This window comes from Pseudophryne corroboree, chromosome 4 (assembly GCF_028390025.1).
Source record: "Pseudophryne corroboree isolate aPseCor3 chromosome 4, aPseCor3.hap2, whole genome shotgun sequence".
Taxonomy (NCBI): Eukaryota; Metazoa; Chordata; class Amphibia; order Anura; family Myobatrachidae; genus Pseudophryne; species Pseudophryne corroboree.
The window spans coordinates 873031109-873175287 of record NC_086447.1 but is presented as its reverse complement, the minus strand read 5'-3'; the positions used below and the strand labels follow the sequence as shown (position 1 = coordinate 873175287).

The following is a 144179-nucleotide window of genomic DNA, read 5'->3' as shown; positions in this document are numbered from 1 at the left end:
GGCTGCGCCCATGCAGACACTTGGAGGGAAGTTTGGTTTGTAATCCATGTGAGAATTGAAACAGTAATGGCGACGCCGGCCACAGGAGACAGGAGACGCCAGACTGACAAGCGCACATTTAACCACGCGGGCACAGCGGAGGCCGCGGCTGATGAAATCACCACTCTGACATTCTGCATGTGGAAACTCAGGAACAGCGGGATCCGGTCCTGGAACGCTGAGCCAGCCTTAGGAGGCATCTGAAGGGTAAGTAATGGCGTCCAGATACCCGGATCGTGACAGGTATCCTTATCTAGGGTCTCAATCTCCGCTGATAAGGAATCAGTCCATGCAGCCACAGCACTACAAACCCAGGCCGACGCTATTGCCGGTCTAAATATTGTACCAGAATGTGTGTAAATGGACTTCATGGTAACCTCCTGCTTGCGATCAGCAGCATCCTTGAGGGTAGCCGTATCTTGGCATGGCAGCGCTATCTGCGGTGACTGTCTTGAAAAAGACCTTATAGGTCGAAACGTCGACTATTTATTGATGACTGCGATGAACTAATAAAAGCCTTTTAATTTATTGGACTGGTGAGTGCCCTCTTTTGAGATCTCTTTGGTCTCGGATACCTGGTATATGTGAAACTCTCTTTGGGGTTTTTTGAGGAGCACCCCTATATATGGATTTTTCTGATGTGAGTGCGGACTTTCAAAGAAATTATATATATATATATATATATATATATATATATATATATATATATATATACTCATTTGAAATACTTGAAGGAACTAAACTACAGCTGTATTATTTCAATATTTCTAAAAGCTTGTACAGTACACACACTACATACAGTGTGTACAGAGGCGCTGTTGCGATCAAGGTGTACGGAATAAGAAATGTTTTGGGAAAGTGATGGCCGTTCCTTGGCGGTGGCTTAAAATGCACCCAACAATGGGGGTCATTCCGAACCGATCGTTCGCTGCAGTTTGTCGCAGCGATCGGGTCGGGACTGCGCATGTGCTGGCGCCGCAGTGCGCCGGCGCATGCCAGCCGTTGTTGCCTAGCAATCGCCTCTGAGGCGGTCCCTGGGCGGGAGGGGGATGGAGGGTGGCGTTAAGCCGCCGTTTTGGGGCGTGGTCCGGCCAACGCAGGCGTGGCTAGACCGCTGGGGGGGCGGGCCGCGGCAGCTGCGTGGCATCACACGCAGCCGCTGTGGGCCGGGAAGTGACGAGTAGCTCCCGGCCCGCATGCTAAAGCTGCGCTGGTCGGGAGCTACTCTTGAAGTGCAAAGGCATCACCGCCGTGCGATGCATTTGCACTTCTGCGGGGGCGGCCCTGACATGGGCGTCCTCCCGCATGTCAGTGTGAATGATCGTAGCTGTGATAAATTTAGCACAGCTACGATCAACTCGGAATGACCCTAAATGTTCCGTTCAGTTGCCATGTTACGGGAGTGTTGCAGGAGTGTCAGTGCAAGCAACTGTATTCCCAAATGTCCAGACGCAGGCGTAGGAGGCCATGGTCAAACAGAGATATGGAGTTACAGATAATACAAGGTATTTATAATCTATTTTGTGGAGCCAATTGGGAGAGAACTTGTTTTCTCGTTCCAGAAAGAGGTGATTTGGTAACATGTGGCAGGGGACTGGAGTTCTTTATATAAATGAGGGGATCCTCATACCTTATGATCCAGTGGAGGGCTGCAGGACCATGGACCAGCTTCTGGATGGAGCAGTAGATCTTGGCCCCTGCACAGACCTCCCCGGCGGCTGGAAGCAACCTTCAGTGGGTTTCTGAAGGATCCACTAGTTGCAGCTCCTGAATTTTAATAAGCTCGGGATTACACATGGGAGCCCCAGCCACATAAGGCCAGAATGAAGCCCAAGATGGCACTATTAGCAGCAGCAAGGGGACTGTTGTCCAGATTCTCGCCACTCTCCCCCTGATGACAATTTTGTCCAGAGGGGAGAGCCCGATTTTGGTGGGAGATTTGGGGACACGCATTTTCTGCAAATATTTCGCATTACCTAAATGTATGACTGAGGGACCACAGCAGATATTGGAGATATCTTATGCGACCCAGCACTAAAGCAAGCACATCGCAGGGAGAGGCTCCTTTTTTAGCCTGTGTCCCTGCATGCTCTGCTTCATACATCTGTCCGGTGTAATCGTATCATGGAATGTGATTTTGGGTGTTAAGCTAGCCATACATCAGACCAACTTTTCTCCAACACTCCAAACTTCCAACCATCCAACTTGTCTGTTCAACTTGATAAAGCTAAATATTTATCGTATATACAACCCTTTATGAGGTCTAAGAACACTGTACGCTGTTTACTTAAGAAGTACCGTAAGGGTACGCAAGTTGCGTAACGATCGCTCAGCCGTAGGCGAGACGCTCAAGCGTCACGTTCGCTCACGGCCCAGAGATCACAGACAAGCACTCTGTTGGCTATGACTAACGTAATGATTCGCTATGGCGTAGCGGACGCTCGAGACCACGAGGAGATCACCAGCGGCGCAGACGCTCACAACGCTATACCTTTATGTCTAAACCTATTATTAATGAAATACACAGAATACCTTAATGTGAATACAGGGTGTAAGTGCAACCTTGTGTAACCTGACTAACTACAAAGCTGCTTGAGCGTCACCGACGCTCAAGTGAACACTTAAAACTATGAGAAAATACACAGATACTGGTTTAGGGTCCAAAGCCTATTATCTGTATTATAACTATTATACTTGCAAAAAGAATCACAGTACAAATGATACACTACAATATAACAGAGACTTCCTAACCAAATAACTATACAAGAAATACAATACAATACTATGCTGATCTAATACAATACAATACTAGTCAATGGGAGATACGAGAGAAGGAGAAGGGAGAGAGAGAGAGAGATATATATGAGAGAAATGGCTCACAGAAAGACAATGATTACGGAGAGAAACTTACGCACAAGGGTAAACGATCGCATGCGCCTGGACATCCAGCACCCGATTTTCAGCAATGAGAACCGTTGAAGAGTGAGAGCTGGATGTGGTCGGCCTGCCTATTTATGCCCCACACACAATGCAATCTTACAGTCCCTACAATCCCATTGTCCATTGGACGTCGGAATTCGGCCCTGCATCATAACAAAAGGTCATAGGTTGATTCATACAGGTGGGCTGTGACGATTTCAAACAGCTCAGGTGGGTGGGGAACTAGGTTTCCCGCCGCATACCTGAGTATGAGTAAATAGTAGAAATGGACATAAACTTCTTATGTCCATAACTATTCGCACGAGCGATTAATACGCTCCAAACCAACACCGGAATATTGCTATTTAAATACTCTTCCGATGGGTACCAAACACTACTGCATGACTCCTGTTAGACCCTTCCTACGATACAAAGAGGGATTCCTCAGCTCAGGGACATTCTATATTAACCAAACTTTCAGAATCTATCAAAGGGACCATGATCTACAAACTACATTAATTGTGAAAATATGTAACGAATGAGTCGCACGCTACGACTACATAAACTCTACCGTAAATACGCATACCGTGCGCCCGCGGGTGCACGCTATTGCGGGTATGCGCCTTCACGGGAGAGCGTACGCATGCGCAGCGCGGACCAGTGTGCGGTGCAAATATGGCAGTGTGTATGGGGATATTTTTCTGACTTTGACAAACTAAAACAGTGCCCCACACAGGGCCGGTGCTAGGGTGTTCGGCGCCCCCCTGCAAACTATAAAATTGCGCCCTCCCATATTCCGTTGGCGTGCGCCGGGAAAAGGGGTGTGGTCTCACAACTAAGGGGCATGGCCACACAATAGTACCCCCATTTAAAATTACGCCACAATGTAGCACAATCTTATTAATCTTATACGTAATGCCCCACCCGTAGTAGTAGCGTCCTTATATGTAATGCACCCCAGTAGTAGTAGCATCCTTATACATAATGCACTCACAGTAGTAGTAGCATCCTTATACATAATGCCCCCCAGTAGTAGTAGCATCCTTATACGTAGTGCCCCCCCAGTAGTAGTAGCATCCTTATACGTAATGCCCCCCCAGTAGTAGTAGCATCCTTATACATAATGCACCCAGAGTAGTAGTAGCATCCTTATACGTAGTGCACCCCCAGTAGTAGACGCGTCCTTATATACGTAATGCCCCCCCCAGTAGTAGAAGCGTCCTTATACGTAGTGCACCCCCAGTAGTAGACGCGTCCTTATATACGTAATGCCCCCCCCAGTAGAAGCGTCCTTATACGTAGTGCACCCCCAGTAGTAGACGCGTCCTTATATACGTAATGCCCCCCCCAGTAGTAGAAGCGTCCTTATACGTAGTGCACCCCCAGTAGTAGACGCGTCCTTATATACGTAATGCCCCCCCCAGTAGAAGCGTCCTTATACGTAGTGCACCCCCAGTAGTAGAAGCGTCCTTGTACGTAATTCCCCCCTAGTAGTAGTAGCGTCCTTATACGTAATGCCCCCTCCCCACAGTACTAGTAGCGTCCTTATACGTAATGGTCCCCCCAGTAGTAGCATCTTTACATGTAATGCCCCCCCCCCCTGTAGTAGTAGCGTCCTTATGCATAATGCCCCACCAGTAGTAGCATCCTTATACGTAATGCCCCTCTAGTAGTGGTAGCATTGTTATACGTAATGCCCCCCGAGTAATAGTAGCGTCCTTATATATAATGCCCCCAAGTAGTAGTAGCGTTCTTATACGTAATGCTCCCCCCAGCAGTAGTAGCGTCCTTATACGTAGTGCACCCCCAGTAGTAAAAGCGTCCTTATACGTAATTCCCCATAATAGTAGTATCGTCCATATACGTAATGCCCCACAGTAGTAGTAGCGTCCTTATACATAATGCACCCCCAGTAGAAGCCTCCTTATATGCAATTCCCCCGTAGTACTAGTAGCGTCCTTATAAGTAATGCCCCCCCCAGCAGTAGTAGCGTTGTTACGCGTAATGCCCCCCCTGTAGTAGCGTCCTTATACGTAATGCACCCTCCCAGTAGTAGTAGCGTCCTTGCATGTAATGGCCTCCCCCAGTAGTAGCGTCATTATACGTAATGCCCCCCTCCCCAGTACTAGCGTCCATAAAGTGCGCGTACGCAGACATACCTCACACACACAATTCACACATATATACACACACATACACACCCACCCACCATATACACACTCACCATACACACACACACCACTTACCTAAGCCAGTCTCCCTCTGTACTGCAGCCTGGTCAGTGTAGCTCCGCCCCTTCTGTCCCGTTTAGCCCCGCCCCCTTTCAGACCGTTTAGCTCCACCTCCTTCTGTCCCGTACTCAGCCGCTGTCACACGGGGAGGGGAGGCAGGAGGTTTTTGATTCTGCAGGTGCTGCTGCCAGTGACTGTCATACAGTGACAGACACAGCAGCAGCAGCAGCAGCAGGGGGGCCAGAACGGCGCAGCAGTGAAGGGATTCAGAGCAGGGAAAGTGCCTCTCTGTCCCAGCGCCTCCCTGCACTGCATCCCTTCGCTGAGCGGGTAGCGCCGGGCCTGGCCCCACACATCTCACCAACTTTTTACCAGTGCTCCACACATCTAACCAACTTTTCATCAGACCAACCAACCTTCCAACTTCTGTCCAACTTGTGATGTCACCGAAGTAGGCGGACAGTGCCTGCCTACAGTTCTGCATGTTTTGAAATGAAAAAACAAAACAAAACTGAAGAAGTGTCTTTTTTCAGTGAAACTGGGCTTTTCTTTCACCACCATACATTTATTAGATTTACTAATTTTTATACTGAACTATGGATACCAGCATGGTTGGGCTGCCAAGGCAAATATATATATATATATATATATATATATATATATATACACACCAGATGTAGATATTCGGCACTCCCAATGTAGTAAAATGTACAGCTTGCCTGGTGCCCTCCTGAGCTTCAAAAAGCAAACATATCATAACGATAGGCGGCACTCTAGGACTTTTAAAAAATCAAGAACATACGTGACCCTGTTCTGACAGCTTAACGTTTCGGTTTCGGTCATTTTCAATCCGCCACAGTTTGCTGGCGGAATCTAATAAAAAATTTTAAAAACATGTTTTTTTTTTGTTTTTTTTGTTGGTAATAGCATATCTATTTATATTAGAAGGGATTAGGTACTTGGTTTGTCTTTTTTGGAGGCACAAGTATTATTTATATATTTTTTAAAAGATTATTATTATTATTTTTTTAAATGGAATGGGAAAAACCCGAAAAGAAATTGCGTGGGGTCCCCCCTCCAAAGCATAACCAGCCTCGGGCTCTTAGAGTTGGTCCTGGTTCTAAAAATCCGGGGGGAAAACGGACAGGGGATCCCCCGTATTTTTAAAACCAGCACTGGGCTCTGCGCCTGGTGCTGGTGCAAAAAATACGGGGGGGACAAAAAGAGTAGGGGTCCCCCGTATTTTTTACACCAGCATCGGGCTCCACTAGCTGGACAGATAATGCCACAGCCGGGGGTCACTTTTATACAGTGCCCTGCGGCCGTGGCATTAAATATCCAACTAGTCACCCCTGGCCGGGGTACCCTGGGGGAGTGGGGCCCCCTTCAAGCAAGGGGTCCCCCCCTCCCCAGCCACCCAAGGGCCAGGGGTGAAGCCCGAGGCTGTCCCCCCCCCATCCAAAGGCTGCGGATGGGGGGCTGATAGCCTTGAGAAAATGGAAAGAATATTGTTTTTTCCAGTAGTACTACAAGTCCCAGCAAGCCTCCCCCGCAAGCTGGTACTTGGAGAACCACAAGTACCAGCATGCGGGAGAAAAACAGGCCCGCTGGTACCTGTAGTTCTAATGGAAAAAAAATACCCAAATAAAAACAGGAGACACACACCGTGACAGTAAAACTTTATTTCACACATGTCGACACACACATACTTACCTATGTTGACACGAAGCAGTCGGTCCTCTTCTCCAAGTAGAATCCACGGGTACCTGAAAATAAAAGATAATTATACTCACCTGATCCAGGGTCCAGATTATAATCCACGTACTTGGCAAAACAACAAACCGAACACCCGGACCAAACGGACTGAAAGGGGTCCCATGTTTACACATGGGACCCCTTTCCACGAATGCAGAGACACCCCCGTGACAGCTGTCACAGAAGTGTCTCTTCAGCCAATCAGGAAGCGCCACTCTGTGGCACTCACCTGATTGACTCTGTGCGCGTCTGAAGTGACAGAAGCGCATCGCACAGCTTCCTCCATTAGTTTCAATGGTGGGAACTTTCCGGTCAGCGGTGGGGTTACCCGCGGTCAGCCGCTGACCGCGGGTGACCTCACCACTGACCGCGGGTGACCTCACCGCTGACCGGACAGTTCCCAGCATTGAATATGTGTGTGTGTCAGTGTATGTGAGTGTGACAGTATGTGTGTATACCAGTGTATATGTGTGTGTCACAGTGTACATACATGTGTATCAAAGTGTATATGTGTGTGTATCACAGTTTACATATGTGTGTATCAGTTATATATGTGTGTGACAGTGTATATAGGTGTGTCACAGTGTGTATATATGTATATGTCAGTATGTGTGTGTATCTCACAGTGTATGAGTGTGTCACAGTGTCTATACAGTACGTGTCTATATGTGTGTCTATCACAGTGTATATATGTGTGTCTATCACACTGTATATAAGTGTGTATCAGTGTACATATGTGTCAGTGTGTATGTATGTATATATATATATATATGTGTGTGTGTGTGTGTATATCACTGTACATATGTGTGTCAGTGTGTGTATATATATGTGTGTGTCAGTGTGTATATATGTGTGTGTCGGGCGGGGGTGAATTAGCGGTGCGGGGGAGCCGGTGCGCTGGCTGAGGGAGGCTGGCGGCCAGGGGGGGGGGGTGAATTAGCGGTGCGGGGGAGCCGGTGCGCTGGCTGAGGGAGGCTGGCGGCCGGGGGGGGGGGGGGGGGGGGGGGAATTAGCGGTGCGGGGGAGGCTGGCGGCGGGGGGGGGGGGGTGAATTAGCGGTGGCTGAGGGAGGCTGGAGGCCGGGCGGGGGGGGGGAATAAGCGGTGCGGGGGAGCCGGTGCGCTGGCTGAGGGAGGCTGGCGGCCAGGGGGGGGGGGGTGAATTAGCGGTGCGGGGGAGCCGGTGCGCTGGCTGAGGGAGGCTGGCGGCCGGGGGAATTAGCGGTGCGGGGGAGGCTGGCGGCGGGGGTGAATTAGCGGTGGCTGAGGGAGGCTGGCGGCCGGGGGGGGGGGGGGGGGTGGAGCCGGTGTGCGCTGGCTGAGGGAGGCTGGCGGCCAGGGTGGGGGGTGAATTAGCGGTGCGGGGGAGCCGGTGCGCTGGCTGAGGGAGGCTGGTGGCATCACCTGCACCCTGTCTCCCCACCGTCCTCACATGTACCCCGGTCTCCCTGAAGTACAGATTCTGATGGTGACTATCCCGGGTTCCTGTAGCCAGTGCCCCTCTCCCCATTACTTTAATGTTAGTATTCTCATTGCGGGTGGTGTGCAGGGGGGCCGCGATCACGCAGGGGGGCAGAGACCGCGGGTAGGGTGCCGCGATCGCGGGGGTGGGCGGCAGTGATCTCGGGTGGGGTGCCAATGCTGGGGTCCCGGTGTGACACCTGAACCTGCTCCACAGTACCGCCACCGCTGCCGGGGATCCTGGGATGACAAAGTCAGCCCAGCCGGCAGTGATGGTGACAGAAGTAGGTGGACACTGCCGGCCAGTGTCCGCCTACTTATCGTTCAGTTGGAGGGACAGTTTCCCCTACACCTGAACGATTAGTTGGGAAAATCAAACAGGTTTGATTTTCCCAACTAGTTGGTCAGACCGTTTCTGACCGTTTTTTAGCGTGTGGGAGCAAACGGCTGATAATCGTTTGCTCCCACACACTGCCAGATTATCTTGCCAGATTATCTTTCCAACCAGCCAACTAGTTGGCTGGTTGGAAAGATATCGTCCTGGTGTATGGCTACCATTTAGCACCGCATCAAGGACCTAATTCAGAGTTGATCGCAGCAGAAAATAAGATTTTACTTACCGATAAATCTATTTCTCGGAGTCCGTAGTGGATGCTGGGGTTCCTGAAAGGACCATGGGGAATAGCGGCTCCGCAGGAGACAGGGCACAAAAAGTAAAGCTTTTCCGATCAGGTGGTGTGCACTGGCTCCTCCCCCTATGACCCTCCTCCAGACTCCAGTTAGGTACTGTGCCCGGACGAGCGTACACAATAAGGGAGGATTTTGAATCCCGGGTAAGACTCATACCAGCCACACCAATCACACCGTACAACTTGTGATCTAAACCCAGTTAACAGTATGATAACAGCGGAGCCTCTGAAAGATGGCTTCCTTTAACAATAACCCGAATTAGTTAACAATAACTATGTACAACTTATGCAGATAATCCGCACTTGGGATGGGCGCCCAGCATCCACTACGGACTCCGAGAAATAGATTTATCGGTAAGTAAAATCTTATTTTCTCTATCGTCCTAGTGGATGCTGGGGTTCCTGAAAGGACCATGGGGATTATACCAAAGCTCCCAAACGGGCGGGAGAGTGCGGATGACTCTGCAGCACCGAATGAGAGAACTCCAGGTCCTCCTTAGCCAGAGTATCAAATTTGTAAAATTTTACAAACGTGTTCTCCCCTGACCACGTAGCTGCTCGGCAAAGTTGTAATGCCGAGACCCCTCGGGCAGCCGCCCAAGAGGAGCCCACCTTCCTTGTGGAGTGGGCCTTTACAGATTTAGGCTGTGGCAAGCCTGCCACAGAATGTGCAAGTTGGATTGTGCTACAGATCCAACAAGCAATCGTCTGCTTAGACGCAGGAGCACCCATCTTGTTGGGTGCATACAATATAAACAACGAGTCAGATTTTCTGACTCCAGCTGTCCTTGCAATATATATTTTTAATGCTCTGACAACGTCCAGTAACTTGGAGTCCTCCAAGTCACTTGTAGCCGCAGGCACTACAATAGGCTGGTTCAGATGAAATGCTGACACCACCTTAGGGAGAAAATGCGGACGAGTCCGCAGTTCTGCCCTGTCCGAATGGAAAATCAGATATGGGCTTTTGTAAGATAAAGCTGCCAATTCTGACACTCTCCTGGCAGAAGCCAGGGCTAGAAGCATGGTCACTTTCCATGTGAGATATTTCAAATCCACCTTTTTTAGTGGTTCAAACCAATGAGATTTTAGGAAGTCCAAAACCACATTTAGATCCCACGGTGCCACTGGAGGCACCACAGGAGGCTGAATATGCAGCACTCCCTTAACAAAGGTCTGGACTTCAGGGACTGAAGCCAATTCTTTTTGAAAGAAAATTGACAGGGCCGAAATTTGAACCTTAATAGATCCCAATTTGAGACCCATTGACAATCCTGATTGCAGGAAATGTAGGAATCGACCCAGTTGAAATTCCTCCGTCGGAGCACTCCGATCTTCGCACCACGCAACATATTTTCGCCAAATTCGGTGATAATGTTGCACGGTTACTTCCTTCCTTGCTTTAATCAAAGTAGGAATGACTTCTTCCGGCATGCCTCTTTCCTTTAGGATCCGGCGTTCAACCGCCATGCCGTCAAACGCAGCCGCGGTAAGTCTTGAAACAGACAGGGACCCTGCTGAAGCAAGTCCCTCCTTAGAGGTAGAGGCCACGGATCTTCCGTGATCATCTCTTGAAGTTCCGGGTACCAAGTCCTCCTTGGCCAATCCGGAACCACTAGTATCGTTCTTACGCCTCTTTGCCGTATAATTCTCAATACTTTTGGTATGAGAGGCAGAGGAGGAAACACATACACCGACTGGTACACCCAAGGCGTTACCAGCGCGTCCACAGCTATTGCCTGCGGATCTCTTGACCTGGCGCAATACCTGTCCAGTTTTTTGTTGAGGCGAGACGCCATCATGTCCACCATTGGTCTTTCCCAACGGGTTACCAGCATGTGGAAGACTTCTGGATGAAGTCCCCACTCTCCCGGGTGAAGATCGTGTCTGCTGAGGAAGTCTGCTTCCCAGTTGTCCACTCCCGGGATGAACACTGCTGACAGTGCTATCACATGATTCTCTGCCCAGCGAAGAATCCTTGCAGCTTCTGCCATTGCCCTCCTGCTTCTTGTGCCGCCCTGTCTGTTCACATGGGCGACTGCCGTGATGTTGTCCGACTGGATCAATACCGGTTTTCCCTGAAGCAGAGGTTCTGCCTGGTTTAGAGCATTGTATATTGCTCTTAGTTCCAGAATGTTTATGTGAAGAGACGTTTCCAGGCTCGTCCATACTCCCTGGAAGTTTCTTCCTTGTGTGACTGCTCCCCAGCCTCTCAGGCTGGCGTCCGTGGTCACCAGGATCCAATCCTGTATTCCGAATCTGCGGCCCTCCAATAGATGAGCACTCTGCAACCACCACAGAAGAGACACCCTTGTCCTTGGAGACAGGGTTATCCGTAGGTGCATCTGAAGATGCGACCCTGACCATTTGTCCAACAGATCCCTTTGGAAAATTCTTGCGTGGAATCTGCCGAATGGAATCGCTTCGTAAGAAGCCACCATTTTTCCCAGGACTCTTGTGCATTGATGTACAGACACCTTTCCTGGTTTTAGGAGGTTCCTGACAAGCTCGGATAACTCCTTGGCTTTTTCCTCCGGGAGAAAAACCTTTTTCTGAACCGTGTCCAGAATCATCCCTAGGAACAGCAGACGAGTTGTCGGCATTAACTGGGATTTTGGAATATTCAGAATCCACCCGTGCTGTTTTAGCACTTCTTGAGACAGTGCTAATCCCATCTCTAGCTGTTCTCTGGACCTCGCCCTTATTAGGAGATCGTCCAAGTATGGGATAATTAATACGCCTTTTCTTCGAAGAAGAATCATCATCTCGGCCATTACCTTTGTAAAGATCCGAGGTGCCGTGGACAATCCGAACGGCAGCGTCTGAAACTGATAGTGACAGTTTTGTACAACGAACCTGAGGTACCCCTGGTGTGAGGGGTAAATTGGAACGTGGAGATACGCATCCTTGATGTCCAAGGATACCATAAAGTCCCCCTCTTCCAGGTTCGCTATCACTGCTCTGAGTGACTCCATTTTGAACTTGAACTTCTTTATGTACAGGTTCAAGGACTTCAGATTTAGAATAGGCCTTACCGAGCCATCCGGCTTCGGTACCACAAAAAGAGTGGAATAATACCCCTTCCCTTGTTGCAGAAGAGGTACCTTGACTATCACCTGCTGAGAGTACAGCTTGTGAATGGCTTCCAACACCGTCTCCCTTTCGGAGGGGGACGTTGGTAAAGCAGACCTCAGGAAACGGCGAGGTGGATCTGTCTCTAATTCCAACCTGTATCCCTGAGATATTATCTGCAGGATCCAGGGATCTACTTGCGAGTGAGCCCACTGCGCGCTGTAATTTTTGAGACGACCGCCCACCGTCCCCGAGTCCGCTTGAGAAGCCCCAGCGTCATGCTGAGGCTTTTGTAGAAGCCGGGGAGGGCTTCTGATCCTGGGAAGGAGCTGCGTGTTGCTGTCTCTTCCCTCGACCTTTGCCTCGTGGCAAATATGAATAGCCCTTTGCTCTCTTATTTTTAAAGGAACGAAAGGGCTGCGGTTGAAAAGTCGGTGCCTTTTTCTGTTGGGGAGTGACTTGAGGTAGAAAGGTGGATTTCCCGGCTGTAGCCGTGGCCACCAAATCTGATAGACCGACTCCAAATAACTCCTCCCCCTTATACGGCAAAACTTCCATATGCCGTTTTGAATCCGCATCGCCTGTCCACTGTCGCGTCCATAAAGCTCTTCTGGCCGAAATGGACATAGCACTTACCCGTGATGCCAGTGTGCATATATCCCTCTGTGCATCACGCATATAAAGAAATGCATCCTTTATTTGTTCTAACGACAGTAAAATATTGTCCCTGTCCAGGGTATCAATATTTTCAATCAGGGATTCTGACCAAACTACCCCCGCACTGCCCATCCAGGCAGTTGCTACAGCTGGTCGTAGTATAACACCTGCATGTGTGTATATACTTTTTTGGATATTTTCCATCCTCCTATCTGATGGATCTTTAAGTGCGGCCGTCTCAGGAGAGGGTAACGCCACTTGTTTAGATAAGCGTGTTAGCGCCTTGTCCACCCTAGGAGGTGTTTCCCAGCGCTCCCTAACCTCTGGCGGGAAAGGGTATAATGCCAATAATTTCTTTGAAATTATCAGCTTTTTATCAGGGGCAACCCACGCTTCATTACACACGTCATTTAGTTCTTCTGATTCAGGAAAAACTATAGGTAGTTTTTTCATACCCCACATAATACCCTGTTTAGTGGTACCTGTAGTATCAGCTAAATGTAACGCCTCCTTCATTGCCAAAATCATATAACGTGTGGCCCTACTGGAAAATACGGTTGATTCGTCACCGTCACCACTGGAGTCATCGCCTGTGTCTGGGTCTGTGTCGACCGACTGAGGCAAAGGGCGTTTCACAGCCCCTGACGGTGTTTGAGTCGCCTGGACAGGCACTAATTGATTGTCCGGCCGTCTCATGTCGTCAAACGACTGCTTTAGCGTGTTGACACTATCCCGTAGTTCCATAAATAAAGGCATCCATTCTGGTGTCGACCCCCTAGGAGGTGACATCCCCATATTTGGCAATTGCTCCGCCTCCACACCAATATCGTCCTCATACATGTCGACACACACGTACCGACACACAGCAGACACACAGGGAATGCTCCTAATGAAGACAGGACCCACTAGCCCTTTGGGGAGACAGAGGGAGAGTTTGCCAGCACACACCAAAAGCGCTATATATATATCAGGGATAGCCTTATAATAAGTGCTCCCCTATAGCTGCTTTGTTATATAAAAATATCGCCATAAATTTGCCCCCCCTCTCTGTTTTACCCTGTTTCTGTAGTGCAGTGCAGGGGAGAGACCTGGGAGCCGTCCTGACCAGCGGAGCTGTGAGAGGAAATGGCGCCGTGTGCTGAGGAGATAGGCCCCGCCCCTTTTCCGGCGGGCTCGTCTCCCGCTATTTTGAGAAATCAGGCAGGGGTTAAATATCTCCATATAGCCTCTAGGGCTATATGTGAGGTATTTTTAGCCTTTATAGGTACTATTTTGCCTCCCAGGGCGCCCCCCTCCCAGCGCCCTGCACCCTCAGTGACTGCCGTGTGAAGTGTGCTGAGAGGAAAATGGCGCACAGCTGCAGTGCTGTGCGCTACCTTTAGAAGACTGCAGGAGTCTTCAGCCGCCGATTCTGGACCTCTTCTGTCTTCAGCATCTGCAAGGGGGCCGGCGGCGCGGCTCCGGTGACCATCCAGGCTGTACCTGTGATCGTCCCTCTGGAGCTTGATGTCCAGTAGCCAAGAAGCCAATCCATCCTGCACGCAGGTGAGTTGACTCCTTCTCCCCTCAGTCCCTCGCTGCAGTGATCCTGTTGCCAGCAGGAATCACTGTAACATAAAAAACCTAGCTAAACTTTCTCTAAGCAGCTCTTTAGGAGAGCCACCTAGATTGCACCCTTCTCGGCCGGGCACAAAAATCTAACTGGAGTCTGGAGGAGGGTCATAGGGGGAGGAGCCAGTGCACACCACCTGATCGGAAAAGCTTTACTTTTTGTGCCCTGTCTCCTGCGGAGCCGCTATTCCCCATGGTCCTTTCAGGAACCCCAGCATCCACTAGGACGATAGAGAAAATTTGTTAGCAGTTGGCCAAAACCATGGGGGTCATTTAGAGTTGATCGCTAGCTGAAAACGTTCGCTGCGCAGCGATGAAGCAAAAAAAAGACACTTCTGAGTATGTGGCGCAATGCGCACGCGTGATGTACTTTCACAACAGCCGATGTAGTTTTACACAAGGTCTAGCGACGCTTTTCAGTTGCACTGCTGCCCGCAGAGTGATTGACATGAAGGGGGCGTTTCTGGGTGTCAACTGACCATTTTCAGGGAGTGTTCGAAAAAACGCAGGCGTGCCAGGAAAAACGCAGGCGTGGCTGGGCGAACGCAGGACATGTTAGTGACCTCAAATCCGGAACTGAACAGTCTGAAGTGATCACAAGCGCTGAGTAGGTCTGAAGCTACTCTGAAACTGCACAAATTTTTTTTTGTAGCCGCTCTGCGATCCTTTCGTTCACACTTCTGCTAAGCTAAAATACACTCCCAGTGGGCGGCGGCATAGCGTTTGCACGGCTGCTAAAAACTGCTAGCGAGAGCTCAACTCGGAATGACGCCTCATGTGAACTGCAGGGGGGGCAGATATAACATGTGCAGAGAGAGTTAGATTTGGGTGTGGTATGTTCAAACTGAAATCTAAATTGCAGTGTAAAAAGAAAGCAGCCAGTATTTACCCTGCACAGAAACAATATAACCCACCCACATCTAAAGAGGGGTACTCACTGAGAGATCCATGCCTAAAATCAAAGCAATCTGACCAGATTGCTTAGATTTTAAACACAGATCACTCGTGTGTACCCCCAATCTAGCACGTCACTCATTTCACCCCCTGGGTAAAATGAGCGGACCCCCGTCCTCCCCCGCATCGCTCAGCGCACATCTCTCCCGTGTATACCAGCCTTAACTCTCTCTGCAAATGTTATATCTGCCCCCCCCCCTGCAGTGCACATGGGTGGTCATTCCGAGTTGTTCGCTCGATAAATTTCATCGCATCGCAGCGATTTTTCGCTTAGTGCGCATGCGCAATGTCCGCACTGCGACTGCGCCAAGTAAATTTGCTATGAAGTTAGGAATTTTACTCACGGCTTTTTCATCGCTCAGGCGATCGTAGTGTGATTGACAGGAAGTGGGTGTTTCTGGGCGGAAACAGGACGTTTTATGGGCGTGTGGGAAAAAACGCTACCGTTTCCGGAAAAAACGCAGGAGTGGCTGGAGAAACGGGGGAGTGTCTGGGCGAACGCTGGGTGTGTTTGTGACGTCAAACCAGGAACGACAAGCACTGAACTGATCGCAGATGCCGAGTAAGTCTGAAGCTACTCTGAAACTGCTAAGAAGTTTGTAATCGCAATATTGCGAATACGTCGTTCGCAGTTTTAAGAAGCTAAGATTCACTCCCAGTAGGCGGCGGCTTAGCGTGAGCTAAAATCGCCTTGCGAGCGAACAACTCGGAATGACCTCCATGGTTTTGCCCAACTGCTAACAAATTTGCTGCTGCAATCAACTCTGAATTACCCCCAATGTATCCAGTTGGCAAAACTCTCCAGGCTGATTCATGCGCGCACTGTATACAATAACAAGTGGATTATTTAAAATGACAGAAGCTGCATTACTCCCTGCCGGTACCATGTGTATATAAACAGCACTGTAAACCAGGACAAGTAAATCACATTAGTCACCTTGATGTGTATATAATCAGTATGTTGTGTGTACTCTTGCTATCTTAAACTGATAGTATTGTACTTTTTCTTAGACCAAATACACATCAACTTGTATCAACAATGTGTCCGCTCTATATCCTGCGAGTCCCAGATAAGTGCAAACACGTAATGTGGGGGGTACACACGGAGAGATCCATTCTTAAAATCTAAGCAATCTGACTAGATTGCTTTGATTTTAAGCGTGGATCTCTCCGTGTGTATGCCCCCCAGAGATAGCAATGCGCGGCCCCGGGAATCGCTATCGCCGGTGCTAGACTCGCCTGCATGCAGGCATAATCTAGCACATCACTCAGTGTGCTGAGTGGGGGGAGAGATGTGTGCTGAGTGGGCACTGATAGATCGCTCAGCATCCATCTCTGGACGTGTGTACTGGCCTGTAGAGTCCAGAGTAGGGAGGCCAATCCCGGGATCGGCTGGATCCCGGGATTTCGGCCCAAAAATGCCAGGATTTGAATCCCGGGATTGGAGCATCCAATCCCGGGATTCACGGGATTACACTGCGCATGTGCGGGTGGTGGGTTTGTAAGTAATACTACTTACCATTAGGCGGGCGGCAGCCATAGACAAAACTGTGAACGCGGCGGAACTTCAAATGTGGCGCCGGCCGTCAGCCAATCAGAGCTGGCAGACCAGCAGCCAATCAGGGAAGCTGCCGCAACAGCGGCAGCCAATCAGGAGTGACTGCTGCGGCCTTTTCCCTGATTGGCTGCCGGTCCGCCAGCTCTGGTTGGATGGTGCACAGCACTTAATTTGAAATGCCGCCGCGTTCAGTGTGTCCATGGCTGCCGCCCACCTAATGGTAAATGGTATTACTTACCCCCACCCTCCCTTCGTGCAGTGCTAACAGCCTCCCTCCCGAACCGCTACCTACATTCTCCCGCCCAGCTACCTACACCCTCCCTCCCTTCCGCGCCACTACCTACGCCCTCCCGCACCGCTACCTACCCTCCAGCGCTGCTCCCTACACCCTTCTTCACTGATCCCTACTGCAATCCCAGGATTGAGCGTTTTTCAATCCCGAATCCCGGGATTGAAAAAACGGCCCGGGATTGGCCTCCCTAGTCCAGAGTGAGCCCATAGTCTCCCAAAGCAGAACCGATCTGTGGGCCTAGGTCAGATCTGATCAGATTCAGATCTGATCGCTGCTTTATTGTTACACAGCAATTTAGATTTCAGTCCGTTTGAACACACCCCATCGTCATGTCGCAGGCGATCATCCCGGCAGCCTCCCGGGCGGGAGGATCGCCCAAGATACATCATATGCTGTCCTTTTGCATACGATATATCTTGGGCGATCCCAGGCATACAAACAAAGAGGAAGGGGGGTGCAAATCCCCACCCCCCAATTCCCTTCCGCACACTGAAAATTACCTGTAACCATCCCTGAATCTATCTGGTAATAAAATTCAGAGAATTCGTCACAAATGTTTGCAAACACATGTTTAGCTGCTGGCCACTTCACGGCTTCTCTGATACAGCAGTCCTAACTACTTGATAGCAGTGCCCACATTGAGCCATGTAATTTGTCACAGTACGCCTCATGATAAAGGCTATTACTAAAACAGTTCCAGACAGAGAGCTAACTTACCAGGGAGCCACGCCCAGGATCTCCCATTGGCACTACAAGGAACAGCATGCCTTCCTTGTAGTGCCAAGGAAGGCATGCTGTTCCTTGTAGTGCCAATGGGAGATCCTGGGGGTGGCTCCCTGGTAAGTTAGCTCTCTGTCTGGAACTGTTTTAGTAATAGCCTTTATCATGAGGCGTACTGTGACAAATTACATGGCCCAATGTGGGCACTGCTATCAAGTAGTTAGGACTGCTGTATCAGAGAAGCCGTGAAGTGGCCAGCAGCTAAACATGTGTTTGCAAACATTTGTGACGAATTCTCTGAATTTTATTACCAGATAGATTCAGGGATGGTTACAGGTAATTTTCAGTGTGCGGAAGGGAATTTGGGGGTGGGGATTTGCACCCCCCTTCCTCTTTGTTTGTTTGTCTATGACCCCTCCCCCTTCCAGCACCTGATATATAATTATCTCCAGGTATGATTGAGCAGCTTCCAAATTGTTTGTCTGCTTGTGTGCATGAGGCATTGAATGGGAGCAGCATTTGGAAGGCATGCTGTTCCTTGTAGTGCCAATGGGAGATCCTGGGGGTGGCTCCCTGGTAAGTTAGCTCTCTGTCTGGAACTGTTTTAGTAATAGCCTTTATCATGAGGCGTACTGTGACAAATTACATGGCCCAATGTGGGCACTGCTATCAAGTAGTTAGGACTGCTGTATCAGAGAAGCCGTGAAGTGGCCAGCAGCTAAACATGTGTTTGCAAACATTTGTGACGAATTCTCTGAATTTCATTACCAGATAGATTCAGGGATGGTTACAGGTAATTTTCAGTGTGCGGAAGGGAATTTGGGGGTGGGGATTTGCACCCCCCTTCCTCTTTGTTTGTTTGTCTATGACCCCTCCCCCTTCCAGCACCTGATATATAATTATCTCCAGGTATGATTGAGCAGCTTCCAAATTGTTTGTCTGCTTGCGATCCCAGGCATGCCTGCGGGGTCTGACATATCACGAGTGCAGCACGTTCAATCTGGAGGATCCGATGCTCACGGGAACGCGCATCGAATTGGATCGGATCAGAAACACCTCCAAAATGCCCGATATTGTTCTAGTGTATGGGGCTCTTAACTCGCCCTGCACATGTTACATCTGCCCTTTCCCCCCCCCTCCCCTGCAGTGCACATGGGTTTGCCCATTAGCTAACAAACTTACTGCTGATCTGAATTAGGGGGGGCATTCATTATTAAAGTGCCATAGAAACTTAAACCTTTTTATACCCTCCAACGTTCCGCAAATGGAATATCGACTTTGTGAGCTGTAACTGTTAAAATATATGTTTATGCTGGTGGGCTTTCAAAAAAAGTCATGCATACCCTCCAACATCTCTAAGGTGAAAACCAGTACAGATGAGGAAAGGGGAGTGGCCACTGGGATAGGGGGCGTGTCCCTGCAGCGCTGCTATAGAAATCTATAGCAATCAGGAGACCCTGCATCTGGTGCAACCACTGTTTTGGCCAGTACACACAATAAAAAAACAATACTATACATGCGCTATGGGATCTGGTCAAGATCCCGGCGGTCGGGATCCCGTCAGTCGAAAAACCGAATTCCGAGTGATCGTGCGTCAGCTGCCAGGAGAGGTAAACCGTAGAGCGTGTGTGATAGGTTTAGGCTGCAGGGGAGGGGTTAGGTTTGGGCTGCGGAGAGGGGGGGTTGGGATTAGGGTTGCATTTCTTCTGCTTTACTTGTGTTTTAACGTATTTGAATAAAACTGTTTTACAAAAACATAAAAAGGTTAATGTATGCTAGCATTGGTACACGTCCAGACATCATGCATGCAGTCAGTAACTCACGTCAGCCAATTTGCTATTAATCCTGGCAAGGAGCATTGGATTTCTCTTAAGCATATGCTGAGATACCTGAAAGGCACAAGTTCCTTGAAACAAAAGTTTGAGAAAACTAAAGCCGACGATTCTGAGCGTATCAGAATCAGCCATTGAGGCGTTGTGGCGGAAGGAGACTCTGGGCTCCATCCAAGTAGTCTGCGAATTGCGAGTTTGCTTTATGAAATTCCCAGACTTCCCACAAATGTGCGCACAAAAGAAATGTTAGGTCTAATTAGAAATGCCTATTCGCGGAACTCTTGTGAGGTTGTGCAAATGTTCTACAAGATGCAACCTGGGAGAAGTGCATGAAAAAGTGGGGAGACCTTCCTGGACCCCAAAAAAGTAACAATAGCATTAGCAGAATCATATAGAAGGCTGTAAGTAGGCATAAGGAAAGTACTGGACACTTTAAAAGGTGATTAATGGCTGATGTGTGCATTTTTTTTTAAGGTAAAAAAAGATAAAAAGCAAATTAAAGTTTTATTTAATTAAAAACTAACAAAATGCAAAAAAAAGTAGATAAAATATGATTTTGGGGTAATTTGAGGTCACTTGTAAAAAATTTTAAATTTTAAAAAGGAGATTTATAGTAGACTTACCATAGTTAAATGTCTTTCTGCAAGGTACACTGTGTTCCACAGGGAATACATCGGGGTGTAGAGTTGGATCTTGATCCAGAGGCACCAACAGGCTAAAGCTTTGACTGTTCCCAGGATGCATTGCAGGGCCTCCTCTATAACTCCGCCTCTGGGCACTGGAGCTCAGTTTCGTTAACCAGTCCAATGCAGTAACAGGTAAAAGAGAAGGCAGATGTTAGTCACATAGAACCACATTCTCACGACAGGAGAAGGGACCAGCGGCTAATGCCATACAAACCCAAAGAAGCTAAGTGCGTCAGGGTGGTTGCCCTGTGGAACCCAGTGTACCTCGCAGAAAGAGATTTAACTATGGTAAGTATACCATAAATCTCCTTTTCTGCAGCTGGGTACACTGTGTTCCACAGGGAATAACATTGGGGATGTCCTAAAGCAATTCCTCGTGGGAGGGGACGCACTGCAGTGGGTACAAGAACCCGGAGTCCAAAGGAAGCATCCTGGGAGGCAAAAGTATCAAAGGCATAGAACCTGATGAACGTGTTCACGGAGGACCACGTAGCCGCCTTGCACAATTGTTCAGCGGACGCGCCACGGCGGGACGCCAAAGAAGGTCCAACAGACCGAGTAGAATGGGCCTTGATAGCAGCAGGAGCTGGGAGTCCAGCCTGCGCATAAGCTTGTACAATCACCATTCTAATCCATCTGGCCAAGGTTTGCTTATTCGCAGGCCTTTGTGAAAACCAAACAGTACAAAAAGGGAATCTGACCTTCTGACAGAGGCAGACCTCTCCACGAATATACGGAGAGCCCGTACCACATCCAAAGACCGCTCTTTGGAAGATAAACCAGAAGAGACGAAGGCCGGAACCATAATCTCTTGGTTAAGGCGAAAAGATGACACCACCTTAGGCAAATAACCAGGGCGAGTTCGAAGAACTGCCCGGTCACGGTGAAAAATCAGAAAGGGCGGACGACAGGACAAAGTGCCTAAGTCCGATACCCTCCTAACAGAGGCAATAGCCAACAGAAACAGGACCTTAAGCGTAAGCCATTTAAGGTCCACAGAGTCAAGAGGTTCAAATGGAGACTCTTGCAGGGCATTCAGGACAATAGACCGATCCTATGGAGCCACAGAAGGGACATAGGGAGGCTGAATCCATAAAACACCCTGAGTTAAAGTATGAACATCAGGAATAGACGCGATTTTTCTCTGAAACCACACAGACAAGGCAGGTATATGAACCTTACGGGAGGCCAGACGAAGGCCTAAGTCCAGACCTTGTTGCAGAAAAGCCAAAAGTCTGGAAGTTCTGAATTTATATGCATCGTAATTCCTAGCGGCACACCAGGTGAAGTAAGAATTCCACATCCTGTAATAAATACGTGCAGATGCCGGTTTAAGGGCCTTCAGCCTAGTCTGGATAAAAGCCTCGGAAAACCCTTTGGCCCTCATGAGCGATTCCTATAGAGCCACACCGCCAAAGCCAGTCTGCACAGTTCCAGGTATACACAAGGGCCCTGAACGAGGAGGTATGGGCGTTGAGGAAGTAGAAGAGGACGGTCTATCGACAGACCCTGCAGGTTTGAGAACCAATGCCGTCTGGGCCACGCTGGAGCGACCAGAAGTAGTATTCCTCCTTCTTGCTTGAACTTCCGTAGTATCCTGGGCAGGAGTGACACTGGAGGGAACATGTAGGGCAGCTGAAAGATCCATGGAATTGTCAGTGTGTCCACGAATTCTACTTGAGGATCCCTTGTCCTTGATCCTAAGACCGGAACCTTGTGATTGTGTCGAGACTGCTTCCCAGTTGAGGACTCCCGGAATGAATATTGGCAGATGGCATTCCGCCAAACAAAGAATTTTTGACACTTCCATCATTGCCATGTGGCTTTGAGTGCAGCCCTGATGGTTTATGTATGCCACCGTGGTGGCGTTGTCTGACTGTACTTGAACAGGCCTGCTCTGTAGTAGGGGTAGAGCAAGAGTTAGCGTGTTGAACACTGCCCGCAATTCCAGAATGTTTATGGGGAGGAGACATTCCTACCGGGTCCACCGACCCTGCAAAGAGTGATGCTCCAGCACCGTGCCCCAACCCCTCAGACTGGTGTCTGTAGTCAGGAGGACCCAGAAGGGACGGCCCCTGCTCAACTGCTGGTCCTGTAGCCACCAGGACAGAGACAGACGAACCTTTAGAGTCAAAGATATCATCTGAGTTCGGATCCGATGAGGTAGGCCGTCGCACTTGGAAAGGATTAACTGTTCCCGAGGGCTAGAATGAAATTGAGCGTACTCCATGTCGAAAGTCTACACCATCAGGCCTGGTACTTGCATCGCCGAGTGTACCGACACTCTTGGGCGAGCGAGGAAGCATCGTATCCTGTCCTGAAGTTTCAGGCTTTCTCTGGAGACAGAAACAGTCTTTGGCTGTGTGTATCCAGCAGCACCCCCAGGTGCACCATGTTCAGAGCAGGGACCAGCAAGGACTTCTTACAGTTGATGAGCCATCCGTGGGCTTGTAGGAATTGCACTGTCAGTTGCAGATGACCGAGGAGGACACCTTGGAAGTTCGCTAGGATCAGCAAGTCGTTGTTAGGATCTCCTGCTCTGTGCAGCCACATCGCCATGGCTACCGGGAGGCAAGTGTTAGCGAAGTAACCTGAGCGCAGCTGATACTCCGGTCCGGGTTTTTACTGTGTAATGGTTACAGGCTCTGTGCACGGCAGGGAATCCGGCGCTGGTTTTGTGCTCACAGTCTGTGAGGTCTGAGTGGGGCGTGGACAGCACCTGCTATATAAACCATCCTCTCGGGCTAGGCAAATGCTGCTGAATCTTTGTTTGTTAGTCAGTTCCAGAGAGTTAGCTAGTACTGGGTGACTTTGTATTTACTTGTTGCTTACTGCAAATAGGCCTTGGGATTCAATACTTCATTCTGCCAATCCGGACCTAGCAGTAAGACTGGAGTCAGTTGTTTAACCTGCTGGGGTTCTTTTGCTATTCTGTGAACCCAGCAGGTTTGCGGCTGTACTCTCAGACCTGCTTGCTTAATCCTCCCTCACTGTGCAGGGCGTCCAGGTGTCAGTTTAGTGGCAGTAAGCTGAACCTGTGCCCTGCAAGTGGGGGTTAGGATTGTGGATACTCTCCTTGTGTCTATATTTCTATCTCTGACCAGGGAGTTTATTCCCACACCTGTTGGTAACCCTTTGGGGTTTTTTCTGTTGCTCTTAGCAACATCATTTCGGGTGCTCCACATGTTAAATCACTACATCTCGCTTCATTGTCCGCTCTATTCCATCTGAGCATTTCTGACACTAGGGAGACACCCAGTTCCTTAGCCTTTGGGCTTCTCCGTTCACTTTGTGTTTATTAGTTATTCCATCACCTCCTGTGTATGTTATGTTATACTGTCTGTGAGTTCGTTTGCTTCGCATCCCTCTCTGTTCATACACCGGTATACTCCTGTTAGCACTGGTGTGCGTAACATATTCAGCAGCCCTACTCCTGTTGAAATTTTGTGGGAATATGGAGCATACCCCTCAAAATATTTTGCAACAGGTGGTCGATCAGGTGCAGGTCCTGACTCGACAATTTAATGAGATGTCCCGCAGCAGCAGCGGCAAGTTCAGGGGTTAAGGAGCCGAAAGTAAATCTCCCGGATCATTTTTCTGGAGATCGCTCGCAGTTCTTTTGTTTCAGGGAGAGCTGTAAGCTATATTTCAGGCTTAGGCCCCAGTCTTCTGGGTCGGAGATTCAGCGGGTGGGCATGGTGATTTCCTTGCTACAAGGAGACCCACAGGTCTGGGCATATGGGTTGCAGCCTAACTGTCTGTCGCTTAAAAGTGTTGATGCTTTTTTTACGGCACTGGGCATTTTGTATGATGACCCTGACAAGATGGCTTCAGCCGAGGCTCAGATTACGGTCCTTAAGCAAGGGCGACGGCCAGCTGAGGTTTATAGTATGGAGTTTCGGAGGTTGGCTCATGATACCCAGTGGAATGACCCAGCCCTGAGAAACCAGTACCGAAGGGGCCTTTCTGACCAGATAAAAGGACCAACTGGTACAATATCCCTCGCCTGATAGCTTAGATCAGCTCATGCAGTTATCCATCCGGGTGGATAGACGGCTGAGAGAGCGTAGGCTTGAAAGGGAGACCGCAGTTTCCTTTTTTCCCAAGGGAACCTCAGACTCTGAGGAATATTCCGAGGAGCCTATGCAGATTGGGGCTACCCGCCTCTCCTCGCGTGAGAAGACGCGGAGGAGACAGCAGGGTTTGTGTTTGTACTGTGGGAATAAAGGTAATGTTGTAGTATCATGCCCAGAAAAGCCGGAAAACTTCAGGGCCTGAGGGTGATGGGAAATATCCTGTCAGGCCAGAAGTCAGAATTTCCCAAAAAGACTTTTCTCATTCCGGTGACTTTGGAGATCCTCGGTCAAACTGTCAAGACTGAGGCCTTTGTTGACAGTGGGGCCGATGGGGTTTTCATGGACCGTCAATTCGCCCTGGAATTCCCTCAGTACCTTTGGCATCAGAGATTGAGATCTGTGGGTTAAACGGGGAACCATTGCCCCAGGGTAAAATTACCTCCTGCACCAGCCAAATTCCTTTGTTTATTGGAGCCACACACTCTGAAAAATTGTCTATGTGACTGTCTGTTCTTTTGCCCCATTGGTTTTGGGGTTACCCTGGTTAAGGGCCCATAACCCTCAATTTGACTGGGTCTCTGGGGAGATTCTTAGTTGGGGTAGTGATTGTTTCAGGAGTTGCTTGAGCCTTCCAGTCAGGCTCTCGCAGCTAAGTTTGCCAGGATTGCCAGGATGTTATGCAGATTTTGCGGATGTGTTCTCCAAAAAAGTTGCGGAGGTACTACCTCCCCATCGCCCCTATGACTGTGCCATTGATTTGTTGCCGGATGCTAAGCTTCCCAAGAACAGGTTGTACTCCCTGTCACGTCCTGAGACTCAGGCTATGGCAGAGTACATTCAGGAGAACTTGGCTAAGGGATTTATCAGACCCTCACAGTCCCCAGTTGGGTCGGGGTTCTTCTTCGTGGGTAAAAAGGACGGTTCATTGCGACCCTGCATCGACTTAAGGGAATTGAACCGTATCACGATTAAAAACTCGTACCCACTGCCTCTCATTTCGGTTTTGTTTGACCAGCTTCGTACTGCCACCATTTTTTCTAAGATTGACCTACGCGGTGCTTACAATCTAATCCGAATAAGAGAGGGGGATGAATGGAAGACTGCCTTTAATACCCACTCAGGGCATTATGAATATTTGGTGATGCCTTTTGGGCTCTCTAATGCCCTGGCAGTCTTCCAGGAATTCATGAACGATGTGCTCAGGGAATATTTGGATAGATTCTTAGTTGTTTATCTAGATGACATCCTAATCTTCTCCCATTCCCTGGAGGAACATCAGAAGCATGTACGCTTAGTCCTCCAGAAACTCGGAGACCACCAGCTTGGGGCGAAGCTGGAGAAGTGCGAATTTGAAGTCCAGCAAATCGCATTTCTAGGGTATATTATCTCCTCAGAAGGTTTCCAAATGGAGGGTTCTAAGGTACAGGCAGTCCTGGATTGGGTGCAGCCCACTAGTTTGAAGACGCTTCAGCATTTTCTGGGCTTTGCGAATTTTTATAGACTGTTTATCGCTGGATTTTCGTCTATAGTGGCCCCCTTGGTGGCACTCACTTAGAAAGGGGCGGATGTTGCTCACTGGTCTTGTGAGGCCAAAGCGGCCTTTGCCCGTCTCAAAAGGGCATTTGTCTCGGCCAAGGTGCTGCGACACCCAGATCCAGAGCGTCCTTTTGTGGTAGAAGTGGATGCCTCTGAGATAGGTATTGGGGCAGTGCTCTCTCAGATGGGGGTGTCTGATAATCGCCTTCATCCCTGTGCTTACTTTTCCCGTAAATTTTCGTCTGCCGAGATGAATTATGATGTGGGTAACCGGGAATTGTTGGCTATAAAGGATGCACTCGGGGAGTGGAGACACTGGCTTGAGGGGGCTAAGTTTGTGGTCTCAATTCTCACCGACAATAAGAATCTGGCATATTTAGAGTCAGCGAAGCGGCTCAATGCCAGGCAGGCACGATGGGCTTTGTTTTTTGCTCGCTTTAATTTTTTGATAACATATCGCCCTGGGTCAAAAAACATCAAGGCTGATGCGCTCTCGCAGAGTTTTGCTCCAGTCCAAGAGACCACCGAGGAGCCATTGCCCATTGTGTCCCCATCATGTATTAAAGTGGGCATTACCCAGGACCTCTTGTCATTAGTCCTTAGAGCACAGGAGCAGGCTCCTCCAGACCTTCCGGTAGGTCTCTTGTTTGTGCCTCCTAGGTTAAGACAGCGAGTGTTCCTGGAATTCCATGCCAAGAGGTCGGCAGGGCATCCGGGTATTGCCAGAACTCGGGAGTTGCTGTCTAGGGCGGTGTGGTGGCCCTCAGTGGCTAGGGATGTGGACCAGTAGGTTCGGGCATGTGACGTTTGTGCCCGAAATAAAACTCCTAGAGGGGTTCCTGTCGGCCCATTACATCCACTCTCTATTCCATCTAAGCCATGGACCCACATTTCCATGGATTTTGTGGTGGACTTGCCCAAATCCTCGGGGATGACAGCCATTTGGGTTGTCGTTGACAGGTTTTCGAAGATGGCGCATTTCGTTCCACTGGTTGGGTTGCCATCGGCCAGACGCCTGTCTGAGTTATTTATGCAGCATGTTGTGCGCCTCCACGGGTTGCAACTTGATGTGGTCTCTGACCGTGGATCCTAGTTTGTGGCCAAATTCTGGAGGGCATTTTGTTCTGATCTCCAGATTTCTGTGAGCTTGTCGTCAGGCTACCATCCACAGTCTAATGGGCAGACTGAGAGGGTGAACCAGTCCGAGGAGCAGTTCCTCAGGTGTTATGTCTCCAAGTGTCATACTGACTGGGTTGCTCATCTGTCCATGGCGGAGTTTGCCTATAATAACGCGGCTCACTCTTGTCACGATCCGGGTATCTGGACGCCATTACTTACCCTTCAGATGCCTCCTAAGGCTGGCTCAGCGTTCCAGGTCCGGATCCCGCTGTTCCTGAGTTTCCACATGCAGAATGTCAGAGTGGTGATTTCATTAGCCGCGGCCTCCGCTGTGCCCGCGTGGTTAAATGTGCGCTTGTCAGTCTGGCGTCTCCTGTGGCCGGCGTCGCCATTACTGTTTCAATTCTCACATGGATTACAAACCAAACTTCCCTCCAAGTGTCTGCATGGGCGCAGCCATCTTGGATTTTGTCATCTGAGCATTTCCACCAATCTGCTGTCTGTATTGTTGATTTGCATAATTGCCTAGCCAACCCCTTCCTTGCTGCAGGTATAAGTAAGCTGTGCCTGAGCAAGGAAGGCGTCAGTGCTTTGGTTGTCTAACCTAGTTCCAGTTTGTCTCTCTCCTGTGGTTGTCTTCCAGGTTCCAGCTCCTGTCTCCAGACTTCTGCTATAGAGACCCGCACCAGCATTCCATCTGCGGTGTAGCCTGACTCTCCGATCCATTCTGGACTCACCTGTTTCCAGCTACAACAATCACCTGCTTCCAGCCCAGCTTCCAGCAGTGTACAGCTTCTCTTAAAGGGCCGGTGTCCTTTCTGCAGTTTACCACTCTCCACCGGTATTATGATTTCACCGCTCTCAAACAATCACCTGCTTCCAGCCTAGCTTCCAGCAGTGTACAGCTTCTCTTAAAGGGCCGGTGTCCTTTTCTGCAGTTTACCACTCTCCACCGGTATTATTATTTCACCGCTCTCAAACTCCAAACTTCATTATTATTTCATCGCTCTCAAGTTCGTTTATTATTTAACTGGTTCCAGCCAGTATCCACTCCGTACCAACAACAGTCTGGTTCCAGCCAGTATCCACAGCAGCCGTTTTACCTTCAGCAGCCCAGCCTTTCCTGGAACATCAGCTGGTACGATCCTGGGTTCTCTCCATTGCTACAGTCAGGCCTGGTAAGGACTTTCCAACTAGAAGATTATAAGAACTGTCTCACACTACCAGTGCCTGTGGCCCTTGCCACCCTGTAGTACCCAGGAATTGTATTTATCCTCTGTTGACTTTTATGTTTCCTTTTACTGCTGCTGTGTTACGGAGTTTGTCATAATAAACATCATTGACTTTTATCCTGGTTGTCGTGGTCACGCCTTCGGGCAGTTATTCTACATGTTACTTACATGTCTAGGGGTCCGATACAACCTCCCAGGTTCCGTTACATCTCAGCCCCTACAACTGAGGCTGCCTCCCGTCAGCTCAGGGCCTCAGTTGTGACAACTCTGCTACAGGGATCTCTCCCTTCCTTTGTGTGTATGGGCATCATCCTAAGGCCAATTCTTTTGACCCCCTGGATTCCACGCCTGGGGGTTCCTCTGTGGTTTCGGCCCTTAGGGGTATTTGGGGGAAAGTGAAGAAAGCCCTTGTGTCTGTGTCATTAGTGACCAAAAGGGTTTTTGATAAGCGGAGAAGACCCTGCAGCTTCAAATTTGGAGACTTCGTCTGGTTGTCCACCAAGAATTTGAAGTTGAGACAGCCATCTCATAAGTTAGGCCCCCGGTTCATCGGCCCTTATAAGATCACTAGGGTTATCAATCCGGTGGCATTTCAGTTAGATCTGCCCCGTTCATTGGGTATCAATAAAACATTTCATTGTTCCCATTTAAAACTGGCGGTTAGTAATCCTTCTTCCAGTGGAAGACCTTCTCCTCTTCTGATACGGGGTCAGAGGGAGTTTGTGGTTAAAAAGGGTTCTTGACTCCAAGATGGTTCGGGGTCGGCTGTCATTTTTGGTGCACTGGAAGGGGTATGGCCCGCAGGAGCGGTCGTGGGTGTGCAGTTGTGATCTTCATGCCCCCAGACTGATACGCTCTTTCTTCTCGCAGTTCCCCGATAAACCCGGTGGTAGGGGTTCGTTGACCCCTCGTCAGAGGGGGGGGTACTGTTAGGATCTCCTGCTCTGTGCTGCCACATCGCCATGGCAACCGGGAGGCAAGTGTTAGCGAAGTAACCTGAGCGCAGCTGATACTCCGGTCCGGGTTTTTACTGTGTAGTGGTTACAGGCTCTGTGTACGGCAGAGAATCCGGCGCTGGTTTTGTGCTCACAGTCTGTGAGGTCTTAGTGGGGCGTGGACAGCACCTGCTATATAAACCATCCTCTCAGGCTAGGCAAATGCTGCTGAATCTTTGTTAGTCAGTTCCAGAGAGTTAGCTAGTACTGTGTGACTTTGTATTTACTTGTTGCTTACTGCAAATAGGCCTTGGGATTCGGTACTTCATTCTGCCAATCCGGACCTAGCAGTAAGACTGGAGTCAGTTGTTTAACCTGCTGGGGTTCTTTTGCTATTCTGTGAACCCAGCAGGTTTGCGGCTGTACTCTCAGACCTGCTTGCTTAATCCTCCCTCACTGTGCAGGGTGTCCAGGTGTCAGTTTAGTGGCAGTAAGCTGAACCTGTGCCCTGCAAGTGGGGGTTAGGATTGTGGATACTCTCCTTGCCCCCAGACTGATACGCTCTTTCTTCTCGCAGTTCCCCGATAAACCCGGTGGTAGGGGTTCGTTGACCCCTCGTCAGAGGGGGGGTACTGTTAGGATCTCCTGCTCTGTGCTGCCACATCGCCATGGCAACCGGGAGGCAAGTGTTAGCGAAGTAACCTGAGCGCAGCTGATACTCCGGTCCGGGTTTTTACTGTGTAGTGGTTACAGGCTCTGTGTACGGCAGAGAATCCGGCGCTGGTTTTGTGCTCACAGTCTGTGAGGTCTTAGTGGGGCGTGGACAGCACCTGCTATATAAACCATCCTCTCAGGCTAGGCAAATGCTGCTGAATCTTTGTTAGTCAGTTCCAGAGAGTTAGCTAGTACTGTGTGACTTTGTATTTACTTGTTGCTTACTGCAAATAGGCCTTGGGATTCGGTACTTCATTCTGCCAATCCGGACCTAGCAGTAAGACTGGAGTCAGTTGTTTAACCTGCTGGGGTTCTTTTGCTATTCTGTGAACCCAGCAGGTTTGCGGCTGTACTCTCAGACCTGCTTGCTTAATCCTCCCTCACTGTGCAGGGTGTCCAGGTGTCAGTTTAGTGGCAGTAAGCTGAACCTGTGCCCTGCAAGTGGGGGTTAGGATTGTGGATACTCTCCTTGTGTCTATATTTCTATCTCTGACCAAGGAGTTTATTCCCACACCCGTTGGTAACCCTTTGGGGTTTTTTCTGTTGCTCTTAGCAACATCATTTCGGGTGCTCCACATGTTAAATCACTACATCTCGCTTCATTGTCCGCTCTATTCCATCTGAGCATTCCTGACACTAGGGAGACACCCAGTTCCTTAGCCTTTGGGCTTCTCCGTTCACTTTGTGTTTATTAGTTATTCCATCACCTCCTGTGTATGTTATGTTATACTGTCTGTGAGTTCGTTTGCTTCGCATCCCTCTCTGTTCATACACCGGTATACTCCTGTTAGCACTGGTGTGCGTAACAGTCGTCCAGATACGGCAAGATCCTGATTCCCTGACGATGGAGATGGGCCGTCATCATGGTCATGACCTTGGTGAAGATACGAGGAGCCGTGGTCAGTCCAAACGCCAGAGCCTGGAATTGATAATGTAGGTTGCCAATTGCAAACCGCTGGTATTGCTGATGCGAAATGGCAATAGGAATATGCAAGTAAGCATCCTGTATATCCAGGGATACCATATAGTCCCTGGATTCCATGCCAGTACACTCTCACAAACTTGTTCAGTGACTTGAGGTTGAGTATAGGCCAGAAAGACACATTGGGTTTCGGGACTAGAAACAGGGTCGAGTAGTATTCTCTGCTTCTCTGGGACAGAGGCATCGGTACTACCACTCCTGTATCCAGGAGGGCTCGCACAACCAGGTGTAGAGTTTGCACCTTCAATGGATCCAAAGGAATAACCGTTTTGCAGATCCATCGGTTCCTTCAAGGAATTGACGGTAGTAACAGGCAGAGTAGATGACAGCAACTAGGGTGACATGGGAATCCACTGGTGGTGAATTTTCCCACTTGTTACACGACTCAGCAGGGACAGGATAACGAGCTGGCATCTTTTTAGACAGGGAGAATTCCTTTCCTGGGGGAGACCAGGGTTCCTGACGAATATCTATTAAGTGGTCATAATGCGGTATTATTACTTTACTCACCTTCTGATGTTTAAACTTATCAGGTTTCTTAGATGCAGTAGTAGGATCTACATCATGATTGATTTGTAGAATCAGCCTAATAGCCTCCACTAGGTCAGGGACATCAACCTGAGCTGTAGGTTCCTCGTCAGAAGCAACTGTATCAGTGTCTGATGGGTCAGTATATTCTCCATCCTCATCAGAAGAAACATCCGAGATATTAGTGGATTGGGAGGAGGAAGCGGCCCGCTTAGACGACCCCTTAGTCCTAGAGGGACGTGGGGTAGGTTTTTGACTAACCAAGAACTGATTCAATTGTTGAATCTGGGTAGTGTATCCGCCCAGGGCGGATTTACAACAGTGACAATATGTGGCTGCATTGGCACAGGAGGTCCCACAGGGGGAGTAAGACGTGTGACAAGAGTATTAAGCAGAGTCGAAAACGCAGCCCAAGGTGGCTCCTGACTGGCGACAGGAGCAGCGGGCTGACTTGGAGATGTATGGTACCTAGTACACAGACCATCAGTTAAAACTTACCCCTCAGGTAAATCCTTGGAGCAAGAACTGCATGATGCAGGAGCATCTGCGGATTTCCCGCCTTTTGTGTCAGACATTCTAGTGAATGTAGCCGTAGAGTGTAGCAGTACAATATAGCCAGACAAATACAATACCTGCAAAACACTCCCTTATTTATGTGACACTAAATACAGAGCACAAACAGAGAATAAATGCGGTATGAAGTGACCAAAGAGCGCAGTAAAACACACTTAACCGTATATACTGCGCAGCACTATATATAAGACCCTGACGCACCTAGCCCCCCCAGGGTACAGAATACAGTGCTAGCTATAGCTGTGATACACTGAAAGTGAAATCTACACAGCAGATGCAGGCACACACAGTCACAGTGACAATGCAGAAATTATTTTAGACAAACAATAAAACTGCACTGGACTAGTAAATAAATATATATAAAACAATGCACAGCCAGAGACTGGATGTATATATCAGAACACTTGTACTAAATATTCTCGTAGAGAGACACTCGTTCTTAACTAACACCGTCTTAAAATTACATGTAGAATTCTTAAGTGACTGTAAAATCACAGCGCTGATGAAGCAGTCGCGGAGATCAGATGCAGCTACTTGAGAAGATGGCGCCTAAATCTCAGTCAAGGAGTGAAAGGAGAGTGAGAAGCAGCTCCAGGGCAGGAACACCAGCAGTAGATGGCGCCCGGAGCTGGGGGAGGGGCTACAGGTCAGCGCCTTATCCCCCTATGCTGGTCCTCACCACCGAGTACTGTGGAGCCTTATTAAAACGGATTTTACACAGTCTGACCTGTGCTCCCTGCCCTGATGGATATAGTGGGGTCCCTGTACTGACACAGTGTCCACGCCAGTGGTGCGGTCCGTCTCCTGGGACAGCGACCGGAACGTGATTTAGCGGCGGGTCCCGCCTGGGGGACCCTCTTACCTCCTCCCTAAGAAGCAGCCACGCGATCCTGGAGAGCGTCCGTGGTGGTTGCCTGGGAACTGGAGCGCCTTTGCCGCAAGTACCCGGGAACTCGGCCAGCGGGATTATGCAACGCTGCTGTAAAGGTGATGGAGCCGCAGCACAGTGTCACAATGACATATAAAGTGCTGCAGCCCTTGAAGTCTTCTAAAAGCTCTTTTCAGGGCTGCCTAGCACAGCCCCCTCCTGTTAAATGACCTGCTTTGCAGGCACCAACTTACAAACTGAGCTCCAGTGTCTGGAGGCGGGGTTATAGAGGAGGCCATGCAATGCATCCTGGGAACACTCAAAACTTTAGCCTGTTGGTGCCTCTGGGTCAAGATCCAACTCTACACCCCGATGTATTCCCTGTGGAACACAGTGTACCCCGCTGCAAAAAGCAATTATTTTTTATTGAAATAAATACTTTCATTATAATTCTGGGTGAAGTAAAAAATGTAAAGTTGATTTTGGGGTAATTTGAGGCATTTTTTTAACCCCGATAATGACATTTAATTATTGGCCCAATTAAGCTAATTGAAAACTTCCAAATGTCAAACTGATCAGGGTGGGATGTCCAAGGGGTTCTAAAGCAAGTCCTGACATTTTACCTCACGGTAAAGATTTTCACACTCTCAGGGGTGTGCACAAAACACAAATTTTCCCTGAAAAAGCAATGAGAGTTTACAATTGGATTGCACATGCTAGTTGTACTGCGAAGCTGCTGTGAAAACGCTCCGCACAAGCCAACTCGCACCTAAATAAATGAACCCCACCGTGCGAACTGAGGGCCTAATTCAGCATGAGTCGCAGTTTCGCGAAAAATTTGTAAACCTACAACTCCTTCCACTAGCAGGCGGGATCCCGCCCAACACACAGGGTAAGGTCGCCCCGCATGCCAATATACTCCCCTCCCCCCTGCCGCTAAAATGCGAGTGCTTTGTTAAACAGCAAAGTGCTGGCATCTTTAGGGTAGCCGTCTGCCTTCGCAGCCTAGCCGCCACGGCCTGCCCCGCAAATGGTCCATTGTCGTATGCGATCGCAATCTAAGTCCTCGCACATACGCACAGCGACGTGCACACACTTGCTAAAAACGGCGAATAGTAATTTACGCACTTCAGCGACCCATGCTGAATTGGGACGCTGAGTCTTCGAAGTCCAGATAATAAGAATTTACTTACCGATAATTCTATTTCTCGTAGTCCGTAGTGGATGCTGGGAACTCCGTAAGGACCATGGGGAATAGCGGCTCCGCAGGAGTCTGGGCACATCTAAAGAAAGCTTTAGGATCACCTGGTGTGCACTGGCTCCTCCCCCTATGACCCTCCTCCAAGCCTCAGTTAGGATACTGTGCCCGGACGAGCGTACACAATAAGGAAGGATTTTGAATCCCGGGTAAGACTCATACCAGCCACACCAATCACACCGTACAACTTGTGATCTGAACCCAGTTAACAGCATGATAATAGAGGAGCCTCTAGAAAAGATGGCTCACTACAGCAATAACCCGAATTTTTTGGTAACAATAACTATGTACAAGTAATGCAGACAATCCGCACTTGGGATGGGCGCCCAGCATCCACTACGGACTACGAGAAATAGAATTATCGGTAAGTAAATTCTTATTTTCTCTGACGTCCTAGTGGATGCTGGGAACTCCGTAAGGACCATGGGGATTATACCAAAGCTCCCAAAACGGGCGGGAGAGTGCGGATGACTCTGCAGCACCCAATGAGAGAACTCCCGGTCCTCCTCAGCCAGGGTATCAAATTTGTAGAATTTTACAAACGTATTTGCTCCTGACCAAGTAACTGCTCGGCAAAGTTGTAAAGCCGAGACCCCTTGGCAGCTGCCCAAGATGAGCCCACCTTCCTTGTGGAGTGGGCATTTACAGATTTTTGGCTGTGGCAGGCCTGCCACAGAATGTGCAAGCTGAATTGTACTACAAATCCAACGAGCAATAGTCTGCTTAGAAGCAGGAGCACCCAGCTAGTTGGGTGCATACAGGATAAACAGCAAGTCAGATTTCCTGACTCCAGCCGTCCTGGAAACATATATTTTCCGGGTCCTGACAACGTCTAGCAACTTGGAGTCCCCCAAGTCCCTAGTAGCCGCAGGCACCACAATAGGTTTGGTTCAGGTGAACGCTGAAACCACCTTAGGGAGAAACTGAGGACGAGTCCTCAATTCCGCCCTGTCCGAATGGAAACTCAGATAAGGGCTTTTACAGGATAAAGCCACCAATTCTGACACGCGCCTGGCCCAGGCCATAGCCAACAGCATGACCACTTTTTCTGTGAGATATTTTAACTCCACAGATTTAAGTGGGTCAAACCAATGTGACTTTTGGAACCCAAAAACCACCTTGAGATCCCAAAGTGCCACTGAAGGCACAAAAGGAGTCTGTATATGCAGTACCCCTTTAACAAACGTCTGAACTTCAGGGACTGAAGCTAGTTCTTTTTTGGAAGAAAATCGACAGAGCCGAAATTTGAACCTTAATGGACCCCAATTTCAGGCCCATAGATACTCCTGTTTGCAGGAAATGTAGGAATCGACCCAGTTGAATTTCCTCCGTCGAGCCTTACTGGCCTCGCACCCCGCAACATATTTTCGCCAAATGCGGTGATAATGTTTTTCGGTTACATCCTTCCCGGCCTTGATCAGGATAGGGATGACTTCATCCGGAATGCCTTTTTCCTTCAGGATCCGGCGTTCAACCGCCATGCCGTCAACGCAGCAAGTCTTGGAACAGACAAGGTCCCCGCTGAAGCAGGTCCCTTCTTAGAGGTAGAGGCCACGGATCCTCCGTGAGCATCTCTTGAAGTTCCGGTTACCAAGTCCTTCTTGGCCAATCCGGAGCCACTAATATAGTGCTTACTCCTCTCCATCTTATCAATCTCAGTACCTTGGGTATGAGAGGCAGAGGAGGGAACCCATACACTGATTGGTACACCCACGGTGTTACCAGAGCATCTACAGCTATTGCCTGAGGGTCCCTTGACCTGGCGCAATACCTGTCGAGTTTTTCCCAACGGTTTATAATCATGTGGAAGACTTCTGGGTGAAGTCCCTACTCTCCCGGGTGGAGGTCGTGCTGAGGAAATCTGCTTCCCAGTTGTCCACTCCCGGAATGAAAACTGCTGACAGTGCTATCACATGGTTTTTCGCCCAGCGAAGAATCCTTGCAGCTTCTGCCATTGCCCTCCTGCTTCTTGTGGCACCCTGTCTGTTTACGTGGGTGACTGCCGTAATGTTGTCCGACTGGAACAACACCGGCTGACCTTGAAGCAGAGGTCTTGCTAAGCTTAGAGCATTGTAAATGGCCCTTAGCTTCAGGATATTTATGTGAAGTGATGTCTCCAGGCTTGACCATAAGCCCTGGATATTCCTTCCCTGTGTGACTGCTCCCCAGCCTCGCAGGCTGGCATCCGTGGTCACCAGGATCCAGTCCTGAATGCCGAATCTGCGGCCCTCTAGAAGATGAGCACTCTGCAACCACCACAGGAGGGATACCCTTGTCCCTGGTGACAGGGTTATCCGCTGATGCATCTGAAGATGCGACCCGGACCATTTGTCCAGTAGGTTCCACTGGAAAGTCTTGCGTGGAATCTGCCGAATGGGATTGCTTCGTAGGAAGCCACCATTTTTACCCAGAACCCTTGTGCATTGATGCACTTTTGGTTTGGTTTTAGGAGGTTCCTGACTAGCTCGGATAACTCCCTGGCTTTTTCCTCCGGGAGAAACACCTTCTTTCTGGACTGTGTCCAGGATCATCCCTAGGAACAGAAGACAAGTCGTCGGAACCAGCTGCGAATCTGGAATATTGAGAATCCAATCGTGCTGCCGCAACACTACCTGAGATAGTGCTACACCGATCTCCAACTGTTCCCTGGATCTTACCCTTATCAGGGAATCGTCCAAGTAAAGGATAACTAAAAATTCCCTTCCTTTGAAGGAATATCATCATTTCGGTCATTACTTCAGTAAAGACCCGGGGTGCCGTGGACCCTCCCTACGGCAGCGTCTGAACTGATAGTGACAGTTCTGTACCATAACCTGAGATACCCTTGATGAGAAGGGTAAATTTTGACATGAAGGTAAGCATCCTTGATGTCCCGAGACATCATGTAGTCCCCTTCTTCCAGGTTTGCAATCACTGCTCTGAGTGACTCAATTTTGAATTTGAACCTCTGTATGTAAGTGTTCAAAGATTTTAGATTTTAAAATCGGTCTCACCGAGCCGTCTGGTTTCGGTACCACAATAGTGTGGAATAATACCCCGTTCCCTGTTGCAGGAGGGGTACCTTAATTATCACCTGCTGGGAATACAGCTTGTGAATGGCTTCCAAAACTGCCTCCCTGTCAGCGGGAGACGTCGGTAAAACAGACTTTTTGGAAACGGCGAGGGGAATACGTCTCGAATTCCAATTTTGTACCCCTGAGATAACACCTGAAGGATCCCGGGGTCTACTTGCGAGTGAGCCCACTGCGCACTGAAATTCACTGAGAACGGGCCCCCACCGTGCCTGAACTTGTAAAGCCCTAGCGTCATACTGAGGGCTTGGCAGAGGCGGAAAAGGGTTTCTGTTCCTGGGAACTGGCTGATCTCTGCAGCCATTTTCCTCTCCCTCTATCACGAGCAGAAAAGAGGAACCCTTTTGTCCGCTTGCCAACCAGGACTGCGCCTGATAATACGGCGTCTTATTTTGAGAGGCGACCTAGGGTACATCCCCTTTTTTTTTAAGGCAATACTTCCAAATGCCGTTTGGAATCCCTGACCACTTTACTGGTAGAATACAACGCACTTATACTTGATGCCAGTCGGCAAATATTCCGCTGTGCATCATGCAGATATAGAAATGCATCTTTTAATTGCTCTATAGGCAATAATATACTGTCCTTATCTAGGATATCAATATTTCCAGTCAGGGAATCCGACCACGCCAACCCAGCACTGCACATCCAGGCTGAGGCGATTGCTGGTCGCAGTATAACACTAGTATGTGTGTAAATACATTTTAGGATACCCTCCTGCTTTTTATCAGCAGGATCCTTAAGGGCGGCCATCTCAAGAGAGGGTAGAGCCCTTGTTCTTACAAGCGTGTGAGCGCCTTATCCCCTGTAGGGGGTGTTTCCCAACGCACCCTAACCTCTGGCGGGAAAAGGTATACTGCCAATAACTTTTTAGAATTATCAATTGTTATCGGGGGGAAACCCACGCATCATCACACACCTCAGGAAGTTTTTCCTCACCAAACATAATACCCCTTTTTTTGGTGGTATTCATATTATCAGAAAAGTGTAAACATTTTCCATTGCATCAATCATGCAATGAGTGGCCCTATTGGAAATCACGGTTGTCTCTTCACCGTCGACACAGGAGTCAGTATCCGTGTCGGCGTCTGTATCTGAGGTAACGGGCGCTTTAGAGCCCCTGTATGAGACGTCTGGACATGCACAAGCTGAGTAGCCGGCTGTCTCATGTCAACCACTGTCTTTTATACAAAGCTGACACTGTCACGCAATTTCAACAGTACATCCACTCAGGTGTCGACCCCCTAGGGGGTGACAACACTATTACAGACACTCTACTCCGTCTCCACATCATTTTTCTCCTCATACATGTCGACACAAACGTACCGACACACAGCACACACACAGGGAATGCTCTGATAGAGGACAGGACCCACTAGCCCTTTGGGGAGACAGAGGGAGAGTTTGCCAGCACACACCAGAGCGCTATATATATATATATATAGGGATAGCCTTATATAAGTGTTTTTCCCTTTATAGCTGCTGTATTGTTTATACTGCGCCTAATTTGTGCCCCCCTCTCTTTTTTAACCCCTTTCTGTAGTGTAGTGACTGCAGGGGAGAGCCAGGGAGCTTCCCTCCAACTGAGCTGTGAGGGAAAATGGCGCCAGTGTGCTGAGGAGATAGGCTCCGCCCCTTTCTCTGCGTCCTTATCATCCGTTTTTCTGTATGTTTTGGCAGGGGTTAAATGCATCCATATAGCCCAGGAGTTATATGTGATGCATTTATTTTAGCCATATAAGGTTTATATCGATTTATTGCGTCTCAGGGCGCTGCCCCCCCAGCGCCCTGCACCCTCAGTGACCGGAGTGTGAAGTGTGCTGAGAGCAATGGCGCACAGCTGCGGTGCTGTGCGCTACCTTATCTGAAGACAGGATCGTCTTCTGCCGCCGATTTCACCGGACCTCCTCGCTCTTCTGGCTCTGTAAGGGGGCCGGCGGCGCGGCTCCGGGACCCATCCAGGCTGAACCTGTGATCGTCCCTCTGGAGCTAATGTCCAGTAGCCTAAGAAACCCGATCCACTCTGCACGCAGGCGAGTCCGTTTCTTCTCCCCTTAGTCCCACGATGCAGTGAGCCTGTTGCCAGCAGGTCTCACTGAAAATAATAAACCTAAACTAAAACTTTCACAAAGAGCTCAGGAGAGCCCCTAGTGTGCACCCCCTTCTCGTCGGGCACAGAAATCTAACTGAGGCTTGGAGGAGGGTCATAGGGGGAGGAGCCAGTGCACACCAGGTGATCCTAAAGCTTTCTTTAGATGTGCCCAGACTCCTGCGGAGCCGCTATTCCCCATGGTCCTTACGGAGTTCCCAGCATCCACTAGGACGTCAGAGAAAATACCATCAGCAATACCATGTGACAATAAAAGTGCAACTGACTTGTCTTACAGCACCACGCAGCAAGGCCCCTCTATGCATATTGCTCCGTCTCATCACACAGATGGCAGAGAACACTTTGATCAATGTGAGATATGCCGTCTTGCTGACATGCTAACCAACAGTGTGACATCATATGTACTGAACACCTTTCTACCAAATTGTGGGTAGGAATGTCATTGAAATGTAGATGTATTATGCCTGTTCATTTTAAGCCTTGTTCTGTCGCTCACATCGAGCGTTAGGATCCCCGGACTGCTGGAGGCGTGAACTCCGACCTTGTGTGCTACTGTGCATGTGTGGCGTGTCTTCAGCTCAGTTCTCCAAGCTGGAAGAACATGCCCCTGGGAGTCTCCAGCACACTCACAGTGAGACCCTTACTAGCTACACTGCGTCACCACTGTTATACTGAACTCCACTGCCACCAATGTACAGATACAGGTGTGTGCTCCCACCTGCCGTACACCACATGTGCTCCCCTATATGTTCCTGGCTGGATCTGGTACCATGTGCTGCGCTGCGTGCCTGTTTCCTGTAAACCATTTATGCATAGTTAATAAACCTAAGACGTGGTTATCTGCCATATGGACTGACCGCCATCACACACAGCTGCCACCTATACCATCTATAGGGACTGCCAATATGGATCTCCCTCACACACTCCCAGCTCTCACACGCTGGATGTCCTCACTTACCCTCTGCTCTTGTATCAGCCTCACTCCCAGCTAACATACACTAGCATACCCTCCAACCTGACCCATTCCATTAGGTACAAAATGCTCTGTTCCTGGACTTCCCTGTTAATTTCTTATTGCAATCACCTGTGAAGAAACACCTTTCTTCTCATTTAACCAGTTCAACACAGGTGATGGAAATCATAAATTAATAGGGAAGTCCAGGAACAGAGCATTTTGTACCTAATGGAATGGGTCATGTTGGAGGGTCTGCACTAGATCCCGTCACTCACTCCCAGCTAACACACACTGGATCCCGCCACTCACTTCCAGCTAACACACAAAGAATGTCCTCACTCATTCCCGGCTCTCATACACTGGATCCCCTCACTCCCTAATTTCACACACTGGATCCACTAACTCACTCCCAGCTCTCACACACTGGATCTCCTCACTCATTCCCTGCTATCACACACTGGATCCTCTCACTCACTCCCACCTCTCACACACTGGATCCACTAACTCACTCCCAGCTCTCACACACTGGATCTCCACACTCATTCCCTGCTATCACACACTGGATCCTCTCACTCACTCCCACCTCTCACACACTGAATCTCCTCAATCACTCCCTGCTATCACACACTGGATCCACTCACTCACTCCCAGCACTCACACACTGGATCCTCTCACTCCCACCTCTCACACACTGAATCTCCTCAATCACTCTCTGCTCTTGGATGAGTATGGGTAAAACTCTTCCCTCTTGGATCTGCCTCAATCTCAGCTCTCACACATTGGATCTCGTCACTCACTCCCAGCTCACACACACTGAATCTTCCTCACTCACTCTCAGCTCTCACACTGGATCCCCTCATTCACAGCTCTCACACACAGACTCTTCGTCACTCACTTCCATCTGTCACACACTGGATCTCCTCACTCACTTCCAGCTCTCACACACTGACTCTTCTTCACTCACTTCCAGCTGTCACACACTGGATCTCCTCACTCACTTCCAGCTCTCACACACTGGATCTTCTCACTCACTTCCAGCTGTCACACACTGGATCTCCTCACTCACTTCCAACTCTCACACACTGGATTTCCTCACTCACTCCAGCTCTCACACACTGGATCTTCTCACTCACTCCCAGCTCTCACACACTGGATCTCCTCTCACTCCCAGCTCTCACACACTGGATCTCCTCTCACTCCCAGCTCTCACACACTGGATCTCCTCTCACTCCCAGCTCTCACACACTGGATCTCCTCACTCACTCACAGCTATCACACACTGACTCTTCCTCACTCACTCCCAGCTCTCACACACTGGATCTCCTCACTCACTCACAGCTATCACACACTGACTCTTCCTCACTCACTTCCAGCTCTCACACACTGGATCTCCTCACCTACGCCCAGCTCTCACACACTGACACTGACTGTATTATCCTGGACACGCGCGCTGGGTGGAGGTGCTGCCGCACTCACACACTCTCTATTATCACTTCTGCGGTAGTCGGCGGCCGGTCAGGTGACACTCAGTCAAATAGTATGCTGAGCTCTACAGAGAGACCTCCGCTCCGGTAGGCGTCGCTGTGCTGTATGGGAGGACCAGGGAGCCGCGCTGAGTGAGTGATAGTGACTGGCTGTGGCTCTGGAGAGACGACTTGTGTCCTGGCCCCGGTACCGGAGAGATGGGGAGCACAGCCCGGAGCGGGTGAGTCACTCGAGGGTCATGTACAGTCTACCTCTACTGTAATCATATTAGACTGCAACTGTCCGTTATATACTTATCTCCCTGTATCTCTGGCATATACTTATTATACTGTAACTGTATATTATATACTCCTTACACTGTGCCTCTGTCATATACTGTAACTGTATATTATATACTCCTTACACTGTGCCTCTGTCATATACTGTAACTGTATATTATATACTCCTTACACTGTGCCTCTATCATATACTTATTATACTATAACTGTATATTGTATACTCAGTACAATGTGTCTGTATCATATACATATCACACTGCATGCATCTGCTATATACATATTAAACTGTCTCTATCATAAACATATTATACTGTAACTGTCTGTTATATACATATTACACTGTATCGTATATATATTACACTGAAACTGTCTTATATATATACATATTACACTGGGTTCACTACGGCTGGCCGGCGGTCGGGCTCCCGGCGACCAGCATCCCGGCGCCGGGAGCCCGACCGCCGGCTTACCGACAGCTTGGCGAGCGCAAATGAGCCCCTTGCGGGCTCGCTGCGCTCGCCACGCTACGGGCACGGTGGCGCGCTACGCGCGCCACACTATTTTATTCTCCCTCTATGGGGGTCGTGGACCCCCACGAGGGAAAATAATTGTCGGTATGCCGGCTGTCGGGCTCCCGGCGCCGGTATACTGAGCGCCGGGAGCCCGACCGCCGGCAAACAGAAGACCACCCATTACACTGTGTCTCTGTTGTATACATAGCCTGTAATACTGGTAGCCTGTTATACTACATAGCCTGTAATACTGGTAGCCTGTTATACTACATAGCCTGTAATACATAGCCTGTTATACACGAGGCTGAAGTTAGCTTCTTATTCGGCCAGCTTCTTATTCACTTCTTATTCAAGCTCCAGCTTCTTATTCACTTCTTATTCGAGCTCCAGCTTCTTATTCAGATCATTCAGTTTTGCAAGGGTTAATGTGTCTTGGGCAACACATTTGACGCCTGAAATTCACAGAGTAGGGTCCCTTTCATATGACCCACCTGTATTTTGGCTTGCCCAACGCTGGTTTGGGCATGAAATACGCTGGCAAAGTGGGCACATACACTATAATTCACCATTTTGAATAAGTAGCTGTAGTTTTGCAGGGGTTAACGAGTCTCGGGCAACAATTTTGACACCTGAAATCAATAGAGTCGGGTCACTTGCATATGACCCACATGGATATTGCCTTGCCCAACACTGGTTTGGCCATGAAATAAGCTGCCCAAGTGGGCACCTTAACACTATCATTTTCTATTATGAATAAGTAGCTGTAGTTTTGCAAGGGTTAACGAGTCTCGGGCAAGAATTTTGACACCAGAAATCAATAGAGTCGGGTCACTTGCATATGACCCACATGGATTTTGCCTTGCCCAACGCTGGTTTTGCCATGAAATACGCTGCCCAAGTTGGCACATTCACAGTATTATGAATTACTAATTTGAATAAGTAGCTGTAGTTGTGCAAGGGTTAACGAGTCTCGGGCAACAATTTTGACACCTGAAATCAACTGAGTCGGGTCACTTGCATATGACCCACATGTATTTTGCCTTGCCCAACACTGGTTTGGCCATGAAATAAGTTGCCCAAGTGGGCACCTTAACACTATCATTTTCTATTATGAATAAGTAGCTGTAGTTTTGCAAGGGTTAACGAGTCTCGGGCAACAATTTTGACACCAGAAATCAATAGAGTCGGGTCACTTGCATATGACTCACATGGATTTTGCCTTGCCCAACACTGGTTTGGCCATGAAATACGCTGCCCAAGTGGGCACATACACAGTATTATGAATTACTAATTTGAATAAGTAGCTGTAGTTGTGCAAGGGTTAACGAGTCTCGGGCAAGAATTTTGACACCTGAAATCAACTGAGTCGGGTCACTTGCATATGACCCACATGTATTTTGCCTTGCCCAACACTGGTTTGGGCATGAAATACGTTGCCCAAGTGGGCACCTCAACACTATAATTTTCTATTATGAATAAGTAGCTGTAGTTTTGCAAGGGTTAACGAGTCTCGGGCAACAATTTTGACACCAGAAATCAATAGAGTCGGGTCACTTGCATATGACCCACATGTATTTTGCCTTGCCCAACACTGGTTTGGCCATGAAATAAGTTGCCCAAGTGGGCACCTTAACACTATCATTTTCTATTATGAATAAGTAGCTGTAGTTTTGCAAGGGTTAACGAGTCTCGGGCAACAATTTTGACACCAGAAATCAATAGAGTCGGGTCACTTGCATATGACCCACATGGATTTTGCCTTGCCCAACACTGGTTTGGGCATGAAATACGCTGCCCAAGTGGGCACATACACAGTATTCTGAATTACTAATTTGAATAAGTAGCTGTAGTTGTGCAAGGGTTAACGAGTCTCGGGCAAGAATTTTGACACCTGAAATCAACTGAGTCGGGTCACTTGCATATGACCCACATGTATTTTGCCTTGCCCAACACTGGTTTGGGCATGAAATACGTTGCCCAATTGGGCACCTTAACACTATCATTTTCTATTATGAATAAGAAGCTGTAGTTTTGCAAGGGTTAACGAGTCTCGGGCAACAATTTTGACACCAGAAATCAATAGTCGGGTCACTTGCATATGACCCACATGGATTTTGCCTTGCCCAACACTGGTTTGGCCATGAAATACGCTGCCCAAGTGGGCACATACACAGTATTATGAATTACTAATTTGAATAAGTAGCTGTAGTTGTGCAAGGGTTAACGAGTCTCGGGCAAGAATTTTGACACCTGAAATCAACTGAGTCGGGTCACTTGCATATGACCCACATTTATTTTGCCTTGCCCAACACTGGTTTGGGCATGAAATACGTTGCCCAACTGGGCACCTTAACACTATCATTTTCTATTATGAATAAGTAGCTGTAGTTTTGCAAGGGTTAACGAGTCTCGGGCAAGAATTTTGACATCAGAAATCAATAGAGTCGTGTCACTTGCATATGACCCACATGGATTTTGCCTTGCCCAACACTGGTTTGGGCATGAAATACGCTGCCTAAGTGGGCACCTTAACACTCTCATTTTCTATGATGATTAAGTAGCTGTAGTTGTGCAAGGGTTAACGAGTCTCGGGCAAGAATTTTGACACCTGAAGTCAACTGAGTCGGGTCACTTGCATATGACCCTCATGGATTTTGCCTTGCCCAACACTGGTTTGGGCATGAAATACGCTGCCCAAGTGGGCACCTTAACACTATCATTTTCTATTATGAATAAGTAGATGTAGTTTTGCAAGAGTTAACGAGTCTCGGGCAACAATTTTGACACCTGAAATCAATAGTCGGGTCACTTGCATATGACCCACATGGATTTTGCCTTGCCCAACACTGGTTTGGGCATGAAATACGCTGCCCAAGTGGGCACATACACAGTATTATGAATTACTAATTTGAATAAGTAGCTGTAGTTGTGCAAGGGTTAACGAGTCTCGGGCAAGAATTTTGACACCTGAAATCAACTGAGTCGGGTCACTTGCATATGACCCACATGTATTTTGCCTTGCCCAACACTGGTTTGGCCATGAAATAAGTTGCCCAAGTGGGCACCTTAACACTATCATTTTCTATTATGAATAAGTAGCTGTAGTTTTGCAAGGGTTAACGAGTCTCGGGCAACAATTTTGACACCTGAAATCAATAGAGTCGGGTCACTTGCATATGACCCACATGGATTTTGCCTTGCCCAACACTGGTTTGGCCATGAAATACGCTGCCCAAGTGGGCACCTTAACACTATCATTTTCTATTATGAATAAGTAGCTGTAGTTTTGCAAGGGTTAACGAGTCTCGGGCAACAATTTTGACACCAGAAATCAATAGAGTCCGGTCACTTGCATATGACCCACATGGATTTTGCCTTGCCCAACGCTGGTTTTGCCATGAAATACGCTGCCCAAGTGGGCACATTCACAGTATTATGAATTACTAAATTGAATAAGTAGCTGTAGTTTTGCAAGGGTTAACGAGTCTCGGGCAAGAATTTTGACACCTGAAATCAATAGAGTCGTGTCACTTGCATATGACCCACATGGATTTTGCCTTGCCCAACACTGGTTTGGGCATGAAATACGCTGCCCAAGTGGGCACCTTAACACTCTCATTTTCTATGATGATTAAGTAGCTGTAGTTGTGCAAGGGTTAACGAGTCTCGGGCAAGAATTTTGACACCTGAAGTCAACTGAGTCGGGTCACTTGCATATGACCCACATGGATTTTGCCTTGCCCAACACTGGTTTGGGCATGAAATACGCTGCCCAAGTGGGCACATACACAGTATTATGAATTACTAATTTGAATAAGTAGCTGTAGTTGTGCAAGGGTTAACGAGTCTCGGGCAAGAATTTTGACACCTGAAATCAACTGAGTCGGGTCACTTGCATATGACCCACATGGATTTTGCCTTGCCCAACACTGGTTTGGGCATGAAATACGCTGCCCAAGTGGGCACATTCACAGTATTATGAATTACTAATTTGAATGTGCCCAGCGTTGGGCAAGGCAAAATCCATGTGGGTCATATGCAAGTGACCCGATTCAGTTGATTTCAGGTTTCAAAATTCTTGCCCGAGACTAGTTAACCCTTGCAAAACTACAGCTACTTATTCATAATAGAAAATGATAGTGTTAAGGTGCCCACTTGGGCAGCGTATTTCATGCCCAAACCAGTGTTGGGCAAGGCAAAATCCATATGGGTCATATGCAAGTGACACGACTCTATTGATTTCTGGTGTCAAAATTGTTGCCCGAGACTTGTTAACCCTTGCAAAACTACAGCTACTTATTCAAATTATTAATTCATAATACTGTGAATGTGCCCACTTGGGCAACGTATTTCATGCCCAAACCAGTGTTGGGCAAGGCAAAATCCATGTGGGTCATATGCAAGTGACCCGACTCTATTGATTTCAGGAGTCAAAATTGTTGCCCGAGACTCGTTAACCCTTGCAAAACTACAGCTACTTATTCATAATAGAAAATGAGAGTGTTAAGGTGCCCACTTGGGCAACGTGTTTCATGCCCAAACCAGTGTTGGGCAAGGCAAAATACATGTGGGTCATATGCAAGTGACCCGACTCAGTTGATTTCAGGTATCAAAATTGTTGCCCGAGACTCGTTAACCCTTGCAAAACTACAGCTACTTATTCAAATCAGTAATTCATAATACTGTGAATGTGCCCACTTGGGCAGCGTATTTCATGGCAAAACCAGCGTTGGGCAAGGCAAAATCCATGTGGTTCATATGCAAGTGACCTGATTCAGTTGATTTCAGGTGTCAAAATTCTTGCCCGAGACTCGTTAACCCTTGCAAAACTACAGCTACTTATTCATAATAGAAAATGATAGTGTTAAGGTGCCCACTTGGGCAACGTGTTTCATGCCCAAACCAGTGTTGGGCAAGGCAAAATACATGTGGGTCATATGCAAGTGACCCGACTCAGTTGATTTCAGGTATCAAAATTGTTGCCCGAGACTCGTTAACCCTTGCAAAACTACAGCTACTTATTCAAATTAGTAATTCATAATACTGTGAATGTGCCCACTTGGGCAGCGTATTTCATGGCAAAACCAGCGTTGGGCAAGGCAAAATCCATGTGGGTCATATGCAAGTGACCTGATTCACTTGATTTCAGGTGTCAAAATTGTTGCCCGAGACTCGTTAACCCTTGCAAAACTACAGCTACTTATTCAAAATGGTGAATTATAGTGTATGTGCCCACTTTGCCAGCGTATTTCATGCCCAAACCAGCGTTGGGCAAGCCAAAATACAGGTGGGTCATATGAAAGGGACCCTACTCTGTGAATTTCAGGCATCAAATGTGTTGCCCAAGACTCATTAACCCTTGCAAAACTGAATGATCTGAATAAGAAGCTGGAGCTTGAATAAGAAGTGAATAAGAAGCTGGAGCTTGAATAAGAAGTGAATAAGAAGCTGGCCGAATAAGAAGCTAACTTCAGCCTCGTCTGTTATACTACATATTATAGTGACTGTGTTATATACATATATCACTGTATCTCTGTTATACATATTATACTGTACGTATTATATACTGATTGTACTGTCTCTATCATATACTTATTCTATATACATATTACACTACATACATGTCTGTTACATATACTGTAATTGTAAATTATATGCTCTTTAGACTGCAAGTCTCTTATATACATATTACAATGTGTCTCCATCATATACATGTAACACTTTTACTACCATACGCATATTACACTGCATGCGTCTGTTATATTACAATGCATGGATCTCTTCTATACATATCACATAGTAACTCCATTATATACAGGTTACACGTATATATCTACATTTATCTCTCCTATTACAATGCATTACGGTACCTCTGTCATATACACATTATACTGTCTCTCTAGTACAGAGCTGGCCAAACCGGTCCTGGAGATCTACCAACAGTTCATGTTTTCCAGGCCTCCTGGAGATCTGTAGAATTGTCAGTTAGGAATGAATGCAGCACAACTTAAGGGGGGTACTCACGGAGCGATATTCTAAGCAATCTGACTAGATTGCTTAGAATATCAGCATGATCGCTCCGTGTGTAGCCCCCTCAGCGATAGCGATGCGCGGCCCCGCACATCACTATCGCTGCTGCTAGATTGGCCTGCATGCAGGCCAATCTAGCGGGGCGCTCACTTCACCCGCTGCTTGAAGTGAGCGCCCCCCCGTCTCCCCCCCCGTCGCGCTGTGCTGAGCGGCTCAGCACACATCTCTCCTGCATCGGCCCGTGGGTACTGGGCTTTAATTAGTAATGACTACACCTGTGCTCTAGCTAGGTGGGCTGGAAAATGTGAACCGCTGGTAGATCTCAAGGACTGGTTTGGCCAGCCCTGCTCTAGTATATACATCTTACACCACGTCTCCCTTATATTCACGTTACACTGATATTTTATAGATATATTACAATGTCTGCCTCTCATATATATTTCTCTAACGTCCTAAGTGGATGCTGGGGACTCCGTAAGGACCATGGGGATAGCGGCTCCGCAGGAGACTGGGCACATCTAAAGAAAGCTTTAGGACTATCTGGTGTGCACTGGCTCCTCCCCCTATGACCCTCCTCCAAGCCTCAGTTAGATCTCTGTGCCCGAACGAGAAGGGTGCACACTAGGGGCTCTCCTGAGCTTCTTAGTGAAAGTTTTAGATTAGGTTTTTTATTTTCAGTGAGACCTGCTGGCAACAGGCTCACTGCATCGAGGGACTAAGGGGAGAAGAAGCGAACTCGCCTGCGTGCAGAGTGGATTGGGCTTCTTAGGCTACTGGACATTAGCTCCAGAGGGACGATCACGGGCCCAGCTTGGATGGGTCCCAGAGCCGCGCCGCCGGCCCCCTTACAGAGCCAGAAGGCAGAAGAGGTCCGGAAAATCGGCGGCAGAAGACGTCCTGTCTTCAACAAGGTAGCGCACAGCACTGCAGCTGTGCGCCATTGCTCTCAGCACACTTCACACTTCGGTCACTGAGGGTGCAGGGCGCTGGGGGGGGCGCCCTGAGACGCAATAAAAACACCTTGGATGGCAAAAAAATGCATCACATATAGCTCCTGGGCTATATGGATGCATTTAACCCCTGCCAGAATCCATAAAAAAGCAGGAGAAAAGTCCGCGAAAAAGGGGCGGAGCCTATCTCCTCAGCACACTGGCGCCATTTTCCCTCACAGCTCCGTTGGAGGGAAGCTCCCTGTCTCTCCTCTGCAGTCACTACACTACAGAAAGGGTTAAAAAAAGAGAGGGGGGCACTAATTAGGCGCAGTATTAACTATACAGCAGCTATAAGGGGAAAAACACTTATATAAGGTTATCCCTGTATATATATAGCGCTCTGGTGTGTGCTGGCAAACTCTCCCTCTGTCTCCCCAAAGGGCTAGTGGGGTCCTGTCCTCTATCAGAGCATTCCCTGTGTGTGTGCTGTATGTCGGTACTTTTGTGTCGACATGTATGAGGAGAAAAATGATGTGGAGACGGAGCAGATTGCCTGTAATAGTGATGTCACCCCCTAGGGCAGACATGTCCAAACAGCGGCCCTCCAGCTGTTGAGAAACTACACATCCCAGCATGCCCTGACACAGCTTTAGCATTCTCTGACAGCAAACTGTGTCAGGGCATGCTGGGATGTGTAGTTTCACAACAGCTGGAGGGCCGCAGTTTGGACATGCCTGCCCTAGGGGGTCGAGACCTGAGTGGATGAACTGTTGGAAGGAATTACGTGACAGTGTCAGCTCTGTATAAAAGACAGTGGTTGACATGAGACAGCCGGCTACTCAGCTTGTGCCTGTCCAGACGTCTCATAGGCCGTCAGGGGCTCTAAAGCGCCCGTTACCTCAGATGGCAGATATAGACGCCGACACGGATACTGACTCCAGTGTCGACGGTGAAGAGACGAATGTGACTTCCAGTAGGGCCACACGTTACATGATTGAGGCAATGAAAAATGTTTTACACATTTCTGATAATACGAGTACCACCAAAAAAGGGGTATTATGTTCGGTGAGGAAAAACTACCTGTAGTTTTCCTGAATCTGAGAAATTAAATGAGGTGTGTGATGATGCGTGGGTTTCCCCCGATAACAACGGATAATTTCTAAAATGTTATTGGCATTATATCCTTTCCCGCCAGAGGTTAGGGTGCGTTGGGAAACACCCCCTAGGGGGGATAAAGCGCTCACACGCTTGTAAGGGCTCTACCTTCGCCTGAGATGGCCGCCCTTAAGGATCCTGCTGATAGAAAGCAGGAGGGTATCCTAAAAGGTATTTACACACATACTGGTGTTATACTGCGACCAGCAATCGCCTCAGCCTGGATGTGCAGTGCTGGGTTGGCGTGGTCGGATTCCCTGACTGAAAATATTGATACCCTAGATAGGGACAGTATATTTTTGCCTATAGAGCATTTAAAAGATGCATTTTTATATATGCGTGATGCACAGCGGAATATTTGCCGACTGGCATCAAGTCTAAGCGCGTTGTCCATTTCTACCAGTAGAGGGTTATGGACACGTCAGTGGTCAGGTGATGCGTATTCCAAACGGCATTTGGAAGTATTGCTTTATTAAGGGAGGAGTTATTTGGGGTCGGTCTTTCAGACCTGGTGGCCACGGCAACAGCTGGGAATTCCACGTTTGTACCCCAGGTCGCCTCTCAACATGAGAAGACGCCGTATTATCAGGCGCAGTCTTTTCGTGGACAAGCGGGCAAAAGGTTCCTCATTTCTGCCCCGTGACAGAGGGAGAGGAAAAAGGCTGCAGAAATCAGCCAGTTCCCAGGAACAGAAACCCTCTCCCGCCTCTGCCAAGCCCTCAGTATACGCTGGGGCTTTACAAGCAGAATCAGGCACGGTGGGGGGCCCGTCTCAATGAATTTCAGCGCGCAGTGGGCTCACTCGCAAGTAGACCCCTGGATCCTTCAGGTGATATCTCAGGGGTACAAATTAGAATTCGAGACGTCTCCCCCTCGACGTTTCCTAAAGTTGGCTTTACCGATGTCTCGTTCTGACAGGGAGACAGTTTTGGAAGCCATTCACAAGCTGTATTCCCAGCAGGTGATAATCAAGATACCCCTCCTGCAACAGGGAACGGGGTATTATTCCACACTGTTGTGGTACCGAAGCCGGACGGCTCGGTGAGACCGATTCTAAATCTAAAATCTTTGAACACTTACGTACAGAGGTTCAAATTCAAGATTGAGTCACTCAGAGCAGTGATTGCGAACCTGGAAGAAGGGGACTACATGATGTCTCGGGACATCAAGGATGCTTACCTTCATGTCAAAATTTACCCTTCTCACCAAGGGTACCTCAGGTTTATGGTACAGAACTGTCACTATCAGTTCAGACGCTGCCGTATGGATGGTACACGGCACCCCAGGTCTTTACCAAGGTAATGGCCGAAATGATGATATTCCTTCGAAGGAAGTGAATTTTAGTTATCCCTTCCTTGGACAATTCCCTGATAAGGGTAAGATCCAGGGAACAGTTGGAGGTCGGTGTAGCACTATCTCAGGTAGTGTTGCGGCAGCACGATTGGATTCTCAATATTCCAAAATCGCACCTGGTTCCGACGACGTGTCTTCTGTTCCTAGGGATGATCCTGGACACAGTCCAGAAAAAGGTGTTTCTCCCGGAGGAGAAAGCAGGGAGTTATCCGAGCTAGTCAGGAACCTCCTAAAACCGAGCCAAGTCTCAGTGCATCAATGCACAAGGGTTCTGGGTAAAATGGTGGCTTCCTACGAAGCAATGCCATTCGGCAGATTCCACGCAAGAACTTTCCAGTGGGACCTGCTGGACAAATGGTCCGGATCGCATCTTCAGATGCATCAGCGGATAACCCTGTCACCAAGGACAAGGGTGTCCCTCCTGTGGTGGTTGCAGAGTGCTCATCTTCTAGAGGGCCGCAGATTAGGCATTCAGGACTGGGTCCTGGTGACCACTGATGCCAGCCTGCGAGGCTGGGGAGCAGTCACACAGGAAAGGAATATCCAGGGCTTATGGTCAAGCCTGGAGACATCACTTCACATAAATATCCTGAAGCTAAGGGACATTTACAATGCTCTAAGCTTAGCAAGACCTCTGCTTCAAGGTCAGCCGGTGTTGATCCAGTCGGACAACATCACGGCAGTCACCCACGTAAACAGACAGGGTGGCACAAGAAGCAGGAGGGCAATGGCAGAAGCTGCAAGGATTCTTCGCTGGGCGGAAAATCATGTGATAGCACTGTCAGCAGTATTCATTCCGGGAGTGGACAACTGGGAAGCAGACTTCCTCAGCACGACCTCCACCCGGGAGAGTGGGGACTTCACCCAGAAGTCTTCCACATGATTAAAAACTCGACAGGTATTGCGCCAGGTCCAGGGACCCTCAGGCAATAAGCTGTAGACGCTCTGGTAACACCGTGGGTGTACCAGTCAGGGTATGTGTTCCCTCCTCTGCCTCTCATACCCAAGGTACTGAGATTGATAAGATGGAGAGGAGTAAGCACTATATTCGTGGTTCCGGATTGGCCAAGAAGGACTTGGTAACCGGAACTTCAAGAGATGCTCACGGAGGATCCGTGGCCTCTTCCTCTAAGAAGGGACCTGCTCCAGCAAGGACCCTGTCTGTTCCAAGACTTACCGCGGCTGCGTTTGACGGCATGGCGGTTGAACGCCGGATCCTGAAGGAAAAAAGGCATTCCGGTTGAAGTCATCCCTATCCTGATCAAAGCCAGGAAGGATGTAACCGCAAAAACATTATCACCGCAATTGGCGAAAATATGTTGCGTGGTGCGAGGCCAGTAAGGCCCGACGGAGGAAATTCAACTGGGTCGATTCCTACATTTCCTGCAAACAGGAGTGTCTATGGGCCTGAAATTGGGGTCCATTAAGGTTCAAATTTCGGCCCTGTCAATTTTCTTCCAAAAAGAACTAGCTTCAGTCCCTGAAGTTCAGACGTTTGTAAAAGGGGTACTGCATATACAGCCTCCTTTTGTGCCTCCAGTGGCACTTTGGGATCTCAATGTAGTTTTGGGTTCCAAAAGTCACATTGGTTTGAACCACTTAAATCTGTGGAGTTAAAATATCTCGCATGGAAAGTGGTCATGCTGTTGGCCCTGGCCTGGGCCAGGCGCGTGTCAGAATTGGCGGCTTTATCCTGAAAAAGCCCTTATCTGATTTTCCATTCGGACAGGGCGGAATTGAGGACTCGTCCTCCGTTTCTCCCCAAGGTGGTTTCAGCGTCTCACCTGAACCAACCTATTGGTGGTGCCTGCGGCTACTAGGGACTTGGAGGCCTCCAAGTTGCTAGACGTTGTCAGTGCCCTGAAAATATATGTTTCCAGGACGGCTGGAGTCAGGAAATCTGACTCGCTGTTTATCCTGTATGCACCCAACAAGCTGGGTGCTCCTGCTTCTAAGCAGACTATTGCTCGTTGGATTTGTAGTACAATTCAGCTTGCACATTCTGTGGCAGGCCTGCCACAGCCAAAAATCTGTAAATGCCCACTCCACAAGGAAGGTGGGCTCATCTTGGGCGGCTGCCCGAGGGGTCTCGGCTTTACAACTTTGCCGAGCAGCTACTTGGTCAGGAGCAAATACGTTTGTAAAATTCTACAAAATTGATATCCTGGCTGAGGAGGACCTGGAGTTCTCTCATTTGGTGCTGCAGAGTCATCCGCACTCTCCCGCCCGTTTGGGAGCTTTGGTATAATCCCCATGGTCCTTACGGAGTCCCCAGCATCCACTTAGGACGTTAGAGAAAATAAGAATTTACTTACCGATAATTCTATTTCTCATAGTCCGTAGTGGATGCTGGGCGCCCATCCCAAGTGCGGATTGTCTGCAATACTTGTACATAGTTATTGTTACAAAAATCGGGTTATTATTGTTGTGAGCCATCTTTCAGAGGCTCCTCTGTTATCATGCTGTTAACTGGGTTCAGATCACAGGTTATACGGTGTGATTGGTGTGGCTGGTATGAGTCTTACCCGGGATTCAAAATCCTTCCTTATTGTGTACGCTCGTCCGGGCACAGTATCCTAACTGAGGCTTGGAGGAGGGTCATAGGGGGAGGAGCCAGTGCACACCAGATAGTCCTAAAGCTTTCTTTAGATGTGCCCAGTCTCCTGCGGAGCCGCTATCCCCATGGTCCTTACGGAGTCCCCAGCATCCACTACGGACTATGAGAAATAGAATTATCGGTAAGTAAATTCTTATTTTATATAGTGTGTACATATACACTATATATTTTCTATACATATTACTTCATACCTCTATTATGTATCTGTAACACTGCCTCTTATATACTATTACACTGAAACCTCTATTATATACCTTTTACACTATGGGGGTAATGTAATATGGTGTGAGAATCAGAAAGTGAGAGATTTTGGTAAAATCCTTTTTTTTTTTAAAGTGGCAATCATTTACATGGGAAAAACAACTAGGTTTTGCCATGTAAATGATTGCCACTTTAAAAATAACAAAAACCATGAGAATTTGACCAAAATCTCTCACTTTCTGATTCTCACACCCACTGGCGTGCGCAGCACATTTTATTAGGGGGTGCACCATCGGAGGGGTGTGTCTAGCACCACCTTTTGGGCGTGTCTAGCACCATCTATTGATGGTCAACACATATAAAATATCCACCTTTGTACCAATCCTAATAATGCAGATACATTGTCAAATGTTGTGGTGTGCTTCATACAAACACCTCTGATGGCACTCACTGCAATTACACTGCTCCTCCTCAGCCTGGTCTGGCTCCCCCTCTCTTTCCCCTGCAAGCTGCAGCAGCTTATTTACAAGTCAGTCACTCACTGACACTGGCAGTCGCAGACTAGTTACTGCTGCTGCTGGAAAAAACGAGTGACGTCTGCCAGTATTGAATTTGTCTTCCTAAGGGGAACGCTGGCTGCATGCTGCTTCTCATCAGTGGCTGGCGTTGGCATAGCATAGAAGGAGAGATGTGGGCGTGTGACGGGTGGGCGTGTGAGCAGCATGACGTAATCACGTCACATCACGCTGTTTTTATACATTGAGGTGGAGCCGGAAATTTGAAAGCCGGTGGCAGTGGCACCCTTGATTAACCCAGGTGTCCGGTCAGTGATGTTGTCCTGACAGGATGCAGCGTAGAGGGGACAATAATCAACCTGCTCGGCTATCGCTGCATCAGGCATTTGAGGTCAGGGTGCCAGACAATAGGGGGTGCCTGTGCGCACCAGGCACCCCCCCCTGCGGACACCTAGGATCACACCCTATTACATTTCCCCCTTTATGTATATTCTACACCTACTGCTGTATTTATCTATTTACATATACACTGTCTCTAACATATACATACTAGTTACCAGCTAATTAAAATGACGGAACAATATAACAGTAATGCCAGCTCCGGCAGCTATGCGCGCCCGAAACCAGCAACACTTGACTTGCTCCTTTGGGCGCCATCTAGTGGCCCTGGTGCACAAAACACTTATTTTCCTCCAATAGATGTGAGGAGCAGTGTTAGCCTTTTATTGTATAGGGTTAAACTGTACTTTTATTTATATATGCTCATTACACAGTAAATCTATAACACAAACTGTTGATTATACTGTGCACAAAATTGTATCTCTCGTCTCATTTTACTTGTACTGTTACATTGTATGAACGCACATTGGCCCTCATTTAGACCTGGTCGCAAGCAGGCGATTTTTGCACTGCTGCGATCAGGTAGTCGCCGGCTACAGGGCGATGGGGTAATCGCTGTGCAGGGCTGTGAACGGATGTGCACAGAGCTGCACAAACAAAAGTTTGTGCAGTCTCTGCACAGCCCAGGACTTACTCAGCCGCTGCAACGATCCGGACCGATGCTGACGTCCGAAACCCTCCTTCCGAATGGCTGTGCATGCTCCCAGACACTCCTTAAAAATGGTCAGTTGCCACTCACAAATGGCCTCTTACCGTCAATCTTCTTGCGTTTGCTGATGCGATCGCTTTCTTCGTAAAATCCGTCACTGTCTGGTGATTCCCGTCGCCGGTGGCCGGCGCGCCTGCGCAGTGCATACGCATGCGCAGTTCAGACCCGATCATACTGCTGCAAAAAAAGCTAACGTGCGATCGGGTCTGAATGAGGCCCATTGGGTCATATGTTTATTTTTGTGTATTATTACCTTTAGTTAGTATAGTTTCTTGATAGCGTCTCATATTGTTAGATGGTGATGTCAGTGATATCTTTATACAGCATTATGATGAAGTTATGATGTTTTTTTCTGGATAACTAATATTGAACCACACAGGATACATTATGACGGTCATTCAGACCCTGCCGCTAATGCGGCTTACAGCGCAGTTTCCAGATATCGGCAAACTGCGCATCCACACACATTGCAGTCGCATCCCTGACTGCAATGTGATTGACAGCGGTGGGCGTTTCGGGGCGATAATGCAGCATTGGCGGGGGAGGCGGGGTGAACAGGGGGCAGCCTGGGACCGGTTCTGGGGCAGCCGCATGACATCACACGCAGCCGCTCTGGAAAAATATTGCTGCTGACCGCATCACAGCGCAGCAGGCTGCGCTGCCAAGAGTCAACATTAAATCCGATGCGTTGGCAATTAGATTGGGGACACCTCGGGAAGCGGCTTCACACGTGCTGGGCGGCCTCTTTCCCTGTACTGGGCGGCCCCCGGCAGATCTGAACGCAGATCTGACTGCGTATGCAGCCATCTGCGCTCATCTCTGAATAACCTCCAATGTCTTTTATCAGCCACTTCTGTACAGTCAGAAGAGCTTACACTCTAGTGCTGGAGCGTTACACAAATGGATATAGGTACGATGATTGAAATCCATTCAATCATAAGTGGATTTATTTGCTGTGTTTGGTTCATTTAACCCAGTGGTTGGGTGTGCAGGCTGTTTGGCCTATAGCCCATCTCCATTTTGCTGTCCTCAATTCTCTGACTCAGGTGAACCTCAGGTTTTCAGTTAATGGTGACGTAAAACCTCCGTTGTATGTTCTGCATCGCACGGTACAAGTGTCTGTCTGTTAGCCTGTGACACGTCTATGGGGCCAGGAATGAGAGCTGAATTCCTCAATCCCTCCTTTATTCACCTTCCCTCCACCCAGAGTGCAGACTGAGCAGTGCATACAAACGGAGTATTGTGACCTAACCTGAGCGCTGCGGAGCCGGGGTACCTGAGGAGATGGTAACCCTGACACTGCCACAGACGCTGCAGACTGTATTCATTGAAGTCAGCATCAGTCCTCATTTACTAATGCCATCTGAGAGGGAGAAACTGCCTCCTCCTATTATCACTTTCTGCTGCTGCCTCAGTTCTGTCTGCTAGAGTCGCACATTGGGTCTAATTCAGAGTCGATCGCAGCAGCAACTTTGTTGGCAGATGGGCAAAACCAGGGGCCTAATTCAGATCTGTTCGCTCGCTAGCGGTTTTCTCTGCGCAGCGATCAGGTAACTACTGCACATGAAGCGCAATGCGCAGGCGCGCCGTACGGTTACAAAGCGGATCGTTGTTGTGCGCTGGTTCTAGCGAAGAAACCATTCGCACAGCCGTTCGCAAGGAGATTGACAGGAAGAGGGCGTTTGTGGGTGTCAACTGACCGTTTTCTGGAAGTGGTTGGAAAAACGCAGGCGGGGAGGGTGTCTGATGTCAATTCCGGGCTCGAATAGGCTAAAGTGATCGCTGCGGCTGAGTAAGATCAGAGCTACTTAGAAACTGCACAAGCTGTTTTTGTACAGGGCGGCTGCACATGAGTTCGCACATCTTGCACAGCTAAAATACACTCCCCTGTAGGCGGCGTCTATCTGTTCGCAGCGCTGCAAAAAATAGCTAGTGAGCGGACAGATCTGAATTATGCCCCATGTGCTCTGCAGGGGGAGGGGGGAGGCATATATAACATGTGCAGATAGAGTTAGATTTGGGTGGGGTGTGTTCAAACTGAAATCTAAATTGCAGTGTAAAAATAAAGCAGCCAGTATTTACCCTGGCCTGACGGAAACAATATAACCCACCCAAATCTAAAGGCCCATATAGACTCACTTCACCCAGCGGGTGCCTTTATCACCTTGCACATATCACTGGTTTATCACTTCCTTATGCCTTCTCCAGGTTAATACATCTGCCCCATTGTTCCTTATGCTGGGTGTATCTGGCATCTCTGTTCAGTATTTGGCTGGCTGTAGTAGTGCACCAGATTCTGCACGTTGTTACTTATGATGGGTGTATCTGGGGTGTGGATCATCAAATTGACAATGTCTAGGTCGACAGGGTTTCTAGGTCGACATGTGCTAGGTCGACAGGTCAAAAGGTCGACATGAGTTGGGGTTTTTTGTGTCATTTTCTGCGTACAGTGACTGGGAAGCCGAATTAGTGCACCGTGTCCCCTCACATGGCTCGCTTCACTCGCCATGCTTCGGGCAAGATTACCGTTCCAATTGTAGTCCACATGGATCGTTAAATATTAAAAAGTAAAAAAAAAAAGAAAAACTCATGTCAACATTTTGACCTATCGACCTAGCACATGTTGACCTAGACACCCTGTCGACCTTCCAACCCTGTCGACATAAACATTGTCGACCTAGACAGTGTTGATTTTCAGACCGGATCCTGTGTATCTGTCCTCTTCGTGCAGAATGTGGCTGGCTGTAGTGGTGCACCAGGTTCTGCGCATTGGGGGTTATTCAGGCTTGTTAGCAAACAAAGAAAGTTAGCAATTGGGCAAAACCATGCTGCACTGCAGGTGGAGCAGATGTAACATGTGCAGAGAGAGTTAGATTGGAGTTTGCACGTTCTCCCCTTGTTTATGTGGATTTCATCTGGGTGTTCTGGTTTCCTCCCACCATCCAAAAATATACTGGTAGGCTAATTGGATACTGAGAAGAAAAGTAAAACAACAACCCTAGAGTGCGTTTGTCCATGTGGCAGGAGTTGTAAAGACCCGTACACAGGGGGGAGATTTCCCCAGAGGTGTGTGCTGTGCGATCTAGCGCACAGACCGCTCTGCACACATCTCTCCCCCACGAGGGGGGGGACGACGACGCTCGTTTCACTCAGCGGTGAATAAGCCATCTGCTAGATTGTGCCTGCATTGGCTTGCAGGCCAATCTAGAACCGGCGATAGCGACGTGCGGGGCCGCGCATCGCTATCGCTCTGTGGTGCATACACACGGAGAGATCTGTGCTTAACTTCTAAGTAATCTAGTCAGATTGCTTCGAATTTAAGCACGGATCTCTCTGTGAGTACCCCCCTTAAGCTTCACTGGCAGGCGGTGTTGTATGGAAGGTAGATAGTAACTATGTCGACAGTGTCTAGGTCGACCACTATTGGTTGACAGTAACTAGGTCGACAGGGTATGTAGGGCGACATGAGTTTTTAATGTTTTTTTTTTGTGTCGTTTTCTTCGTAGAATGACCGGGAGCCCCAATTAGTGCACCGTGTTCGTTCGCCATGCTTCGGGCAAGGTGCCTCGCTCCACTACCGTTCCAGTGGTAGTCCACGTGGATCATTAAGTATAAAAAGGTTTTTAAAAAAAAAAAGAAAAATATTGTGAAAAACTCATGTTGACCTGTCGACCTAGAAACCATGTCGACCAATAGTGGTCGACCTAGTTACTGTCGACCTAGAGGCCGGATCCCGAGGCAGGCGCTATTGTGAAGTATTTTCTGTAAAGCACTGTGGATTATGCGTGCACTATATACATGACTGCTAATACATATATTCAGGAGGATCAGCGATTCATGTAGTACAGGGATATAGCGTGCTCCGTTGTGGCCTGAACAAGCCCTTCTCCCAGTTTAGGAGGCATGACATAGTGAGCCTCCAGTCCAGCCCTGGATAACTTGGGCTTCTTAAGGCGGGGTACACAAGGAGAGATCCGTGCTTAAAATCTAAGCAATCTGACTAGATTAAGCACGGCTCTCTCGTGTATATGACCCCCAGCAGGGTCTAGCATCGCTGTCACCGGTGCTAGATTGCATGCAGGCTCAATCTAGCAGATCGCTCACTTCAGCGCTGTGTGAAGTGAGCATCCCCCCCCCCCCCCCCCCCCCTCACTCATCACACATCGCGCTGAGTGCTGAGCGGGGGGGAGAGAGATGTGTGCTGCGCAGTCTGTGATAGATCACTCAGCACACACCTCTAGGTGTGTACCCCGCTTTACACAGTATGTGTGTCTTCTACGTGACACTGGGTGATGCCGTTGCCTTAATAACCAAATGCTCAAAGTCAAGTTTTATGAGTAATTTGCAACGGTTCTTTGAGAAATGCGGCTGTTGGGGGTCATTCTGAGTTGATCGCACGTAGCAACTTTTTGCTGCTCATGCAGTCAACCTGACGCCACCTATGGGGGAGTGTATTTTAGCACAGCAGGGCTGCGAACGCTTGCGCAGCCCTGCTGTGCTAAAAAAGTTTCTAGCAAAACAAGACCTACTTACCATTTGCGACGGATCCAGCGATGAAGGTCCCGGATTTGACGTCAGACATCCGCCCTCAAAACGCCTGGACATGCCTGCGTTCGCTGGACCACTCCCGGAAAACGGTCAGTTGACACGCCTTCCTCCTGTCAATCTTCTTGCGGTCGCCACTGCAGCCGCTTTCCTCGTTCCCGGCGTCGTTGCCCGACGACAGCCGCCGCCGGTCAACGACGCGGGCGCGCAGTTCCGACCTGAATGCACCGCTGCGAAATAGTGCAGCGGGCGATCGGGTCGGAATGACCCCCGTTGTCAGATGAAGCTTTGCCAAAGGCCGGGTGGACATCCTGTGTTTGACACTGAAGGGGGACTGCAGAGCTCACAGTATAGAAGTAATTATCCTCATATATAGCGGACACTAGCTATCGTGACGTTTCTGTGACCTGGCACCAAGCGCAGGCATTTGTGAGACATTCTGGGGGGTTGGTGAACGCAGTGAGTACTCCCAAATCACTGGCCATGCGTACCGTGCGTGGGTTTCATGGAATCCTCAGTGATTTCTAATACTCCTAGTGTTACATACTATAGGAGAACAATTACCTATGTAGCAACCAATAAGATTCCAGCTTTCATTTATCTAGTACATTCTATAACATGACAGCTGGAATCGGATGGGTTGTTATGTGCTACGCCTTCACATGTCCTGTTATTAGCTTATTGCTGGATATTAATGGGTTTTAAAGAATAAACAATATTCTCAAAAAGCTAATTGGGGCCTATGCGTGAGATCTTACGGTGGGCAGATAGAAACAGAAACATAGAATTTGACGGCAGATAAGAACCACTTGGCCCATCTAGTGTGCCCCCCCCTTTTTTTTTTATCCTTTAGGCAGTCTCAACCCTTTTTGAACCTTAATTCTTTGTAAGGATATTCATATGCCTGTCCCAAGCATGTTTAAATTGCTCTACAGTCTTAGCCTCTACCACCTCTGATGGGAGATCTTTTAGGTTAAGCACATACAGACAGATGCCATCATTGTCCAAGTAGATTATCCAACCATATCGGGGAGATCCCAGTGTTGATGTGGTCAATCGGCCCAAAGTGTCCGGGGCTGAGATAGGAGGCTGTAATTAGATCTGATATGGATCGTCTCCAGGCATTGTCTTCTGAGGGCTGATAAAGGAGACCATAATTAGATCTGATAATGGACGTCTCCAGGCATTGTCCTCTGCCGCGACCTTTAGTACACCTGCATTCGTCATTTGTTTTATGACACAGCCAGTTATTGTGAGGAGATAAGGGAGAGGATGCAGTCATACTTGTAAACATACTCCCAGTAACCTCTTCATTTCCAGACAAACGTTCCACATTTTCATCTCTTGTGCTGTCTCTTTGTGTCCATCAACACTGGATCAAAGACGCAGATATCAATCCTAAACTCTTGTTTCTAACTGTCCATTCCAGCAAAAATGAATACAGTGTACATATATGATTACATTTATCAATGAATTTATATGATTAGAATGTATTTATTTGTAATAGTCCTGACTGATCTTACTTCAGCTCCAAAATCATGGAATTTAATGATGATGATTTTCTCTCACTGGTCGACAACCCGATCTCCATACGCTAAAGCTGTCGACAGGGCAGTCGCCAAATCCTGAAAAGTGAATGAAGAACAGCCGGTGCTTATATATGTGTCGCTGAACGCTGAGACATGTCGTTGTCGGTACATCCTGGGCCTCTGCAGACATAATGAACAGTCGTATGTACAGACCAGCTGACGTGTTCAGGGTAGAGGAGCAGTTGCAACAGTTTAGTTGTTGCCAGGTGGCGCTCGGCCAGAAGCCAGGGACATCCTGGGCATTTATTGAGGCGGAACGTCACTGTTCATTGTTTAGTATAATAGTAATGCAGCTCATATTGTAAATGGATATAGATACTAGTAGTCACCTTGTGCTCTTTTGAAGGACCCCTTTGTAATAGACGGGGGCCCTGTGGTTGGCTTAACTAAAAGTGTCACTCTGGGAGGGGGGGGGGGCGTGGCTTAGCTGGAGAAGAGAGCAGACGTGTCTCTGCTGTTCTCCTCTCTCCAGTTCTCTTTATTAGTATATTCTGGGGGCTCACCCCCTGGATTTCCTCTCTGGGGGCTCCCCGTCCCTCCCTGTGGGTCCCCTCAGCACTGTGGTGATTGCTGCGGAGCCGGGGAGCGGTTTTCAGTTCTCTTGCAGGTTGTGGCCTTCACACAAGCGGATGCCGGGGACTCGCATACTCCCGGCGTCCGCGTCTTGAGCTCCACGGCGGGAGCGCGGCACCGGGAAGCGGCGCGGACCCCGCTCACAAGCTCCGGATTACTCTGGAGCCTTCCCCTGACCTCCAGGGCGGACACCCCCCGAGACAGAGGATCGGAGAGACGTTGGGCAGCGGGGAACGGAGGTGGAACTGACAGCCAGGGAGACGCGGCGGCCATCTTTAATCCTTCTGGTGGAACTGGAATTTAGGTAGCAGTGTGCTTTTGCGGCTGTGGGGGTCTCTGGATTGGGGCTTCTTCAGGTTTGGTGGCCCTCTGGCATTGTTCCCTCCCTGCTCTTACTTTGGGGCCCCTCTGGCGGGATTTGTGCATTCACTTATAAGTGAAGAAATAGACTTACACTTGGCACTATCCTTTTCTGCTGCACCTGCCCCATCTAATGGCCTCTAGCTGCAATAGCCCGCATTTCCCTCTCACTGTGCTGGATATATAATACATACTGCTCTGCAGACCTCGTGGGACCGCAGATTTCCCGGCTCCCGCCGAGACGGTCGGCCACGATGTCCACATGGATGAATAACATTATGTTCTGGTACAGGTTTTGGATACCTGCGCTCACCCTCTATTTGGTGTTTGTATGTGAGAAATGATCTTTGAAGAAGGCCAGTTGGGCCGAAACCGGTTGGAAACAGATCCATGCAGACACCTCAAGCTTGCCAGCACATCACCGCAAACTACATCCACAAGACTCCTCGCCGGCCGGCGAGTGGAGCGGCCGTTGAAACCGCACAGGACATAGGAAGAAGCGGAGCGTTGCGGCAACGCAACTTCCGGGTGTTCAGTGTGGCTTCCGGCGGGACCCGGCAGGCTAGCAGCAGAGCCAGGAAGGCTTCCAGCCCTGTCTGCTGAGGAGCACCACCGGGGACGGATACAGCGGAAACAGCGCAAGTGGCCACATCATCACTCACCACAGAGTGAACAAAGAGAACTAAACATTACATCGTGAGGGTAAGTTGCACCTGGCAGGCCGGGACGCCGGCCTCCCAGAACACGACCTCCACCTGCGATCAATTATTGACAAAAGAACCGCCTCTGGGCACACTGTTTAGACTCACACTGAGGGGAAAGGAAATCCCTTCAGATAAAGACTGACTCCTATATATCTGGAACAAAGACACTCCTTTTCTCACAAGCTTTTTTTTTTTTTTTTTTAGGATATTCATCAAGTGGCAATACCATATTTTATTTCATCTTGTGTTTAATTTCCCTATACATCGGATGTTCACACAATATGCAAGTTACTATTTGCAAATAAGGGCATTTATGTGTAATCACAATATCAATTATATATGAATTATTGTACCATCTGTTATACTAAGCATTGTGACTTATAAAGGTATTTACAGATCATAGAGATACATAATTTCTCACATACAAACACCAAATAGAGGGTGAGCGCAGGTATCCAAAACCTGTACGATAACACTAGCCCTAGAGTCTGGACAACTCTCCAGATACCAGCAGCCCCCTTGAACAAGATACACATACTGTGCGCTCCACGCAAACCCCTTGATTCCAACATTATGTTCTGATCGCTCCGAGAAGGCTCCGCCTGCGCCCGAATGCTTTTATGACATATGACAGCTCAACAATTCTGTGGATCCTTCCTCGCTTGACGCTCCAGACGCCTCTTGCCTCCAGTTCCTCTACCTTTGTCATTCAACGTTGCAATGCCTCCTAAGAAATATAAGGCTGCTAAAACTGTTTCCCAGGTGGCATTCTTTAAACCTTCTCCCCAGGCCGCTAAAGCAAAGGACACACGGGGTGGCGCATCTAAACCTGCTGCTCTCGTGTCCTCACCACTTAGAGACACGCCTGTCCCTGCCACTGCACACTCCGGCTCCATTGCCAACAGTGAAGCGCTTACGGTGGGGTCTATGAAGCAGCTCCTCATGCAATTTAAGGATGAAGTCGCGGCAGAATTTAGAGCGACTATGAAGGAATGCCAGCGTTCTATTGACGAGACCGGAGGCTGCACCGATCACCTAGAAACGAAAATGGGTGAGGTGGTGTCGTCGCACAACGACCTAATCTCTTCACATGAGCTGCTCCAAACTGAGGTCACGTCGCTTAGAAACAAACTCTCGGATATAGAAGACAGATCAAGGCGTAATAACTTAAAGCTACGTGGTGTTCCGGAAACTGTCGCTAATAGCGCTTTAAACGACTTTGCAGTTGACCTCTTTTGCAAACTCCTTCCTAAATATGGCCGGCATGGTGTTAGGGCTCAGCATCCCAATGGACCTAGCTCTGGCGCTATTTCACTTGTACGTAGATCGCCTCTCCGCAGGTGACCGTTATGTCTTGGGGCATATTTTGATAGCCGCTAAAGCAGCTATAGCACAGTTGTGGAAATCTGAGCGTGTTCCCACTTTAGAGCTCATCCAAAATAAGATTCACAAACATTTCGTTTTTGAAACCGCGGAGGCTAAGTACTCCTCATCGGCTAACTCTATCCACATGAAATGGTTAGGATGGTCTGATTATAGAAGTAGAGAAGGTAGGCTAACAGTATACAGCTCTCCAATTGACATGTCCGTGCTCGACCTCTCCTAGAATGACCTCTACGTGAATACTGTGATACCAGATATGTTCTCTTCATGTCTTCTCTTAGTGCTTTCGCCTTTTCTTGTGTTTGTACGCTCAATGTAACCAATTGTATTCTCCTCAGACTCTGCATTGTTTAAGTTTGCTTATGGTAACCTTTCCGGACCTCCCCTGTGTATCCCTATCACTTTATTCTGTTCCCCATTTCTGTGTGTAAACTCTTCAATAAAAAACTTAATGTTTAAAAAAAAAAAAAGAAAGTGTCACTCCGTTGCATACCCCCTGATCTTTGCCAGGGCTGGAAACGTTATACTTGTTCCAATGCATAAGACTTTATTGCACAGCTGGGTCGGCCTCCGGGACCCCTCATGGCATGTGCAATGTGAGCAGAGCTTCTTTATTATTATTTATTTATTTATTACTAGTTATTTACATAGCGCACACATATTCTGCAGCACATATTCAGCCATTCACATCAGTTCCTTCCCCAGTGGAGCTTATATTCCCTACCACATGTACACGCACACGCATTCATGCTAGGGTAAATTTTGTTGGATTCCTATTAACCTACCACTATATATCTGGATTGTGGGAGGAAACCGGAGTACCCGGGGGAATCCCATGCAAGTACGAGGAGAATATACAAACTCCACACAGTTAGGGCCATGGTGGGAATTGTACCCATGACCTCAGTGCTGTGAGGCTGTAATGCTAACCTTTACACCAGGGGTGTCAAACTCAAATTCATCGGGGGCCGCATCAGCAGTTTGGTCCCCATCAAAGGGCCGGTTGTATCTGTAGGTCTATCCAAAATTTACCGCTCCACCTGCCTTATATGTGCCCAGCCATCTGCCCCCTTTTAAAGTGCCCAGCCATGTGCCCCCTTTTATAGTGCCCAGCCATGTGCCCCCTTTTATAGTGCACAGGTCCCCATTTTACACATTGCGGCAGGCACAGGTCCCCATTTTACACATTGCGGCAGGCACAGGTCCCCATTTTACACATAGCGGCAGGTACAGGTCCCCATTTTACACATTGTGGCAGGCACAGGTCCCCATTTTACACATTGTGGCAGGCACAGGTCCCCATTTTACACATAGCGGCAGGTACAGGTCCCCATTTTACACATTGTGGCAGGCACAGGTCCCCATTTTACACATTGTGGCAGGCACAGGTCCCCATTTTACACATAGCGGCAGGTACAGGTCCCCATTTTGCACATTGTGGCAGGCACAGGTCCCCATTTTACACATTGTGGCAGGCACAGGTCCCCATTTTACACATTGCGGCAGGCACAGGTCCCCATTTTACACATTGCGGCAGGCACAGGTCCCCATTTTACACATAGCGGCAGGTACAGGTCCCCATTTTACACATTGTGGCAGGCACAGGTCCCCATTTTACACATTGTGGCAGGCACAGGTCCCCATTTTACACATTGCGGCAGGCACAGGTCCCCATTTTACACATTGCGGCAGGCACAGGTCCCCATTTTACATATAGCGGCAGGTACAGGTCCCCATTTTACACATTGTGGCAGGCACAGGTCCCCATTTTACACATTGTGGCAGGCACAGGTCCCCATTTTACACATTGTGGCAGGCACAGGTCCCCATTTTACACATAGCGGCAGGTACAGGTCCCCATTTTACACATAGCGGCAGGTACAGGTCCCCATTTTACACATTGTGGCAGGTGGTGGAAGGAGGGAGAGAGAGAGAAAGAGAGGAAGGGAGAGGGGCTGACTTACATTTGAAGCGGTTCTCGCCGCTCTTCAGCCGCCTCTCCCTCCTCGTCTGCGCGGCTCCCTTCTCCCTCCTCCGACGGGGTTTCGTTGAATGACGCGTTTGCGCCGTGACGTCACGACGCAATCGCGTCATTCCGCGAAACCCCGCCCCCCCCGAGCTGGGCAATCGGGAGAAGGGGGTTTCATGGCGGCGGCACCGCGGGCCATCAGACGAGGTCTGGCGGGCCGGATTTGGCCCGCGGGCCTTGTCTTTGACACCCCTGCTTTACACCATCTGTACTGCCGAGTTATGTCTCAGGAGCTAATTACTGGCGCTATTCAACTGTCGGCAAATTGAATTGACCCCATAGAGAATTTAATAAAGAAGAGAGATGTTTAGGGGGTAAACTACTCTATACAAAGATGCATGGGGGCAAATGAATATATACAGAGATGCAGTGGTGGTAACTAATATATATATATATATATATATATATATATATATATGAGAGAGAGATGCTGTGGAGGTAAATGAGTATATACAAGGATGCAGTGGAGGCAAATGAGTATTTACAGAGATGCAGTGGGGGTAACTATATATACATATATATATGGGGAGAGAGAGTGAGATAAGTTGTGGGGGTAAATGAGTATATACAAGGATGCAGTGGAGGTAAAGGAGTATATACAAGGATGCAGTGGGGGTAACTAATATTTCTCTGACGTCCTAGTGGATGCTGGGAACTCCGAAAGGACCATGGGGAATAGTGGGCTCCGAAGGAGGCTGGGCACTCTAGAAAGATTTATGACTACCTGGTGTGCACTGGCTCCTCCCACCATGACCCTCCTCCAAGCCTCAGTTAGATTTTGTGCCCGGCCGAGGTTGGATGCACACTAGGGGCTCTCCTGAGCCCTTAGAAAGAAAGTATAGATTTAGGTTTTTTATTTTCACTGAGACCTGCTGGCAACAGGCTCACTGCAGCGAGGGACTAAGGGGAGAAGAAGCGAACTCGCCTGCTTGCAGCCGGATTGGGCTTCTTAGGCTACTGGACACCATTAGCTCCAGAGGGATCGACCGCAGGCCCAGCCTTGATGTTCGGTCCCGGAGCCGCGCCGCCGTCCCCCTTACAGAGCCAGAAGCAAGAAGAGGTCCGGAAAATCGGCGGCATGAAGACTCTGTCTTCACCAAGGTAGCGCACAGCACTGCAGCTGTGCGCCATTGCTCCTCTCACACACTTCACACTCCGGTCACTGAGGGTGCAGGGCGCTGGGGGGGGGCGCCCTGAGGCAGCAATAAAAACACCTTGGCTGGCAAAAATACCACAATATATAGCCCCAGAGGCTATATATGTGGTAAATACCCCTGCCAGATTCCATAAAAAAGCGGGAGAATAGTCAGCGGAAAAGGGGCGGAGCTATCTCCTTCAGCACACTGGCGCCATTTTTCCCTCACAGCTCCGCTGGAAGGAAGCTCCCTGGCTCTCCCCTGCAGTCTGCAACCACAGTAAGGGTAAAAAAAGAGAGGGGGGGCACTAAATTTAGGCGCAATATATATATTATACATAAAAGCAGCTATAGGGGACATAACTCAGTTAGTCCCTGCATTATATAGCGCTCTGGTGTGTGCTGGCATACTCTCACTCTGTCCCCCCAAAGGGCTTTTGTGGGTCCTGTCCTCGTTTAGAGCATTCCCTGTGTGTCTGCGGTGTGTCGGTACGGCTGTGTCGACATGTTTGATGAGGATAATGATGTGGAGGCGGAGCAGATGCCTGTAGAAGGGATGTCACCCCCTGCGGGGCAGACACCTGAGTGGATGAGCTTATGGAAAGAAATGAGTGCACGTATAGACTCCTTACATAAAAAAATTTGACGACATGCCTAATGTGGGACAGCCGAGTTCTCAGCTCGTGCCTGTTCAGGTGTCTCAAAGGTCTTCAGGGGCTGTAAAACGCCCGTTACCTCAGACAGATGTCGACACTGATACTGACACCAGTGTCGACGACGATGAGTCTAATCTGATGCCCACTAAGGCCATTTACTGTATGATTGAGGCAATGAAAGAGGTGTTAAACATTTCTGATTTACATCCAGGTACCACTAAAAAGGGTATTATGTTTGGGGAGAAAAAACTACCTGTAGTTTTTCCCCCATCAGAGGAATTAAATGAAGTGTGTGAAGAAGCGTGGCTTTCCCCTGATAAAAAATTGGTAATTCCTAAAAAGATACTAATGGCGTTCCCTTTCCCACCAGAGGATAGGTCACGTTGGGAAACACCCCCTAGGGTGGATAAAGCGCTCACACGTTTGTCTAAAAAGGTGGCACTACCGTCTCAGGATACGGCCGCCCTTAAGGAACCTGCTGATAGAAGGCAGGAGGCAATCCTGAAGTCTGTATACACACACTCAGGCATTATACTTAGACCAGCTATTGCGTCAGCATGGATGTGCAGTGCTGCCGCTGCGTGGTCAGATAAACGGTCAGAAAATATTGACACACTAGACAGAGACACGATTCTGCTAACCATAGACCATATCAAAGACTCAGTCTTATATATGAGAGATGCACAGAGGGAGATCTGCCGGCTGGCATCTAAAGTAAGTGCATTGTCCATTTCGGCTAGGAGATGTTTATGGACTCGCCAGTGGACTGGAGATGCAGATTCCAAAAGGCACATGGAAGTTTTGCCTTATAAAGGGGAGGAATTATTTGGGGATGGTCTCTCGGACCTAGTTTCCACAGCAACGTCTGGGAAGTCAGCATTTTTACCCCATGTCCCCTCACAGCCTAAGAAGGCGCCATTTTATCAGGTTCAGTCCTTTCGGACCCAGAAAAACAAGCGTGGAAAAGGAGGGTCTTTTCTGTCTAGAGGCAGAGATAGGGGAAAAAGGCTGCAACAAACAGCAGGTTCCCAGGAGCAAAAGTCCTCCCCCGCTTCTTCTTCCAAGTCCGCCGCATGACGGTGGGGCTCCACGGGCGGAGCCAGGTACAGTGGGGGCCCGCCTCAAGAATTTCAGCGATCAGTGGGCTCGCTCACAGGTGGATCCCTGGATCCTTCAAATTGTATCTCAGGGGTACAAACTGGAATTCGAGGCGGCTCCACCCCACCGGTTCCTAAAATCTGCCTTGCCGATTGCTCCCTCAGACAGGGAGGCGGTGCTAGCGGCAATTCACAAGCTGTATTCCCAGCAGGTGATAATCAAGGTACCCCTACTTCAACAAGGCCGGGGTTACTATTCCACACTATTTGTGGTGCCGAAACCGGACGGTTCGGTGAGACCCATTTTAAATTTGAAATCCTTGAACACATACATAAAAAAATTCAAGTTCAAGATGGAATCGCTCAGGGCGGTTATTGCAAGCCTGGACGAGGGGGATTACATGGTATCCCTGGACATCAAGGATGCTTACCTGCATGTCCCCATTTATCATCCTCACCAGGAGTACCTCAGATTTGTGGTACAGGATTGCCATTACCAATTCCAGACGCTGCCGTTTGGACTGTCCACGGCACCGAGGGTATTTACCAAGGTTATGGCGGAAATGATGATACTCCTTCGGAAAAAGGGAGTTTTAATTATCCCGTACTTGGACGATCTCCTAATAAAGGCACGGTCCAAGGAACAGTTGTTGGTGGGAGTAGCACTATCTCAGGAAGTGCTGCACCAGCACGGCTGGATTCTGAATATCCCAAAGTCACAGCTGGTTCTGACGACACGTCTAATGTTCCTGGGGATGATTCTGGACACAGTCCAGAAAAAAGTGTTTCTCCCGGAGGAGAAAGTCAGGGAGTTGTCTTCGCTAGTCAGAGACCTCCTGAGACCAAAACAGGTATCGGTGCATCACTGCACGCGGGTCCTGGGAAAAATGGTGGCTTCTTACGAAGCAATTCCATTCGGCAGGTTCCATGCCAGAATTTTTCAGTGGGACCTGTTAGACAAGTGGTCCGGATCGCATCTTCAGATGCATCGCTTGATAACCCTGTCTCCAAGAACCAGGGTGTCTCTTCTGTGGTGGCTGCAGAGTGCTCATCTTCTGGAGGGCCGCAGATTCGGCATACAGGACTGGGTCCTGGTGATCACGGATGCCAGCCTTCGAGGCTGGGGGGCAGTCACACGGGGAAGAAACTTCCAAGGACTATGGTCAAGTCAGGAGACTTCCCTTCACATAAATATTCTGGAACTAAGGGCCATTTACAATGCCCTAAGTCAAGCAAAATCCCTGCTCCTACACCAGCCGGTGCTGATACAGTCAGACAACATCACGGCAGTCGCCCATGTGAATCGACAGGGCGGCACAAGAAGCAGGATGGCAATGGCAGAAGCCACAAGAATTCTCCGATGGGCGGAAAATCATCTACTAGCACTGTCAGCAGTGTTCATTCCGGGAGTGGACAACTGGGAAGCAGACTTTCTCAGCAGGCACGACCTCCACCCGGGTGAGTGGGGACTTCATCCAGAAGTCTTCCAAATGATTGTAAATCAGTGGGATTGTCCACAGGTGGACATGATGGCGTCCCGCCTAAACAAAAAACTAGAGAGGTATTGCGCCAGGTCAAGAGACCCTCAGGCAATAGCTGTGGACGCTCTAGTGACACCGTGGGTGTATCAGTCAGTTTATGTGTTCCCTCCTCTGCCTCTCATACCAAAGGTATTGAGAATAATAAAAAGGCGAGGAGTAAACACAATTCTCGTGGTTCCGGATTGGCCAAGACGAGCGTGGTACCCGGAACTTCAAGAGATGATCTCAGAGGACCCGTGGCCTCTGCCGCTCAGACATGACCTGCTACAGCAAGGGCCCTGTCTGTTCCAAGACTTACCGCGGCTGCGTTTGACGGCATGGCGGTTGAACGCCGGATCCTAAAGGAAAAGGGCATTCCGGAAGAAGTCATTCCTACGCTTATTAAAGCCAGGAAAGAGGTTACAGCAAATCATCATCACCGCATATGGCGGAAATATGTTGCATGGTGTGAGGCCAAAAGGGCCCCAACAGAGGAATTTCAACTAGGTCGATTTCTGCATTTCCTGCAAGCAGGAGTGAATATGGGCCTAAAATTAGGTTCCATTAAGGTACAGATCTCGGCTCTGTCGATTTTCTTTCAAAAAGAACTAGCTTCAGTACCTGAAGTTCAGACATTTGTAAAAGGAGTGCTGCATATTCAGCCCCCATTTGTGCCTCCTGTGGCACCTTGGGATCTCAACGTGGTGTTGAGTTTCTTAAAATCACATTGGTTTGAGCCACTAAAGACTGTGGATCTGAAATATCTCACGTGGAAAGTGGTCATGTTATTGGCCTTGGCTTCGGCCAGGCGAGTATCAGAATTGGCGGCTTTATCATGTAAAAGCCCTTATCTAATTTTCCATACGGATAGGGCAGAATTGAGGACTCGTCCCCAGTTCTCCCTAAGGTGGTGTCAGCGTTTCACCTGAACCAGCCTATTGTGGTGCCTGCGGCTACTAAGGACTTGGAGGACTCCAAGTTGCTAGACGTTGTCAGGGCCCTGAAAATATATGTTTCCAGGACAGCTTCTAAGCAGACTATTGCTCGTTGGATTTGTAGTACAATTCAGCTTGCACATTCTGTGGCAGGCCTGCCACAGCCAAAATCTGTCAATGCCCATTCCACAAGGAAGGTGGGCTCATCTTGGGCGGCTGCCCGAGGGGTCTCGGCTTTACAACTTTGCCGAGCAGCTACTTGGTCAGGGGCAAACACGTTTGCAAAATTCTACAAATTTGATACCCTGGCTAAGGAGGACCTGGAGTTCTCTCATTCGGTGCTGCAGAGTCATCCGCACTCTCCCGCCCGTTTGGGAGCTTTGGTATAATCCCCATGGTACTTTCGGAGTTCCCAGCATCCACTAGGACGTCAGAGAAAATAAGAATTTACTCACCGGTAATTCTATTTCTCGTAGTCCGTAGTGGATGCTGGGCGCCCATCCCAAGTGCGGTTTATCTGCAATACTTGTACATAGTTATTGTTAACTAAATCGGGTTATTGTTGAGCCATCTGTTGAGAGGCTCAGTTGTTTCATACTGTTAACTGGGTATAATATCACGAGTTATACGGTGTGATTGGTGTGGCTGGTATGAGTCTTACCCGGGATTCAAAATCCTTCCTTATTGTGTACGCTCGTCCGGGCACAGTGTCCTAACTGAGGCTTGGAGGAGGGTCATGGTGGGAGGAGCCAGTGCACACCAGGTAGTCATAAATCTTTCTAGAGTGCCCAGCCTCCTTCGGAGCCCGCTATTCCCCATGGTCCATTCGGAGTTCCCAGCATCCACTACGGACTACGAGAAATAGAATTACCGGTGAGTAAATTCTTATTATATATATATATATATATATATATATATATATATATGAGAGAGATGCTGTGGAGGTAAATGAGTATATACAAGGATGCAGTGGAGGCAAATTAGTATTTACAGAGATGCAGTGGGGGTAACTATATATACATATATATGGGGAGAGAGAGTGAGATAAGTTGTGGGGGTAAATGAGTATATACAAGGATACAGTGGAGGTAAATGAGTATTTACAGAGATGTCATACACGGCCACTGTGACCCGAAAAATGGCATGCCTTCGCACCCTGTCTGCAGAGGCAAGGGGGCATCCACAATTCAGCGATGTAAACGCAATTGCATTGTGATCACCGCGCTGCCGGGCTTTTATCATGCTGGGCGACCCCCAGCGTACAACCGCAGCCAGTTGCAGTTTTGATAAAATAGCAAAACTGCAGCTGGTAAGATCCTTTCTACAGAGATGCATTGGGGATGTGCGTTGTGTATAAAGTTTCTGAGACCTGACACATCAGTACAATCTCCAGTGTGGGCTCCAGATAACGTCTTATCGGGCAGATTCCAACTGCTTTCTGCCAGTCACATGTTACCCACCATTAGTTACTCTCATCGTCTGTTACAGGGAATGTGAACATAATTTCAAAATCCAAGCAATGGCATTTCTCTTACATCGAATGTCAATGGCTAGAACTGTGTAATGTGTTTTCTGGTACAGTGCATTCTAAAAGTATTCACAGCGCTCCACTTTGTCCAAATTTTGTTATGTTACAAATTAATTTTCCCCCTCAAAATTCTATACACAATATCCCATGATGACAATGTGAGAAAAGTTAATTTGAGATTTTAGCAAATTTATTACAAATAAAAAACAAAGAAATCAAATGTACATAAGTATTCACAGCCTTTGCTCAATACTTTGTTGGTGCACCTTTGGCAGCAATTACAGCCTCAAGTCTTTTTGAATATGATGCCACAAGCCTGGCACACCTATCTTTGGGCAGTTTTGCCCAATCCTCTTTGCAGCACCTCTCAAGCTCCATCAGGTTGGATGGGAAGCGTCGGTGCACAGCCATTTTCAGATCTCTCCAGAGATGTTCAATCGGATTCAAGTCTGGGCTCTGGCTGGGCCACTCAAGGACATTCAGAGAGTTGTCCTGAAGCCACTCCTTTGATATCTTGGCTGTATGCTTAGGGTCGTTGTCCTGCTGAAAGATAAACCGTTGCCCCAGTCTAAGGTCAAGAGCGCTCTGAAGCAGGTTTTCATCCAGTCTGTCTCTGTACATTACTGCATTTATCTTTTCCTCTATCCTGACTAGTCTCCCAGTTCCTGCCTCTGAAAAACATCCCCACAGCATGATGCTGCCACCACCATGCTTCACTGTAGGGATGGTATTGGCCTGGTGATGAGCGGTGCCTGGTTTCCTCCAAACATGACACCTGGCATTCACGCCAACGAGTTCAATCTTTGTCTCATCAGACCTGAGAATTTTTGTTTCTCATGGTTTGAGAGTCCTTCAGGTGCATTTTGCCAAACTCCAGGCGGACTGCCATATGCTTTTTACTAAGGCGTGGCTTCCGTCTGGCCACTCAACCATACAGAGTGGATTGCTGCAGAGATGGTTGTCCTTCTGGAGGGTTGCTGTAGCTCTGACAGAGTGACCATCGGGTTCTTGGTCACCTCCCTGACTAGGGCCCTTCTCCCCCGGTCGTTCAGTTTAGGCGACCAGCCAGCTCTAGGCAGAGTACTGGTGGTTCCGAACTTCTTCCATTTACGGATGATGGAGGCCACTGTGCTCATTGGGACCTTCAAAGCAGCAGATATTTTTCTGTACCCTTCCCCAGATTTGTGCCTCGTGACAATCCTTTCTCTGAGGTCTATAGACAATTCCTTTGACTTCATGCTTGGTTTGTGCTCAGACATGCACTGTCAAGTGTGGGACCTTATATAGACAGGTGTGTGCCTTCCCAAATCATGTCCAATCAATTGAATTTACCACAGGTGGACTTCAGTTAAGCTGTAGAACCGTCTCAAGGATGATCAGTGGAAACAGGATGCACCTGAGCTCAATTTTGAGCTTCATGCCAAAGGCTGTGAATACTTATGTACATGTGATTTCTTTGTTTTTTATTTTTAATAAATTTGCAAAAATCTCAAAACTCTTTTCTTGTCATTATGGTGTATTGTGTGTAGAATTTTGAAGAGAAAAATGAATTTATTCCATTTTGGAATAAGGCTGTAACATAAAAAAATGTGGAAAAAGTGAACCGCTGTGAATACTTTCTGGATGCACTGTACTTGTCTCATGGCACAGCACATACAGATCTTATTTTCCAGGACAAAAGACCAGGGTTGGGGGAAATAACAGTGCCATAGATAATGACACCTGAGAAGTCTGACATTTTTCTTTTTATAAGGGACAATCATGCCTTGTAAGTTATTGTCCCTTTAAAAAAACTAGAGAGTTCCGCCGGCATCCTGCACTGCCGCTGAACTTGGGCGTCGTTATAGCCCAAGGTTTCGTTTAAAAAAAACAAAACAAACCCAGTAAATGTTTTTGTTTTTTTTAAACCAAAATGTATTTATATTTTCATTAATGTTTTACTGAAAAAAAACCAATTGAATCATGTATGAAACCTTGGTCAAACACCATGCTTTAATGCTTTCTAATATTAATAATGTTATTAATACCCCTTCCAAACTGACATAGCCAGGTCGCACCCGGGAATATGTACACCGGTGTTTCCCAGGTGCGACCCGGCTCGAGACCCCTTTCAGACTTGCGACCCTTCAATATGCCGGGTCGTTGATGTCATCCCTGACGCTATTGGAGGTGGTGCTTGGAGATCATCATATCCAAGCCCCGCCTCCTCTTATGCAGAGAATGGGTGTCGGGTCGCCTTGACTCGGCTTACCCGCTCACACTGCACCACATCCCGAGACGATTCCGGATTCAACCCAGGCTGAGACCTGGTATGAAATGCTGGGACGCTCGACGCGGGATATTCTTTCAGTACCCTTTCACACTGAGCAGATTCCCGGTTTGATGCGCGTTCATGTGCAATAACCCGGGGAATATTTGTCAGTGTGAAAGGGGTATAAGCTTTGGTTTAACTTATTTTATATCTTCTAATAAAACCAATTTTTTTACAGTTTATTATTCCTATTACATCTGAATATATGTAGGTAGACTAGACATATTAATACATAGTTGCTTGTGACTGATTTTTATAGCAAATCCTGTAAAAAAAAAAAAAACTAACTTTTGTTTTTCATTTGTTTTATATTTTGTCTCCATTTGTACCTTGCAATTCATTCCATCTGCTAATTTGTGACTGCTTATCATGTGCTTTTCCTTCTCTCACTCAGACTATCTTCTACACCAGGTGTGGGGTACCTGTGGCACCCCAGCTGTTGTTGAACTACACGTCCCAGAATGCCCTGCAATAGTTTTTGCATGATTAAATTGGAAAGCTGTTGCAGGGCATGCTGGTATGTGTAGTTCATCAACAGCTGGAGTGCCAAAGGTTCCCCACCCCTGTTCTACACCATACTCCTTACAACGGCACATAGCCCTCAGTTTCAGCCACCCTGATGCTTACTGTATATCAGTGTCCTGTCCATTGATGCAGTAATGTTTATATGGGTGGTCTTCTGTATGCCGGCGGTCGGGCTCCCGGCGCTCAGTATACCGGCGCCGGCATATCGACAGCCTGCATACCGACACTTATTTTCCCTCGTGGTGGTCCACGACCCCCCTAGAGGGAGAATACAATAGTGTGTCGCGCGGCGAGCCTGCAAGGGGCTCATTTGCGCTCGCCACACTGTCGGTAAGCCGGCGGTCGGGCTCCCGGCGCCGGTATGCTGGTCGCCGGGAGCCCGACCACCGGCCAGCCGTAGTAAACCCGTTTATATACCTTCTACTTGTCCTATATTGGGGGGCATTTATCATAGATTGTATGCGATCCTATTGACGGCATTCAGTCCCTGCAATGTGCCGAGTGGGGTGTCTGTGCCACTGCACATCTGCAGTAGCCTCCCCACCGTGCACAGGGGCCATTTCTGGTGAAGGGTTCCTGGGGAACTTTGCCGAAACTATTTTCCACGGTATGTAACCCATAGGCTACAATGGGCTACCGCAATCAGAAGATTGCGGTAGCTGCGTGGATATTGATACATTGGGCAGCATCGCATCCCCCATTGAAACCTATGGGGGATGCTGCTGCGGGCAGCGATAGAGGGATTGCAACAGCGATCCCTTCATACATTTGGGGACTACATAGTATTTGCGGCTAGTCCCCGAAAACACCCGCATAGCCGCAAATACTGTTTGATAAATGGGCATTGTCTTCTATTGTAAGTCACTGTTCTTGTTTTGTTCATTTGTTTATGTACTTTGTCAGGCGCTGCAGAACCCTTGTGGCGCCATATAAATAAAGGATAATAATAATACGTATAAAGTGCACTCGGAGATAGATGACATTTGTTAAGCATTAGCACTGGGCATGCCACTGGCATTAAACATTTTGAATAAAAACACTCGTTTATTTAGTACAGGGGTGGAGAACCTTTGGCCCTCCAGCTGTTGTTGAACTACACATACCAGCATGCCTTGCCACAGTTTTGTTATTTGGCAATGCTAAAACTTTTGCAGGACATGCTGGGATGTATAGTTCATCAACAGCTGGAGGGCCGAAGGTTCCCCATCCCTGATTTAGCATAATAGACTTTTTCTAAAGAAGTGATGGCACCGTGCCTGTAGTCCCAGCATAATAAAAACCGCAAGGTGTTCTAGTAATGCGCCCATGGGGCGTGCCGCTTCTACCATGCATCGTAGACTTCTCTTGTAGTGTTAATCAGAATACACAATATAAACTGTGCAGTGCCGGATTACTCCAGAGAGATGGTACTTATAGTATTATGCAATATGTGGGCTGGTTTGATATCACCGTATCCTACTGTGCGTCACAGAAGAGGAGCCTGTGAACTCTGGGAGTTGTAGTACTCTGATATTGGCAGGAGAGCAGTGTGTATATTATGGTAACACCCTTTTATTCTGTGCAGGTTCCTGCTCCTTCTAGTAACTCTCCTTGGGGTCTGTGCTGAAGAACCGCCCCCCAAATCCGCCGCACAGGACACATGGGGGGAATTCTGGCTGGTGCGTTTCATCGTCAATATTGCCGGATATGGGACCATCCTGGTACCGGGCTGTCTGCTCATACATTACTTCAAACGCAGGAACTATCTGGAGACGGGTAAGAGGGTCCGCATGTGTGTGTGTGTCATACATGCATGTAAAACCTGTGTATTATATGTGTGTAATGCAGAATGCTCCTATGTACTGTGAGTGTGATATGTGTGTGATACATTTATGGTCACATCCTATACTGTGTGTGTGATATACTGTACGTGTTCTTATTATATAGAAATAATTTCTTTGAAGAGATGTCTATATGTCTAGGATAGAATATTCTCTCACACAAGTTCCTGACCAGGGGTGTTATGCAGAAGTGGAGGCTGATATGCCAATGCCACAGGAGGCGCCTGAAGAGAAAAGGCGCCTCCTGCCAGCACCGCAAATGCCAGTGGTGCACCTGAAGATGCAGCATCGGATCGCCATTGGGCAGCCATCGGCCATCTGAGTAAGCCTAAGCTTACACTGACCGCCGGACCTCCTCTGTCGTGGCCAGGAAATCTGCTTGGGTATGCCTAGAAAACAGGCATGGTTGCCACCCCCGGGTGTGAATTAAAAGATCGACAGTATATAGATCGATACACACAAAATGTTGATACTTTTTTTTGTTTTTTTGTTATTCTAACCATAATCATACTCCTAACTCAACCGTCCCCTTCCATAGCCTAAAGCTAACCCTCTGCCAAGACCCCAACCCTAACAGTCCCCTCTAGCAGCGTAACCCTCCCGCAAGTGCCAAAAGCATAGCCTTTAAAATAATGAAAAACCATGTGTCGACTAGTTACATGTCGACCTTTTGACCCTGTCAACCTATTGACTGTCTACCATCTGGGGTCGATCTATTGACTGTCTGTTTTCCACCCGGATACCGCCGCCCCCTCCCCACCCCCAAACAGGTCGCAGCATGACAGTCAGGCTGCACGTAAGGGGCACTGCGAGCGATGTTGCAGGACCCGTTCTGCACATGTGTAGTCATCCCACCATCGGAGTTGTAGCCAAACCATCGGGTTTCCGTACAGCTCAGGACCAGGCGGAACTTACACTACAACAAGAGCTACCTAGGACAACCGGTGATAACGTCAAGGTACAAAGGAGAAAAAATGGGGTTGTACAATTAAGTATTAAAATGTAACTTTTATTTCTCTAACGTCCTAAGTGGATGCTGGGGACTCCGTAAGGACCATGGGGAATAGCGGCTCCGCAGGAGACTGGGCACAAAGTAAAAGCTTTAGGACTAGCTGGTGTGCACTGGCTCCTCCCCCTATGACCCTCCTCCAAGCCCCAGTTAGATTTTTGTGCACGAACGAGAAGGGTGCAATCTAGGTGGCTCTCCTGAGCTGCTTAGAGTAAAAGTTTAAATTAGGTTTTTTATTTTCAGTGAGTCCTGCTGGCAACAGGCTCACTGCATCGAGGGACTAAGGGGAGAAGAAGCGAACTCACCTGCGTGCAGAGTGGATTGGGCTTCTTAGGCTACTGGACATTAGCTCCAGAGGGACGATCACAGGCCCAGCCATGGATGGGTCCCGGAGCCGCGCCGCCGTCCCCCTTACAGAGCCAGAAGACTGAAGAGGTCCGGAAAATCGGCGGCAGAAGACGTCCTGTCTTCACTAAGGTAGCGCACAGCACCGCAGCTGTGCGCCATTGCTCTCAGCACACTTCACACTACGGTCACTGAGGGTGCAGGGCGCTGGGGGGGGGCGCCCTGGGACGCAATGAAAATACTTTTAATGGCTAAAAATACATCACATATAGCTCCTGGGCTATATGGATGTATTTAACCCCTGCCAGTTTTCCACAAAAAAGCGGGAGAAAGGCCGCCGAGAAGGGGGCGGAGCCTATCTCCTCAGCACACAAGCGCCATTTTCCCTCACAGCTCCGCTGGAAGGACGTCTCCCTGACTCTCCCCTGCAGTCCTGCACTACAGAAACAGGGTAAAACAAGAGAGGGGGGGCACTAATTTGGCAGATAATCATATATTGCAGCTATATAAGGGAGAAACACTTATATAAGGTTATCCCTATATATATATATATATATAGCGCTCTGGTGTGTGCTGGCAAACTCTCCCTCTGTCTCCCCAAAGGGCTAGTGGGGTCCTGTCCTCTATCAGAGCATTCCCTGTGTGTGTGTGTGCTGTGTGTCGGTACGTTGTGTCGACATGTATGAGGAGGAATATGGTATGGAGGCAGAGCAATTGCCTGTATTAGTGATGTCACCCCCTAGGGAGTCGACACCTGACTGGATGGTCCTATGGAAGGAATTACGTGATAGCGTCAGCACTTTACAAAAGTCTGTTGACGACATGAGACAGCCGGCAAGTCAGTTAGTACCGGTCCAGGCGTCTCAAACACCGTCAGGGGCTCTAAAGCGCCCGTTACCTCAGATGGTCGACACAGACCCAGACACGGACACTGACTCCAGTGTCGGCGGTGAGGAAACAAACGTTTTTTCCAGTAGGGCCACACGTTACATGATCACGGCAATGAAGGAGGTTTTGAACATTTCTAATACTACAAGTACCACAAAAAAGGGTATTATGTGGGGTGTGAAAAAACTACCCGTAGTTTTTCCAGAATCAGATGAATTAAATGAGGTGTGTGATGAAGCGTGGGTTTCCCCCGATAAAAAAACTGCTAATTTCTAAAACATTATTGGCATTATACCCTTTCCCGCCAGAGGTTAGGGCGCGTTGGGAAACACCCCCTAGGGTAGATAAGGCGCTCACACGCTTATCAAAACAAGTGGCGTTACCGTCTCCTGATACGGCCGCCCTCAAGGAGCCAGCTGATAGAAAGCTGGAAAATATCCTAAAAAGTATATACACACATACTGGTATTATACTGCGACCAGCAATCGCCTCAGCCTGGATGTGCAGTGCTGGGGTGGCTTGGTCGGATTCCCTGACTGAAAATATTGATACCCTGGACAGGGACAGTGTTTTATTGACTATAGAGCATTTAAAGGATGCATTTCTATATATGCGAGATGCACAGAGGGATATTTGCACCCTGGCATCAAGAGTAAGTGCGCTGTCCATTTCTGCCAGAAGAGGGTTATGGACGCGACAGTGGTCAGGTGATGCGGATTCCAAACGGCATATGGAAGTATTGCCGTATAAAGGGGAGGAGTTATTTGGGGTCGGTCTATCGGACCTGGTGGCCACGGCAACGGCTGGGAAATCCACCTTTTTACCCCTGGTCACCTCTCAGCAGAAAAAGACTCCGTCTTTTCAGCCTCAGTCCTTTCGTCCCCATAAGGGCAAGCGGGCAAAAGGCCACTCATATCTGCCCCGGGGCAGAGGAAAGGGAAAAAGACTGCAGCAGGCAGCCTCTTCCCAGGAACAGAAGCCCTTCCCCGCTTCTGCCAAGTCCTCAGCATGACGCTGGGGCCTTACAAGCGGACTCAGGTATGGTGGGGGGTCGTCTCAAGAAATTCAGGGTGCAGTGGGCTCACTCGCAAGTGGACCCCTGGATCCTGCAAGTAGTATCTCAGGGGTACAAATTGGAATTCGAGACGTCTCCCCCTCGCCGGTTCCTGAAGTCTGCTTTACCAACGTCTCCCTCCGACAGGGAGGCGGTATTGGAAGCCATTCACAAGCTGTATTCCCAGCAGGTGATAATCAAGGTACCCCTCCTACAACAGGGAAAGGGGTATTATTCCACGCTGTTTGTGGTACCGAAGCCGGACGGCTCGGTGAGACCTATTCTAAATCTGAAATCTTTGAACACTTACATACAAAGGTTCAAATTCAAGATGGAGTCACTCAGAGCAGTGATAGCGAGCCTGGAAGAAGGGGACTATATGGTGTCTCTGGACATCAAGGATGCTTACCTCCATGTCCCAATTTGCCCTTCTCACCAAGGGTACCTCAGGTTTGTGGTACAGAACTGTCATTATCAGTTTCAGACGCTGCCGTTTGGATTGTCCACGGCGCCCCGGGTCTTTACCAAGGTAATGGCCGAAATGATGATTCTTCTTCGAAGAAAAGGCGTCTTAATTATCCCTTACTTGGACGATCTCCTGATAAGGGCAAGGTCCAGGGAACAGTTAGAGGTCGGAGTAGCACTATCGCAAGTAGTACTACGACAGCACGGGTGGATTCTAAATATTCCAAAATCGCAGCTGATTCCGACGACACGTCTGCTGTTCCTAGGGATGATTCTGGACACAGTCCAGAAAAAGGTGTTTCTCCCGGAGGAGAAAGCCAGGGAGTTATCCGAGCTAGTCATGAACCTCCTAAAACCAGGCCAAGTGTCAGTGCATCAATGTACAAGGGTCCTGGGAAAAATGGTGGCTTCTTACGAAGCGATTCCATTCGGCAGATTCCACGCAAGAACTTTTCAATGGGATCTGCTGGACAAATGGTCCGGATCGCATCTTCAGATGCATCTGCGGATAACCCTGTCTCCAAGGACAAGGGTGTCTCTCCTGTGGTGGTTGCAGAGTACTCATCTTCTAGAGGGCCGCAGATTCGGTATTCGGGACTGGGTCGTGGTGACCACGGATGCCAGCCTAAGAGGCTGGGGAGCAGTCACACAGGGAAAAAATTTCCAGGGCTTGTGGTCAAGCATGGAAACGTCATTTCACATAAATATCCTGGAACTAAGGGCCATTTACAATGCCCTAAGTCAAGCAAGGCCTCTGCTTCAGGGTCAGCCGGTGTTGATTCAATCGGACAACATCACGGCAGTCGCCCACATAAACAGACAGGGCGGCACAAGAAGCAGGAGGGCAATGGCAGAAGCTGCAAGGATTCTTCGCTGGGCGGAAAATCATGTGATAGCACTGTCAGCAGTGTTCATTCCGGGAGTGGACAACTGGGAAGCAGACTTCCTCAGCAGACACGACCTCCACCCGGGGGAGTGGGGACTTCACCCAGAAGTCTTCCACATGATTGTGAACCGTTGGGAAAAACCAAAGGTGGACATGATGGCGTCCCGCCTCAACAAAAAACTAGACAGATATTGCGCCAGGTCAAGGGACCCTCAGGCAATAGCGGTGGACGCTCTGGTAACACCGTGGGTGTACCAGTCAGTGTATGTGTTCCCTCCTCTGCCTCTCATACCCAAGGTACTGAGAATCATAAGAAGGAGAGGAGTAAGAACTATACTCGTGGCTCCGGATTGGCCAAGGAGGACTTGGTACCCGGAACTTCAAGAGATGCTCACGGAGGACCCGTGGCCTCTACCTCTAAGAAGGGACCTGCTCCAGCAGGGACCCTGTCTGTTCCAAGACTTACCGCGGCTGCGTTTGACGGCATGGCGGTTGAACGCCGGATCCAGAAGGAAAAAGGCATTCCGGATGAAGTCATCCCTACCCTTATCAAAGCCAGGAAGGATGTAACCGTGCAACATTATCACCGTATCTGGCGTAAATATGTTGTGTGGTGTGAGGCCAGGAAGGCGCCTACAGAGGAATTTCAACTGGGTCGTTTCCTGCATTTCCTGCAAACAGGACTGTCTATGGGCCTAAAATTAGGGTCCATTAAGGTTCAAATTTCGGCCCTGTCGATTTTCTTCCAAAAAGAACTAGCTTCAGTTCCTGAAGTTCAGACGTTTGTCAAGGGGGTACTGCATATACAGCCTCCTTTTGTGCCTCCAGTGGCACCTTGGGATCTCAATGTAGTTTTGGGATTCCTAAAATCACATTGGTTTGAACCACTCACCACTGTGGACTTAAAATACCTCACATGGAAAGTGGTAATGCTGTTAGCCCTGGCTTCAGCCAGGCGTGTTTCAGAATTGGCGGCTTTATCTTATAAAAGCCCTTACCTAATTTTCCATACGGACAGGGCAGAATTGAGGACTCGTCCTCAATTTCTCCCTAAGGTGGTTTCAGCATTTCACTTGAACCAGCCTATTGTGGTGCCTGCGGCTACTAGGGACTTGGAAGACTCCAAGTTGCTGGACGTAGTCAGGGCCCTGAAAATATATGTTTCCAGGACGGCTGGAGTCAGAAAATCTGACTCGCTGTTTATCCTGTATGCACCCAACAAGCTGGGTGCTCCTGCTTCTAAGCAGACTATTGCTCGTTGGATTTGTAGTACAATTCAGCTTGCACATTCTGTGGCAGGCCTGCCACAGCCAAAATCTGTAAAAGCCCATTCCACAAGGAAAGTGGGCTCATCTTGGGCGGCTGCCCGAGGGGTCTCGGCTTTACAACTTTGCCGAGCAGCTACTTAGTCAGGGGCAAACACGTTTGCTAAATTCTACAAATTTGATACCCTGGCTGAGGAGGACCTGGAGTTCTCTCATTCGGTGCTGCAGAGTCATCCGCACTCTCCCGCCCGTTTGGGAGCTTTGGTATAATCCCCATGGTCCTTACGGAGTCCCCAGCATCCACTTAGGACGTTAGAGAAAATAAGAATTTACTTACCGATAATTCTATTTCTCATAGTCCGTAGTGGATGCTGGGCGCCCATCCCAAGTGCGGATTGTCTGCAATACTTGTACATAGTTATTGTTACAAAATCGGGTTATTATTGTTGTGAGCCATCTTGTTAGAGGCTCCTCTGTTATCATGCTGTTAACTGGGTTCAGATCACGAGTTATACGGTGTGATTGGTGTGGCTGGTATGAGTCCTACCCGGGATTCAAAATCCTTCCTTATTGTGTACGCTCGTCCGGGCACAGTATCCTAACTGAGGCTTGGAGGAGGGTCATAGGGGGAGGAGCCAGTGCACACCAGCTAGTCCTAAAGCTTTTACTTTGTGCCCAGTCTCCTGCGGAGCCGCTATTCCCCATGGTCCTTACGGAGTCCCCAGCATCCACTACGGACTATGAGAAATAGAATTATCGGTAAGTAAATTCTTATTTATTCACATTAAGAGGCTATTTAGCGGCTAATACAGGAGCAAAATATATATTAAAAACAATTGACAGAATCAGAAATATGTGCTCCAAGATAGAAAATGTGAACCAAAATTAAAAAAAGAAAAAAGGACTGCTCCGTTGGTTTCAAATGATAGATATTTTTAATTGTAAATATCTCTTTTTCCCATTGTGTGTATCTATGTGCCCTTCGGCAATAAAGGAAATGTGCCGACTGGGCTCACTGAATAAAAATTCTGGTAACTGGAGTGGATGTATTCATTGATTCGTGCTATGGACTTGATGGTTGCAACAGTGTATTCAAATGTGTTATCTTAAATATCCCTTTGATGCAGTGCACGAAATTGGCAGTTCAAGTCAGAATAAAGATGCTGCATATCACACACTGGGCCTAATTCAGACCTGATCGTAGATGTGCTAAATTTAGCACATCTACGATCAACTAGCCCAACCCCCCCCCTGCACAAGTACAAAAGCATTGCACAGCGGCGATGCTTTTGTACCTGAGGAATAGCTCCCTACCAGCGCAGCTCTTGCACGCTGGCAGGGAGCTACTTGTCGCTGTGAGGGTCACAGCGGCTGCGTGTGTCGTCACGCAGCCACCATAGCCCGCCTCCCCCCCCCCCCCTCTCAACGGTCTGGGCACGCCTGCGTTGCCTGGACCGCGCCCCCTAAACGACTGAAAAACACCTCCGGGCCGCCCCCTTTAGCCCAGCAACCACTTCTGCCTGTCAATCAGGCAGAGGCAGTCACAGGGTTGAGACAGCCATCAACTGTCTGGCATGCGCAGTTCAGACCGTATCGGCTGCTGTGCAAAAAAGCACATTGGCCCTCATTCCGAGTTGTTCGCTTGCGAGCTGCTTTTAGCAGCTTTGCACACGCTAAGCCACCGCCTACTGGGAGTGAATCTTAGTTTATCAAAATTGCGAACGAACGATTCTCAAAATTGCGAATAGACACTTCTTAGCAGTTTCTGAGTAGCTCCAGACTTACTCGGCATCTGCGATTAGTTCAGTCAGTTTCGTTCCTGGTTTGACGTCACAAACACACCCAGCGTTCGCCCAGACACTCCCCCGTTTCTCCAGCCACTCCCGCGTTTTTCCCAGAAACGGCAGCGTTTTTTCACACACACCCATAAAATGGCCAGTTTCCGCCCAGAAACACCCACTTCCTGTTAATCACACTACGATCACCAGAACGAAGAAAAAACCGTGAGTAAAATACCTAACTGCATAGCAAATTTACTTGGCGCAGTCACAGTGCAGACATTGTGCATGCGCAGTTAGCGGGAAAATCGCTGCGATGCGAAGAAAAATACCGAGCGAACAACTCGGAATGACCAATACATCCCTTATTAGCAGTTTCCTGTGGTGAATCCTTCAATAGATATTGGCTGGTGTAATTTCTCCAGGATATGGCAACATGTAGGGAAATATAGAAACAAGAAAAAACCAATGTGTAGTAAATTCCTTCTATATATCAGATAAGTCTTTTACAAGGGAACTAGTGGTGGTTCTAAGCGTACCCCACTCACACATTAATCAGATATTTCTAAGCCCATCAAGGTTTCTTTTTCCAATACCAAGGCCTGATTCACTTGAACTGCGCCTGGCAAATAGGTGTAGTCAATAATATATTGGTGGAGCGTACCCCAAAACTCACACTCGCGAGGTGGGTGGTAAACACATCAAGGTATCTTTAGAAACTTGTAATGTCTAGATGGAGCGTACCCAGAAACTCACACTCATGAAGGTGATAGTAAACACATCAAGGTATCTTTAAGGTAGCATGAAAATCTGTGGAACAACTTGTGCGTACCCAAACTCACAATTCTAAGTATCGTCGTACTCCCATCAAGGTATCTTTAGGTTCGACTCCACTGTCCTTAATGGTGACAGTCTTGCCTCCCCAAAAGAAGGAACTCAGCTCATCTGTGTCTGTGAGCTGGAGTTCGGTCCACAAATCCAAAGTAAACTCACTTATCCTCAACAATTCAATAAATAAATGAATGATGGGGGTTTAGTTGGTGGATTGGCCAATGCACGGAAGCCTGCATACCGATTTTCAAGGTACCCCACCTTCATGCAGGTCCTACACTATCACAGAGTCTTAAAACCTGACTACCTCACTTCTGTTACACAACTCATCTGCCTGCTAGATTTAATGGCAGGCAGATGAGTTGTGTAACAGAAGTGAGGTAGTCAGGTTTTAAGACTCTGTGATAGTGTAGGACCTGCATGAAGGTGGGGTACCTTGAAAATCGGTATGCAGGCTTCCGTGCATTGGCCAATCCACCAACTAAACCCCCATCATTCATTTATTTATTGAATTGTTGAGGATAAGTGAGTTTACTTTGGATTTGTGGACCGAACTCCAGCTCACAGACACAGATGAGCTGAGTTCCTTCTTTTGGGGAGGCAAGACTGTCACCATTAAGGACAGTGGACAGGGGAGTCGAACCTAAAGATACCTTGATGGGAGTACGACGATACTTAGAATTGTGAGTTTGGGTACGCACAAGTTGTTCCACAGATTTTCATGCTACCTTAAAGATACCTTGATGTGTTTACTATCACCTTCATGAGTGTGAGTTTCTGGGTACGCTCCATCTAGACATTACAAGTTTCTAAAGATACCTTGATGTGTTTACCACCCACCTCGCGAGTGTGAGTTTTGGGGTACGCTCCACCAATATATTATTGACTACACCTATTTGCCAGGCGCAGTTCAAGTGAATCAGGCCTTGGTATTGGAAAAAGAAACCTTGATGGGCTTAGAAATATCTGATTAATGTGTGAGTGGGGTACGCTTAGAACCACCACTAGTTCCCTTGTAAAAGACTTATCTGATATATAGAAGGAATTTACTACACATTGGTTTTTTCTTGTTTCTATATTTCCCTACATGTTGCCATATCCTGGAGAAATTACACCAGCCAATATCTATTGAAGGATTCACCACAGGAAACTGCTAATAAGGGATGTATTGGTGATATTTATATTACAAGTGGTTTTGTTTTATTAGAGCGCTGTTGGCGTAAATACAGATCTCAAATTTCTGGTATTGTGAGTAGTGTCTGAGATGTGGTGACATCTCCTGAGATCTGTTATACCATAAGCTGCTTGGCGCCTGTCCTGGGACACCCCCAAAATTTTTTTTGTTCCAACTCGGAATGACCCCCACTGTTCATTGTCTAGTAAGGATTGCTATAAGAGAGTCAGGTGGCTCTTCCTTCTGCATGTACTCATGTATTTATTTTCCAGCTAATAAAGCAAAAGATTATTGTTTACTTAAGCAACACCCTTTTTCTAAATTATATTGACATAACTTGCAGCTTAATAGGATCCTCACACCCTCAAGGCTTTTAAAAAGCAGACACGAAATGTGCGCGTTGGCACTTCGGTCTGCTCCGTTGTTTATGTACTAATACTTCGTGTGTTGTGTATGCTTCTGGGGGAGACTGATCGCTGCACGGCAAAACAGGAGTACCCGCTAATTGGACAAATGCTAACAGCGCGGTCACCCTCTCTACTGTTAGTGAACAGTAATTGTATTTACCAGTGGGGTGGATTCTGCACGGCATGGACAATTGGCAATACCCGTTCTTTGGTTAGAAGTCCATTATTACTATGCCGCTGCTGTGCGGGCACCCTCTGTCTTATCCTTGATTACAATCACGTGCCTCATGCTGCATATTACAGATAACGGAAATATCCATTAGCAGGCTGAATGTAAATGTAACCGCTGCAGCACAGCCAGTTCTATACACTGAATGGCAACTACATATGCCCATTAGGGGAGACTAAATATTTTTACACGGCAAACGGAAGTTTCCAGGGATAGAATTACATTATTGCCGTGTAAACATGATCACCCCTATAAACGAATAGTTACTACACACAATAACATCCTTTTCTCTTGGGCAATAAAGAATCACAGTTGCAAATGTCTATGCAGTAAGATGTAGTGTTATAGATACATTTCAGATGGGAGTACCCGTCATTAAAATTCACGTCAATTAGGATTGCTAGAGCAGCGCTACCCGGTTTTCTACCACTAAACAGCCATTACATATGTTTACTGAGGGAGAATTCAGTTCACATGTGGCAGCACAATCATAGCTATCACGCAATAATAATCACGCATAGCAGAACATAATAAGGAAAGATAATGCCTATCTCACATGTGATGTGATGTAGTCATATAATCACATGTGAGTGGGGCAGTCATTAACAGCGAGTTGGCAATACGAGGTGAACTCACCACTGCACATGTATTGACATGAGAATGCAATAAATCAGCATGCTTTAATGTCTCATGTGCGTGTGTTATTATATAAGAAATACAGTGCATCCGGAAAGTATTCCCAGCGCTTCACTTTTTCCACATTTTGTTGTTACAACCTTATTCCAAAATGGAATACATTCATTTCTCTTACGTCCAAGAGGATGCTGGGGTCCGCATTAGTACCATGGGGTATAGACGGGTCCACTAGGAGCCACTGGTACTTTAAGAGTTTAATAGTGGGGCCTGGCTCCTCCCTCTGGGCCCCTCCTACCAGGCTCAGTTTAGAAAATGTGCCCGGTGGAGCCGGTCACAGCTAGGGAAGCTCCTAGGAGTTTTTCTAGTTTTATTATTTATCTTAGAGTTGGGCACAGGGAGGCTTCTGGCAACAGCCTCCCTGCTTCGTGGGACTTAGGGGGGGGGGGGGGGGGGGAGTAGTGTCCAATCCTGAGAGGTTAATGGCCACTATCTCCGCTGACAGGACACTGAGCCCCTGAGGGTGATGATCGTTAGCCGCCTGAGGCGACCGCTCACTCCCGCATCATGCCGCCACCCCCTAACAGCCAGAAGATTCCGGTGGTGATTGTGTCACTGACGACAGGACAAGCGGGGAGCCGATGTGAATGGCGGCAACAGCGTAAGAGCGCAGTACTAACTGCGCTCCGGAGAGCTCAGCGGTACACAGTGCGGCGCAATGAGGGGCGCCCTGAGCCAGCGCAAATACCCTACACTAGTCAATCAAGGCTGTCAGGGACCTCGGTAACGCTGCTAGCCCATACCGCAGGCCAGTATAAAGATGTGAAAGTGTGGGAAGACGTGCCATGTTCAAGGGGCGGAGCTTCTCCTCAGAGTGGACCCAGCGACTTCCAGCGCCATTTTCTCCCTGCAGATACATCTACAGTGACGCTGACAGGGAGTGCTGTCCCTCCACACGACTCCAGCTATCCTGTGCGGTACCAGGGGGTTGTGGAAGGGGGGGGGCTGTAAATTACTGTGTAGTCTTTTAAGGGTACACAGTCAGCGCCAAGTATTTGGTTTATATCTACCTGTTGAAGCGCTGTGTGTGTGCTGGCTCTAAGCTTTGTGTTTCTCTGAAGGTACTTGGGGGGAGGGGGAACTGTGTTTGACATTTTCCTGTGTGTGTGTGTGTGTGTGTGTGTGTGTGTGTGTGTGTGTGTGTGTGTGTGTGTGTGTTCACGCACATAGCCATGTCCAGGGACTGTGTGTCTAATGCTGCAGAGGAATTTTCTTCTCCAGTGGAATCGATTCCAGGTACCCAGGAATGTAATGTCTTGTCTCAGGTTTCCATATCTGAGCCAGATTGGCTGACTTCAATTAAGGGTATGATCTCTCAGATTTCTACTAGGGTGGCTCATACTGAGACTGAAACTCAGGTTTTAAAGAATTCTATGGCTGGTCAGGTTCTGTTCCTATTCCTTCTAAATCGCCTAGCATATACCCAAAGAAACGTGCACTTTCCCAGATTATGCAAGCCGGCACGGATACCAACTCTGACATGGCAAACGGTGATGGGGATGTGCTGAGGGGGGCGACATCCCTTGCAAAGGGGGTGCAGCTCATGATTGAGGCCATTAGAGATGTGTTACACATTACTGAGAATAAGAAAGCCTCGCTAACCTTCCCTGCGCCTAAATAATTAAACGCTCTATTTGAATAATCCAGGGAAAACTCAGAGAAAAACTTCCAGATCCCAAAAAGGGTTCTGGTTGCTTTTCCCTTCCCTGAGGAGGATAGAAAAAATTTAGAATACCCACCCATAGTTGACGTGTCTGTCTCCAGACTGTCTAAAAAGATGGTTTTACCTGTCCCGGGATCTACCGCGTTAAAAGAACCGGCTGATCGAAAAATTTACACTACGCTCAAATCCATATACACTGCTTCAGGAGTGGCGTTAATGCCCACGATTGCCTGTGCATGGATTTCTAAAGCTATAGTAAAGTGGTTAGGCACGTTACTAGAGGTCTTAGATACAATGGATAGAAGTGACATTGAACTGTTTTTACGTAACATACAGGATTCTGCGGGTTTCATGGTGGAGTCCATGAAGGACCTGGGTACGCTGAATGCAAGGATATCTTCCATGGCTGTCTCAGCTCGCAGGGGACTCTGGCTACAACAATGGTCTGCAGATGCGGAATCCAGGAGAAGTGTGGAGAACCTATCCTTCACAGGTCAGGCTCTATTTGGGGAAGCATTGGATGCGTGGATTTCCACAGCAACCGCGGGTAAGTCATCCTTTCTTCCCTCAGCTACTCCTTCTATGAAGAAACCCTTTTCTTCATCAACATCGCAGTCCTTTTCGGACCGCAAAGATTAAAAAGTTCAAACCTCCTACCACCTTCTTTAGAGGTGGTTGGGCAAAAGCCCACACCTGCAGGTTTCCAGGACCAGAAGTCTGCTACTGGTTCCTCAAAATCCTTAGCATGACAGTGGACCGCACAGTCTGGAGAATGGGCTGGTGGGTGCGAGACTCAGACGTTTCAGCCATGTCTGGGTGTCGTCCGGCCTGGATCTCTGTATACGGGATATTGTGTCCCAGGGGTACAGACTGGAGTTTCAAGAACTCTCGCCTCACCGATTCTTCAAATCAGGCTTGCCAGCTTTACTGACAGAAAGGGCTATCCTAAAGGAAGCCATCCAAAAATTGGAAAAGTCAGAGGTTATTGTTCCAGTTCCACCTCATATGCAACACATGGGTTACTATTCAAACCTTTTTGTGGTACCGAAACCGGATGGTTCGGTCATACCGATTTTGAACTTTTAAATCGTTAAACCCTTATCTGCAGGAGTTCAAGTTCAAAATGGAGTCTCTGAGAGCGGTGTTCTCAGGTCTGGTGGAGGGAGAGTTTCTGGTATCCCTAGATAGCAACGATGCAAACCTCCACATTCCGATTTGGCCGCCGCATCAGGCTTATCTCAGATTTGCACTGTTAGACAGTCACTATCAGTTCCAGGCAATGAAATTCGGTCTCTCCGCGGCACCGAGGGTGTTCACCAAGGTGCTGGCAGAGATGATGGTTCTCCTCCGCAGACAGGGAGTGAACATAACTCCATATCTGGACGATCTGCTGATAAAGGCATCGTCCAGGGTGAAGTTGTTGCAGTCCATTGCTCTCACGACTCGTCTGCTCGGGGAACATGGTTGGATCCTGAACCTTCCAAAGTCACATTTGGAGCCGACAAGGAGATTGTCTTTCCTGGGGATGATCCTCGACACGGAAGTGCAGAGGGTGTTTCTACCAGTGGAGAAAGCGCTGGTGATACAATCAATGGTCCAGGATATCTTGAAGCCTGTTTGGGTATCTGTTCATCAGTGCATTCTGGGGAAGATTGTTGCCTCCTACGAGGCTCTACAGTACGGAAGATTTCATGCTCGAGCCTTCCAACTGGATCTCCTAGACAAGTGGTCGGGATCTCATCTACACATGCACCAGAGGATACGTCTGTCGCCGAAAGCAAGGATTTCACTCCTCTGGTAGCTGCAAATGCCTCACCTTCTGGAGGGCTGCAGGTTCGGGGTTCAGAACTGGATCCTTCTAACCATGGATGCAAGTCTCAGGGGTTGGGGCGCAGTCACTCAAGGGGAAACCTTCCAAGGAAGGTGGTCAAGTCTGGAATCCATTCTTCCAATAAACATTCTGGAACTAAGCCGTGTACAACGGTCTTCACCAAGCGGCACATCTTCTGCAAGATCAGGCCATTCAGGTGCAGTCGGGCAATGTAACAACGGTGGCCTACATAAACCGACAGCGGAGAATAAAGAGCAGAGCTGCTATGTCAGAGGTAACAAGAGTCCCCCCCTGGGCAGAAAAGAACGCAGTGGCGCTGTCGGCAATCTTCCTTCCAGGAGTGGACAATTGGGAAGCGGACTTCCTCAGCAGGCACGATCTCCATCCGGGAGAATGGGGCCTCCATCCGGAGATGTTCACAGAGGTAACCAGTCGTTGGGGCGTGCCTCAAATAGATATGATGGCCTCTCGACTCAACAAGAAACTTCGGAGGTACTGTTCCAGGTGGAGAGACCCACAAGCAGTGGCGGTGGATGCTCTGGTTACACCGTTGGTGTTCAAGTCAGTGTATGTGTTCCCCCCTCCCCACTTCCACTCATTCCAAGAGTTCTCAGACCCATAAAGAGGACAATGGTTCAGGCAATTCTCATTGCTCCGGACTGGCCAAGGAGAGCTTGGTACGCGGATCTTTTGGCCTTACTGCTGGAAGATCCGAGGCCTCTTCCTTTTTGAGAGGACCTTCTGCAACAGGGGCCGTTCGTTTATCAAGACTTACCGCGGCTATGTTTGATGGCATGGAGGTTGAGCGCCAGATCTTAGCCCGGAAGGGTATTCCGAGCAAGGTTATTCCTACCCTGATACAGGCTAGGAAAGGAGTAACGTCTAAACATCATTACCATCGCATTTGTAAAAAATGTGTCCTTGTGTGAATCCAAGAGGTTTCCTACGGTGGAGTTTCAACTTGGACGGTTTCTCCTCTTCCTGCAAGCAGGTGTGGGTATGGGCCTGCGTTTGGGATCCATAAAGGTCCAGATTTAGGCTTTATCCATTTTCTTCCAGAAACAATTGGCTGCCCTCCCTGAGGCTCAGACTTTCTTGAAAGGGGTTCTGCACATACAGCCTCCCTTTGTGGTGCCGACGGCACCCTGGGATCTTAACGTGAACTTGCATCTCCTGCAATCGGATTGGTTTGAGCCTTTACAGAAGGCTACGGTCAAGTTTCTCACGTGGAAGGCTGTCACTTTGTTGGCCTTATCTTCTGCTCGACGTGTGTCGGAATTGGTGGGCTTTGTCCTGTAAAAGCCCCTACTTAATCTTCCTTGAAGATAAAGCTGTGCTCAGGACACGTCAGCAGTTCCTTTCAAAGGTTGTGTTGGCTTTTCATATCAACCAATCTATTGTGGTGCCAGTTGCTACTTACTCCTCAATTACATCAAAGTCCTTGAATGTTGCGAGGGCTTTGAAGATCTATGTGAAGAGGACTGCTCGTCACAGAAAATCGGACTTTCTGTTTGTCCTGTATGATCCCAAGAAACTTGGGTGTCCTGCTTCTAAGCAGTCAATTTCTCGCTGGATCAGCTTCACTATTCAGCACGCATATTCTACGGCGGGATTGTCGTGCCCAAAATCTGTTAAGGCCCACTCTACTCGTAAGGTGGGTTCTTCCTGGGCGGCTGCCCAGGGAGTCTCGGCTTTACAATTTTGCAGAGCGGCTACTTGGTCAAATCCTATTTTTTTCCTTCAAAATTCTACACACAATACCCCATAATTACAACGTGAAAAAGTTTATTTGAGATTTTAGCAAATGTATTAAAAATAAAAAAATTAAACCCAGGGTGCAGAAGCGTCATTTCTGTTTCCTACTCTCTTCTGACCGGCTCCTCATCTCCCAAGGAACTATTTGAACTGGCCTGGGAACAAGACTTGGTAGTGACCTTAGAGTAGGAGGAGTGGTCAGAGATTAGGTGCAGTGCTCGATTGCCAAGGCTTCCATAAACACGAATCTTGGGGAAAATGCCTTCGAAGTTTACTTGAGGTGGTATATGATCCCCAAAAGATTACATTGTATCTTTCCAACGCGTTTAGATCTCTGCTGGAGACAGTGTGGAGCCACAGGCTCTTTCTTGCATATGTGGTGGGATTGTCCTTTGATTAGTTCTTATTGGAATAACACCCTCACCCTCGTCAGGCACATTCTCTAGGTTTCCACCCCCATTAGCCCCTTACATGCCTTGTTGTGTAAACCGTTGGAAGGGATCCCTAGGCCCTCGAGTAGACTGTGCACTCATATCCTTATCGCTGCCAGGTTATTAATAGCGAGGCAATGGAAACAGCCCGCCACCCCATCTATGCAAAATGTGTTGAACAAAATTTGGTTTATAGCATTGATGGAATACCTCATTGCCCTACTTCAGAACTCCGTAGCCAAATTTCAGGACACTTGGGGCCCTTGGTACTTATATGTCCACAGACAACTTCCGGGTTCCTTATAAATTCCGATTCTAATTTGTTTCTCATTCTTTACTATTGTTGTGTGTGTAGTGCTCTCCTTATCCCATTTACTCCGTTCTACTCCCAGCAGCATGGTATGCAGCAGTATTGGTCCCTTCCTCCCTCCTCTCCCCACCCCGTCCATTCCCATTTCCCCTTCTAGTTTCCTTATATAGTTGATGCCATAATGTAGATTCGTTCTGCTATTCTGCACCCCCCCCCCCACCTTACAAAAAAAATAAGTGGATTTGACAACGTTTGTTATTTTTGAAATGTGCTTTATTGTTTTGTGTCATGGTATAGCGAATTGTCATTTGCCAGCGCTTTCTGTTGACTTCACTTGTGTTTGTACATTTCTACTCTCCACTTATAAAAATAGAGATTTGAAAAAGAAAAAAAAAAGAAATCACATGTACATAAGTATTCACAGCCTTTTCTCAATACTTTGTTGATGCACCTTTGGCAGAAATTACAGCCTCTAGTCTTTTTGAATATGATGCCACATGCTTGGTACACCTATCTTTGGGCAGTTTTGCTCATTCCTCTTTGCAGCACCTCTCAAGCTCCATCAGGTTGATTGGGAAGCGTCGGTGCACAGCCATTTTCAGGTCTCCAGAGATGTTCAATCAGATTCAAGTCTGAGCTCTGGCTGGGCCACTCAAGGACATTCACAGAGTTGTCCTGAAGCCACTACTTTGATATCTTGGCTATGTGCTTAGGGTCGTTGTCCTGATGAAAGATGAACCGTCGCCCCAGTCTGAGGTCAAGAGCACTCTGGAGCAGGTTTTCATCCAGGATGTCTCTGTACATTGCTGCATTCATCTTTCCTTCTATCCTGACTAGTCTCCCAGTTCCTGCCACTGAAAAACATACCCACAGCATGGTGCTGCCATCATCATGCTTCACTGTAGGGATGGTATTGGCCTGGTGATGAGCGGTGCCTGGTTTCCTCCAAACATGACGCCTGGCAGTCATGCCAAAGAGTTCAATCTTTGTCTCATCAGACCAGAGAATTTTGTTCAGGTGCATTTTGGCAAACTCCAGGCGGGCTGCCATGTGCTTTTTTACTAAGGAGTGGTTTCTGTCTGGCCACTCTACCATACAGGCCTGATTGGTGGATTGCTGCAGAGATTGTTGTCCTTCTGGAAGGTTCTCCTCTCTCCACAGAGGAATGCTGTAGCTCGGACAGAGTGACCATCGGGTTCTTAGTCACCTCCCTGACTAGGGCCCTTCTCCCCCGATCGCTCAGTTTAGACGGCCGGCCAGCTCTAGGAAGAGTTCTGGTGGCTCTGAACTTCTTCCATTTACAATTGATGGAGGCCACTGTGCTCATTGTGACCTTCAAAGCAGCAGATATTGTTCTGTGCCCTTCCCCAGATTATGTGCCTCAAGACAATCCTGTCTCGGAGTTCTACAGACAATTCCTTTTACTTCATGCTTAGTTTGTGCTCAGACATGCACTGTCAAGTGTGGAACCTTATATAGACAGGTGTGTGCCTTTCCAAATCATGTCCAATCAACTGAATTGACCACAGGTGGACTCCAATTGAGCTATAGGAATATCTGAAGGATGATCAGTGGAAACAGGATGCACCTGAGCTAAATTTTGAGCTTCATAGCAAAGGCTGTGAATACTTATGTACATGTGATTTATTTATTTATTTTTAATAAATTAGCAAAAATCTAAAAAAAACTTTTATCACATTGTCATTATGAAGCATTGTGTGTAGAATTTTGAGAGAGAAATTTAATTTATTCCATTTTGGAATAAGGCTGTAGCATAATACATTGTGGAAAAAGTGAAGTGCTGTGAATACTTTCCGGATGCACTGTAGTGCACCTAGTGTTAACATCACTAAGTGAAATACATTAAGATCTGTGTGTGCATCCATTAAGATTTGCATGTTATGCCAATATAATTTTAGAAAAAGAGGGGTTTGCTTAAGTAAACAATCTTTTGCTTTATTAGCTAAAAAATAAATACATGAGTATATGCAGAAGGAAGAACCACCTGACTCTCTTATAGCTATCCTTACTAGACGATGAACAGTGTGTGATATGCAACATTGTATCTTTATTGTGACTTGAACTGCCAATATCATGCACTGTATCAAAGGGATATTCAAGATAACACATTTGAATACACTGTTGCAACCATCAAGTCAATAGCACGAATCAATGAATACATCCACTCCAGTTACCAGAATTTTTATTCAGTGAGCCCAGGTGGCACATTTACTTTTATTGCTGAAGGGCATATAGATATAGATACACACAATGGGAAAAAAAGAAATAATTACAGATAAAAATATCTATCATTTGAAACCAACGGAAAACAGCCCTTTTTTCTTTTTTTAATTTTGGTTCACATTTTCTATCTTAGAGCACATATTTCTGATTCTGTCAATTGTTTTTAATATATATTTTGCTACTGTATTAGCCACTAAATAGCCTCTTAATATGAATAATAAAAGTTACATTTTAATATTATTAGTGTGCACCATAACTGTACAACCCCATTTTTTCTCCTGTGTATCTTGGCATGTACACTACACACAGAAAATGTGCACAATGGGGGTCATTCCGAGTTATTAGCTCGTTGCCGATTTTCGCAACGGAGCGATTAAGGCGAAAATGCGTATGCGCATGGTACGCATTGCGCATGCGCTAAGTATTTTAGCTCAAAACTTAGTAGATTTACTCACGTCCGACCGAATAATTTCCATTGTTGAAGTGATCGGAGTGTGATTGACAGGAAGTGGGTGCTTCTGGACGGAAACTGCCCGTTTTCTGGGAGTGTGCGGAAAAACGCAGGCGTGCCAGGATAAAACGCGGGAGTGCCTGGAGAAACGGGGGTGTGGCTGGCTGAATGCAGGGCGTGTTTGTTACGTCGAACCAGGAACGAAATGGGCTGAGCTGATCGCAGTGTAAGAGTAAGTCTCGAGCTACTCAGAAACTGCTAAGAATTTTCTGTTCGCAATTCTGCTAAGCTAAGATACACTCCCAGAGGGCGGCGGCCTAGCTTGTGCAATGCTACTAAAATCTGCTAGCGAGCGAACAACTCGGAATGACCCCCAATGTCTCAAATCAATTGTGAAAACTTCAGACATACAGTCAGATCCATAAATAATGGGACAGCGACACAATTCTCATATATTGGGCTCTATACACCACCACAATGGCTTTGAAATGAAACAAACAAGACTTGCTTTAACTGCAGACTTTACGCTTTAATTTGAGGGTATTTACATCCAAATCAGGTGAACAGTGTAGGAATTACAACGGTTTCTATATGTGCCTCCCACTTTTTAAGAGACTAAAAGTAATGGGACAAACTAAACAATCCTAAATCAAACTTTCACTTTTTAATACTTTGTTGCAAATCCTTTGCAGTCAATTACAGCCTGAAGTCTGGAACACATAGACATCACCAGACACTAGGTTTCATCCCTGGTGATGCTCTGCCAGGCCTCTACTGCAAGTGTCTTCAGTTCCTGCTTGTTCTTGGGGCATTTTCCCTTCAGTTTTGTCTTCATCAAGTGAAATGCATGCTCAATCGGATTCAGGTCAGGTGATTGACTTGGCCATTGCATAACATTCCACTTATTTGCCTTAAAAAACTCTTTAGTTGCTTTCGCAGTATGCTTCGGGTCATTGTCCATCTGCCCTGTGAAGCGCCGTCCAATGAGTTCTGAAGCATTTGACTGAACATGAGCAGATAATATTGTCCGTAACACATCAGAATTCATTCTGCTGCTTTTGTCAACAGTCACATTATCAATAAATACAAGGGAACCAGTTCCATTGGCAGCCATACATGCCCACGCCATGACACTACCACCACCATGCTCCACTGATGAGGTGGTATGTTTTGGATCATGAGCAGTTCCTTTCCTTCTCCATACGCTTCTCTTCCCATCACTCTGGTACAAGTTGATCTTTGTCTCATCTGTCCAAAGGATGTTGTTCCAGAACTGTAAAGGCTTTTTTAGATGTTGTTTGGCAAACTGTAATCTGGTCTTCCTGTTTTTGTGGGTCACCAATGGTTTACATCTGGTGGTGAACCCTCTATATTCACTCTTGTGAAGTCTTCTCTTGATTGTTGACTTTGACACACATACACCTGCTTCCTGGAGAGTATTCTTGATCTGGGCAACTGCTGTGAAGGGGTTTTTCTTCACCAGGGAAATAATTCTTCTGTCATCCACCACAGTTGTTTTCCGTGGTCTTCCGGGTCTTTTGGTGTGGCTGAGCTCTCCGGTGCGTTCTTTCTTTTTAAGAATGTTACAAACAGTTGATTTTGCCATACTTAGTGTTTCTCTTACATCCTAGAGGATGCTGGGGACTCCGTAAGGACCATGGGGTATAGACGGGCTCCGCAGGAGACATGGGCACTATGAAGAACTTTAGATGGGTGTCCACTGGCTCCTCCCTCTATGCCCCTCCTCCAGACCTCTGTTAGATCCTGTGCCCAGAGGAGACTGGGTGCACTACAGGGGAGCTCTCCTGAGTTTCTCTGAAAAATAATTTTGTTAGGTTTTTAATTTTCAGGGAGCACTGCAGGCAACAGGCTCCCTGCATCATGGGACTGAGGAGAGAGAAGCAGACATACTTAAATGATAGGCTCTGCTTCTTAGGCTACTGGACACCATTAGCTCCAGAGGGTCGGAACGCAGGTCTCACCCTCGCCGTTCGTCCCGGAGCCGCGCCGCCGTCCTTCTCACAGAGCCAGAAGATAGAATCCGGGTGAGTATAAGAAGAAAGAAGACTTCAAAGGCGGCAGAAGACTTCAGATCTTCTCTGAGGTAACGCTGCGCGCCATTGCTTCCACACACATTCACACACAGCGGGCACTGAAGGGTGCAGGGCGCAGGGGGGTCGCCCTGGGCAGCAATAATAAACCTCTAGGGACTGGCAGATATATATATATATATATATATATATATATAGAGGCTGCGGAGGCAGTATAATATATAATCCCCCGCCAGTATAGTAAATTTGGGCGGGACTGAAGCCCACCACTGAGGGGGCGGAGCTTGATCCTCCAGCACTAACCAGCGCCATTTTCTCCACAGCACACTGCAGAGAAGCTGGCTCCCCGGACTCTCCCCTGCTGAACACGGTGACAGAGGGCAAAAAAGAGGCGGGGGGGGGGGGCACTTTTTATTGGCGCAGTGAGTGTATATTGATATAATTATATAAAAGCGCTGTTTGTCTGGGAATTTTGTTTCCAGTGTCAGTTGGTGCTGGGTTTTTTACTTGCATACTCTCTCTCTGTCTCTCCAAAGGGCCTTATTGGGGAACTGTCTCCATATAGATATTTCACTGAGAGTGTGGGGGTGTCGGCATGTCTGAAGCGGAAGGCTCATCTAAGGAGGAGGTGGAACAGATGATTGTGGTGTCTCCGTCGGCAACGCTGACACCTGATTGGTTGGATATGCTGAATGTTTTAAATGCAAATGTGTCTTTATTACATCAGAGGTTGGACAAAGCAGAGTCCAGTGATAGAACTGGGAGTCAATCCATGGCTTTGGCTGTGTCTCAGGGCCCTTCAGGGTCTCAAAAACGTGCCCCTGTTCTAAGTAGCAGACACTGATACCGACACGGTTTCTGACTCCAGTGTCGACTACGATGATGCGAGGTTACACCCAAGGGTGGCCAAAAGTATTCATTATATGATTATTGCAATAAAGGATGTTTTACATACAACAGATGACCCCTCTGTCCCTGACAAGAGGGTACACATGTTTAAGGAAAAGAAACCTGAGGTAACATTTCCCCCATCTAATGAGCTGAACGCGTTATTTGAAAAGGCTTGGGAAACTCCAGACAAGAAACTGCAGATTCCCAAAAGAATCCTTATGGCGTATCCTTTCCCCGCACAGGACAGGTTACGGTGGGAATCCTCACCCAGGGTGGACAAGGCATTAACGCGCCTGTCCAAAAAGGTGGCGCTACTGTCGCCAGACACGGCAACCCTCAAGGATCCTGCTGATCGCAGACAGGAAACTACCTTAAAATCAATTTATGCACATACGGGAGCCTTGCTCAGACCGGCAATAGCGTCGGCTTGGGTTTGTAGCGCTGTTGCGGCTTGGACGGATACCTTGTCAGCTGACATTGATACCCTGGATAGGGATGCCATTTTATTGACCTTAGGTCACATTAAAGACGCAGTCTTATATATGAGAGACGCTCAGAGAGACGTTGGTCTGCTAGGTTCGAGGGCCAACGCTATGGCGATTTCTGCTAGGCGAGCCCTGTGGACCCGCCAATGGACGGGTGATGCCGACTCAATGAAGCATATGGAAGTTTTACCTTACAAAGGTGAGGATTTATTTGGGGAAGGTCACGTGGACCTGGTTCCCACAGCTACCGCGGGCAAATCTACTTTTTTACATTATGTTTCCCCACAGCAAAAGAAAAATCCGCAATATCAGATGCAGTCCTTTCGGTCGCATAAGTCCAGAAGAGGTCGGGGCTCTTCCTTCCTCGCCAGAGGTAAAGGAAGAGGGAAAAAACTGCCTGCTACGGCTAGTTCCCAGGAGCAGAAGTCCTCCCCGGCTTCTTCTAAATCCACCGCATGACGCTTGGGCTCCACTGAGGGAGTCTGCGCCGGTGGGGGCGACTCTTTAGCCACATCTGGGTTCAGTCAGACGTGGATCCTTGGGCAAGGGAGATTGTATCCCAGGGTTACAAGCTGGAATTCGAAGACGTGCCTCCTCGCCGATTTTTCAAATCGGCTCTACCAGCTTCTCCCCCAGAAAGGGAGATAGTTTTAGCTGCAATTCAAAAACTGTGTCAACAACAAGTGGTTGTCGAGGTTCCCCGAGTTCAACAGGGGAAGGGGTACTATTCAACCCTATTTGTGGTCCCGAAACCGGATGGCTCGGTCAGACCCATTCTAAATGTAAAATCTCTAACCCTATACTTGAAAAAGTTCAAATTCAAGATGGAATCGCTCCGGGCAGTCATCTCCAGCCTGGAGGGGGGGTGGTGGGGGGATTTATGGTGTCACTGGACATAAAGGACGCATACCTTCATGTCCCCATATATCCTCCTCATCAGGCGTACCTGAGATTCGTTGTACAGGACTGTCATTACCAGTTTCAGACGTTGCCATTTGGGCTTTCCACGGCCCAAGGATTTTCACCAAGGTAATGGCGGAAATGATGGTGCTCGGACACGGAACAAAAGAGGGTTTTTCTCCCGATGGAAAAAGCCCAGGAACTCCAGAACATGGTCAGAGACCTGTTAAAGCCGAAAAGAGTGTCAGTCCATCAATGCACTCGAGTACTGGGAAAAATGTTGGCGACCTACGAGGCCATCCCCTTCGGCAGGTTTCATGCGAGAACGTTTCAGTGGGACCTTCTGGACAAGTGGTCCGGGTCCCATCTTCAAATTCATCAGAAAATAAGCCTGTCCCCCAGGGCTAGGGTGTCTCTCCTGTGGTGGCTGCAGAGTTCTCACCTTCTAGAGGGTCGCAGGTTCGGCATTCAAGACTGGGTTCTGGTAACCGTGGACGCGAGCCTCCGAGGATGGGTAGCAGTCACACAAGGAAGAAACTTTCAGGGGATATGGTCAAGCCAGGAGGCTTGTCTACACATCAACGTACTGGAATTGAGGGCCATATACAACAGCCTACGTCAAGCGGAGAATCTTCTTCGCGACCTACCGGTTCTGATTCAATCAGACGTCACAGCCGTGGCTCTTGTAAACCGCCAAGGCGGGACAAGGAGCAGAGTGGCAATGGCGGAAGCCACCAGGATTCTGCGCTGGGCGGAAAATCACATAAGTGCTTTGGTAGCAGTCTTCATTCCGGGAGTGGACAACTGGGAAGCAGACTTCCTTAGCAGACACGATCTCCATCCAGGAGAGTGGGGACTTCATCAAGAAGTTTTTGCAGAGATAACAAGTCAGTGGGGGCTTCCTCAAATAGAAATGATGGTGTCACGTCTCAACTAGAATCTTCGGAGGTATTGTGCCAGGTCAAGGGACCCTCAGGCAGTAACAGTGAACGCCCTGGTGACACCGTGGGTGTTTCAGTTGGTCTATGTGTTTCCTCCTCTTCTGCTCATCTCAAAGATATTGAGAATAATAAGACGAAAAAGAGTGCAGACAATACTCATTGTTCCAGATTGGCCTTGAAGGGCCTGGTATTCCGATCTTTAGGAAATGCTCACAGAAGATCCGTGGCCTCTTCCTCTCAGGACCTGTTGCAACAAGACTTACCGCGGTTACGTTTGACAGCATGGCGGTTGAACACCGCATCCTAGCTGGGAAAGGCATTCCGGAAGAAGTCATCCATACTCTGATGAAGGCTAGGAAGGAGGTGACGGCGAAACATTATCACCGTATCTGGAGCAAGTATGTATCTTGGTGCGAATCCAAGAATGCTCCTACGGAAGTTTTCCATTTGGGCCGTTTTCTCCACTTTCTACAGACAGGAGTGGATATGGGCTTAAAATTAGGCTCCATTAAGGTACAGATTTTGGCCCTATCAATTTTCTTTCAGAAGGAATTGGCTTCTCTCCCAGAAGTAAAGGGAGTGCTGCACATACAGCCTATAGTTTCCTTTTGTGCCTCCAGTGGCACCATGGGACCTTAACGTGGTGTTACAGTTCCTAAAATCTCACTAGTTTGAACCTCTTCAAACGGTTTAATTAAAATTTCTCACTTGGAAGGTGGTCATGTTGTTGGCCTTGGCATCTGCAAGGCGGGTGTCTGAATTGGCGGCTTTGTCTCACAAAAGCCCCTATCTGATTTTTCATGTGGATAGAGCAGAATTGATGACTCGTCATCAATTTTTGCCTAAGCTGGTTTCATCGTTTCATATGAACCAACCTATTGTGGTACCTGTGGCTACGAAGGACTTGGAGAATTCCAAGTCCCTTGATGTAGTCAGGGCCTTAAAAATATATGTAGCCAGGACGGCTCAGGGTTAGGAAAACAGAAGCACTGTTTGTCCTGTATACAGCCAACAAGGTTGGCGCTCCTGCTTCTAAGCAGACTATTGCTCGCTGGATCTGTAACACGATTCAGCAGGCTCATTCTACGGCTGGATTGCCTTTACTAAATTCGGTAAAAGCCCATTCCACTAGGAAGGTGGGCTCTTCTTGGGCGGCTGCCCGAGGCGTCTCAGCATTACAGCTTTGCCAAGCGGAGACTTGGTCGGGTTCAAACACTTTTGCTAAATTCTACAAGTTTGATACCTTGGCTGAGAAGGACCTCATGTTTGTTCAATCGGTGCTGCAGAGTCATCCGCACTCTCCCGCCCGGTCTGGAACTTTGGTATAATCCCCATGGTCCTTACGGAGTCCACAGCATCCTCTAGGACGTAAGAGAAAATAAGATTTTAAACTTACCGGTAAATCTTTTTCTCCTAGTCCGTAGAGGATATTGGGCGCCTGTCCCAGTGCGGACATATTTCTGCAAGGCTTGTGTATAGTTATTGCTTACATAAGGGTTATGTTACAGTTAAGATGCTGATGCTGTTTTGTTCATACTGTTAACTGGTTGTGTATATACCAGGTTATACGGTGTGAATGATGTGGGCTGGCACGAATCTTGCCCTTAGATTAACAAAACTCCTTTCCTCGTACTGTCCCTCTCCTCTGGGCACAGTTTCTCTAACTGAGGTCTGGAGGAGGGGCATAGAGGGAGGAGCCAGTGCACACCCATCTAAAGTTCTTTATAGTGCCCATGTCTCCTGCGAAGCCCGTCTATACCCCATGGTCCTTACGGAGTCCCCAGCATCCTCTACGGACTAGGAGAAAAAGATTTACCGGTAGGTTTAAAATCTTATTTTTTGCTATCTCTCTGATGGGTTTGCTTTGATTTTTCAGCCTAATGATGGCTTGCTTCACGGATAGTGGCAGCTCTCTGGATCTCATATTGAGAGTCTACAGCAACAGATTCCAAATGCAGATGTCACACCTGGAATCTACTCCAGACCTTTTACCTGCTTAACTGATGATGAAATAATGAGGGAATAGCCCACTCCTGCAATGAAATAGCATTTGAGTTAATTGTCCCATTACTTTTGGTCCCTTAAAAAATGGGAGGCACATATTGAAACCGTTGTAATTCTTACACCGTTCACCTGATTTGGATATAAATACCCTCAAATTAAAGCGGAAAGTCTGCAGTTATAGAACATCTTGTTTGTTTCATTTCAAATCCATTGTGGTGGTGTATAGAGACCAAAATATGAGAATTGTGTTGATACCCCTATATTTATGAACCTGACTGTATATGGTCTGATGAAAGAGGTGCAGGTGGGAGCATGAGAGTGGAGAGTGCCCTGCTCCTAAGAGCTTACAGTCTAGAGGGAGAGAGCAGTGATGAGACAATAGGAGCTATTGGTGCGCAGAGTAGATATGGGACTGTTCCGGATAGAAAATGTTCATCAGGCAATATTACCTTGAGTGACGGGTCGCTTTGTAGAATGAATAGTGGGGGAGAGTCTGTGCAGGAGGGGTAGGGAGCAGCATGGGAGTGAGAGGTGGTTATCACTCAGGCCAGGGGCTTGGCGATGTACAGTATAAGTGGGAGGAGTTAGTTATGTTGAGTGATAGTAGCTTGAATTGGGTTCTGGACGTTGAGTGGATTTGCAGATGGAGGTGACTGGATGTGTGATGTGTAGCTGAGTGTTGGGAAGACAACAAGGCAGCAGACGTGTGGGGGACTGTGGAGAGTGCGTGGGTATCAGCAAGGAGGGAGACTAGAGTTGGGGTAGTGACACTGGGAGGATGGATGATATTGGGTAGGATGCGCAGATGCAGGAGCGTCGGGATGGTTACCAGGAGAGAGCAGACCAAGGGAGAGAGCCACAGAGAGGCCTAGGAGGATCTATAAGCAGCAGTGACCTTTTCACTAAGGGCATAAGTCAGTTTAGGGTAGGGAGAAATGGGAGGTATCTCAGGAAGAGATAGGGCCTGGATATGTTTGGATGGGGCAGACAATAGAGCAGAAAGTAGTAAAGACTCAAGGCTTAAAATAGATATATACACTATACAATATATAGCTTTATGACCCAGATAAGGGACAGGATCGTTCGGCTGTATGGAAATAATATGCTGACCAGGTCGTTAAGGACCCCTCCCTAACAAGTGTTTTACAGTTACACTAAATAACATACTATCTTAACAATATATAATAAAGGTCATTTTCCATGTAAGGTATCTGTTGTCGGCTGCAAGGTGTGACTGTAATATGTGTGGGTGTCAAAGTGCCGTGCGCCATCATGAAAAGTGCCCAAACAGATCACTTTTCGCACATTTTAGCTCACCACCCCTGGGGGTAGCGAGCTGAAATGCTAACGCCCGTCACGCCTGAGCAGAGCTACAATTGAATAGCTCCGTTTGAGCATCTAGTGGCTGCCAGCGTGATAACATTTGAATTCCACCCCGTGCGTCTGATACACGCATGTTCATGTGCTCTACCCAATGTTAGTGTTACATATATGTTCTCATGTACTGTACCCAGTATGTATGTTACACATGTATATTCTGAGTACTCCATCCTATGCACGAGGGTGGTTCAATAAGAAAGGTAACCAGACCTCTCTCGTGTGTAATGTTCTGTATTTCATTCTACTTTCCCGCCAGGCCAGAGCAGGTCTAGTGTTCACTCTAGCACCCTGCACCTTATCAATGAGGAGGGCATATTTTAATTGTAGACGTGATGTATTTATACAGGGGGGCCACACTCCGCACACCCTGTGCCCATTTAATTATACTCACCGCTCGGTCTGCCCGGCACTGGCTGCAGAGCTGCAAATATCACTCGGAAAATGGCCGCCGCACATGCGCAATAGAGATGTCCCCTGGAAAGCAGCACGTATTCTGCACCCAGTGCATCACCGGAGAGCAGGGGGCCCATTTGGAGCCTGCACACGGGACCCCTCCTCTCTTAAAGCGCCTCTGCCTCATGTATAAAATGTTGCCCTTAAAAAGAGAAATATGCCGTCCTCACTGATTAGGTGATTTTGAAACAAGTATCATTTCATATATCATATCCTCTGTGTATGTAATACATATATTATAACATGTAGTCTATTTTATGTGTGTTTCATAATAGTAATACTACTACTACTAATATTAATTGTATTTATATAGCGCTCTTTCTGCAATAGGAGTCAAGGCGCTTATAAAGATGTGTTTTATGTTCTATCTTATGTATGTGAAATACATATATAGGGGCATATGTACTAGGGTCCGGGTTTGCCGAAGGTAAAGGATGGTGGACAATCTCAGATTTTTTTTTTAAAGGGGCAATAATTTACAAGGCAAATCCATGCCTTGTAAATGATTGCCGCTATAAAAAAAACAGGTTTCCTACACCTCCGGCAAACTCTGACCCTATTACATATGCTCCATGGTCTCATCTACACTATACTATGTTCTCATGTACAGTGCCCTATGTGTTTGACACCATTTTACTAGCCATCACATAAAAACCATTTGACGGTATAATCATCGATGGTTACTACGTGCGTATGCACAGAAGCAGTCGTAGCACATTAGCTGAGCTGTGGACACCATCCCCGGATGTCCTCAGCTGCATACAAGGCTATCAGCCACCAGAAGGGCATCAAAAATTTGCATCCGATGGCTGGCAACCATCATAAATTCAGTGGAAATCGTATTTGTGTGATCGGGAACATCAGTGGTTGCTGACCAGCAGCTTCCGATGTCCTTCCCTAAGTATGTTTCACCATCTGGCAGACTGATGCACAAATCTGGGTTGGGCAGATGCCAGGAGAACGCTTCCTGCTCAAATACCTACTGTCAGCTGTATAGCTTTGTGGATTTATGGTCTGGACTGAAAGAAGAAGGTATTCACTTATATATATGGGGGCGCAGTTGGTTGTCTATTAATCACCAGGTGTGTTTCTCAGAGGTCGATAAATTCAAATACTTATCCTTATTGGTATGTTCTGTGGCCTCTGGATGGGTCTTTGTCCCTCAATCTTGTTTCTCCAGAGTGGAAGAGTATAGGAAATGAAATAATAAACGGTTTCAGTGGATTAATCCACAATCACGTCAGGGAAGAAAATGCATGTTGTATTTATTTAATTTAAAACTAGTGACCACTTTTCAGCATACCTAAACTTACACAAATAATGTGTGCAGTAATCACATAAAGGTTTCTTTTTCTCCAAACATATTCTTCATAATATGTACAGTAGATGTGTAAGCATACCTTTACTTACACTAGACAATATATGTATGTGCCCATAAAGGTATCTTTTTATCTGTAAAAGTTGTTCAGCATAGGGGCGTACCCGTGCTCACGCTGCACGTTGTTGAACCATTCACATCAAGGTTTCTTTTCCTCGCTGGTCGATAACCAGATTGTAGTGATGATAAAAAGCGTTTATTAACCATAAAAATGTATGGATTTGCTGGATTTTGACATATCAAAAACACATTAAAAATGTATCTAAAAAATATATATGGTAAGCTGTCTCCTGGAAAGAGGCACGCCCCCCCAAGGTGGGGAATATTTACTCCGGATAATCAAAATAGCCAAATGGTGGTAATAATAGCTGAGACGTACCTCTTTTCAGGAGAACTGGGACCAGTGATAACAAAGTCTGATGCAGAACCTCCTCCCGACGCGTTTCGAGAGTTGTCCTCTCTTTTTCAAGGCATGGTCTGGCCTGCCTTTCATGGTTTGGCCTGCAGAAGGCCCTTTCCTGTGTCAGCATGTCAGTGGCACCATACACAACGAGGTTCATCAAATTGTGATTAGCAGAGTTTAGTATGGAAGAACTTGACTGTTCTGTACAGGGCCCAGACCTCAACCCAATTGAAGGATGGACTGGAGCATCAACTAAGAACCAGGCCTCATCACCAGCTTCACTAATGCTCTTGTGGCTGTATGGATGCAAATCTCCGCAGCCCTATGGCAGAAAAGGGAAGACCACATCTCCCATGGTTCTGCATTGAGATGTTTATATCACATATGGGTGTGCTGTTCTGGTGTCCACATACTTTTGGCCATATACTTGTTAGAACCTCACATTATTAGGAGGTCCTAGTCTGTATAGGATGTAGTTGGAGGGAACCCAATACACAGAAGGCTCTGATTGTACATGGTATGGTCTGAAGTCCCATACACTACTACAATTGAGTTTCTTCATCAGTATTTCAATAACCCACAATTGGGATCCGGACTGAAAGTCGACCGTAACTAGGTCGACCACTATTGGTCGACAGTAACTAGGTCGACAGGGTGCCTAGGTCGACGGGGTCTTTAGGTCGACAGGTCAAAAGGTCGACATGAGTTTTTCACAATTTTTTTCTTTTTGTGAACCTTTTCATACTTAACGATCCACGTGGACTACAATTGGAACGGTAATCTGTGCCGAGCAAAGCGGTAGCGGAGCGAAGGCACCATGCCCGAAGCACGGCGAGCGAAGCTGTGCACTAATTGGGGTTCCCGGTCACTCTACGAAGAAAACGACACCAAAATAACATTAAAAACTCATGTCGACCTTTTGACCTGTCGACCTAGAACATGTCGTCCTAAAGACCCTGTTGACCTAGTTACTGTCGACCAATAGTGGTCGACCTAGACATTGCCGACCTAGTTACTGTCTACTTTCAATACCACACCCCCCACAATTATATGTAGCTGTAAATATAATCCCTAAACGGCAGCTGCACTCTGCTACCTCCTATTGCTTATTATGGCAGGTCAGGCTGCTACTCTCTTCTTAGAAAGATGTTTGGAAATTGCCAAGTGCTCAGACTCTGTGACTTACAGAACCTTTGTATTTTACATAGCAAACTGTATTCGGTGGTATCCAGCTCACTTTCTGTACATGTCTGTCGTAGGTCGTGGTCTCTGTTTCCCTCTGGTAAAATCATGTGTTTTTGGGCATGAATCAAAGTCTGTGGTTCCGGATGAGCCTTCATCCGCAGCTCGAGTAGAAGGTGACTCGTCCACCACCCAGCAGATTTTCAAGTTGCTCTTTTGTGCAGCCGGACTACAGGTAAGATACCAAGAGGAGTTCGTGTTAAATAGGGGAGCTTAATTACGGTTTAACGGGGGTAGGTGGCTGGCAAATATGGTGACAAATGAATCATTAACTCATAGTTTCTTTTTTTATTGTCTTAACACAGGTCTCTTACCTGACATGGGGTGTGCTACAAGAGCGGGTAATGACCCGTACCTACACTACTACAGAGTCCGGAGTTCCAGGAGAAAAGTTCAGAGACTCTCAATTCTTGGTGTTCATGAACCGTATCCTGGCTCTCACAGTGGCTGGGATCTACTGTGCCTTCACCAAGCAGCCGCGCCACGGGGCACCCATGTACAAATACTCATTTGCCTCGCTCTCCAACATCCTTAGCAGCTGGTGCCAATATGAGGCGCTCAAGTTCATTAGTTTCCCCACTCAGGTCCTGGCCAAAGCATCCAAGGTCATCCCAGTCATGCTGATGGGAAAGCTGGTTTCGCACAAGAGCTACGAGTACTGGGAGTATTTCACGGCTGCTCTCATTTCAGTTGGCGTCAGCATGTTCCTTCTCTCCAATGGGGAGAGTTATCGACCTTCCGGAGTCACCACCTTTTCTGGCGTTATCATCCTGATGGGCTACATAGTGTTCGACAGCTTCACATCTAACTGGCAGGACTCTCTCTTTAAGTACAAGATGTCCTCCGTGCAGATGATGTTTGGGGTGAACCTCTTCTCCTGCCTCTTCACGGTCTTCTCCTTACTAGAGCAGGGGGCTTTGCAGCAGTCTTTTCTGTTCATGACCCGGCATCCAGATTTTGCCTTCCATGCAGGTCTATTGTCGGTTTGCTCAGCTTTTGGCCAACTCTTCATATTTTACACCATTAACAAATTCGGGGCAGCTATTTTTACAATTATTATGACTCTGAGGCAGGCGTTGGCCATTCTCCTTTCTTGTCTCCTCTACGGCCACCCTGTCACCCCTGTTGGGGCAGTGGGGGTGGCAGTGGTTTTCCTCGCCTTATTTTTACGTGTCTATGCACGTGGGAGGATGAAGAAGAAGGTCAGAAAGGCGGCTGATATCCCGGTTGTGCAGAAAGTCTAAATATAGAGCGTAATCGTTAGTGAAGTAATGTTTCATCTACTATGTATTATTGACCCATTAAATGGGGCCTCGTCTCACAGACTGATGGACAGAAACGTTCCCTCTGTGGAGTTCTCGGCACCTTGGCTGGAATTCTGGAATAGTTGTCTCAACCATATTTAGTACAGTTCAGACTTTTACTCATACGGTAAATGCAGACTTCAAGGAGGACACGGAGAGTCCCAACAAAATTATATTTGTGATTCTTTTTATTTTATTTTAAATTGAGGACCAGAATGTACTGCATTATTAAACGGTACATTTACATGTTGTTTCTTAATTCAGTTTCTTCCCTTTGATTACAAAATACCCAAATAAGTGTTTTATTTAGTGCAAATTATAATCTGTCCTATGTGGCCGCCATGGAACCGTCGTCTTGTTATACTGTCCACAATCTGAGAAGGCAGCAATGCAACGCGTGAGGATGACACTTGTGCCTCTATGGTGGGTGATAGGGCATTACACTTGTGCCTCTATGGTGGGTGATAAGGCATTACACTTGTGCCTCTATGGTGGGTGATAGGGCATTACATTTGTGCCTCTATGGTGGGTGATAGGGCATTACACTTGTGCCTCTATGGTGGGTGATAGGGCATTACACTTGTGCCTCTATGGTGGGTGATAGGGCATTACACTTGTGCCTCTATGGTGGGTGATAGGGCATTACACTTGTGCCTCTATGGTGGGTGATGGGGCATCACCTGAGTATGATGGCAGGAAAAGAGGAGTGTTGCTGAATCTGATATTTATTCTGTTTATTATGTAACTATGATATATACATTTATATTGATTATATATTCTATATCTTCTCCTATATATCTTATCTATTCACAGTACAAAGGTACAGTTATAACCTGTACAGAGACCATAAGGGCATTGCTCCAGGTATTAGAAAGAACACTAAATCTAAAGTATTAGAAAGAACATAAATGTAAATTATGTTCTTGCGGCCATATTGTCCATGCTGAGTTGGCCACCAACTCCTGGCGCAGACTGGTACATGTGCCGCTCCAACATGTTATTGTTACCGCTCCTCTGTAAGGCCCCACAGTGTGCAACAGCGATGGACATCAGGGCAAAGCTAAAACAGGGGCATAGTAGGCAGACAAAATAAATGTAAATGAAAGCAAAGAGTGGGGGAGGTAGGTGCTCATGAGAGAGCTTACATTTTATTTGGAAGGGGGCACAGTTAAAACAAGAGTGAGCGTAGCTTAGAGCGGATAGTAAAAGCGGGATAGATGGGAGTAGGGTAGGTGTGAGGTGTACCAGTGTGAGTAGTACAGGTGGGAGTAGGGTAGGTGTGAGGGTGTACCAGTGTGAGCAGTATAGGTGAGGGTGTACCAGTGTGAGCAGTATAGGTGAGGGTGTACCAGTGTGAGCAGTATAGGTGGGAGTAGGGTAGGTGTGAGGGTGTACCGGTGTGAGCAGTAAAGGTGGGAGTAGGGTAGGTGTGAGGGTGTACCAGTGTGAGCAGTATAGGTGGGAGTAGGGTAGGTGTGAGGGTGTACCAGTGTGTGTAGTACATGTGGGAGTATGATAGGTGTGATGGTGTACCAGTGTGAGCAGTATAGGTGAGCGTAGGGTAGGTGTGAGGTGTACCAGTGTGAGCAGTATAGGTGGGAGTAGGGTAGGTGTGAGGGTGTACCAGTGTGAGCAGTATAGGTGGGAGTAGAGTAGGTGTATGGTGTACCAGTGTGAGCAGGGTAGCTGTGAGGGTGTAACAGTGTGTGTAGTACATGTGGGAGTAGGGGAGGTGTGAGGTGTGCCAGTGTGAGCAGTATAGGTGGGAGTCGGGTAGGTGTGAGGGTGTACCAGTGTGAGCAGTATAGGTGAGGGTGTACCAGTGTGAGCAGTATAGGTGGGAGTTGGGTAGGTGTGAGGGTATACCAGTGTGAGCAGTATAGGTGGGAGTAGGGTAGGTGTGAGGGTGTACTAGTGTGAGCAGTATAGGTGAGCGTAGGGTAGGTGTGAGGTGTACCAGTGTGAGCAGTATAGGTGGGAGTAGGGTAGGTGTGAGGGTGTACCAATGTGAGCAGTATAGGTGGGAGTAGAGTAGGTGTAGGGGGTGTACCAGTGTGAGCAGTGTCAAAGTCAGAAAAATGTCTTTAATGCACGTTGCCATATTTGCACCGCACACTGGTCCGCGCTGCGCGTGCATGCGCTCTCCCGTGGATTCGCATACCCGCAATAACGTGCACTCGCAGGCGCGGTATGCGTATTTACGGTAGAGTTTATGTAGTCGTAGCGTGCGACTCATTCGTTACAAATGTTCACAATTAATGTAGTTTATAGATCATGGTCCCTTTGATAGATTCTGAAAGTTTGGTTAAAATACAATGTCCCAGAGCTGAGGAATCCCTCTTTATATCGTACAAAGGGTCTAACAGGAATCATACAGCAGTGTTTGGTACCCATCGGAAGAGTATTTAATTAGCAATATTCCGGTGTTGGTTTGGAGCGTATTAATCGCTCGTGCGAATAGTTATGGACATAAGAAGTTTATGTCCATTTCTATTATTTACACATACTCAGGTATGCGGCGGGAAACCCAGTTTCCCACCCACCTGAGCTGTTGGAAATCGTCACAGCCCACCTGTATGAATCACCCTATGACCTTTTGTTATGATGCAGGGCCGAATTCCTTCGGCCAATGGACAATGGGATTGTAGGACCAGGAGATTGCATTGTGTGTGGGGCATAAATAGGCAGGCCGACCACATCCAGCTCTCACTCTCTCATCAACGGTTATCTGCTGATAGCCGGGAGCTGGATATCGAGGCGCAGGCGATCATACCCTTTGTGCGTAAGTTTCTCTCCGTTATCATTGTCTTTCTGTGAGCCAATTTCTCTCATCTCATCTCATCTCTCTCTCTCTCTCTCTCTCTCTCTCTCTCTCTCTGTTCTGTTCTCTCATATCTCCCCTAGACTAGGCTAGTATTGTATTGTATTAGATAGTATTGTATTGTATTGCATTTAGGTCAGTGTAGTATTGTCTTTTTGTATTTATTGTTTAGTTCTGTGGTTAGGAAGTCTCTGTTATATTGTAGTGTATCATTTGTACTGTTATCCCCTTTTTACAAGTATATTAGATATAATACAGTTAATAGGCTTTGGAACCTAAACCAGCATCTGTGTATTTCCTATAGTGTTAAGTGTTCACTTGAGCGTCGGTGACGCTCAAGCAGCTTTGTAGTTAGTCAGGTTACACAAGGTTGCACTTACACCCTGTACTCACATTAAGGTATTCAGTGTATTTCATTGGTATAAGGTTTTATCATAAAGGTATAGTGTTGTAAGCGTCTGCATCGCTGGTGACCTCCTCGTGGTCTCGAGCGTATGCTACGCTACAGCGAATCATTCCCCTAGACATAACCAATAACGTGTCCTGTGATCCCTGGGCCGTGAGCGAACGTGACGCTTGAGCGTCTCGCCTACGGCTGAGCGATCGTTACGCAACTAGCGTACCATTACGGTACTTCTTAAATAAACAGCGTACAGTGTTCTTAGCTTCATAAAGGGTTGTTATAAGGCAAAGGAATTTAGCATTGTCAATTGCGGGCTCGTCCTATACTTCTCACATCTGCACTAGGTAGATCAGCAGACATTATCCCTCCAGCAAAGGGTGGGAGGTTGTCTCACAGTGCTGACGGGATAAGCGTCTGCTTCGCTTAGATAAAGAGTGCTGAAGGAACCCGGTAACCGGAAGTAAGAACAAAACGCTTGTGTCTTTTAAAACTTTTATTTCTCTTCTGTCTTGCGTATACACGCACGCATACATATATCTGCATTTCTGTTTCATTTTTCGTATATCACTATTCCTGTTTGCCAATTTTATAGTTGATAGAAAGTGCTAAAAAGAGATTTTCTGTTATTTCATAGTAGAGGTAATAGTTAAAGTATAGAACAAACACACGGTTTGTCTGAGATACAAGGCAGTCAGTGTGGATTGCGGTAGATGATCAGGGATCATTTACATTGATAAAAATATATTGTGTTACGGTGGATCCTTTGCATTGCGTACACGTGTCGCTAACAAAGACTAGCGTACGCAATCCAAAAGGCAGACGCACGCAGCGTACATTACGCAACGTAGCGTCCGGTTACGCTCACGTAGCTCAAGTCACGAAAAAGTTGAATTAGCGCAAAGCGATAATTAGCGCAAGGCGATAAGTAACGCACAGCGGTAGATAACGCGAAGCGGTAAATAACGCAAATCTATTTTTAGAAAATCTGAAATTTAGTTTAACAGATCCTGCTCCTAATTGGTAACACTCTTGGGCTAAAGACAAATTTCTGCGCAGAAATAGATATAGAAACAAAAGTGTACATGTGTTGAGTGAGTGTGTTTTGTATACAAAAGTTTATATAACTTTAAGGTGGAACCAAAAGGAAAGCCGGGTACTCGTCAAGGGACATACGTGTAAGTGACATATACGGTGGCTAGGGAGGCATCCCTGGTTAAATAATATTTGAGCATTAGAGTATAGCGGACCATAAGGTAACAAGACCAGGAGGTCATAAGGTAACAAGACCAGGAGGTCATAAGGAACAAGACCAGGAGGTCGTAAGGTAAAAGGTCCGCTATAAAAGTCCAGTGGCACAACGCCTGGGGTGTTGGTGCAGAACCCATATAGGCCATACAAGCTCTGGCTGAAGGAATCGCAGCCGGAAACATAGATTCCATTGATCTTTCAGTACATGACAAGTAGTGCTCGTATACTGAACGATTGGACCGCACGTTATTGTGTGCAGTAGTTAGTAATCTGACCTAATACCATTAGAGTAAAGTGGTCACAAACGCTATCTGTACATTCTGACGTGATTTGTGTAATTTTTTATTTTTGGAAGGGAAGTTCGCTGGTCACTCAGGAACTATCTAACAACCCCAACTTTACTGGAAAGAGTAAGTGTCCTGCGGGTAACCCTCATATGTTCCAGTAAACTAAAGGTTCACAGGGGCCCTAGGTTGGGTCCAGCAGCTCTGGCTACAGTGATTGCAGCACAGGCCAACGTGGGCGAGAAGTAAGTGGGGTACTTGATAAACCACCACCGCCGGCCTGCCCAAGGACATCTTGGTTTGTTTGTAAGGGTTCGCTGAAAGCCTTGATATTCAAGGAGGAATAAGCAACGCCTGCAGATTATGGGGGCCATTTGTTCAGGTAGGGGGCGATCAACCCTGGTTCAGGTTGATTCTGTGAACCGACCAGTTGGGTCGGCACGATATGTAATGTGTGAAAAATATGGAATTCACACCGAATCTTTATGTGATGAATGGGAGAGAATGACTGTACAAGACAGGGACAAGTTCCCAAGAATAGGTAGCTTTAGTCCAGAAGTGTTACAAAATTTAAGGAGGAGGATATGTCTCGTAAAATCAACAAAGAGACGAATTCAACATCATGATTGTTTACAGTTATGGCACCAGGAAGGTGAGATACAGAGAGGTTTGGCTCTGGCGGCAGGATCTGGGGCAGTCAGGAAGTTGATTGCCACAGCTCCTCCTCCACCATACATTGCAGGAGAGAAGTTGATTGCGGAGAGAAACGCACTGGGTTGTAAAACACAAACTCTTAGTAACCCTGTAAATGTTAATGATGTTAACCAAATAACTCATGCAAGTATTAACCCGTGCAAGATGTACCCTGTTTTGAACCTTCCTCAGGAGTGTGATCAAGAAGACGATTCAGCAACAATTTCAGCTCTCTCTCTTGCAGCCACCATAGCAGAGACCACAGTAGGCACAGCGACACCCACGAGATTAGTGAAAGCCCCTAGCGGAGGGATAGGTGAGGTCGTGTCAACGGGTAAGTACGGCACCATGCACTACACTGAAACAATTGTACCACAACAAGCTGTAGAATCTACACAGGAAGAGGCTGTTAGAATTGCTCCTGTAAGGGTAATAGCAGTTCCCAATGGAAAAACAGATGTGTCTGGAGCCACTCCCATAAGGAACATTGCCATGTACACTCCATTTTCCAGAATGGAATTAAGAACAATAGTGTCCGAATTTCCTGACCCCAGGAAGGATTTAGTTGCTAGCCAAAAATACATCAGGGATCTAGGTAACACTGTAGAACCCAACAACAAGGATTGGCAGATACTGCTACGAGCTTGTTTACCTTCCAATGTTGATGCAACTCCGTTTTTAGCTGATTGTGCATTGGATAAAGATGTACCGCTTACAGACGTGTACAACAAGGATAATGTAAAAAGGATAAATTTACAGCTAAAGGAGTATTTCCCAGCCGTTGTTAAATGGAATAAAATATTTTCCATTAAGCAAAAGGAGTCCGAAACGGCAACAGAATATTTTCACCGGGCACTATTAGAAATGGCAAAGTACACTGGTATAGAAGACATTAAGACCAACCCAAACCATCGGGAAGTAGCAGTATCTGTACTGATGGATGGTTTAAAGGAAACATTAAAGACTAGGGTTCAGACCACGCAACCGTGCTGGCGAGGTCTGTCAGTGTCCGGCTTGAGAGAAGCTGCTATTGATCACGACAGAAACATCACTAGGCACAGGGAATCGCAAAGTGATAAGTTGATGTCCGTAAGTATACAGGCGCTGACCACAAGGCAGCCTGCGTATGTACCACCGAATCCTGTGGGTAAGGCAAGTGTAATAACATGTTTTTCTTGTAACAGACCGGGACACTTTGCACGAGAATGTAGAACAAAGAATGTACAAAGATCTTTTCAACCCCCTAGACAACAACACAACACACGACATTGGGAGCAGGGTCCACAGAGGCGGAGTTTTGAGCCACATACAGGGGAAACAAAAAGATATCCCCCAAACAGAGATTGGCATGCCTCTGGTAGTTCCCAGCTAACTCCCTCACAAGTAGTTGCTGCCAGCGGGATTCTGGGAGGTCAGCATACCCAATAGGGGTGTGGCCATACCTGTAATCTGCAGCCAGTTAAGTTGATTGCTAGTCTTGGAAACGAACCAGAAATTGCAATCAATGTAGCTGGTAAAACTTTAAACTTTCTTGTAGACACAGGGGCGGCCAAGTCAGTGATAAATTCGACAGTGGGCATGAGAACCACTGGTAGGACAATTCCAGCCATGGGAGTAACAGGAGTAGTCCAGCACTACCCTGTTAGCAAACCAGCCGAGATTACAATAGGGCCTTTGCATACCAAGCATTCCTTTTTGCTGGCTGCATCTGCACCAACTAATCTCCTGGGGAGAGACTTACTATGTAAAATGGGTTGCGTCATTTATTGTACTCCTGAAGGTGTATTCTTGGACATTCCTGAGAATCACGCTCAGGAAGTACGAGACATGTTAGACTCCCCATCAAAATTAATGTCACATTCCATTATGACAAATAGGAATCCATCCCAAGTAGAAGAGATGATATCTCAGATACCAGAGTCACTTTGGACAAAAGATGGACAGGACACTGGATTAATGGCAAACGTAGCTCCAGTAGTTGTGCAAGTAAAAGATGGTAGGATAGCTCCAAAAATCCCACAGTATCCTCTGAAGCCAGAGGTGGAGCTAGGAGTTTTTCCCGTAATAGAGCGCTTGCTACAACAGGGCATTCTAGTAAGAACGTCCAGCACCGCAAATAGTCCCATCTTCCCTGTTAAAAAGAGTGGGGGGAGGGGTTACAGGCTAGTGCAGGATCTAAGGGGGATTAACAAAATAGTTGAGAGTCAGTTCCCCGTAGTGCCTAATCCAGCTGTCATCCTAATGCAAATTCCTCCCACTGCCAAATTTTTCACTGTTATTGACCTCTGCTCCGCTTTCTTTTCGGTACCTCTGCACCCTGACAGCCAATATTTGTTTGCATTCACATACAGAGGAGTCCAATACACGTGGACTCGGTTACCCCAAGGTTTCATAGATAGTCCAAGTATATTTTCTCAGGCTTTGCATGATTGTTTACAGTCTTTCCAACCAGACAGTGGATCAGTATTGATACAGTATGTGGACGATTTATTACTGTGTTCAGATTCACTGGAAGCATCTCTGAAGGATACGAAACAGCTCCTGTTTCATCTTTCAGACACAGGTCACAAGGTTTCCAAAGACAAGTTGCAATTATGCCAAGCTAAGGTAAAATATTTGGGACACTGTCTAACACAAGGACTGAGACACCTGACCGCTGATAGAATCCAAGCCATTAGAGACATGACACTGCCACAAACCCAGCAACAGATCAGGACGTTTTTAGGAATGTGTGGGTATTGCCGTAATTGGATCCCAGGGTTTTCCATATTGGCGCTACCTTTGCAGGAAATGGTCTCTTCAAACAAACCTGATCGGATTTCGCATACAGACGAATCTGAAACAGCATTTGAGAGACTCAAACAGTGCCTAACGCAGGCACCAGCACTAGGTATGCCAGACTATGGGAAACCCTTTGAACTATACGGAACAGAAAGTGCTGGGTGCGCAGCAGGTGTACTAACACAAAAACACGGTGATGCCAGCAGGCCAATTGCATACTACAGCGCCCAGCTAGATACGGTAGCGCGATCCCTCCCCACATGCTTGCGTAGCGTTGCGGCAATAGCATTGCTAGTGACAAAAAGCGAAGATGTCGTGCTAGGCCACAACCTCACAATCCATACACCGCATGCGGTATCTGCCTTATTGAATTCTGCCCAAACCAGACACGTCTCATCTGCAAGGTTTACAAGATGGGAATTGGCATTAATGGCCCCCGTAAACATCACCATAAGGAGATGCAGCGCATTAAATCCTGCAACATTTCTCCCAGGTGTGCCTGGTCAGACACAAAGGGTGGAAGGTGAGAGTGATGGGGAAGGAGGATTTAATGCAAAGGAAGATACACATGATTGTATGGAATATTTGACCCAAAATTTTACCGCAAGGCCTGACATCAGTGACAATCCACTGGAAGATGCAGAACTCACGTTCTACACGGATGGTAGTTGTCACAGACAGTCAGACTCGGGAGACTTGTGTACTGGATACGCAGTCGTAGATGACCAAGACACCATAGAAGCGGAACCGCTAGGCCCACCTCACTCAGCCCAGGTTGCTGAACTGGTCGCCCTAACCAGAGCATGTGAATTGGCTAAGGGTAAGTCAGCCAATATCTACACCGATTCCAGATACGCGTTCGGGGTAGTCCATGATTTCGGAGCCCTATGGCGGCTCAGAAATTTCATGACGGCAGCTGGTACACCGATAGCGCATGCAGCCCACATAAAAAGGCTTCTAACAGCGATACAGGAACCCGACAGAGTGGCTGTTATCAAATGTAAAGCACATACATATAGCCAAGACCCAGTATCCCTTGGTAACAGCCGAGCAGACGAAGCCGCAAAGCTTGCAGCTGCTACCCCCACACGGACAGACACCACACAGTTGATGGTATTTAATACCATCAACACACAGAAGTTGTGTGAGATGCAGAATCTGTGTTCCACACAGGAAAGAGCAGTCTGGAAGGCAAAGGGATATGGCCAGGAGTCCTCAGGGCTCTGGACGGATGGACATGGTAAACCAGTGGCCCCCAGGGCATACCTTCCATGTCTGGCTGAAGCAGCTCACGGGCTGACTCATCTAGGCAAGGAGGGGATGTGCAAATTGGTAAGAGCATACTGGTGCGCCCCAGGATTCTCCTCTCATGCGAGTAAAAGAGCAATGTCATGCCTTACCTGTCTGAGAAAGAATATTGGAAAAGCAATACCTACAGAACCATCCCATATCCCACCTGCCGGCGGCCCTTTCCAGGTAATACAAATTGACTTCATTCAATTACCCCCATGTCGAAATTTGAAATATATACTTGTCTGTATAGATGTTTTCTCGAATTGGGTCGAGGCTTTTCCAGCAGCTACAAATACCGCTATGTTTACAGCTAAGAAAATTGTGCAGGAATTTGTATGTAGATATGGTATCCCTAGAATCATTGAAAGTGATAGGGGTACCCATTTTACAGGTGATGTCTTTCAAGGAATGTGTAAATTGATGGGTATTGATAGCAAGCTGCACACTCCGTACCGTCCACAGGCGAGTGCGAAGGTCGAAAGAGTGAACAGCACTATTAAAAATAAATTGAGTAAAGTAATGGCAGAGACAGGATTGACGTGGCCAGAAGCTTTACCCATTGTTTTGTATAGCATCAGAACCACTCCCAGGTCCCCTCTTAATCTGTCTCCTTTTGAAATCTTGTTTGGTCGACAACCGCATGTCATGATTAACCCTCAGGATGATTTGAAATGTAACAATGAAGTAACTGTAAAGTACTTGATTAACATGAGTAAACAGTTGAGGAATCAAAATGATAATCTGAAGTTAATGATTCCTGATTTACCAGATAGTAATTGTCATGACATTGAACCTGGGGATTATGTAATGATACGAAATTTTCTACGCTCAGGTTGTCTTATTGATAGATGGGAAGGACCATACCAGGTCTTATTGACTAGCACCACAGCATTGAAGGTTGCTGAGAGAGAGACTTGGGTCCATTCATCCCACTGCAAAAAGGTTGCTGATCCAGAGAAGTCCCGCGATAAGGAACAGACGGTAGAGGTTGTATCACTGGAGTGTCTGTTCCAGGAGGACTGAGGCGGCACCTGAGCCTTGAAGACCGAAAGCAGTTGTCGACTCCCTTCTCCCTTTTATTGTTTTTCTCCACTTCCCAGCCCCTCTCCCTTAAAATTTCTTTTTCCCCCTCCTCATTCTTCTCTATTTCCTCCTCAAAGATGGACTTGCCCCAAGAGACTGTGATCCGGATTTTGATGTTAACCATGATGTTGACCAGAGCAGTCTGTTCCGGCGAGAGTACCATAGAGGTCGAAAGAGGTTCTGGAATGGGTTCCGATTATGATGATGGAGGCGTAGTTTTCCAAGATCAACCAAACCAACAAGCAAAGGCGAGTATCAGAAAACGATCCGATAGAAGAAATTGTGATGGATTGTTAGCTGAAGAAAATTGTATCTGTAGGCTCTGTGATAATCTGGTTGAAGATGGATGCATAAAGAAATGCCAATCTAGTTTTAATATCCATATAGACCGGCATCCATTGAGTGACTATCACTCCTTAGTGGGTAACGTGTTAAACCAAACAGATTGTTGGGTATGCTCTCAAGTACCTCAGGGTCACAGCAAATCAGGGCTAGTACCATTTCCTTTAACGTTAGGGGAGGTACTTGAGCTAAGTGGTGGGAGACCGGTGGACCGGAGGTTTAACATCTCCAGCCCTCCTAGTTTGAAGCTCCACCAATACCATGTGGATAGGTCCCTCTTATGTTTTAACATCTCCAATCCTAGAAAACCGGGAAATTGGGAAGTGTCATGGAGCAACCTTACCATGACCTTTTCACACAGAGCAGATAGAATGCCTACAGATACAGAGCTCGTACGCCACATAGCCAGTAGAGGAAAATCTTTCCGGTATCGATATACCTTAGGGAATAGGATTACTAGAGTTGGAGAGGTATCACCAGGATACTGTGCACATATCGTACAAACCGATACGTGCATTAAGCAGTTGGAAGAATTAGGGTCAGGAGATTTCACCTGGAAGGTTTGTAACATGGTCATGTCCTTCTCCGTCCCTTATGTTCTCCCCGATGATGCATATTTCATATGCGGGAGAAAGGCGTACAAATGGCTTGCCCCAAACTCTGAAGGATTGTGTTATATTGGAAAAGTATTGCCTGAAGTGATGACTGTTACACATGACAAAATGAAGGACATACACCGTGGTGCCCAAGCTCCTTATACTCACACTCACTACGAGCACCGGGTTAAAAGACAACTGTCAGAAAGGTTAGAGCATCCGGCCTCTGATCTTATCCATGAATCCACCGGGATTCAGGTTCTGGTAGCGTTAGATTTCACTCGTACCGCTCGGGGAGTGATGAATTATAGATACATTTCCGCACTCGCCAATTTGTTAGATAATATCACTGAAATGTATGATGACACGTTTAGATACACTGGAAGAGAACTTCAAGCTTATAAAACAGAACTAGTTCAGCATAGGATGGTTCTTAATTATCTTACAGCAGTAACAGGCGGATATTGTGTTACATTGGCAACACAGTACGGCATAAAGTGTTGCACGTATATCACAAATAGCACCGAGGATCCGGTAGAGGTCATAGACCAAAAGATGGACGATATTCTCCAACTAAAGTGGGAATTTCGTCGAAAACACAATCTCACCCTTGCTGCTGTAGGTAATGAGCTGACTGGTTGGGTGTCATGGTTGAACCCGCGAAATTGGTTCTCCGGTTTGGGAGACTGGGCTCAAGGAGTCATAATGGATGTTGGAAAGTTTCTACTATGTATCTTAGGTGTCGTTATATCGATTGGACTGATATTTAGATGCGGGCAGGCTTTAATGAGGTGCAAACAAAGTACAAAAGTGATGAGCTTGAGGAGTGAGGAAACTGTAATTAACCTGGATTTGATTTATGACCCAATGATAGAAACCAGAATGTGATGAAAATGCGATTATACGGTCCGTTTCTTTCACCTGTTTTTCTGCTTTTCTCCAAGATACAAAGACCCCCTTGGACGAGGAAGCTGACGAGACGAGATGTATACAGACAACGGATTGACCAAAGAAGAAGATTTGACAACTTTAAATATGGACACTTGATGAACTTTGCCATAGATCCCCAGTTTCCCTAGTATCTTTAAACTCACGCTAGCCCAACATTTTTGTAAATCTGATGGCTCAGACAAAGCTATTTGCTCATGCCTAAGGAGCAAAACAGCGCAAAGAAGACGACTCTCAACAGATACCGAACACAACTTCGACGACAGATGTACATTTCCCTGACATAGAATATCATTGCATTTTTCGTAAGTGTTCTTTATCTTCATCTCTACAACCCTCAGGTAACGACACACATAGACGATAGGGAATACAGGCACAGATATCAGCAACCACATACCTCCCCCATTCATGTATCATCAACTAAAATGTGCATCCCCATTTTGTTACAACCACAGCCGAAATGAGCTCGGTAAAGTTTGACAGCCCATCCACAGACCTGTACCACAGGATAAGAAGGAATTCAAATGTATACTTCGCAATACCTCGAAGCTTGATTTACCACACGTACGGCACGATGATACATGACCCTCCAAACATGGACTCATACACACATGCTTCTGCTTTCTCACTAGGTCATACCCTCTTCACACCTTCTCCTCTCTCCTCCCCTACCCAACCATGGAAATCAATTAACCCCTGACTTACATTTTTCTCCTTAAATGTTTTGTGGCAGTTATTATTGACTGCCAAAGGGTGGACTGTCAAAGTCAGAAAAATGTCTTTAATGCACGTTGCCATATTTGCACCGCACACTGGTCCGCGCTGCGCGTGCATGCGCTCTCCCGTGGATTCGCATACCCGCAATAACGTGCACTCGCAGGCGCGGTATGCGTATTTACGGTAGAGTTTATGTAGTCGTAGCGTGCGACTCATTCGTTACAAATGTTCACAATTAATGTAGTTTATAGATCATGGTCCCTTTGATAGATTCTGAAAGTTTGGTTAAAATACAATGTCCCAGAGCTGAGGAATCCCTCTTTATATCGTACAAAGGGTCTAACAGGAATCATACAGCAGTGTTTGGTACCCATCGGAAGAGTATTTAATTAGCAATATTCCGGTGTTGGTTTGGAGCGTATTAATCGCTCGTGCGAATAGTTATGGACATAAGAAGTTTATGTCCATTTCTATTATTTACACATACTCAGGTATGCGGCGGGAAACCCAGTTTCCCACCCACCTGAGCTGTTGGAAATCGTCACAGCCCACCTGTATGAATCACCCTATGACCTTTTGTTATGATGCAGGGCCGAATTCCTTCGGCCAATGGACAATGGGATTGTAGGACCAGGAGATTGCATTGTGTGTGGGGCATAAATAGGCAGGCCGACCACATCCAGCTCTCACTCTCTCATCAACGGTTATCTGCTGATAGCCGGGAGCTGGATATCGAGGCGCAGGCGATCATACCCTTTGTGCGTAAGTTTCTCTCCGTTATCATTGTCTTTCTGTGAGCCAATTTCTCTCATCTCATCTCATCTCTCTCTCTCTCTCTCTCTCTCTCTGTTCTGTTCTCTCATATCTCCCCTAGACTAGGCTAGTATTGTATTGTATTAGATAGTATTGTATTGTATTGCATTTAGGTCAGTGTAGTATTGTCTTTTTGTATTTATTGTTTAGTTCTGTGGTTAGGAAGTCTCTGTTATATTGTAGTGTATCATTTGTACTGTTATCCCCTTTTTACAAGTATATTAGATATAATACAGTTAATAGGCTTTGGAACCTAAACCAGCATCTGTGTATTTCCTATAGTGTTAAGTGTTCACTTGAGCGTCGGTGACGCTCAAGCAGCTTTGTAGTTAGTCAGGTTACACAAGGTTGCACTTACACCCTGTACTCACATTAAGGTATTCAGTGTATTTCATTGGTATAAGGTTTTATCATAAAGGTATAGTGTTGTAAGCGTCTGCATCGCTGGTGACCTCCTCGTGGTCTCGAGCGTATGCTACGCTACAGCGAATCATTCCCCTAGACATAACCAATAACGTGTCCTGTGATCCCTGGGCCGTGAGCGAACGTGACGCTTGAGCGTCTCGCCTACGGCTGAGCGATCGTTACGCAACTAGCGTACCATTACGGTACTTCTTAAATAAACAGCGTACAGTGTTCTTAGCTTCATAAAGGGTTGTTATAAGGCAAAGGAATTTAGCATTGTCAGCAGTATAGGTGTGAGGGTGTACCAGTGTGTGTAGCACAGGTGGGAGCATGATAGGTGTGAGGGTGTACCAGTGTGAGCAGTATAGGTGTGAGGTGTGCCAGTGTGAGCAGTATAGGTGGGAGTAGGGTAGGTGTGAGGGTGTACCAGTGTGAGCAGTATAGGTGGGAGTAGGAAAGGTGTGAGGTGTACCAGTGTGTGTAGTACTGGTGGAAGTATGGTAGGTGTGAGGGTGTACCAGTGTGAGCAGTATAGGTGGATGTAGAGTAGGTGTGAGGGTGTACCAGTGTGAGCAGTACAGGAGGGAGTAGGGTAGGTGTGAGGGTGTACCAGTGTGAGCAGTATAGGTGGGAGTAGGGTAGGTGTGGGGGTATACCAGTGTGAGTAGTACAGGTGGGAGTAGGGTAGGTGTGAGGGTGTACCACAGTGAGTAGTACATGGGCAATTCTCCAGAAAGTGAATATAAAGTCTTGTGCATCACACGCTTTTAGTATTTTTTTCTTTTTAAATTGGTCAGTTAAGAAATTGTTCTTATATGAAAACTTAATTGCTTAGTAGCAATGCCTTAACATATAACTTACGACCCACAAAAATCTTGGTATTTTGGAGAAGTCTGTAATTTGAATATGTGAAGCTGTCCCATGCATCTCAGAGAATCACCCATATGTGGTAGTAGGGTAGGTGTGAGGTTGTACCAGTGTGAGTAGTACATGTGGGTGTAGGGTAGGTGTAAGGGAGTAGCAGTGGGAGTAGGGTAGATGTGAGAGTGTACCAGTGTGTGTGTAGTACATGTGGGGGTAGGGTAAGTGTGAGGGTGTACTGGTAAGAGTAGGGTAGGTGTGAGGATGTACCAGTGTGAGTAGTACAGGTGTGAGGATGTACCAGTGTGAGTAGTATAGGTGGGAGTAGGGTAGGTGTGAGGGTGTACCAGTGTGAGCAGTATAGGTGGGAGTAGGGTAGGTATAAGGTGTAGCAGTGTGAGCAGTATAGGTGGGAGTAGGATAGGTATGAGGGTGTACCAGTGTGAGTAGTACACGTGGGTGTAGGGTAGGTGTAAAGGAGTACCAGTGTGAGTAGGGTAGGTGTGAGGGTGTACCAGTGTGAGCAGTAAAGGTGGGAGTAGGGTAGGTCTGAGGATGTACCACTGTGAGTAGAACATGTGGGAGTAGGGTGGTTGTGAAGGTGTACCAGTGTGAGTAGTATAGGTGGGCGTAGGGTAGGTGTGAGGGCGTGCCAGTGTCATAGTATAGGTGAGAGGAGGGTAGGTGTGAGGATGTACCAGTGTGAGTGGTATACTGTAGGTGGGGGGAGTAGGGTAGGTGTGAGGGTTTACCAGCGTGAGTAGTATAGGTGTGAGAGTGTATCAGTAGTAGTATAGGGGTAGGTATTAAGATGTAGTTGTTTGGGTAGTGGGAGTGGGGTAGATGTTTCGTTGTAGTTGTGCGAGTAGAGTAAGTGGGAGAGGGGTAGGTGTTAGGGTGTAGTTGTTCAAGTAGGATAGATGGGAGTGGCATAGGTTTTAGGGTGTAGTAGTGCGAGTAGTGTAGGTGGGAGTGGGGTAGATGTTAGGGTGTAGTTCTGTGAGTAGGATAGGGGGGAGTGGGGTGTTAGGGTATAGTTGTGCCAGTAGGATAGGTGGGAGTGGGGTAGATGTTAGGGTGTAGTTCTGTGAGTAGGATAGGTTGGAGTGGGATAGGTGTTAGGGTGTAGTTGTGCAAGTAGTGTAGGTGGGAGTGGGGTAGATGTTAGGGTGTAGTTCTGTGAGTAGGATAGGTTGGAGTGGGATAGGTGTTAGGGTGTAGTTGTGCAAGTAGTGTAGGTGGGAGTGGGGTAGATGTTAGGGTGTAGTTCTGTGAGTAGGATAGGTGGGAGTGGGGTGTTAGGGTATAGTTGTGCCAGTAGGATAGGTGGGAGTGGGGTAGATGTTAGGGTGTAGTTCTGTGAGTAGGATAGGTTGGAGTGGGGTAGGTGTTAGGGTGTAGTTGTGCAAGTAGTGTAGGTGGGAGTGGGGTAGATGTTAGGGTGTAGTTCTGTGAGTAGGATAGGTGGGAGTGGGGTAGGTGTTAGGGTGTAGTTGTGCAAGTAGTGTAGGTGGGAGTGGGGTAGATGTTAGTGTGTAGTTCTGTGAGTAAGATAGGTGGGAGTGGGGTAGGTGTGAGGGTTTACCAGCGTGAGTAGTATAGGTGTGAGAGTGTGTATCAGTAGTAGTATAGGTGGGAATAGGGTAGGTGTACCAGTGTGAGTAGTATTGGTGGGGGTAGGGTAGGTGTGAGGGTGCTCCTTCATGAGTAGTACATGTGGAAGTAGGGTAGGTCTGAGGATGTAGTCGTGTGAGTGAGGTATTAAGGTGTAGTTGTGTTAGTAGTATAGGTGTGAGGCTGTAGTTGTGTGAGTAGGGTAGGTATTAAGATGTAGTTGTTTGGGTAGTGGGAGTGGGGTAGATGTTTCGTTGTAGTTGTGCGAGTAGAGTAAGTGGGAGAGGGGTAGGTGTTAGGGTGTAGTTGTTCAAGTAGGATAGGTGGGAGTGGCATAGGTTTTAGGGTGTAGTAGTGCGAGTAGTGTAGGTGGGAGTGGGGTAGATGTTAGGGTGTAGTTCTGTGAGTAGGATAGGGGGGAGTGGGGTGTTAGGGTATAGTTGTGCCAGTAGGATAGGTGGGAGTGGGGTAGATGTTAGGGTGTAGTTCTGTGAGTAGGATAGGTTGGAGTGGGATAGGTGTTAGGGTGTAGTTGTGCAAGTAGTGTAGGTGGGAGTGGGGTAGATGTTAGTGTGTAGTTCTGTGAGTAGGATAGGTGGGAGTGGGGTAGGTGTTAGGGTGTAGTTGTGCAAGTAGTGTAGGTGGGAGTGGGGTAGATGTTAGGGTGTAGTTCTGTGAGTAGGATAGGTGGGAGTGGGGTGTTAGGGTATAGTTGTGGCAGTAGGATAGGTGGGAGTGGGGTAGATGTTAGGGTGTAGTTCTGTGAGTAGGATAGGTTGGAGTGGGGTAGGTGTTAGGGTGTAGTTGTGCAAGTAGTGTAGGTGGGAGTGGGGTAGATGTTAGGGTGTAGTTCTGTGAGTAAGATAGGTGAGAGTGGGGTAGGTGTGAGAGTGTGTATCAGTAGTAGTATAGGTGGGAATAGGGTAGGTGTACCAGTGTGAGTAGTATTGGTGGGGGTAGGGTAGGTGTGAGGGTGCTCCTTCATGAGTAGTACATGTGGAAGTAGGGTAGGTCTGAGGATGTAGTCGTGTGAGTGAGGTATTAAGGTGTAGTTGTGTTAGTAGTATAGGTGTGAGGCTGTAGCTGTGTGAGTAGGGTAGGTATTAAGATGTAGTTGTTATGGTAGTGGGAGTGGGGTAGATGTTTCGTTGTAGTTGTGCGAGTAGAGTAAGTGGGAGAGGGGTAGGTGTTAGGGTGTAGTTGTTCAAGTAGGATAGGTGGGAGTGGCATAGGTTTTAGGGTGTAGTAGTGCGAGTAGTGTAGGTGGGAGTGGGGTAGATGTTAGGGTGTAGTTCTGTGAGTAGGATAGGGGGGAGTGGGGTGTTAGGGTATAGTTGTGCCAGTAGGATAGGTGGGAGTGGGGTAGATGAGAGGGTGTAGTTCTGTGAGTAGGATAGGTTGGAGTGGGATAGGTGTTAGGGTGTAGTTGTGCAAGTAGTGTAGGTGGGAGTGGGGTAGATGTTAGTGTGTAGTTCTGTGAGTAGGATAGGTGGGAGTGGGGTAGATGTTAGGGTATAGTTCTGTGAGTAGGATAGGTTGGAGTGGGATAGGTGTTAGGGTGTAGTTGTGCAAGTAGTGTAGGTGGGAGTGGGGTAGATGTTAGTGTGTAGTTCTGAGAGTAGGATAGGTGGGAGTGGGGTAGGTGTTAGGGTGTAGTTGTGCAAGTAGTGTAGGTAGATGTTAGGGTGTAGTTCTGTGAGTAAGATAGGTGGGAGTGGGGTAGGTGTGAGGGTTTACCAGCGTGAGCAGTATAGGTGTGAGAGTATGTATCAGTAGTAGTATAGGTGGGAATAGGGTAGGTGTACCAGTGTGAGTAGTATTGGTGGGGGTAGGGTAGGTGTGAGGGTGCTCCTTCATGAGTAGTACATGTGGAAGTAGGGTAGGTCTGAGGATGTAGTCGTGTGAGTGAGGTATTAAGGTGTAGTTGTGTTAGTAGTATAGGTGTGAGGCTGTAGTTGTGTGAGTAGGGTAGGTATTAAGATGTAGTTTGGGTAGTGGGAGTGGGGTAGATGTTTCGTTGTAGTTGTGCGAGTAGAGTAAGTGGGAGAGGGGTAGGTGTTAGGGTGTAGTTGTTCAAGTAGGATAGGTGGAAGTGGCATAGGTTTTAGGGTGTAGTAGTGCGAGTAGTGTAGGTGGGAGTGGGGTAGATGTTAGGGTGTAGTTCTGTGAGTAGGATAGGTGGGAGTGGGGTGTTAGGGTATAGTTGTGCCAGTAGGATAGGTGGGAGTGGGGTAGATGTTAGGGTGTAGTTCTGTGAGTAGGATAGGTTGGAGTGGGATTGGTGTTAGGGTATATTTGTGCAAGTAGTGTAGGTGGGAGTGGGGTAGATGTTAGTGTGTAGTTCTGTGAGTAGGATAGGTGGGAGTGGGGTAGGTGTTAGGATGTAGTTGTGCCAATAGGATAGGTTGGAGTGGGGTGTATGTTAGGGTGTAGTTGTGCCAGTAGGATAGGTGGGAGTGGGGTAGGTGTTAGGTTGTAGTTATGCAAGTAGGATAGGTGGGAGTGGGGTAGGTGTTAGGGTGTAGTTGTGCAAGTAGTGTAGGTGGGAGTGGGGTAGATGTTAGGGTGTAGTTCTGTGAGTAGGATAGGTGGGAGTGGGGTAGATGTTAGGGTGTAGTTCTGTGAGTAGGATCGGTGGGAGTGGAGTAGGTGTTAAAGTGTAGTTGTGTGAATAGTGGGAGTGGGATAGGTGTTAGGGTGTAGTTCTGTGAGTAGGATAGGTGGGAGTGGGGTAGGTGTTAGGGTGTAGTTGTGCAAGTAGTGTAGGTGGGAGTGGGGTAGATGTTAGGGTGTAGTTCTGTGAGTAGGATAGGTGGGAGTGGGGTAGTTGTTAGGGTGTAGTTGTGCAAGTAGTGTAGGTGGGAGTGGGGTAGATGTTAGGGTGTAGTTCTGTGAGTAGGATAGGTGGGAGTGGGGTAGATGTTAGGGTGTAGTTCTGTGAGTAGGATCGGTGGGAGTGGAGTAGGTGTTAAAGTGTAGTTGTGTGAATAGTGGGAGTGGGATAGGTGTTAGGGTGTAGTTCTGTGAGTAGGATAGGTGGGAGTGGGGTAGGTGTTAGGGTGTAGTTGTGCAAGTAGTGTAGGTGGGAGTGGGGTAGATGTTAGGGTGTAGTTCTGCGAGTAGGATAGGTGGGAGTGGAGTAGGTGTTAGGGTGTAGTTGTGCAAGTAGTGTAGGTGGGAGTGGGGTAGATGTTAGGGTGTAGTTCTGTGAGTAGGATCGATGGGAGTGGGGTAGGTGTTAGGGTGTAGTTGTGCAAGTAGTGTAGGTGGGAGTGGGGTAGATGTTGGGGTGTAGTTCTGTGAGTAGGATTGGTGGGAGTGGGGTAGGTGTTAGGGTGTAGTTGTGCAAGTAGTGTAGGTGGGAGTGGGGTAGATGTTACGGTGTAGTTCTGTGAGTAGGATCGGTGGGAGTGGGGTAGGTATTAAAGTGTAGTTGTGTGAATAGTGGGAGTGGGGTAGGTGTTAGAATGTAGTTGTGCCAATAGGATAGGTTGGAGTGGGGTAGGTGTTAGGGTGTAGTTATGCAAGTATGATAGGTGGGAGTGGGTTAGATGTTAGGGTGTAGTTCTGTGAGTAGGATCGGTGGGAGTGGAGTAGGTGTTAAAGTGTAGTTGTGTGAATAGTGGGAGTGGGGTAGGTGTTAGGATGTAGTTGTGCCAATAGGATAGGTTGGAGTGGGGTAGATGTTAGGGTGTAGTTCTGTGAGTAGGATAGGTGGGAGTGGGGTAGGTGTTAGTGTGTAGTTATGCAAGTAGGATAGGTGGGAGTGGGGTAGATGTTAGGGTGTAGTTCTGTGAGTAGGATCGGTGGGAGTGGAGTTGGTGTTAAAGTGTAGTTGTGTGAATAGTGGGAGTGGGATAGGTGTTAGGGTGTAGTTGTGGGAGTGGGATAGGCTTTAATACATAGATGGATTTCAGAGTGGTGGGAGACTTTAGGCTGTGTGGTAGGGGACTGCGTAAGCAAGCAGCTGCACAGGAGAATTCTTGTAGATGGGAGCGAGAGGCGGTTACTAGAGACGTGACGCAGGTCAGAGGTACTGTAGATCTAAGGCTTGGTACACACTTGGGAGACGGGCGTTCGTTCTGACATCGGAAATAATGCCTATCAGCCCAGGTTGCCCGTACACACTGTAACGATGTTAATGAAAGATGGGATGATCATGTTACGTCTTTCATTAGCATACTACAAGAACCTAGCTATATATGCAGCACATCAAACCTGACGATGTCGCTAGCACCCGCATATCAGCATACACACTGCCCGATATGCGCTGATGTGAGCGATATGTCTGTGCTATCTGCCGGACCGGCTGACATATCGCTCAATGTGTACACAGCTTGAGGATGAGTGTAAGGCAGGTACCGTCTTACTCTGATATGTCAGTGGACCTGCCGTCGCCCCAACAGTGCAGGTTATTCAGGTAAGTATACCGATCAGCCGCTTGATGTGACTGTCAGGTAAACAGCTGGATGTGCTCGCGATATAATGGGCGCAATACATAAGTGTGCTCAGTTTTAGGGGGTAGTTTACTAAAGCTTTAAAAAATGAAAAGTGGTGGAGTTGTCCATTGCAACCAATCAGATTTCTTGGATGCAATAGAGAAATGTATCTAGAATCTGGTTGCTATGGCAACAGCGACACTTTTCATTTTTAGAAGCTTTAGCAAACCTACTCTAAAGAGTAATTTGAAATTACATTTATAAAATGGAGAGAGGGAGGGTGATGGCAATTTGATGTTGTAGTAGTCAAGGCAGGAGTTGAAGAGAGAGTACCTGAGATGGGTGGTATTCATGTGACCGCCGGTCAGCTGTCCGACAGTCACATGACCTCCTCCGTGAACCCGATGGCTCACTATCCCGATGGTCGGCATGCCGACCAACAGGGACTATTTCCACTCGTGGGTGTCCACGACACCCATAGAGTGGGAATAGAACCCATGGCGACCGCAGGTCGCCACCGAGCCCGCAGCGCAGCGAGCCCCTCCCCGCCGGGATCCCGGCGTCGGTATGCTGCCGGGATCTTGGCGTCGGTAAGGTGACCGGCGGTCAGGAGACCGCCGGTCACCAGTACTACACCCCCTGAGATCTGTTAGCCCATTGGGTAAGGAAAGGGCGTATTCTGGCATTATGTTGAAGGTGGAGGTGACCGTACTGGAGAGACTGGATGTAAGGAGTAAAGCACAGGGTGGAGGGTGACCCCAGGACAGTGGGCTGAGAGATTTGAGGAATTGGTGGTGCTACTAACCGTGAGGGATGATGATGACCTCAGGTAGGCTAGCCGTACTTTCCCTTTAAGCTAGGACACTGCTGAGTTATGCAAGTTCTGTGGCTGATTAAAATCAAAGAAAATGCAGGTGTGAATTCAGCCAGCCACAGAACATTTGTAATTCATGAGTGTCCCAGTTTAAAGGGATAGTCCTTGGACAGTAGCCCACCTTCTTGGATCCTAGGGATGGTCATCAACCATCAATGATTTGAAATACTTTTATCATTGATGGGGTAGAACCAGATGCTTTCCCACCATCGATGTTACAGTGCAACTGAATATTTTTTTATTTTTTTCAAGGTGTCGGGAAACAACCTAGCTCCGCCCGACACTCAGGAAGCCATGCCCCTGATCTCTGATTGGTTCGTAGATCGTGGACACTAAAGCAGGTGGAACCATTGGTGGGGGAAACCATTGATGGTTCCCTACCAGATGGTTTCACACCATCGAGGTTCAGAGGTGGAACTACCATTGGTGCATTGCACTAGGGACCCGAGGACCAAGAGGCCCACTGCTGCCCAGATTAGCAATGAGTTATTCCCGCCCCCTCCCCCACAGAACATTTTGAGCAGTGTCAGATGAATGGCCCAGTGCAGGATGGACCCACTGCCTGAGGGACCTGCCCCATACCTTGCGTGTGCTGGACTGATAGAGGAGTCCTACCACCTATCAGCACTGATGATCACAGCCACATACTGCCTCTAATTAACTAATTAAAAGCAGCTCACAACGGATATAACTGGCACTGTCAGAGTGCCTGATCAAGAACTAAACTGAGGAAAGCACAAGGGTTGGGGGTCCCTATCACGGACAGAGCAGAGGCCGCTGTGTTTCTGCCCCCACCATGTACATGCCCCCTGTTCTCCAAACCATGCAGGGCATTGCACTTGCACCACTGTCACCCACTGCCTCTCCCTGTCACTGATTGCCTCTCCCTGTCACCCTCTGCCTCCCCCTGCCTTCCACTGTCACCCTCTGCATCCCCCTGCCATTTGCTGTCACTCTCTACCTCCCCTTGTCTTCCGTTGTAAACCTCTGTCTTTCTGTGTTAACCTCTGCCACCTCCTGCCTTATATTGTCACCCTCGGTCTCTCCCTGTCATCCAATGCCGTGTGGCGTATTGTGAACTTGGGTTGGGGTAGAGGAGGGGGGCCCAAACGATATTTTTTGCACCTGGGCCCACCACTCACAAGTTCCGCAACTGTCGAGGTTATCTATCAATGGTACCATCGATGGTAACCATTGATGGATCTAACCATTGTCAAAGTCAGAAAAATATCACTCCACACGTTGCCATATTTGCACATCATACGTGTCCCCGCTGCACGTTCACGAGCTCCGCCGTGCGTGCGCATACTCGCCTTTGTGTGCACCCGCAGACGCACGGTATGCGCATTTACGGTAGAGTTTATGCGCGTCTAGCGTGCGACTCAATCGTTACATATTTTTACCATATAGGGGTATATGCAATTGCGGTCGAATTCCCGAAATTGTCGAATTTCGGGTCATTTTCGACCAAAAAAAAAAATTCGCCTATGCAATTCAGTGCTTTCCGACCAAAAAACGGACTTTCAAAATTCGACTTTTTGAAATTCGAATTTTTGCAAATTCGACTTTTCTGCAATGATATAAGTGCTGCAATTCGACCAAAGCATATTCAATTCAAGTTTGGAAATTCGACAGCAGTGCTTTTAGACAGCAAATTCGTCATTTTCAATCCGCCACACTTTGGAGGGTGAAAACAAATAAAAAAAATTTAAACATGGTTTTTTTTGTGTTTTTTTTTTTGGGAATAGCAGATCTATTTATATTAGAAGGGATTAGGTACTTTTTTTTTTTTTTTTTTTGGAGGCACAAATATTATTTATAATTTTTTTAAAATATTTTTTTTTTTTTTTTTTTTACTGCTGGAACGGTACAATCCGAAAAAAAAATTGCGTGGGGTCCCCCCTCCAAAGCATAACCAGCCTCGGGCTCTTCGAGCTGGTCCTGGTTCTAAAAATGCGGGGGAAAAATTGACAGGGGATCCCCCGTATTTTTAAAACCAGCACCGGGCTCTGCGCCTGGTGCTGGTGCCAAAAATACGGGGGACAAAAAGAGTAGGGGTCCCCCGTATTTTTAACACCAGCATCGGGCTCCACTAGCTGGACAGATAATGCCACAGCCGGGGGTCACTTTTATGCCGTGCCCTGCGGCCGTGGCATTAAATATCCAACTAGTCACCCCTGGCCGGGGTACCCTGGGGGAGTGGGGACCCCTTCAATCAAGGGGTCCCCCCCCCCCAGCCACCCAAGGTGAAACCCGAGGCTGTCCCCCCCCATCCAATGGGCTGCGGATGGGAGGGCTGATAGCCTTTTGTGATAATTAAAAGATATTGTTTTTTCCAGTAGTACTACAAGTCCAAGCAAGCCTCCCCCGCAAGCTGGTACTTGGAGAACCACAAGTACCAGCATGCGGGAGAAAAACGGGCCCGCTGGTACCTGTAGTACTACTGGGAAAAAAATACCCAAATAAAAACAGGACACACACACCGTGAAAGTAAAACGTTATTTCTTACGTCGACACACACATACTTACCTATGTTCACACGCCGACATCGGTCCTCTTCTCCATGTAGAATCCAGGGGTACCTGAAAAAAAAGATCAATATACTCACCTCAGCCATGGTCCAGAGATACATCCACGTACTTGTAGAAAATAACAAACCGCAAATACCCGACCAAACGGACTGAAAGGGGTCCCATGCTGACACATGGGACCCCTATCCCCGAATGCAGAGAGACCTGTCAGTGACAGCTGTCACAGAAAGGTCTCTATAGCCAATCAGGAAGCGCAACTTCGTTGCGCTCATCTGATTGGCTTTGTGCGTCTGAGCAGACAGCGCATCGCACAGCCCAGTCCATTATATTCAATGGTGGGAACTTAGCGGCTAGCGGTGAGGTCACCCGCCGGTCAGCGGCTGACCGGCGGGTGACCCCCCCGCTAGCCGCTAAGTTCCCACCATTGAAAGTAATGGAGCGGCTTTGCGATGCGCTGTCACATCACAGACAGCGCACAGCCAATCAGATGAGCGCCACGGAAGTAGCGCTTCCTGATTGGCTGAAGGGACTTCAGTGACAGGAGTCACGTGATGTCCCGGCATTCGGGAGAAAGGGGTCTGATGTGAAAGCATGGGACCCCTTTCTTAGTCCGGTATGGATCGGTGTTCGGTTTTTTTTTTTGCCAAGTACGTGGATTATCTCTGGACCTGGATTTATCTCTGGACGCTGGAAGGTGAGTATAATTTTTTCACAGGTACCTCGGATCGTCGGAGACCGTGGCAGTCGGCGTGTCAACATGGGTAAGTATGTGTGTGTCGGTAGTGTGTAATAAAGTTTTACTTTCACGGTGTGTGTCCTGTTTTTATTTGGGTATTTTTTTTCCAGTAGTACTACAGGTACCAGCGGGCCCGTTTTTCTCCCGCATGCTGGTACTTGTGGTTCTCCAAGTACCAGCTTGCGGGGGAGGCTTGCTGGGACTTGTAGTACTAATGGAAAAAACAATATCTTTTTATTATCACAAAAGGCTATCAGCCCCCCCCATCCGCAGCCCATTGGATGGGGGGGGGACAGCCTCGGGCTTCACCCCTGGCCCTTGGGTGGCTGGGGGGGGGGACCCCTTGATTGTAGGGGTCCCCACTCCCCCAGGGTACCCCGGCCAGGGGTGACTAGTTGGGTAGTTAATGCCACGGCCGCAGGGCACGGCATAAAAGTGACCCCCGGCTGTGGCATTATCTGTCCAGCTAGTGGAGCCCGATGCTGGTGTTAAAAATACGGGGGACCCCTACTCTTTTTGTCCCCCGTATTTTTGGCACCAGCACCAGGCGCAGAGCCCGGTGCTGGTTTTAAAAATACGGGGGATCCCTGCCCAATTTTTCCCCTGCATTTTTAGAACCAGGACCAGCTCGAAGAGCCCGAGGCTGGTTATGCTTTGGAGGGGGGACCCCACGAATTTTTTTTTCCGGGTTTTTCCCGTTTTTTAAAATCGCGGCAAAATCCGCCAAATCGGCCGATTTTCGCCCGCGATTCTGGCGAATCCGTTTTTCATTGAATATGGTGAATTCCGGAAGCCACCTTCCGGAATTCACCTGGCGAATTTAGTCGAATTAAAAAACGGCGAAAAATTGGCGCGATTCGCCGTGAATTGCATATACCCCATAATGTATTTTGTAGATTATGGTCCCTTTGATAGAATCTGAAAGTTTAGTTAATGTAGCATGTTCATAGACAAAGAGATCCCTCTTTGTTTGATACGAAGGGTCAGACAGGGGTTACACAGTGGTGTTTAGTATCCATCGGAAGAGTATTTAATTAGCAATATTCCGGTGTTGGTTTGAAGCGGATTAATCGCTCGTGCGAATAGTTATGGACAAAAGAGGTTTATGGACTTTTACTATATTTGCACTTTATTATCCATGCGGCGGGAAACCCAGTTTCCCACCCACCTGAGCAGTTGGAAATAGTCACAGCCCACCTGTATGAATCAACCTATGACCTTTTGTTATAATACAGAGACGATGCCCTGTGTCCAATGAACAATGAGATTGTAGGGACCATTGTACTGTATTGTGTGTAGCGTATATATAGACAAGCCGATCTGATCCAGTTCCCATTCTACTATTCTCTTCAACGGTTCTCACCACTGATAATCGGGAGCTGGCTATCCAGAGGCGCATGCGATTGTTTCCCTTGTGCGTAAGTTTCTCCGCAACCATATTGCCTTTATTGTTATTGTGAGCCATATCTCTCTCTCTCTCTCCTCTCCCCTTTCTCTCTCTTTTCTCTTAAGTGTTATTGTACTGCTATTGTATTTTATGTGTAGTTATTCGGTTAGGTGATCTGTGTTATTTTGGTAGTGTATAACTTGTATTGTATATTCTTTTGAAATAGAACATTCATTTAAGGTGTTAGAACCTAAGACCGGTATCTGTGTATTCATTATATTTCTAAGTATTCTCAGAGCGTCGGAGACGCTCGTACAGCTTTCAAGTTAACAAGGTTACACTGTGTTGGATTTACACCTTATCACTGCACAAGGATTTACAGTATAAGTACATTGTTTTATGGTATAGTTATAAAGGTTTAACACTGTGAGCGTCAGCGCCGCTTGTGATCTCGTGGTCCCGAGCGTCCGCTACGCTAATAGCGTGTCATTACGTTAGTAGGCAGCCTATAGCGTGCCTGCCTGTGATCTCTTGGCCGAAAGCGAACGTGACGCTCGAGCGTCTCGACTACGGCTAAGCGATTGTTACGCAACGTGCGTACCCTTATGGTATACCATACGCCAATAGCGTACTGTGTTCTTTGACCTTTTAGAGGGTCTTAAGTAAGATAAATATTAGGCTTTATCAATTGGCGTCTCGTCCGTCCTTCACATATCTGTACTAGGTAATTTCAGCAGACATTATCCATCAGCAAAGGGCGGGAGGTCATATTCCTCGTAGTGCTGACTGGATAAGCGTCTGCTTCGCTTAGTAAAGGGTGCTGAAGGAATCCGGAACCGGAGGTAAGAACAACACGCTAGTGTCTTATAAAACTGTTTATTTCTGTCTTGCGTACGCACGCACGCATATATCTGCATTTCTTTTCATTCGTGTATTTTCATATATCACTCTCCTGTTTGCCATTTCACAATTGATAACGTGCTAAGAAAGATTTGTTGCCATTAGTAGTTAAAGAGTAAAAGTAATACACTTAAGGGGTAATTTGTAAAGCACGCACACAGCTTTGCCTAAGATACAAGGAGAGATCTGTGTGGTGCTCGGTAGATGATTGAGGATCATCTACATTGATAAACGTGTTAATTGTATTTCGGTGGACATATCTGGCTGGCGTACACAAGACAAAGGCCGACGCACGCAGCGTATATTACGCAACGGAGCGTCTGGGTACGCCCACATAACTCAAATCACACGATAGTATTATTTTTAACAGGCGAAAAGGTGGCAACGCGATAAATAGCGCAAGTCAATTTTAGTGTCCGAAATTTAAGCTAATAGATCCTTCTCCAATTTGCGACTCATCTGGTCTAAAGGAAAGAAATTTCTGCGCAGAAATAGAAACAAAAGTAAAGTGTACATGTGGTGAGTGAGTGTTTGTATATATAAGTTCCTACAATTTTTGGTTTGAACCACAAGAAGTCGAGTTCTCGTGAGGTACATACATGCAAGTGACGTGCATGGTGGCTTGGGAGGCATCCCTTGTTAAACATAAAATTTGAGCATTAGAGTATAGTAGACCAGGAGGTCTACTGTAGCACAGACCAGGAGGTCCAGGTACAGCAGACAAGGAAGTCCGCTATAAATAGAGAAAAGAGCACAACCCAGGGGGTTGGTGCAGAACCCATATAGGCCATTAAAGCTCTGGCTGAAGGAATTCGCAGCAGTAATTTTCGATTCCACTGGTCGCTCCGCACATAAGATTAGTTGCTTATGTGCCGAACGATTGTACCGCACGGAATTGTGTGCATTAGTTAGTAATCTGACCCAGTGCCATTTGCGTACGAAAGGGGTCATAAACGCTATTTGTACATTCTAACGTGATTTGTGTAATTTTTTTTTATTTTAAGGGAGGTTCGCTGGTCACTCAGGGACTATCCAGCAACCAATAGTTACTGGAAAGGGTTAAGTGCTCTGCGGATCACACTCGCATGTTCCAGTAAATAGCGGTTCAGGTCGCAGGGGCCCTGGGTCGAGTACGCCAGCGCTAAGGCAGTGTGTGGGCGTATTGGTCGGCGTGGGCGAGTGAGTGGGGTACTCGGTAAACTGCCACCGTCGGCCTATCTTGAACATCTTGGTTTTTGTAAGGGTTCGCTGAAGACCCTGATTTGAAGGTCAGAGGTAGTGAAAGCAACACCTGCAAGTTATGGGGGCCAGTTGTTCAGGTAGGGGGCGATCAACCTCGGTTCGGGTTGATTCAGTAAACCGACCAATCGGGTCGGCAAGGTATGTAATGTGTGAAAAATACGGTTCACACACAGAGGTTTTATGTGATGAATGGGAAAGAATGACTGTACATGACGGGGAGAAGTTCCCAAGAGTAGGCAGCTTTAGCCCAGATGTGTTACTAAATCTAAGGAGAAGGATATGTCTCATTAAATCAACAAAGAGACGGATCAAATATTATGATTATTTACAGTTATGGCAACAGGAGGGTGAAATACAGAGAGGATTGGCTCAGGTGGCTGGATCCAACCCTATCAGGAAACTGATAGCCACGGCACCACCGCCACCATATATATCAGGAGAGAAGATGGTTGCGGAGAATGACGCACTAGTGTGTAATAAACAGGCACTTAGTAACTGTATAAATGTTAAGGATAATGTGAATAAGATAATCAGTGCAAATATTAACCCGTGCAAGTTGTACCCTGTTTTAAACTTTCCCCAGGAGTGTGATCAAGAGGACGAATCGGCAACAATATCGGCGCTCTCTCTAGCAGCCACCATATCAGAAACAGCAGTAGGCACGTCCCAACCCCCGAGATTAGTATCAAAGGCCCCTAGCGGAGGGACAGGTGAGGTCGTATCAATGGGTAAGTACGGCACCATACACTATGCTGAAACCATATCACCACAGGCTGTAGAATCTACTCAGAATGATGTTATTAAACTTAATCCCGTTAGGGTAATAGCAGTGCCAAATGGGAAAACGGACACTTCAGGAGTCACTCCTGTCAGAAACATTGCCATGCACTGCCCGTTTACCCGAATGGAATTAAGAGCAATAGTGTCTGAATTCCCTGATCCTAGGAAAGATCTAGTTGCTAGTCAGAAATACATCAGAGACCTAGGGAATACTGTAGAGCCCAATAACAAAGACTGGCAGATATTGCTGAGGGCATGTTTACCCTCCAATGTCGACCCAGAAAGGTTTTTAGCTAACTGTAAATTAGATGGAGATGTACCCCTTACGGATGTGTACAACCAAGATAATGTAAAAAGAATAAATTTACAGTTAAAAGAGTATTTTCCAGCTGTAGCCAAATGGAACAGAATTTTCTCCATTAAACAAAAGGAGTCAGAAACAGCTGCTGAGTATTTTCATCGGGCACTACTAGAAATGGCTAAATACACAGGCATAGAATACATTAAGACCAATGTAAATCATAGAGAAGTAGCAGTATCTGTGTTAATGGATGGTTTAAAGGAGGTATTGAAGACAAGGGTACAGACCACGCAACCATGTTGGCGAGGTCTGTCGGTGGCTACTTTGAGAGAGGCTGCTATTGATCACGATCGAAATATCACCAGACACAGGGAGTCACAAAGTGATAAGTTAATGGCCGTAAGTATACAGGCCCTGACCACAAGGCAACCTTTGTATAAATCTCCAAACCCTGTGGGTAAGTCAAATGTGGTAACTTGTTATTCCTGTCATAGAGAGGGACATTTTGCACGAGACTGTAGAGTGAAAAATACACAAAAATCATATCAACCCCCTAGACAACGACATGACACACGAAATTGGGATCAGGGTCCGCAGAAACGGAGTTATGAGCCACATACAGGGGAAACAAAAAGGTATCCCCCAAAAAGAGACTGGCAAGTCTCTGGTAGTTCCCATTTACCCCCTTCTCAAGTAGTTGCTGCCAGCGCGATTCAGGGAGGTCACCATACCCAATAGGGGTGTGGCCACACCTGTAATCTGCAGCCAGTGAAATTGATTGCAAGCCTTGGAAGTGAACCCGAGGTCACAATTGATGTAGCTGGTAAATCATTAAACTTCCTTGTAGATAGGGGGGCGGCCAAATCAGTGATAAATTCGACAGTGGGCATGAGAACCACTGGTAAGACAATTCCAGCCATGGGAGTAACGGGAGTAGTCCAGCACTACCCTGTTAGCAAACCAGCCGAGATTACAATAGGGCCTTTGCATACCAAGCATTCCTTTCTGTTGGCTGCATCGGCACCGACTAATCTCCTGGGAAGAGATTTATTGTGTAAAATGGGGTGCGTCATTTATTGTACTCCTGAAGGTGTATTCTTGGACATACCTGAGAATCACGCTCAGGAAGTGCGAGACATGTTAGACTCCCCATCAAAATTAATGTCACATACTGTTATGATAAATAGGAATCCATCCCAGGTAGAAGAAATGACATCCCAAATACCAGAGTCACTTTGGACTAAAGATGGACAAGACACTGGATTAATGGCAAACGTAGCTCCGGTAGTTGTACAAGTAAAAGATGGTAGGATAGCTCCAAAAATCCCACAATACCCTCTGAAGCCAGAGGTGGAGTTAGGAGTATATCCCGTAATAGAGCGCTTGCTACAACAGGGCATTCTGGTAAAAACATCCAGCACTGCCAATAGTCCCATCTTCCCTGTGAAAAAGAGTGGGGGGAGGGGTTACAGGCTAGTGCAGGATCTAAGGGGGATCAACAAAATAGTTGAGAGTCAGTTCCCCGTAGTGCCAAATCCAGCTGTCATCCTTATGCAGATCCCTCCCACTGCGAAATTTTTCACTGTTATTGACCTCTGCTCCGCTTTCTTCTCGGTAC

At 47.6% G+C, this 144179-nt stretch overlaps 1 protein-coding gene across 1 annotated transcript; it reads left to right on the top strand.

Moving 5' to 3' along the window:
* Positions 1 to 41990: 41990 nt before the first annotated feature.
* SLC35B2 (solute carrier family 35 member B2) lies at positions 41991 to 112728 on the top strand. Its single transcript, XM_063918817.1, has 4 exons — positions 41991 to 42137; positions 79073 to 79263; positions 111183 to 111340; positions 111471 to 112728. Exons 1-4 carry the CDS (start codon positions 42115 to 42117, stop codon positions 112407 to 112409), a joined length of 1311 nt encoding a protein of 436 aa, XP_063774887.1. The 5' UTR covers positions 41991 to 42114; the 3' UTR covers positions 112410 to 112728.
* The last annotated feature ends 31451 nt before the right edge of the window (positions 112729 to 144179 follow it).

Coding starts and splice junctions, on each gene's coding strand:
- SLC35B2 (XM_063918817.1), top strand. CDS start 42,115: ATGGGGAGCACAGCCCGGAGCGG. Junction 79,264..111,182: donor CAGGAACTATCTGGAGACGG/GTAAGAGGGTCC, acceptor TGTCTGTCGTAG/GTCGTGGTCTCTGTTTCCCT. Junction 111,341..111,470: donor TTTGTGCAGCCGGACTACAG/GTAAGATACCAA, acceptor GTCTTAACACAG/GTCTCTTACCTGACATGGGG.